The sequence below is a fragment of the Haliotis cracherodii genome, unplaced genomic scaffold, assembly GCF_022045235.1.
Source record: "Haliotis cracherodii isolate W230 unplaced genomic scaffold, xgHalCrac1.p SCAF_5, whole genome shotgun sequence".
Lineage (NCBI taxonomy): Eukaryota > Metazoa > Mollusca > Gastropoda > Lepetellida > Haliotidae > Haliotis > Haliotis cracherodii.
The window spans coordinates 36,532,773-36,649,505 of NW_027266308.1; the positions used below are offsets into that span (position 1 = coordinate 36,532,773).

General features: G+C 40.9%; 3 protein-coding genes across 8 annotated transcripts; all 3 read right to left on the reverse strand.

Moving 5' to 3' along the window:
* Positions 1-14,508: 14,508 nt before the first annotated feature.
* LOC139442560 (neuroglobin-like) lies at positions 14,509-61,362 on the reverse strand. 6 transcript variants are annotated; one of them, XM_071223389.1, is made up of 4 exons: positions 61,306-61,362; positions 46,237-46,463; positions 18,822-19,053; positions 14,509-15,993 (listed from the first exon to the last, which is right to left on the reverse strand). In XM_071223389.1, exons 2-4 carry the CDS (start codon positions 46,380-46,382, stop codon positions 15,814-15,816), a joined length of 558 nt encoding a protein of 185 aa, XP_071079490.1. In that variant the 5' UTR covers positions 46,383-46,463; positions 61,306-61,362; the 3' UTR covers positions 14,509-15,813. The 6 variants fall into 6 exon arrangements, with proteins under 6 accessions (XP_071079490.1, XP_071079489.1, XP_071079488.1 ...); XM_071223388.1 differs by lacking the exon at positions 61,306-61,362 and adding an exon at positions 60,409-60,460; XM_071223387.1 differs by lacking the exon at positions 61,306-61,362 and adding an exon at positions 50,310-50,428.
* A 14,878-nt stretch (positions 61,363-76,240) lies between these two features.
* Positions 76,241-77,870, reverse strand: LOC139443668 (DNA ligase 1-like). Its single transcript, XM_071224611.1, has 2 exons — positions 77,822-77,870; positions 76,241-76,536 (listed from the first exon to the last, which is right to left on the reverse strand). Exons 1-2 carry the CDS (start codon positions 77,868-77,870, stop codon positions 76,241-76,243), a joined length of 345 nt encoding a protein of 114 aa, XP_071080712.1.
* A 20,210-nt stretch (positions 77,871-98,080) lies between these two features.
* On the reverse strand, positions 98,081-108,778 carry LOC139443669 (vitelline envelope sperm lysin receptor-like). The gene is made up of 9 exons (XM_071224612.1): positions 108,743-108,778; positions 108,571-108,613; positions 107,111-107,295; positions 106,560-106,705; positions 105,771-105,913; positions 104,189-104,276; positions 101,515-101,668; positions 98,926-98,971; positions 98,081-98,343 (listed from the first exon to the last, which is right to left on the reverse strand). The coding sequence occupies exons 1-9, from the start codon at positions 108,776-108,778 to the stop codon at positions 98,081-98,083; spliced, it is 1,104 nt and encodes a 367-aa protein (XP_071080713.1).
* Positions 108,779-116,733: the final 7,955 nt, after the last annotated feature.

Genomic DNA, 116,733 nt, shown 5'->3' on the forward strand with positions numbered 1-116,733 from the left:
CAGCCAGCATAGCTGTGGGCTTTGGTGTTTCCCTTCCACATGAAAATGTGGATGAGTCATTCATTAACTATTTAGGACGATAATCTAGCCATATAAGGTTTCACGATCATGGTTTAATGCAGTCGATAAGCTTGTGTACCAAGTGCCGGCTGAGGCGATACAATGGCTATTATCGCCAGGGATATCGAACATGATTATCACCAAGAAATGATAACACACATCTTGCGTAAACGGGACCATTATCCATAACGACTTTGTCAGAATAATAAAGAATGTCTTCACTTCATCTCGGCAATAATTGAACGTGAAAGGTCCCTGATTCGTAATTTGATAAGGGTAAATTAAGGAAGAGTGGTCCCAGAGGACAATAGTGGTCAGGATACACTAATGCCATGAACGCTTTAATCAGGATTGACACATGATAAATGCAATATGATATTGTATTAAATCAAACACAAGGCTGAGAGTGTCTGAATTAAAACCGAGCGAAACAGGATCTCACGCCATTTCCTATGTTCAGACCAACTTGTTTTGCCTTAGGCATTATTCCAAAAGACACTTAGGTCTCTAAGGAGTAATTATGTATCAACAGATGGGCACTGACCTAAATCCACATGGACAAGTACAGTACGGTCAGTGCCACTGCTACCAAAACACGACCAGATTCATCCTGACCCTTAACCGTTCCTGTTCATCTCTAAGGAAACCTAATCCTTTATAATGGTCAGTGGAGATACACATGGAAGCTCCAGGGATCTTCTTGATATTTCCTCATCAGCCGTCATTGCTTGTGGAAAATACCTTGTCTTTTGGTCGATAGGAATATTGCATTTGCTTTAAAGTCTATCACGTAGAACCTCAGATAGAGTTGATATACGAGCTTATTTACGTTGCACACATTTGCAATGTGTTCTGTGAACATGTGTGTCAACTTGTTAGGTTAGGTTTGAGTCGGAAAATGTGTGAAATTAGTGGCATTGATTATGGATTAAGTGATCAATGTCCCATTAACATCCGTCTGTCAAGATTCGGGGAAAAAAAGGAAAGTTAATCTCTGTGTTCGTTTGTGACTATGTGTGAGAGGCAAAGTTTATAAAACTAGACATGGAATGCAAACACTCGATACTTGTGATTTACTCAATTGAAACATCGTATCCCGGTATTATGTGGTTTTCTGATGAAATATCATGTCGCTAAAGACCTCTTCGTCAAAATCATTTTTAATGTCTGTTGATGTCTTTGGGGTGCAGTTTCATAAAAAAAATGTTAGTGATTTCAATCAGCGTCTGGCATTGTGGTTGTCGGTAAATGTCCACAGTGCACCTAAACTGCCGAGCAAACGAAAGTATTCAGTTGATACTAGTAATTGAATTTAACTAAAATATTACAAACGCTATCATGACGTTACTAGCCTGAACACCGTCGCTGTAACACTGCGAACCTAAGGTCCAAAGAACTATTTTGATACCCATATCAGTGAATAAGTGAGTTTGGTTTTACGTCGCTTTTAGCAATATTCCAGCAATATCACGTCGGGGGACACGCATATCAAGTACATCACCGTCGAATAACCATTTATTGTTTGTTTATTTTCGTGTATGGACAATTTGTATGAGAGTCCAGTAGGGACATCTTATTTCTTCAGACCGATAACAGCATTTGAGACACATATATGGCTTACATTATTAGATCGTAATATTGAATTCATGTTGATATTCCTGAAAGCATGGGTGGCCCAAATTGCTGCTGATAATAGGTCCGGTTTCCAGATAATCTCATCTGGTCACAACAGTGGGAAACGTGAACAAATGTGACTCACTCATTTGAACCTTCCTTCTAACTGAAGCAGTGTCCTTTCCCCCTTGCTCCCCGCCATTACTTAGTTTAAAACAATGTCATATTTTTTGCATCTCATCTCTGTATATTAAGTATGGTATACTTTAGAGTGCAGCGCATTTCGTTATATTAGATCTTACACTTTGTATATATACATATATATATATATAATAAGGGAATGCATAAAATCAAAAAACCACCATACCTTCCTCTACAATCTCCTTTGGGGCCCGGGTGAGTTGAGTGTATGTGTGTGTCTTCGTGCGTGTGGGTGCCTCTCTCTCTCAAAATAAATGCGGACTATTTGTAGTATGTCCTGGAATTCCAGAAAGCCTTTTGGTATTATGTCTATCCGTATTTCTCCCTTTTGTCAAATTCACAAATACAACATCCACGATCGCATGTTTATTCTCCTGTTCTACCGACAGAAACTATAGGAATGGTGTCATGTACTTTCAGCTTTTAGTTCACAAGTTCACCTAGCCTCCGAGATACGTTTGACAGTCAATATTGACTACGTCCACCTTGTTTAGTGTTCTATGCCTGAGATCCTACAGGCGTACCAATGATGAATTGTCCCCGGGGAATTAGACGCCATATCCATTGAGGACCTGTTGTTGATGTGTCATCTTTACACCGACCGTTTGCCAATATATATCTTTCAGCCGGGAAGTTATTTCAAAAAGGTTTTGACAACATGTAAAACTGGCGTTGAACATTCTCATATGCATACAGTTGTGGTTGTCGTGAACGAAATGCTTTGCTCAGCTATATCCGCTTTAACGCTTTTACATGCTTATAGTGTCTGTCAACGTTTAAAACACTAATGCACGTATTAACATAGTTTATCAGGTGTTCTTTGAGTCGATGCAACAGAACCCGAACCAGAAGCAAGGCATTACAGAGGATCTATGGTCAACTGGCTGGAACCTATTTCAGACCTGTTCTAGACATTATAATTAGAATCGCTTGTGTCCCTGTAATAAGGTGATCACTGACTGCTAGATTTGTAAAAAGCATACGACTGGAGCTACAAGACAACTGGTGTTTTTGAGACTTCAGTCACTGCCTGGATTGCCAGTTGTCCAAGACTTGTAACTTCTATAAGCTATCCTATATTTTGAAATGGTTTTATATTTAAGTTTTATATTCATTTTGTAAGTTGCAGTTTTCTAGTCATGTTATTTAATTTAATATTGACGTCGACAGTTATGAATGATGTGTTACGCAGAATTGTAGAATTTGGAGAAATGTTGTCACTGATATAACAAACTTAATGTTTTTCTAAATTTGTTTTTGTCGTAATTAAATCTGTCGAGAAAGGCTGGTATAATCAAATACGCCCAAGTAAAGCCATGACTACGTGCGCTACCAGCATTGCTTTGCTGTGGGTTAGTCCAGTGGTTTTGTCGTATTGTCCTGAATTTCCATGGGCAGAATGTATAGTGATCCGAGCTGGGTTGAAATATCCGGAACTCTACTGAGACCTGAACAAAACAAAGAGTGGATTCAATGTTAGAAAAGGTCCCAAGTAACCTACACGTGTTGCAAGAGGCAACCAGATAGAGCGGGTGGTCAGGCCAGGTGACTTGATTGATCGATCGTCCTTGTACCCAGACAGCGTATATATAATTTTTTTTTATATATATATTGAAAATCAATTTGATATATATATATATATATATATATATATATATATATATATATATATATATATATTGTAAATCTTGAAATTCAATTTGGTATATATATATATATATATATATATTGAAAATCTTGAAATTCAAATTGGTATATATATATATTGAAAATCTTGAAGTTCAAATTGGTATATATACATACATTTAAAATCTTGAAATTCAAATTGGTATTTATATATATTGAAAATCTTGAAATATATATATATATATATATGTGTGTGTGTGTGTGTGTGTGTGTGTGTGTGTGTGTGTGTGTGTGTGTGTGTGTGTGTGTGACAAGATAAACTCTCCACAAGACTGTATGACAAGAGGTATGACTCCAATATCTACAACAGTCAACTTTCCCTTCAGCAGCTCCAGCATTTTTCTGTCCAACTGTTGAGGTACACGAGAGCATGCTCCTTCGACCAAGATTTCAAACAGCGTCATACGACTCTTGCTTAATAGTTGTATGGTCAAGGTTACACCATTGAAAGCCTTTACAAAGCTTCAAAGGATTTATGAAGACGGTATTTCAAAATCTGACGCATCAGTGACAAAAATCACATCCGATACAATTCCCCATTTTTACTCGTACCATGTGCTCTCTTGTTCTTCCTTGCCTTGCCTTTACTTGTGTGTGTGTGACTGGTGCCACCGGTTGGCCAGGATACGTTCACCTTTTCGCAAACCTCAAGTATTATTACTATTTGATTCATAAACAGATCTTCATGATATAGTCGGCATCGTAGAATGTACTCTGCTTTTGGCAGAGATTTCTTGTGATAATTGAAAGAGTTTTGTGGCTTTGATGTACCTAACATAAAAGATTCAGACATAATATGAATCACTGCTTCGTCAATATTATTTATGGGTCACTGAAATACAACTGAGTGCGGCGTTACACAACTAACCAAAATTCTTTCTCCGTTTTGAGAAAACGCCTAATTTAGAGAAAAAAATATCGGCTCGCGTCTGGACGGGCGCTGGCAACACCACTGCCTGATTTATCGATGATGTACGTGCGCCCCGTACTCCTTTCTGTTTTGTCAAACTAAGAACTGTTCATTCAACGGTACAGCTCGACAAGACAACTGTCGATGCCTGCTGTGTAATGAGTCATTGTAAAATGAGCAGATTCCTGAGTGAATTGAGCTGAAAATACCAGTTCATGGTATAACCACTTTATCTCATATTCCATTTGGGTGTGTTTTGATCTATACAACGTCGGAGGAATATAGTGGTACATTTCTTAGATTTAAGCCACTGGATACTAAATGATATCAATTAATCAATAAACACACGTCATGCAAACATGAGTTTTTGGAAAATAAGAAATTGGATCTAAAATAATTATAGTAAATGTAGTGCACGATAATATGGACATCACTTCAAGAATGACATGTTTTGGTTGTCTGTGGTATTGAGTACCTAAACTTTTCAATTTTTGTGGTACTTTTGCACCAAACTATTGTCAGACACTGTTTCCTTTACGGTCATTTAAGGAAAGATATGTATAGGTGGCCATTCGATTTTGCTAACGTTTTTCTTCAGCAGTTTTGTCTCCTTTATGTGCAAGGATGTTAAGTACACATTGTTCTTTCTTTACGTGTGGCGTCCTTTGTCTGCGAGTTGTTCCTTGGCATTGCTTTGTATTTTGAGTTCCTTATTAGTATGTTATAATGACCTTTATTTGTAACATTCATTCTTTATTCGTAACATTTGACTTTTATTGCGTAGTTTTGTCCTTTGTTTAACTTTGTATTTTTCGATCGAATGGCCGCCCATAGAGATGTTCTAAATAATTCCAAGCTTGGCTACTCCCAATGGAGTCAAGTGAAGACTACGCCCCAAGTAGCCCATGATTGTTGACTAATGTGTGCACCACAATAAAGTGAGTTAGTGAGTGATTTATGCTTCTGTTGATTATATTGCAGCAATATAACGACAGGGCATACTCAGAATAGGCTGTGCAAAGTGTTCCCCTCTGACCACGTTATAGTTACATAGATCATGCATTATGAATAATTATAGTCTACATGCTGTCATGGACGTTTTGATTCAATCCCACACTGGGACCTCGTCAGTTCACACGCCGTGGGTATGAGTAATGTACTTATTTACAAAGTAATATTCTATACAAGTTACCTACCGAAACACGTTGATACTATAAAGTGACTCTACAAAACCAGAGATAAGGATGACGATGAGGAGGAGGAGGACATCACCAACAGCCGAAGTATAAAGGCGCAAGAATCTACACCATGGAGGGGTATGATGAAATGCATGACAATATTACTCCGCTAACGTAATCAATGTGAACTACCTTGTCTTTTCAGCTGCCAGTATTGTCGTTAGAAGGTACAACCGTTCGCATTGACATTCCATCAGCGAGTGATGACATCGTATGCCAACCATCGTAACTCAACACCATTCACCTCAACATTTCAAATCGGCTCTACATCAAGAGGCATACAGAATTATTTTCTGAATCATATTTAAGTTTATATGTTTATGTTTATTAATTTATTAATCTAATTTCGAGGTTTGATCTTTTAAAATCTTTAACTTATATTACACCACACAAATAAATGGGGGCCATTTATTCTGCAGAGGTTGAGCTTACTCGCCCAATGTTGTTAATTAACGACTTTATAAGCAGTATGGCAGCGATATCAAGCAAACATGGCGGATAGATATCTGGTAACACGCGTTTATAATTTATCAATTATCAAGTCCAACACATTTAACTCTAATTCTGTTCGTGATACCGTATGAGCGTGGTGTTGGTGTGATGTTTGTTTGGTCAGCAAACAAAGAACGGTATACCCTGAACAACCGCACACAGCTTGCTCCAAGACAAGCTCGTCCCATCAAGGCCAATTGTAAACCTTTAGTCCAGACGTGCTGTTTCCTGACCAATGACCAGGAGATGATGGCCGCTGGCCAGTCGGGCGGTCCACCTGGCTAAGCTATTAACATGATAACTTCCACAAAGTACCAGGGTTTATTTCATTTGATTGATTGTTCCTGTCCGTGGTGATGAACTGGCCACACTGCTGTACATGTTTATAACATTTCGTGTGAAATAAAACACGAAATTCTTCTATCATTCGATCTTGATGGTTATTTGCAGATAAGGTTGGAACCATGAAACACGCATGCCTATGAATGTGTATTGATGATGATGAGTTTAGCTTCAATAGTAATTGCAGCATCATGGAACTCCTGATGATGTTTTCCATGGTAGCGCTGGTAACAGTATGGATTAGCGTCTCACGTTGAAATTGGATATACATGAGGTCCGGTTGATAGATTCCTTATGTTTCAGAGCCTGCCGTTACTGAAATTTCTTTCACTAACAACGTTGAAAAGATTATTTTTTCTACTTTAAACCGGTGTACATTAATTCAATGTCATAAATGCCTCTAAATAGTTTGATCTAGTGTCCCCCGCCGTGATACTGCTGGAATATTGCTAAAAGCCGCGTAAAACCATACTCGCTCACTCACTCTAAATAGTTTGAAAAATTATAAATATCAGAATATTATGACATTTTCGTTTAACAGAAAATCCATTTAAGCTACCTTTAAACCTTCTTAACTTTGAGAAAGTATTCTAAAAGCAGTGTCTTCAAGTATAAAATTGTGAAAAAAGGTTGTTTTTTTATCCATTAGCCCTTCCTTGGCAATGAAGACAACCATGACATATGCGCAGGTGTTCACTCTTGTGCAGGCTTTCATGATTGAAAACGGCCAATCCATTCCCTGGAAAAATCAGTATTCGATCGGTCTTTTACGGTGGATTGTTGTAAATTACTTCGTTCCGAAATGTTTGATCCCTTAAACACAAAAGCTCAGCTCTATAACGAGAACATAAGATTGCTCTTATTAGCCCTAATACCTAGACCAGTCTCAGTTATATATATCACATAAGAACTGTCTTTACTGTGCTTACACGGAAATTGAAACGTGGTTTGAAAAGTGTGCGTATAAAAAAGAACATTTTCCCCGAAAATCGAACTATTCTCGTATGAGTGTAAATTGGGTAGAAATGGTTGTCAATTTCTTTCATCGCCATTTCCCAATACCTGAATTGAACAGCTTCATTGTTTGATGTTAAAATCAAAGCTACTGGGTCAATAACGTGATTGTCGTCTTTTGACGTACTTCCCCCTAAGAAGGTGTTGTGTTATCGCAACCATGTTGACGCACTTGGCTACACGACACGTCTACATTCAAAATCTACATGTAATCAATCATGCCACGTGACACGCCTCTTTCAGAAAATAAGACTCACAAATTAAACACATCAAGTCATCGATAGACCTTTCATACGGAATTGGCTCTGAAAAGGGTATTTTGGGTATCAGTGCTAAGTGTTGGGAGTATTCACCAGTGTTATAAATATGTTAAGATATGTTTTCATGTGGCCATTTATGATGTGAATTTCATGTAGAGTAAATGAACTTTTGACTGAAATATGTCAACAAGGTCGATGTTCGCTTAATATTGATTTAGTGTAAAACTGAAAATAAAAGCCTATGGCAAAAGCACAGGGCCTGAAACAAATGGTGTAGAGTGCATGCACATGCACATGGAGGTGAATATTGCACACTAGGGGCGGTTAACAGAGGTCTAGGACCTGTACATAGAGGTGTATACAGCAAACTAGGGATGATGAAAAGAGGTATAGGACATAGAAGTGTACACAACACACAAGAGGTGGATAACAGAGGTGTAGCACCTGTACAAAGAGGTGTATACTACACACTAGAGGCGGTGAACAGATGTATAGGACATAGACGTGTATACAGCACAGTAGAGGTAGTGAACAGAGGTATAGGACCCAGTTTTTCAGTTTTCCAGTTTTATCGCGGGTACATAGAGATGCATACAGGACAATAGCGGTGGTGAACAGAGGTATAGGACCCATATATAGAGGTGTATACTGCACACTAGAGGTGGAAAACAGAGGTACAGGACCTGTACATAGAGGTGTATACTGCTGCCAAGAGGTTCAGAACAGAGGTATAGGACATAGGCGTGTATACTGCACACAAGCGGTGGAGAACATAGGTATAGGACATACATGTGTTTCCTGCACACTAGACGTGAAGAACAGAGGCATATGACGTAGACGTGTATACTGCGCACTAGTGATGGTGAACAGAGATATAGGACCTGTACATTGAGGCGTATAATGTACACTAGAGGTGGAGAACAGAGGAACAGGACATAGACATGTATACTGCACACTAGAGGTGGTGAACAGAGATATAGAACCTGTACATTGAGGCGTATAATGTACACTAGACGTGGAGAACAGAGACATAAGACATAGACGTGTATACTGCACACTAGAGGTGGTGGACAGAGATATAGAGCCTGTACATTGAGGCGTATAATGTACACTAGAGGTGGAGAACAGAGACATAAGACATAGACGTGTAAACTGCACATTAGAGGTGGTGAACAGAGATATAGAGCCTGTACATAGACGTGAATACAGCACACTAGAGATGGTGAACAGAGGTATAGGATATAGACGTGTATACTGCACACTAGAGGTGGTGAACAGAAGTATAAGACATAGACGTGTATACATAGAGGTGTGTACATAGTGGTGTATACTCGACATTAGAGGTGGTGAACAATTGTATAGCACCTGGACAGAAGGGTGTATACTGCACACTAGGGTTGGTGAACAGAGGTATAGGACCTGGCCATAGAGGTGTATACATCACACTAGAGGTGTAAACAGAGGTATAGGACCTGTACATAGAGGTGTGTGCAGTACCCTAGGAGTGGTGAACAGATGTTTACCACCGATAGAGGTGTTTACAGCACACTAGGGGTGGTGAACAGAGATATAGAACCTGTACATAGAGGTGTATACAGCACACTAGAGATGGTGAACAGAGGTATAGGACCTGGCCATAGAGGTGTATACAGCACACTAGAGATGGTGAACAGAGGTATAGGACCTGTACATAGAGGTGTGTGCAGCACATTAGGGTTGGTGAACAGAGATATAGAGCCTGTACATAGACGTGAATACAGCACACTAGAGATGGTGAACAGAGGTATAGGACAAAGACGTGTATACTGCACACTAGAGGTGGTGAACAGAAGTATAAGACATAGACGTGAATACTGCACACTAGAGATGGTGAACAGAGGTATAGGACATAGACGTGTAGACTGCACACTAGAGGTGGTGAACAGAGGTATAGGACATAAACGTGTATACAGCACAGTAGAGGTGGTGAACAGAGATATAGAGCCTGTACATTGAGGCGTATAATGTACACTAGAGGTGGAGAACAGAGACATAAGACATAGACGTGTAAACTGCACATTAGAGGTGGTGAACAGAGATATAGAGCCTGTACATAGACGTGAATACAGCACACTAGAGATGGTGAACAGAGGTATAGGACATAGACGTGTATACTGCACACTAGAGGTGGTGAACAGAGATATAGAGCCTGTACATAGACGTGTATACTGCACACTAGAGGTGGCGAACAGAAGTATAAGACATAGACGTAAAAACTGCACACTAGAGATGGTGAACAGAGGTATAGGACATAGACGTGTATACTGCACACTAGAGGTGGTGAACAGAGGTATAGGACATAGACGTGTATATTGCACACTAGAGATGGTGAACAGAGGTATAGGACATAGACGTGTATACTGCACACTAGAGGTGGTGAACAGAAATATAAGACATAGACGTGTATACTGCACACTAGAGGTGGTGAACAGAGGTGTATGACCTTTACATAGAGGTGTATACAGCACACTAGCAGTGGTGAACGGAGGTATAGGAATTTTACATAAAGGTGTATACTGCACACAAGCGGTGGTGAACAGAGATATAGAACCTGCACATTGACATAGACGTGTATACTGCATATTAGAGGTGGTGAACAGAGGTATAGGACATAGAGATGAATACTGCACACTAAAGGTGGTGAAGAGATGTTTAGGACATAGAAGTGTATACTTCACACTGTAGGTTTAGAACAGAGGTATAGGACAAAGAGATGAATACTGCACACTAAAGGTGGTGAAGAGATGTTTAGGACATAGAAGTGTATACTTCACACTGTAGGTTTAGAACAGAGGTATAGGACATAGACGTGTATACTGGACACAAGAGGTGGTGAAGTATATGAATTGTACATAAAGGTGTGTACAGTACACTTGCGGTGGCAAACATAGGTATAGGACATAGAGGTGTATACTGCACACTAGATGTGGAGAAAAAAGGTACAGGACCTGTACAGAGAGGTGCATACTGCTGCCAAGAGGTAGAGAACAGAGGTATGGGACATAGGCGTGTATACTGGACACAAGAGGTGGTGAACAGAAGTATATGAACTGTACATAAAGGTGTGTACAGTACACTTGCGGTGGTAAACATAGGTATAGGACATAGAAGTGTATACTGCACACTAGAGGTGGAGAAGGGAGGTTTATGACATAGATGTGTATACAGCACACTAGCGGTGGTGAACAGGGGTATAGGACCTGTACAAAGACGTGTGTACACCACATTAGCGTTGGTGAACAGAAGTATAGGACATAGACGTATATGCAGCACACTAGAGGTGGAGAACAGAGATATTGTACCTGAAAATTGAGGCGTATACTGTACACTTGAGGTGGGGAACAGAGGCATAGGACATATACGTGTATACTGCACACTAGAGATGCTGAACAAACGTATAGAACATAGAGGTGTATACTGCACACTAGAGATGGTGAACAGAGGTATAGGGATTTTACATAAAGGTGTATACAGCACACAAGCGGTGGAAAACATAGGTATAGGACATAGACGTGTATGCTGCACACTAGATGTGGAGAAAAGAGATATAGGACATGAACATTGAGGCGTGTACTGTACACTAAAGGTGGGGAACAGAGGTATGGGACATAGACGTGTATACTGCACACTAGAGGTGGAGAACAGAGGTATAGGACACAGACGTGCGTACTGTATATTAGAGGTGGTGAACAAAAGTATAGGACCCGTACATTGAGGCGTATACTGCACATTAGAGTTGGTGAACAGAGGCATAGGACATAGACGTGTATACTGCACACTTGAGGTGGTGAACAGAGGTATAGGAAATTGATGTGTATACTGCACATTAGAAGTGGAGAACAGAAGTATAGGACATAGACGTGTATACAGCACACTAGAGGTGGAGAACGGATATATAGGACATAGACGTGTATACTGCACACTAGAGGTGGAGAACGGATATATAGGACATAGACGTGTATACTGCACACCAGAGGTGGTCAACAGAGTTATAGGACATAGACGTGTATACTGCACACTAGAGGTGGAGAACAGAAGTATAGGACACAGACGTGTATACATCACTCTAGAGGTGGTGAACAGGAGTATAGGACCTGTACAAATAGATGTATACTGCTCCCATGAGGTGGAGAACACAGGCATACGAAATTGACGTGCATACTGTACACCAGAGGTGGTCAACAGAGGTATAGGACATAGGCGTGTATACTGCACACTAGAGGCGGAGAACAGAGCTATAAGACCCGTACCAAGAGGCGTATACTGTACACTAGAGGTGGAGAACGGAGGTATAGGACACAGACGTGTATACAGCACACTAGAGGTGGAGAACAGTGGCATATGAGCCGTACCAAGAGGCGTATACTGTACACTAGAGGTGGGGAACAGAGGTATAGGACATAGACGTGTATACTGCACACTAGAGGTGGGGAACAGAGGTATAGGACATAGACGTGTATACTGCACACTAGAGGTGGTGAACAGAAATATAAGACATAGACGTGTATACTGTACACTAGAGGTGGTGAACAGAGGTATAGGACATAGATGTGTATACTGTACACTAGAGATGGTGAACAGAGGTATAGGACATAGACGTGTATACTGCACACTAGAGGTGGTGAACAGAGGTATAGGACATAGACGTGTATAATGTACACTAGAGGTGGAGAACAGGGTTATAGGACCTGTATGTAGATGTGTATACTGTACACTAGAGATGGTGAACAGAGGTATAGGACATAGACGTGTATACTGCACACTAGAGGTGGTGAACAGAGGTATAGGACATAGACGTGTATAATGTACACTAGAGGTGGAGAACAGGGTTATAGGACCTGTATGTAGAGGTGTATACAGCACACTAGAGATGGTGAACAGAGCTATAGGACATAGACGTGTATAATGTACACTAGAGATGGTGAACAGAGCTATAGGACATAGACGTGTATAATGTACACTAGAGGCGGTGAACAGAGCTATAGGACATAGACGTGTATACTGCACACTAGAGGTGGTGAACAGAGGAACAGGACATAGACATGTATACAGCACACTAGAGGTGGTGAACAGAGATATAGAGCCTGTACATTGAGGCGTATAATGTACACTAGAGGTGGAGAACAGAGACATAAGACATAGACGTGTAAACTGCACATTAGAGGTGGTGAACAGAGATATAGAGCCTGTACATAGACGTGAATACAGCACACTAGAGATGGTGAACAGAGGTATAGGATATAGACGTGTATACTGCACACTAGAGGTGGTGAACAGAAGTATAAGACATAGACGTGTATACATAGAGGTGTGTACATAGAGGTGTATACTCGACATTAGAGGTGGTGAACAATTGTATAGCACCTGGACAGAAGGGTGTATACTGCACACTAGGGTTGGTGAACAGAGGTATAGGACCTGGCCATAGAGGTGTATACATCACACTAGAGGTGTAAACAGAGGTATAGGACCTGTACATAGAGGTGTGTGCAGTACCCTAGGAGTGGTGAACAGATGTTTACCACCGATAGAGGTGTTTACAGCACACTAGGGGTGGTGAACAGAGATATAGAACCTGTACATAGAGGTGTATACAGCACACTAGAGATGGTGAACAGATGTATAGGACCTGGCCATAGAGGTGTATACAGCACACTAGAGATGGTGAACAGAGGTATAGGACCTGTACATAGAGGTGTGTGCAGCACATTAGGGTTGGTGAACAGAGGTATAGGACCTGGCCATAGAGGTGTATACAGCACACTAGAGATGGTGAACAGAGGTATAGGACCTGTACATAGAGGTGTGTGCAGCACATTAGGAGTGGTGAACAGAAGTCATACCACTTTACATAGAGGCTTATACAGCACACTGGGGGTGGTGAATAGAGGTATAGGACCTGTGAAAAGAGGTGTATACACACTAGGAATAGTAGTCACCAGTTCAGGACCTGAACCCATGGACGTATAATGCACTCTAGGGATGGTGGGCACCATTATAGGACCTATATATGTTTTAACACTGTTAAGTAATTGAATTATTCCCTATTACCCCATTAAAGTTCTTATTTATAAAGGTATGTATGAGGTCATAACGTATTTTACAACAGGTGTGTGTTACGTGTAATAATAACAGCAACATCATCAGAAGGCTATTTTCTTCAATACAGTAAAGTACGGTTATAACGAACTCAAGGGGACTACTAATTTTAGTTCGTCATAACCGTAGTTCGTTATAAGCATATATACAGCATAACTACAGCAAATAGCCAGGACCAAAAAGTAAGTTCGTTATATCCGTCAGTTCGTTATAAGCGTGTTCGTTATAACCGTAGTTTACTGTAATTGTAAGATGTCCCACTTCCCATTCTCCTGTGTATTGTTTCTATATAGACCCTCCAAGGTCATCCGTCTCCATAATTACATTTACTGTTGAGAGTCTAAGCGAATATACTAAAAGACCTCACGCCTAATTACAACTGTCCGTCGCACAACGCTGATAGGGGCTGACCCCACTGACAGTAATGGTAGCCTGTGCCACAAGTTCTGAATAGATTATAGTTCTGTCTTCTACTGCTATATTTACTAAGATTGTGGCCCGTGGTAGAATACTGCATCGGAAACAAAACATGACATCAGCTTGACTTACCATTTACTTACTATATATATGTATATATAATATATCATCCGAGTGGGTTCGTCCACAGAGAAACGACACAATATTGACAGTGAACATAAGTATCAGTTTTGTTTCCGGAGAACCTTTCTCCTTTCGATTTCAATTCCAACTTGTCACTCACAATGTATCCAGTTCAAATCCAGGTTGATGGAATCGATGAATGTATTATCCGAAAGAATCCCCCAATCTTCCTGCTTATCTACTGCCTTGAAGATGCCGCCTCACACATTGGACCCATGTGGACAGGCTTCACGAATGAACGAACGAACGAATAGGGGATGAGGGAGAGATTTATGCAGTTGACATCGCGTTCAAGCTTTCATAATCCAAAGTTAAATCACACACATATTTATACCTTGTTTGAATGATGTGGACTTCACAAATGAATGTTTTGACGTCGGCATCTTGAGTATGACATTGCACGATGTCACTGATTATGACGTCTCAAGAAACAATGAATAATGGACACAATAACGTTTGTTAGAATATCTAGGTCAAGCACAATATATGATATATTTTCATGAAAGGTCACATGTCATTGACATCTTAGGCCCATGTTCAGTATTACATGGGCCAGCTCATGTTCACACAGCGATCACTGTGGTGACATTGTCAAGTCTGTGACTTATTCCAATAGAATCACAGATTATTCACATTCTGGTACCTCATCTCTTACCACATTACGTCATACCACTATCTGTTATATGTGAAGGTGGATATATATGATTTTGTTGTAATCTTGGTATTTCAAATTTGTGCCAGAACACCGTTGCCGTCTCCTTCATACTACATTTATATACGATTCGGAGCAATGATAGCTTCTTTCAATCTAAGCTGAGATTTTTGTCGACGGAAAAGAATTTTTTCTCTCTAAATATTTGCTATATTGTGATTGGAATTTCAAGAGGTATTGGAGACGAACTAAAAATTGAATCACATCTCTCGCTCGAAGCACGGTAATAAAGGAGTATTATGAGATTGATTGGCGCATGTTCGCTCAAACTTTCTATAGGGCATCCGTTCGCTGCATGTCTCCTCCCCAATCCCTCTCACGGGCACGGAACTTCTGCCGCCATGTCTGATGCCACATAACTCGATAACAGATTGACAAAATAGCTGTGACAGTTAATTAAATCTTCTGTTGAACATTCTATACATCCAAGTCTGCATAATGCAGAAATATAATGACACCAGTCACACCTTGGTCATCTATTGATTTCTGCAATGTGGAACGTCGCTGTTGTTTAAACATTCAAATCAGGCTGTTTGGGGGACATTTTTAAAACACCACGGACTTGTCTTCTCCGGTTTCCATAAGTTCTAGTTCCCCTTGCTTGATGCCTTCAGATAAATTGCTTTTTATATATTCAAAAACATGACGCCATGCCAACTCAGTCTCCTGTGTGAATTGGTCCCCAAGCTTCACCTTAAACGCGTCTCTGATAGCAGGCCACAGGAACTGCAAAACAAAAAAATCATTTATGGACGTCCTTCGAAGAAAATAATCCGAACTAAATAAGATGAATACTTTTCTCAAAGAAGACTATTAGAGAAAAGCACATGTGCATGCTTCTATAATTGTGAACTGCAATACAAAGAAAACGAAACTTAACAGCAGCATGGTTTTAGGCTGTGAGGAGCATGACAATGTCACTGATGGAGTTATGCAGCTGTCAGCAGAATTGAAATGAATTCGACTATCCTCACAATTTCTTCCTGTCAATTCTCTCGGCAAGTGTTTGAGAATTCGTTCTTACTCTTTTGTTGAATTAGGAAATAATTTTCTTACAGAAAAAGGATACAAAAATCCACCGAGAAAGAAACCTACTTGAAATTACTCTGGTATTTTTCCGAGAAGGCAGTTCGATTAGTTTCACAGCGTTATTTATTTTCTGGTAAGGTTTGATTGATGCGTTGAAAGAGTTCCAAAATATTTGTTTTTCTTTAAAAATCATTATTGGTCTATTGGTGGTATATTTGTTATTTCTCTAAATCTGTCGTGGCGTTTACCTGTTATGTTTACTTTTATCAGAAACATCTTAGCTGTCAAGTTGTGATATTGTAAGGATATTACATTACAGGTAGATTTGAAGACGCAATATACATTAGAGTGTTTGGTTCAACAGTTTTTCAGTAACAGCACCCTGAATCCCGAAATGATGCAGGTTTTCCACTTTGCTGAAATCCACGAGCACGGATATGGTGCTTAGAAACCAGGAAGCATATTCAGACGAATCGGGATTCGAACCCACGATAATAGGTTTCTCTTACGCCTAAGGGACGTAACTTTACACAACGCGGACTGGGACACCCAGGTACCTCAACCGACACAGAGACCACGTGACTGTTAATATATCATAACAGAACATTCCCAATTGGTATCTGAGCTTCATTTAATGATATAAAGTGTATATAAAGTACCAAAACACCGGACCAGGGTCTCAGCGGTTTAGTAGCACGCGCCATCAGGGCGAGTATCAGATTTGAACCCACGGCCATCGGTTACGGGCACACCCGAGGGACATCTGCACAGCGAATTGTGACAGCTGGGCCACCCGTGACTCCATATCAGTGATGTGAGAGGCAGTTTTGGGCAGTATATCAGCATGGAAGGAAATATGGAAGACAAACCCAAAGGAATGGAGGTCGTAGACGTTTACCATGTTCATGACATCCACGGATATGTGTATATTATTGACAGACAAAAGAACAGACCAAAGGACACTATCGGGGCGATGCTGGAATTCTTCATTGCTTCCAAACATTCAATTATATCTCTGAAAATAGGAGCCAAACTCTTCTACATCGTCATTTATTCAGAACATCCGACGAACAATTTGTTTCAGTAATCCTGAGGCAATTTCTTTTTTCAGTATTAATATTACTACCGCAAACATATGCACTATCATAGACCACATCTAGGAAGGTTATATGTTACATAACACATAGGTAGTCATTATTATTTAACGCAATTTATTCAACCCTGCGTTTGACTGTTCTAGACGAATGGATGCTAATGGCTTGGTGTTATTGTAATTAAATATTCATCTAGGTTTAAAGTGGAATGATTGAGGCGATGGGTCGAGGTGGAGGCTTGAATGGCCTTACGCACCAAGAACGGTAGCACTTGGTGCAATCTCATTATAACAAGCCACATGAGAAACTGGCACCTCAGGTAATGGACGATAATGTCCTGATTTTCAGGATCTATCAAGCTTCCTTTATATCAAAAGAAAGTAAAGTGCTAAGTTGCTGTCTGTACATCGATGATTATAGGCCAAACATACACACGACTTAACCGACTATACTCTGTAATTGTAAAGAAGAAGATTGATCTGTTAGTTCATCTGACATTCATTTAGGGAGCAATCATTTCATTTACGGGGGTGAGGGTGTTTTGCGGGATTTTGGTTTGACATCAGTATTTAATTAGAAGCTCAATTATTTTTCCAACATAAATAAGTGGGGTTTTTCCCTACAATCCGAGGAGTATGTTATTTTCATCAGTAAAACAGGGGCTTGATTATTTTTTATGGAAAACATCCCCACTAATACACACACAAAACTCTGAAAATCAAGTGTGCTCTCTTAGATTTGGAGGATGTATTTGTCATTTGCACGGCCACAAATACAGCAGACAACAGACATATCTGCGCATGTGAATACGCCAATTGTGAGTGAGTGAGTTCATTTTAACGCTGATTTGAAAGTATTTCAGTCTAAATGTATTACCTCCAATTTGAGGTTAATATGGGATTCCAACCACCATGTGAACGTGTTTTTTTCAACTTGTTTACCCTCGGCCAAAAAACAATCTCAAAAGCAATATGCAATTAGTTTGAACGTTTGTTTGTTGTTTAACGCCGCACTCAACAATATTCCAGCTATATGACGGCGGTCTGTAAATGATCGAGTCTGGACCAGACAATCCAGTGATTGACATCATGAGCATCGATCCACGTTGCATGAACCAAGTCAGCGAGCCTGACCGCCCGACGTTATTCCACAGGTGCGCTATTGCACGTGCATGAAGTACGTATCGTGTATTTACGCGTATATCAGGCTTGTCACGTATTCCACGTGCACATCATGCTTATGGCAATCGCCTTGCACAACATGCTTATCATGTATTCCACGTGTACTTCAAGCACCATGGTCTGATCTACACGGATGCAACCACACTTCAATTTGAGCCAAGAGGGCTGCGTTTGCTTAAATAATATATACTTAATTAGTATGCATCACACCAAACGGGATCATCTAGACATTTAAGACAAAACCACGTACAGAAATCATTTCCCCTTTCACGTTGTAGGCCGCGTGTTTCTCTCCCAGCGCCACCAGCATACCGCTCAAGCTGGAGGAATCATCCAGGCTGTCCACCGCAGCCCCTAAACTGTTCATAACGATCCTGGCGTGGCCCCGAAGCCTATCGTCGTCAAAAATAAAGTTGCCAGATTCTGAATTTGACAATAGCCTCTTGAACAGTTTCTTCATTTCCTGCTGCTGCTCGAAGAACCTGAAAACATAAAAAAGGCATAAGCTTTTAATCACACGTCATGTGCACCTGTCTATTCTGTTCAGTACAATATCGTGTTAGGACATCAAGGATAAGCTTTACTCTTTTTGCAAACACCTCGTATCATCACTGATTTTCGGTAATACTATTTGGCCTTTTACACCCAAAGGAAAATGTTACGGCAAATAATCGAGATTGGTTATATCTTGCATTGAACACGTTTTAATTTCAATAAGCTGATAGTATTCGTGTATTTTTTTAACTTACATCTACAAGTGAACTATTTTCCTTTTGCCGGAATCATGTGACCTAGCTCGCGTGAACATATTATGACCTATATTTATCCAAGACCAACATATGTACATACAATGTGTCGATATAAAAGAAAATCGGTAAGCCAGATTATGTGTATATTCTATCCTGCGAGAGGCCCCGTGTGCCAAATATTGTCCGCCATCTTAGCTGATCAGACAGCGCCTTTGTACTTAATGGCTCACAAAACCAATATCGCCAATAAAATTTGCAAATATGTAAAGACTATTCATCGACATACTTGGAGCTGGAATAAAATACCTCATCATATTGTTCCAGAATTTTTATCTTGTGTACGTAAGCTTATATACCAATATATTTTTTGTCTGTTAAGACAGCTCTGTTTACATATTTATATGTGTGGTCGGGTAGCCTAGTGGTTAAAGCGTCCGCTCATCACGCCGAAGACCCGGGTTCGATTCCCGACATGGGCGCAATGTGTGAAGCCCATTTCTCGCTTCACGGCCGTGATATTGCTGGAATATTGCTAAAAAGCGGCGTAAAAGCATATTTACTCACATATCTAAAATAACCGTTGTGCAATGTAACACAAACATCAATGTACATTTGACTATTTTTGCGTAAGGAAGCATATAGTCAGGCACTCTTTTCAATGTTATCTTTTTATTCCACCACATAGATTCTTCTCAGTTAGGTTGAAACAATACAATTGCTAGGTTAATCTTAACGCTTAACTAATATTCTTAGTCGCTGATCAAATTGATTTATCAAGATAAAAATGGCATTACATGGTGATTGTAAGAATGATTTAGTATTTGATGGATGAAATGTGTAGAAGACCCAATAGAACTAATCAATATGACAAAGCTGAATTCTTCCTGTATAAAATGCATGGCTTCACTTTCAATATTTATTATGAACACGAAATTGACGTCATGGCGTTTCGGTTTGTGTATTATCCATATTAATGAAAAAACGTGCTGTGTGTGCATTGTTATCAAAGACGGAAATACAGAAAGTTTTTACGAAACCTTGTGTAATTAAAATTTCGTCTATGTCAGTACATATTGTCTCTCTTGGTCTAAGGCATCTTCCCGAGGCAAGGGCGTTAACTGACTATAAAAGTCCAGTTTCCACCCTTGTCGGACTAGGCTGGTATTATGGAGTTACATTTTGGCTGGACTAACGAGTCTATGCATAGTCAATCAAAATCGCGCAACCAAAACGAAATCCGGTTCGTTAACTGTCGTGGAGATTTCGGTCGATTGCGGGACTTGCAAAGCATGTGGACCGCGAACTCGTTGTCAACAGTTATTTCCAAATCTTTTCATGTTTTTAATCAAGGCGTTCACGTGATTAGATGCATTTCGAGATGTAAGACCCGTTTTATCACAATATAGACCTTGATTATCGATCAGATCGTCTTGACAGGGCGCCGCTGTTGTTTGAAGCAAATGCAAGTGATACGAGAGGTGGAATCTGATTGGTCCACGGGAGAGGCTAAGAAGAGACATAGCTCGTATAAGCCACTTGGGCGCTACGATCGAGCCCAGGTATTCCAGACTAGTTCGGAAAGGGTGGAAACTGGACTTTCAAAATCAGTTAATTCTCTTGCCTCAGGAAGATGCCTTAGACCAAGATAGACATGTACTGACATAGACGAAATTTTAATTACACAAGGTTTCGTTATGACTTTGTGTTTTTCCGTCTTTGATAACCATGCACACACAGCACGTTTCTAAGGTAGATCACAAACTTGTTCTACCACATGGCACTAAGCATCTAGGACTGGTCTGGAATTTTAGTACAAACTTTAATCATACGATGAACTAAAGCTTACGTGCCAATTTGGAACGTTTTCTGTTATTATGAGATATATTACCAGTCACGTGGTCTACATATAGGTTCAGGGGAAGAGACGGCACTGTTGGTGTTGTGTAAAGTTGCGCCCGTTGGGCACGCCAGAAACATATGTTTCGTTAGTTCGAATTCTGGTTCTTTGTAAAGATGTGCCCCTTGTAATTTGATTGTGGGTTCGAATCCCACTTTGCCCCTACTATGTTTCTAGGTTTTTCAGCACCATACCTGTGCTCGTGGGCTTCACCAAAGGTATAAATATGATACCTGCATCCTTCACATTAAGTCTACACGCCATGATAAAACTTAAATGCCGTTAAAAGCGGCGTTGAATCAAACCCATTCACACTCTCCGCTTGACAAGAGTCTGCGCCTACTGATATCTCCGAACTGACATTTACGTGCTACCCACGTGGAACTCTAATGTTACCATAACGAAAACAGTATGCATCAAATGTGGAAATTACCCAAAGTTTTATTGTAACAGGCTCACGCAACAGATACCTTCTCTGATTACGATGTACATACGCAAGGATAGGTTCACGCATTTCCACGTAGGTAACATAAATATTATCAAGCACGCAATCCAATATTCAATACGTAACGTGATATATATAATTACAATGTAGTGTATACATTTCATTATGGAATTCGGAATCAAATCAACCACCTACAGATGAGAAATACGAGTTTCTGCTAGTTTTAGTCACCCTTGCGTGATGCCTGTTCCTGACTTCACGTTGCTACAGCAAACCAAAGCGGGCGACCTTTCCATTTATTGTGTATAGGAGAAACACCTCCGTGTTACACCGTGTTGTAGGACAACATTGGACGTGACCTTACTTCACGGAGGAGATTCATGCGGCGTCGGGCATCCGGCTAATTTCCACAACTGATCCATTGAAAACATCCATGTAACAACACTCTGCATCCAGGATGTGCCCCCTGGGCGATCTGGGGGATAGGCTTACACAATCAGGGATGAGACACCAGGTGCACATATTTCGGCGATAATCGGGACTGGCTATTTACTTGAACTGGGTCGATGTTCCTGCTGGTGGACTGAAGTTCCAAGTTTCATTATAAGCGCAGAAGCATTTATCTATGCTGAGTCAACTACAAAAGAAATGGACCCGTGAAGATCCGGGATAGAATAGGTCTTCAGCAACCCATGCTTGCCGTAAAAGGCGACTATGCTTGTCGTAAAAGGCGACTAACGGGATCGGGTGGTCAGGCTCGCTGACTTGGTTGATACATGTCATCGATCCCAATAGCGTGGATCGATGCTCATGATATTAATCACTGGATTGTCTGGTCCAGACTCTATTATTTACAGACCGCCGTCATATAGCTGCAATATTGCTGAGGGTGGCGTTAAACAACAAACCAACCAACCAACAAACCCAGTGGGATGTTTCAGTTGATAACGAGACGTTTCATATTTAATATTTATTTGAATACTCTTTTCGCAAAGATTACGCTAAAAGTTAAATTCTGACGTTCACTTATCTGACGGGGCTGACGCAAACCTATTGAAACCAATGGTAATCCCAAGACTGAATTAAAAATAAATCAGTTTTATGTTCTCTTGTCTTAATTTGAAACCTCGTGCTTAAGCGATAGGTTCCCAATTAAAAATAATAGGAATCGAATCAACAGTGAGAGGAGCTCTAATATCAAAAGACAGTAGATATATCTCCTAAATGCCAATACTCAATTAGTAAATGTACCCTGTTGGGATTCATGGTCAGAATAGCTCCCCGTACCTCATGTTTGTTGAGACAGTCGACAAGAGTAGGGATTGGGTGATCAGGTTCTGTGGCTTGGGTGAGGGCGCGCCATGTAAAACTGATCCACCTCTGGACCCGACTCGATTCGATACCGGCCGTATTGATAGCTAAAATATAGCTGACTTCAGTGAACATCAAACCCATACGTTATTTTCCGACTGACAGACACACATATTTATATCAGTATACAGGCCACTGTCCATCAATACAGGCATTGATGAATAATACTGTTGTCAGCACATTTCTTACCTTTTGCACTTTTTACAGATACATACAGGCGGTATATACCACACGTTTTCAGATGACATGACTTCAATAAAAGAATGCAAAGATAATGATCTAACATATTTCGATCTATGAGTATTTCTAAGTGTTGCGGGGGCACGGGTGGCCCAGTCGTCTAAGGCGCCGCGATTCGCTGTTCAGAGTTGCGTCCCTTTGGCACGCCAGAAACCTATGATTGTGGGTTCGAATCACGGTTCGCTCCGATTAGTTTTCTAGATTTGTCAGAACCATACCCGTGCTCGTGGGTTTCACCGAAGTGGTAAACGTCTGAGACCTGCATTACTTCGGGCTTTCCTCCCACATTAAGCTGACACGCCGCGATATAACTGAAATACTGTTAAAAACGGCGGTAAACCCAACTCACTCACTCACTCACTCAAAGTGTTGCATACTGTTCACAAACCAGCTAAAAATGAAATTCATGTTCAACATGATTTCAACCTTTCTTCAGAAAAATACTTTTGGACATAACCGCAGTGTATATTTCACATTGGTATATTGTCTGGTTATAACTGCTTGTCCATAATTGATACGTTTGTTTGTTTGTTGTTTAACTCCGCATTCAGCAATATTCCAGTTATATGACGACGGTCTGAAAATGAACGGGTTTGGACCAGACAATCCAGTGATTGACACCATGAGCATCGATTCACCCAATGGGGAGACGATGACATGCATGAACAAGTCAGCGAGCCTGACCACCCGACCCCGTTAGTCGGCTCTTACGACAAACATTGTCGCCTTTTACGGCAAGCGTGGTTTGCTGAAGACCTATTCTACCCAGGATCTTCACGGGTCTAATTGCTACGTCTTAATTGTAAAACAGCTGGTCTTAACTAAACAGGAACCAAACCGCCGTAACCAAACAACATGATGTAAACATGAGATATCTTCAGCACGCCAGTGCCCATATCACCTCTCGTTTTGAGGAATTATTTTGTTTTGCGATTCATCTGCATGTCAGTAGACACTTTGGAGTAACACGTATCGAGTGAAAAGGTTGAAAATCAGACATAGAATAGAATTAGTGTACTTTCATTTTGTCCTTTTTCATGCACGTTGTGTGAGTGGCGGGTTCTGCCGGTGGGGCAGGACACGTTTAACCTTTCGCGAATACCTGATTATGTTCACATCTATTTTGCATTTTACGCCCAATGGAATCAGTTTCGTCAGATAATCGAGACTGGTTATGCTCCGGGTTGAACTTTAATATTCATCGGGGGATAAACCGTTATTCAATGAGGTTCGGAATAATATGAAAGTAATGAGGTTAACAGTTAAGTGATAATTTTACTTTCTTTATTGTGTACATGTAGGTGTGTAACATATCCGTAATTAATTTGACAAAATGAATTTCACCTCTCCTTATACAGGACGAACATCAATTTATATGATTACCACACGAAGTGATGGCACATCGGTAACGTGGTGTAAAGCAAGGTTCAGTCACTCATCCCAATTCATTATACATCAATGACATGTTTGAAAGAACATATACAGCAGACTAGCGTTTCCCCAGTTACGTGCTTTCTTAAAGTGTTTTCCATCATTCAGCATGAATGAAACGATGGGTTTTCAGTGGAATTACATTCTTTTTAGACAAGTGAATCTATGGGGGTACAGCTTACATTCAATTTACATCAATACACGTAAGGGTCAACACTGACGTCTACGAGGACAAGGGCATATTCATTCAAACATCAGTCAACTTGGCATTTGCTTTAGTCCCAAAGCTGTCTGAATAATTAACTCCTTTCTCAAAGCAAGCGGTTTACTTCTGATCATATGAGAGCGACAAAACCATTTCCGTAATTATAAGAAATTTATAGTAAAAGCAGAGTCCATTGTACGATTCCGACCTAATCATGAGCATATATCATCATATTTTGATGATACCAGGTGTTCGCGAAAAGGGAGAGTATGTCCTGCCTAAAATATGGTACAAGTAAAAAAATATGGAGTTGGAATGGACCGATGCATCAAATTTGGAAATGTGTTCCACGAGTCTACCATAATGAGTGAGTGAGTTGGGTTTAACGCCGCCTTGACAGAGTAATGCGAGAGAAAGACTCGAATGATGTCCTCTTGCTTCTACAAATACTAACAGAGCTGGAATTGGAATGAAGAACGACATTATGGCTACCTCCTGGACACACAGTTATGGGAAAATGGGGACGCGATCATTTGTTTGTGGGTGAGTGTGTGAGTTGGGTTTAACGCCTCTTTTAACAGTATTTCAGTTATATCGCGGGGTGTCTGCTTGATGTGGGAGGAAAGCCTTAAGGGTGCAGGTCTCAGACGTTTACCACTCCGGTGAAACCCACGAGCACGGGTATGGTGCTGACAAAACTAGAAACATAATCGGAGCGAATCGGGATTCGAACCCACAATCATAGGTTTCTGGCGTGCCCAAGGGAAGCAACACTGCACAGCGAATCGCGGCGCCTTAGACGACTGGGCCACCCGTGCCCCCGTTAGTGGTGTGGGGTCGTGGTATATGCAGATGATATTTGATTTTGTCGACAAATGCAAACGTTTCTTCCGACCAGGATTCTCAAATACTATTTTTATTGTTGTTGTCTTTAACAATGTTGACGGTCCTTCCCATGTGTGTAACCCTTGTTGTACATTAAGGGCAAAGCTATCTTGTTCCAAATATTCGTAAGCATAACACTTTGAACAAAAATATTTTAAATTCTACTTTATTCTCATATATGTCTCTTGTATATGTGTTTGTTGTTATTTAGGATATCTGTTTATGTTTGTTTCCTCTTTAGTGTCCTTGGAAAATATTTGTAATCTGCTATGCTCTGATGTAAACAGTGAGTGATTGAGTATGGTTTTACGCCGCTTTTAGCAATATTCCAGCAATATCACGGCGGGGGACACCAGAAATAGGCTTCACACAATGTACCCATGTCGGGAATCTAACCCGGGTCTTCGGCGTGACGAGCGAACGCTTTAACCACAAGGCTACCCGACGGCCCCTGATGTAAATAGAGTTCTCTAAGGCACCAATCAGTATTAGCTTATCTTATCTTATCTTATCCCTGCTTTCAGCCGGCAATTTATTTATTTTTTTCCAGCATATGAGAAAAATTTATTTTCCTCCTGAAGATCAAATGATGAGTGATTTCGAATTAATTCTTTGGGCTGAAGATATTGTCTCTCATTCAATCCCCATCCGTCATTTCCAGTAGTTATTGCTTTTTCAATCTGAGGTTGTTGGTGCTGTATCACAACTGCTGAATGAAATATCAGCAGTTGAATCACAATGCGAGGACGTACACGCTGATGTATGCCTCCGCCGTCTCATGGCGAGAGTGGCTGCCCGGACATCTTCCCGAGGCAAGGGCGTTAGCTGACTATAAAAGTATATGGTCAGTTAACGCCCTTGCCTCGGGAAGATGCTGGCCGGAGAGGAAGGTCGGTGGTTCGATGCCCAACCGCGTGATACCAAACAATGGCACTTACTCGGCCCGGAGTCAGTATGCTGTGTGTGTATGAGGTATTCTTAATGGTTAACTACGGCATCTCAGTGTGAAAACAGTATACAACCGGCCGACAGAGGGAGAGAGAGAGGGAGAGAGAGAGAGAGAGAGAGAGAGAGGGCGAACCGGGTTTCGAACCCACCACTACACCTTTCCGACACGCGTTAAAGGTACTATTACTCCTCCCTTTTCGTCACATTTACTGTGGTGTTCTGTCGCAACCCATTCTGTTAAAACCAGAGTGGGCGGTGGGGTAGCCTTGTGGTTAAAGCGTCCGCTCGTCACGCGGAAGACCGGGGTTCTACTCCCCACATGAGTACAAGTTGTAAAGCCCATTTCTGGTGTTACCGCCATTATATTGCAGGAATATTGTCGAATGCGTAAAACCACACTCACTCACTCACTCAAACCAGTGATTGAAAGCATGAGCAAGGATCTACACCGTCGCTTAGATTGACACAGAATCAGCCGGGTCGCACTTTGTAACCAGCCGATGCTCATAAAATGGTTTTTTTGACAATCATGGGGCCCGGGGGACCTATTCTGAAGCGGAATCCTCATACGAGTCCCCAGGGCATACTTGGGTTTATAAGGACACTACGCTCCGGCGCCTGAAGTAATAGCTTAAAGATTTCTACTGGTTCAGCATCATTATTAGCCTTGCTCCACGGCTGCCATTCCGGTGAGTGTGCCTAGGTAATTGGCAAGTCTAGATAGCCCCAATGTAAAGACGTCTTTGATGGGAACAAAATAAGACTTTTTAGATTCAACAGTGACAGTTTTTTTAATTAAATGATACTTTCCTTAGAGTCTAATGTTAATCTTCATCTGTATGATCTACTCATTCCTCGTATCAGCAGAAAATTAAATATAATCAGTTTATCCTTTGAAACATCTACGTATGGAGTTACTTTGAAGGTTTCATTTCCTATCACATCTTGATAAAATCAATTTGGTTTAATTTGTTTACCTAACTTCTCTCTACGTGCTACCTTCTTAGAAACAGGTTATCATCCTTTAAACGTGTTTACATAGTCGTATGAAAGAACGTTGTGATATAAGCACATGTTTATACTAAAGGTATGGAGAAAGTATTGCCAAACCCCTCGGACCACGCTCACGTCTTATCTCCAAGAGATTCGTGAGAGCATTTAACTCATAAAGGAAACGTATGTCCATGAAATGCTCAATATCAAGTTCAGTATCTTAACATCAATCTGTTTCTTATAATGTTTATGTTATCTGTAATGATATGAAAGAAAAAAAGAATATCTGAATTTGAAAACATAATGGAGAGGCACATGCACATTTTTTATTCAGCTTAAAGAAACAACAATCATTAGTTGCCATAGGACCATATGTTTGGTTCAGACTCGATTGTGCACAGCTCGTCATGCCAGAGCTGGGATAATGCTGGTTGCGGCGTTAAACATTATTAAAATTCCTCATATGATGAAAATACTTTTGAAAGAATATTGTCATTGTGATGATTCTAGCAATCAGTTCAAAAATAGAAAAGAGCAAGTTGAATTAAATCTTTATGAAAATGACATTTTCTATCTTTTCAAAGAATAAACTTCCTGTTACAAAACAATATTATCTGAGAAATGCTTCGCTTGTAGTCATTACATGTGGTATTCAAGTGTCAGCAACAGCTGCGACGTTAAACAATATTAACATTCATCATATGATGAAAATACTTTTAAAAGAAATGTGTCATCATTTTAGTATTCATTCAAGAAATAGAAAACGGCAAGTTGATCTAAATCATTATTAAAATGGCATTTTCGATCATTTCAAAGATTTATCAAGTAGCCACAAAACAGTATTAGCAGAGAATGCTTCGCTTTCAGGCGTTAGTTGTATTCAGTTGTCCGTCACAGTAATGTTTCCTCCGATTTTAACATGAGTTAAGGTTTGTTAAACGTGATGCTGAGTTGTCCATGTATAACAGGTAGCGGAGAAAATACTAAATAATACCAACAGTCGCTAACGCAACAGCCAGTATTGATAAAATGAATTTGAGGAAGCGAATTACACTGTTGTTATGTTGGCACACTTGGCAAAAAATAGATTTGAAATGTCATTGGACAGACGTTCCGACGTTCAGCGTCGAGTATCATAGAGATGTTGGCTGCAGGATCATTATAGATTAGCTAAAATGGACATGATCAAAATAACAGTAATGACATATTCTAGGCCTTTTCCCCTCAAACACATACATGTACGTGTGAACTTGATTGGAATTTGCTGCATGACGTCTTTGATTCGAAGACGAAATGAAAAGAATATATGACAACCCCGTATTAACGTTGACCTTGGCATGGACCATCGCTTTTGTTTTCATTTTTTATCAATGTCAAAGGCGAATACAGCGAACACTCATTCGGCATGGGTGGCCCAGTCGTCTAAAGCGCTGCATTTCACTGTGCATGGTGCATTAGTGGTGCCAGAAACATATCATCATGGTTTCGAATCCCAGATTCGCCCTGAATGTTTTTCAGCAGCATACCGTATTGGGTTCCCCAAAGAGGTAAACGTCTAAGACCTGCATCACTTCGAGCTCTCCTCCCACATCAAGTCAACTGAAATACTGTTCGGAGCTGTCTAAAATCCACCCACTCACTCAACCAATAAATTTGAAGGGGCATTATTACATACTAGTGGACCGCGACCGTGGTCTAGTGGAAAGAGCGTCTGCATCTAAATCTTGACAATGCAATCCGAACTTTCTTCGAATAATACAAACAAAGAAGTGTAATTTATATAGAGATATTTTCAACATTTTGTAACAGATACACTTGTTACAGATCGAGATGGATAACAGTTTAGTGTAGAATATACATCTTTAAAGCTTTTTGTAAATGAGGAATAAATAAATTGATAAAGAAAGAAAGATATAGAGTGTGCGATTTCACGGCTTCACCAGGAATGGAATGTCCGAATTCAGAGATGTGTTGACATTATTACACAAACGTGGAATCAGTCTCGATCATTTGCCAAAACAGATTCCATTGGGCGTGAAATACAAAACTGAGGTGGAGATTACAGTGATGACACAAGGTGTTTCCGAAAAGTGTAAGCATGTCCTGCTCAACAGGAATGTGACGATGACTCAGTTCCAATCTCAGAGATGCAGATGGAATGCTGCAGCACAAACAAGACTAGATGTGTTCGGATCTAATCAATGCATGTATCCGGGATCCCAAATGCCAAACCCTCTATGACAAGTTGTGAACTTTACCACATCTTCGTATGAGTGATATTAGCACATCGCCCGAGTTGCCAAACAACGTTTCCTCTCGTCTCCATAACGACGCTTTGGTTCCTTGACTGAAATTACCGTTTCTATTTCTGGTAATTCATTTGTTTATTTGATCAAATATTTAGAATAAAAAAGAAATAATAATATCAACTTAAATGAGGTTTTGATTCAAAATATTTATAGTGAAATCGAATCATCCCGTTTTTGACACCAACTCTAGCAGTGATGAATTATGACCAATATTAATTCCAATAATTGATTCCAAAGAAAACTGTTTATGTGCTTCTCAAGAGATGAATACACCTGTTTCAGATTGAAAGCTGTTAATAACATGTAATTTGTACAGAAGGTGACGATAATAGCTGGTACATTTTCTTCAGTGAGCGTACGCTATGGACGTCCCTCGGATTCGGATTTTAACCGTCCTGCCTTCGTTGAAGTTTCTGCAATACTTTGGAATTCTTAAGTCAGATAAATTGAAGGCTTTGTAAAGTTAATTATTGAAGAGTTATCGGCTTTTGTCAACAGCCTTAGCGAGAACGAGGCATGGTAGGGTCCCTTTGGGCTTCTAAAATCGACAAATTGTAAAGGGCTGGAAATTATCTAAATTGTTATGACATTTAGAGGGAATATCAAATGTTCGATAAATAATACTTAATCTTTTGATAATGACTGACATTCTGAAATGTAGTACGTATCATGGCTACTCTGTTTTCATTTCAAATCCCACAAGGAACACCATGACTAATATTTCCTCACCGCAATTCCATTTCACTAAATGTGAAATATTGCTGATCCCGCGTAAAACATATGATATTGGCCAATATTTGTATTGGCTTTGAAAAGAAGCTAACCCTTCAAGCGGAATTAGGGAACGAGCGAGTGACTAGTACAACGCCGCTTTGAACAGTATTCCAGTTATATCACGGTGTGTCAGCTTGATGTTCGTGAAAAGCTCATTTACCAATTAGGTGAAATCCACGACCGAGGATATGGTGCTGACAAAACAAGAAACATCACTGGCGGGATCCCTCGGCGAAGTCACTTCGTCATTTGGATATTATGTTCACACACAAAATCCTGGTTCCATAGGTTTCTGGCATGCCTAAAGAGCTCTACACAGCAAATTGCGTCGTCTTTGGCGAAAGGGTCACCCTTACCCCCAATCAGCAAGGGGCTGACAACAGACAATCATGTATCATTTTATAACATACAATTGGCATTGTGGCGTGCTTTTTTCAAAGGACCTAATTCTAGAAAATCTTGACCTATTCTGATATGGACTCTTCTTTTTGAAGGAAAGGGCACGACAATTCCCTGATTTTGTAATTTAAAACAAAGATCTCGTTTCCGCATCCTGGCATTTTCCATATCTACATCAAGAAAAAATGCATGATATCTTTTCTCTACTTCCACTGACCTTTCCAGACTAATTTCCTTATCAATTTTGATTATCTATGTCGAATCGTCCTTTCCTGGAAGCAACTTACACCGTCGAAATGAGATTGCTCTCCACAGAGTTCTTTTAACTAACTCGTTCGTAATAAAAGATTTCATAATAAGACATGGTAACATCTAAAGACGAGCATGGAAAGATTGGTAGTCATCTCCATGGCAGAAAACTAGGTCTTCCCATGTCTGTGTGGTTCCCCTGGGATATATTAACCTCAAATAGTTCTTGAATGACCTCAAGACATTTAAGTATGGCCAGCGCTGGTAATGGCCAAGAATGGTTGATCTTAAGCATTACACAGCTACTGAAGACAAAACAGGAGAATGATTGCCTTATAAAGGTCTCAGTTAGTTGGAAATCTATGAAAATGTTAAACTCTATGTTTCCCATACCAGATAAATATTACAATACTGCTTACAATATAAATTATTAGGAAGCACTGATGTGAGCCTTGATGGACTGATGGATATATATATGCCCTAAATACATAATTTTGGTTTAATGGAGTTTTTTTACATCCGACGTGAACGTAACGCACAACCATTCTTGCCTAGAAAGCGGCGTTTGTGTGTGTTCTGGTGGTAATAGAAAGGTTTTGATAACCTATAAGAAAACGTTTTATTTCATAAAACGATTGGCACAAACGTGCATGTATCTGTTGTATTGTGTATGAACCACAGCCAACACGAAAGTTAATGACGGTAGTACATTTATAGTGTACTCGTTTTACAACTGTCACACAAGAATTGACATAGAATTGTGGTGTATATTTTATTTGTTTCAATAATTATATTCTGCACGTGTCAGTATATATTTTAAAAATTACCACCTCCATTAAATCAGGCATAGATTCGCAGTAAGTAGTTCACAATTTGGAATCATATTATTCACAGGTGGAGTGAGTGAGTATGGTTTACGCCACATTTAGCGATATCCCATTCATGTTACGACTGGGGTCACAAAGAATGGGCTTCAAACATTACACATTGTTGGGAATCAATCCCGGAGTTTCCATGTGACGTGCGAACACTTCATCCACTCGCCTACCCCGCGACCATGTCCTGGTAGAGACATTTGTCATGCTAAAGGAGTAAAACAAGTTGATTAATCAAAATGATGGCGAATTAACTGGACTCAATTTTACATTTGGTTTCTGCAGCTAAAGACAATGAGCGTTAACGACATCGATCTTGTACGAAATCAAGAATACGGACTGAATATAACTTGAGATGGTACGTGAGACCGGTTTCTTCTTTCTTTCAGAAACACGAAAATGAACGTGTGCTCATAGTGATTCTATCGATATATGTAGTGAGCTAAAAGCGATAAAGCCATTTCCATAATTCCATAAGAAATTACTATCAAAAGCACAATCTATTGTGCGATTCCGACTTCATCATGAGGATGTGTTTATAAATCACTATCTAATAGTGAAGATGCCAGGTGTTCGCGAAAAGGTGTGCGTATCCTGCCCGGTGGCACTCGGCATAAACACACGCAAAGGCAAGTTAACTGTTCATCTAAAAAAACACTCGAAGTTTGTCATTACCACGACGTCGTTAACCTGAACACACTTAACACTGACAACTGAGACAAGTTTTTATCATCAAACATCGGCTCTCTGTGAGTCTCGAACTGCCGATACCTCGATGGTGCCAAGACGTTTGAGGTTTCAATGCATATACTTTGACTTACAATACACCGCTTGGAAGTCATCGTAGCGAATATTATTTGTGCATATTAAAAACAAAGACATCCGTTTGTGCTCTGACAGATGTTAGTGAGTGTTAATTATGTCTATCAGGGTTTCTAGACGGACAATGCACGTGGTCATGATTTCACAATCTTGACAATGCACGTGGTCATGATTTCACAATCTTGACAATGCACGTGGTCATGATTTCACAATCTTGACAATGCACGTGGTCATGATTTCACAATCTTGACAATGCACGTGGTCATGATTTCACAATCTTGACAATGTAATTGGTACATGTGATACATTAACACTGAAGTCATCATTACATGCTAGTTTGATATATACTAGTCAACATGTGATCGGGACACTTCTATGTATTTCATGAAAAATCTGTGTAGACTCCATTCCGACAGTATCATGGATTACTATCAAATAGAAATGATAAAAAGTGAGCGTTTTCTGCTCCACCGGTGGCATCCGTCACAAGTACGTGTAAAGGCATGTAAATTGTTAACATGAAAAAAAAGAACATATGGTAAAGTCCAATTAGGGAATTGCAACGGACATAAGTTGGGTACTGTTGCGTGAAATTGAGGAAATGTCCTCCACACGTCGACCATAAAAGTTTGAGTCACATCACGCTCTTTGAAATATTTACAGAAAGAGCATGCTCGATTGTACCTCAAAAGTTGTGAAATGTAGATACCAAAGGCATGAGCTGTAGAAATATTGACATTGGAAAGTTGAAGTTATCCTTCTTTTCTTACAGTCTTGTGGAGACAGGTTTTTTTTTTCACTTTGAATTTATATATGAAAGGGAGGAGACGGTTCCCCTTGTGTCTTTTATTTCTGTCTCAGGTGAGAAAATCAAATCGGTTTTTAATATTATTGAACAAAAGCAGATCACCGATATACATAAAGCACAGTTTAAACTACTTGGCCAAATTTCCATGTTTTGATTTTTCCAATCCGGGCATAATTCCCACTCGTATGCATGCAGAAACAGAAAAGCAAGGAGGGGAGCACAGTTGGTAACCATGGGGACCTGCTTCCTGCTTGAATGTCCTTTCTCCAAATTTCACAGAGATGTGGAAGTCCAGCATTCCACGTATTGTTCCCCAATAAACGTCAGATGCCATCTGTTCATTTTTGACGTACTTGTCCTCAACCTTTGCAAATAGAGATGCACCTACATCTATGGTCACCACGTTTAATGACGCCCCATGGATCAAGGAATGAAGATGTCCTTAAGTTTATCGTTAGGTATAGTGGTGTACAGCATTGAAAAATCAAATGTTCTGACATGACTGAACTTGGTTCTTTACTAAGCAAGCGAAAAAACACTCCTTCCTGTTTTGAGAATCCACATGGTATTAATGTCATTTGTTTCAAATACGTTGTGTGAATAAAAAGAAAATCCTTTCATGCTTGATTGAAAAAAGATTAAGGTTAATCTTTGAGACAGGGATTTGACGGTTCAGTTGCTGCACCCTGCACTATATCTCTTTGTGTACGGAGTTTTACAGAGCTTTGGAATCCAGTACAAATAAGGAAAGGACATGTCTTCAGGTCTTAGAGTCAAGCCAAAAGGTGGACACGTGACAATCCGGGATAGAATAGGTCTTCAGCAACCCATGATTGCCGTAAAAGGCGACTATGCTTGTCGTAAAAGGCGACAACGGGATCGGGGGGTCAGGCTCGCTGACTTGGTTGATGTATGTCATCGATCCCATCTGCGTGGATCGATGCTCATGATATCAATCACTGAATGTCTGGTCCAGACTCGAATATTTACAGACTGTCGTCATATAGCTGGAATATTACTGGGTGCAGCGTAAAACAACCAACCAACCAATCAAAAGGTGTTTTCCCCGGTTAATATAATGACCAATATGGGGCATTATGTTATTTTGTATTACATTACATTATATTGTACATACTGTATATATCACACGTTGAGTAGAATATATAACAGACAAAGAAGTTGGTCATTCAAAAACTACTTAGTGTTAATGCGTCCCATAGAAAACAAAATAGGAAGAATCAATCAATGTTATGTGTTTATGATAATATTATACTGATCACGCCAAGATAGACTGGTTAAAGCCAACGTAGGGCTTTCTTCTCTTAGGATCTGACACCTGGCGCTTTTGTGGACGGCAAGATCCCCTCAAACAGTTGTCAACGACAATACCAATTTATTTACGAACCTCGAATCTGTGATCACGCCTCTATAATGGTATTACCCTATCGCCGCTAGCGTTTACAAGCTCGACGGTGTAAGGGATAGGAGACACCATGAACCATTGCTTGCTGATCGTTTCTAGTCTAGGATGATTGGTGTTGGAAAGGTCAAAAGAACGCGTTTCTCATTTCCTGTAAACGCCAGAAAAAGATCTTTCCGTGAGATGTCCTTCTTCAATTCATCTAAGATTTTCTCAAGCTTTGTACATTCCAAACATCTTTAATAACGGTTTTTTAGAGCTTAGAAATATTCCATCCTTTGAACTTAAAAACAATGATCCGACCTTATATATTGACCCACATCAGGCTCTTCACACACATTACTTTCATTTTGAATCGCAACATACCATCCCCCTGTCCTTCGAGATTGATTTCAAAGTTTTCTAGCAAGTTAAAATTACCCAACCAAAATAACCTATCCATGTGTAAATGACACAAACTTTAACGGCGTCCTCGAATCTGGACCAGGCAAACCAGGGACTGACAGCATCAGCAACAATTATGGCACCGTTTTGTTTTGTTTTTTCTGTTTGTTGTTAAACGCCACACACAGCAATATTCCAGCTATATGACGGCGGTCTGTAAAATAATCGAGTCTGGACCAGACAATCCAGTGAATGACATCATGAGCAGCGATCCACACAATTGGGAAACGATGACATGCATCAACAAAGTCAGCGAGCCTGACCACCCGATCCCGTTGTCGCCTCTTACGACAAGCATAGTCGTCTTTTACGGCAAGCATGGCTTGCTGAAGACCTATTCTATCCCGGAGTCTTCACGGGTCTCATGGCATCGCAAGACGATGTCATACACTCAGCGTAGAGTTAGAATATCACACACACACACACACACACACACACACACACACACACACACACACACACACACACACACAGCTCCGATGACTACCGACGTTGACTCTTGGGCACGTGGTACCCATTCTTTCGTTGAAGAACAGGGGACAGTCAAAAGGTACACAAGGTCCCACTAATTCCCCCTGCAGTCATGGCAAATTTTTGCTGAAATGTTTTCATATCATCTGTTCTTGTGTTTGTATATATACCAGTGTTCTGGTAGCCCTCATCTCAAGATCAATTTATTGACTATCAGCCCCTTGTCTAACCATCCCGGATCAGTTAATGATGAACAAGAGCAGTGAAGGCGTTGAGATCTCTTTTATATCTGATACATCTTAATAACCTTGTATGTTTATTCTACCACAACCAACCCAGATAAAAAACCCTAAGCGAAATACATACATTGTACATGTACGTATTTATATACATTTTAAATCACAGGACGCTCTTTAAACACAGGCAGGCAGTAAATTCTAAATACATTTATTTATACTTGCCACTGAATTGGCGTGGACACGATAGAGACGCGTAACATGTATGGTTTAAATATACTTGATTGTATATGATAAAAAAGTGACTCTTTGAAAGCAAAATATCGTTTGAATATTTCATGCTGATCTAAGGACATAAATGGAAGCCAGCATCTTCGCATGGAAATTGTGCGCTTCTGTAGCGGCATCAAACACGTCGTCACAAATCTCAACTACATATTTTATTCTGGCCCGACGGGAGCTATTCGACCCATGTCTAAAACCCGTCAAATTTGTCCAAATAATTTTATTAGGTATGTCTGCTGCAGGTCTAAAATGGCATATGTGTTTGCTGGGAGGCGTGCTTCGTGCCACCTGTCTGCTAGGCAAAGATTGATAGCTTTCCATCTTGTATTAACTTGATACGATTTTCGATGGTTCTCTTGGAATTTATCTTGGCAGGGCATGTCCGTATTACTTCCTCACAGACGAAGCTAGACAAGGGTATTGATCGGAGAAATTACTCTAATATCCGAAATATGTAGTCGTGGTTTTCCATCTATATTAATGAAGTCCGCCAAAAATTCATTTTTTAACATTACGGATGGTCTGTAAAAGACTAGGTTGTCTGTTGGAATAAACGATTGATACAATACATTATAACTGCCGACACAACAATCGCCTCCTAAATGTGCTTAAAGTGGATATGTTCGAAATATGTCATGGGTTCAATCGACCAAACTAGGATCTAATCGGGTCCCGGAATCTTGCAAGAAGTCACATTTATTGACTTTTTTTGTCCATTTAAAACATCAGCAAGCTCTGTAAGATTCCCCGCCATTAAATCGCACCGCAAGAATATGTACCTTTGAATCTCTATAAGTCCTCGCCCCACCACAAATATCTGTTGAATTGAATCTCTTTGCAAAGTTCCTCGCCATTAAATCTCAAGAGTAGGTACCATTGAATGACCAATTCGCAGATGCTGGGTCTCTTCGCAAGCATCTCTATCAATGATTGTTTTTTGTTGCAGCAATCTCCGCCATTAAATCTCTTCAAACCCTTGCATGTCTTTGCAACTTCATTAAACACTCCACAAGAAAATGTACCATTGAATCTCCTTGCAACATTCTCCGCAAGCATACTTGCAATTGAATCTCTGTGCTTTTACAAGAATCGCTGTCATTCAATCCCTTATCGAAATCATTCTACCATCAACGACTTAAAAGGGTTAAGCTACGGAAATGACAAATTCCTGAAACGCCGCTGTAGACACGGGAAATGGTTGAGTATGAGCTTCTATGACCGCGACGTCCGTTATGTGTAATGACCTGGGTCATTCTTGAGATGTTTACTGGTCGTATTAATTTATGAGGATTAGCCTTATGCCCTTTGGGATGCCACATGCATCCTCTGCAAGGAGACTGTGACGCTGTTCAACAATGCGTAAATACGATTCGATGTATAACCATCGTAAATTCGAAAAGTAGATGTATACATGTGTCTTGAGCAACATTCTTTGTTTCCGTTGACACAAACATGTTATGAAAACCTGTTTCCATTATTAACGAGTGAAACGATCACTCGACACAAATACAATGACACCATTAAATCTCTTGTAACTGCCTTGTTAATATTATGAATATGTTGCATGGCACAACTCTTCCTAACACACTTGTATTTCATATCGATCATGACCGCATCACAACGGTATTTACCCATCTACATCATCAGCTATAGAATGTCAATGTGCTCACATCACGATACAAATTATTTATCATCATATAATAATGAAAATAGGACTTCCATCAGTTTGTACAAGTTAGCTATCTCTCCTGCTTTTATGTAGCAAAAGAAACTATTATACCTCCAAGTTGATCTTATCCTAAGTTTGATTTTGATTTGAAAATATCTTACGATGGCGATATCGTATCCAAAACATGAACTGTACTGGCGTTTAGTCAGCACTCAAAGAATACTTCCACGTGGTTTGGGGTTTGTTTTATATAAGTTGGAGTTAAAAAGATTACAGTAAACTACGTTTATATCGAACACGCTTATCGCGAACTGATCGATATAACGAACTTATTTTTAATCCTGGCCATTTGTTGTATATATGCTGTATATATATGCTTATAACGAACTACGGTCATTACGAACTAAAATTAGTGGCCCTTTGAGTTCGTTATAACCGTAGTTTACTCTTCTTTTTACAGACTGTTGCAGGAATGAGGTATGGCTAAATAGACACAACCAATTTTAACAACAGTTCTTGCAATTTTCAATTACATAAATAAAGAACACGGCATACTTTCTTTTGCCCCTCAGTTCATTACTGACCTGTGAATTGTTCCCAGCATGCAAACAATATGTGTCCAGTGGTCTTTATTTCATATGGGGAAGAAGCTGAGGTTAAATACCAAATATTATTGTTTATTGTTCTAAGTCCCCCGAAGGCAATCCTGTGTAAGTGTGTATAAGTGTATCCAGATTGTGTGCATATCAGTAACATACATACATGTAACTGTAGACAGCTCAATGTGGATATTCATAGGAAGAGTATGCCCCTTGTTTGACGATGCGATTTCTGTGTCATACAATTGCAGTATCAAATAGGCCTCATTGCAATATCCTGAAAATGCGAGTTTCAAATGAGTGTCTTCAGTTCATTACCCAGCCCCCTAGAGATATGAAGCTTGTCAGTGACATCCCCAAAGAGACATCCCAGTGCGGCAGATATATTAGATCAACACGCGGAGGTTTTCCACACGCGGTGATGTCCTGAAGACAGAAACTGGTTGGAGAGCATCCTCCAATGTGATTGTGGTTTGACAAAAGCTCCATGATATGACAATGTTCTTTGGTATATCCAGATAACCAGGTAACTATATTTCAAATTAGGAGATACACATGCCGTATTTTGGAAATGTTACTTGGTTACCTGTAGATGTTACCGCTAAGTGTGTGGGTGACCACAACTCAACATGTTGTAACCGTTTATTCTTCAAACTGTTTGGATTCTTTTTCAAAATGCCTAATTTTCTTTACATATTAGCTTCCTTGTTGTCATAGACGTGAAAGCAGCTGCTTCAATCAGAGGTGGCTATTGTGATTTGATACCTCTGACTGACAAATCCGAATAAATTCGTGATGAAATATATATCTTAACAACCAATTGTATTGTACATCCTTCAGGTCTTCTTGTGTGGTCTCTTTCGTAATATTAGTCATATTAATCACATTTATATAAAAGAATAATTTGCATAATTTGAGCATAATTAAACATGTTTATATTGTCTTGATCTATGAGCCAGAAATCATGGACATTCAACCGCGATAAATAAGGCGCCTAAAATCTAGGTTAAAAAGACGCACGTTAACCTGAGGCCTAAGGCCCAGTGTGATTTATGCAGAGCTAAATCTTGACTGTAACCATGTTTGACCAAAATTATTGCTACGGCACTGATCTCTGAGCACCACACGCAGGGATGTGTTTTCCAAATAACACTATACAGCAACGGTGGTCTCAATATTACACTGTAGTGAATTCATCCCAAAATCGATTACCGAGAATATATTTCCTATGATGGCAACTGTCGTGCCTTTAATTGACTTACAGTTTATTGGTGAGGCTGTGGCAGAATTAAGGCGGAAATGAGAACCAAGGACTACATACAAAGAGATGACGGGTAGAAATGCACACACAAAGAAGAGAATTAAGAGAATGCGACCATGGCCATTAAGACCTGAGCTGGTTTATATTGGACGTGTGGTGTAAATGAAAATTGTATAGTATTGATCAATGATTATGGAACGCATACAATAGCATGTTGCATTGAGAGTCGGTTAGAAGGTGCATATGTGCACATATTTGTGAAGCGCAAGTGATGCATATGTTGATATATGAGGAAGTGACGGAGATTGAATCACTACAATGGCTGCAGTGATATCGGAACATGGGGATGCAGAACGAAGAAGAGATACCTTATGTTGATAACTGAAGGATGAGGATATTTTAGTTGATGCGTGAAAAAGCAAATGAATAGGAATTGCAATGAATCCTCGTTAATACAACTCAATCATCCGACATATCCTCAAAGTCGATATAACGTTAAAGGCCCGACAGAATCCCTGCTAAAAGCTATGGTTAATAATCGACATTTTGCTTGTCTCGAACAGTGAATATTTTATATACGGTCGAAACTCGTTGTGTCGAACTTGGATATGTCGAATTCCCGGTTGTCTGGAATTCACCTTCGGTCCCAGCGAATTCCTTCTATTTTTATCATCATTTACACTGGGATATGTCGAACTGGATGTGTCGAATTTTCAGTTGTCTCGAACCATTTGAGTGAGTCCCAAGTATCCAAATTAATGAAATTCCCCTGATGACTCAAGAATTTTAAAATAATGTATTACCGATATTATATTTTATTTACAGGAGTATCTTACTTGATACCATCTACACTAGATGCTAGCTCGGTAGCTTTTGCTATTAGCATTAGTATTAACTGGACGATAATATCCACAGGAGTAAATTTGATAAGTGATGACTACATGAATATGAAGACTGGGTAATACATGGTGATGTGAGTTATGGGGGCAATCTACAGGAGTAGTTATGAGTGAGTGAGTGAGTTGGGTTTAACGCCGCTTTTAACAGTATTCCAGTTATATCGCGGGGTGTCAGCTCAATGTGGAAGGAAAGCCCGAAGTGATGCAGGTTTCAGACGTTTACCACTTCGGTGAAACCCACGAGCACGGGTATGGTGCTGACATACCTACAAACATAATCGGGGCGAACCGGGATTCGAACCCACAATCATAGGTTTCTGGCGTGCCCAAGGGAGGCAACTCTGAACAGCGAATCGAGGCACCTTAGACGACTGGGCCACCAGTGCCCCCCGGAGTAGTTATGACGGTTATGATGACAAGATATGGTAGACAGGGTTGTGGTGACTAGATACTATAGTCAGGGTTATGATGACTAGATACTGAAGACAGGGTTATGGTGACTAGATACTGTGCACATGGTTATGATGACTAGATACTGTAGTCAGGGTTATAATGACTAGATACTGTGCGCATGGTTATGATGACTAGATACTGTAGACAGGGTTGTGGTTACTAGGTACTGTGCACATGGTTATGATGACTAGATACTGTAGTCAGGGTTATGATGAGTAGATACTGTAGACAGGGTTATGGTGACTAGATACTGTGCACATGGTTATGATGACTAGATACTGTAGACAGGGTTGTGGTTACTAGGTACTGTGCACATGGTTATGATGACTAGATACTGTAGTCAGGGTTATGATGACTAGATACTGAAGACAGGGTTATGTTGACTAGATACTGTGCACATGGTTATGATGACTAGATACTGTAGACAGGGTTGTGGTTACTAGGTACTGTGCACATGGTTATGATGACTAGATACTGTAGTCAGGGTTATGATGACTAGATGCTGAAGACATGGTTATGTTGACTAGATACTGCAGACATGGTTATGATGACTAGATACGGTAGACAGGGCTATGATGACTAGATACTGTGCACATGGTTATGAGGACTAGATACTCTAGACAGGGTTATGATGACTGGATACCCTTAGGCATGGTTATAGTGACTAGGTACTGTGCACATGGTTATGGGGACTAGATACTGTGCACATGGTTATGATGACTAGATACTGTAGACATGGTTATGTGACTAGATACTGAAGACAGGGTTATGTTGACGAGATACTGTAGTCAGGGTCATGATGACTAGATACTGTAGTCAGGGTTATGATGACTAGATACTGTAGACAGGGTTATGATGACTAGATACTGTAGGCAGGGTTAAAGTGACTAGATATTGTGCACATGGTTATGGGGACTAGATACTGTTCACATGGTTATGATGACTAGATACTGTAGACATGGTTATGTGACTAGATACTGTAGACAGGTTATGATCACTAGATACTGTGCACATGGTTATGGTGACTAGATACTGTGCACATGGTTATGATGACTAGATACTGTAGACATGGTTATGTGACTAGATACTGTAGACAGGTTATGTTGACTAGATACTGTGCACATGGCAATGAGGACTAGATACTAGCTATTGGTAGGAGGTACTGTCCACAGGTTATAATATCATTGATACTAGATATTTTTGTCCGTATAGATAGATCCACAGATAAATACAAAAGAAAATACCAGAAAGATCAAAGTCCGCGTCAGTACGTTAAATCGACTGTGAACAATCGCACATGAAAAGCATCCAATTTTTGCTGACCTCTCGTTCCCTTCTCGTTACAATAGACCATCGTGTGAATGTAAGTTCTGTAATGCTCTAATATCCTTTCTTAACGAACTCTGCATTCCCTGGCTGCGTAAGATATCCAATCAGCAAGCGCAGGATGACTGCATGTTCTCGAACCCCACGATGTGGCCAAGAGCTGCCTTTCTAAATCACTTGTACTCCTCCCGCCACCAGGAGAAGCCTCGTGGATGGTTTTGTCTAGACATTTCATTGGTCAATATAAAGGAACAATGAAACGACAAATTGTCTATCTAATCCATTGCAACTCGTAACAGAAACACGACTGGGAACAATTGGCTCTTTGCTTGGTTTGGGGGTGCACTGAAAAGCTTAACTCTTGCTCAAGGGTTTCAATCACGTGTTCGTCGCTCAGATTCGTGATGACAAAATTCAGCTGGTGTTGGTTCAAATATTGCTGACCATTAACAGAATACAACAGCATCTGATGAATCATATACATAACCCATCGAACTTATAAGGCAGGACTGTGGTACTTTAGGTCAAATACCCGTGAGTGAGTGAGTGAGTGAGTGAGTGAGGCTTCTACAATCTAAGGCAGGACTTTGGTACTTTAGGTCAAATACCCGTGAGTGAGTGAGTGAGTGAGTGAGTGAGTGAGTGAGTGAGGCTTCTACAATATCCCGGCGGGGTCACCAAGAATGAGGTGATATGAGAACATGTCAACCACTTGACTACCACGACCCCGACCCCCGCGCCTATGTTCCTGACTGTCTTAAGCCTAGAGTAGGATCATTACGGAGCATGACACAATGTCCACGATCATTTTCTGTACGTCAGAGGTGATTCGTTGAAGTACAATGTACATGTCAGATTAGATACAGACAACATTTACATAACATGATTTACAAAAAAAAAGTATACACAATGTACACATAACGAATACACAATATATACATAACGAATACACAATATGTACATAGCGTATGCACAATATACACATAACGTATGCACAATATATGCATAGCCTACACACATATATACTAAACGTATACACAACATATACATGACGTATACACAATATATGCACATGTTCACAGTATATATATGACGTATACGCAATATATACTTTACGTATACACAATATAGACATGACGTATACTTAATATATACCTAACGTATGCACAATACAAACATGACGTATAGACAATATATACACGTGTACAGAATATGTACATTGTGTATACACAATATATACATAACGTATACATAATCTATACATAATACATACATAACTTATACACATTATATATATATGACGTAAACACAACATATACATGACGTATACACAACATATACATGACGTACTCATGATATATAAATTACGAATACATAACGTGTATATGAATATATATATATATATATATATATATATATATATATATATATATATATATGCACACATATATATATATATATATATATATATATATATATATATATATGCACACACAATAGGTACCTGAGGTATACACAATACATACATAACGTATACACAATATATTTATGAGGTATGCATACTATATACACGTGTACACAATATATGCATAGTGTATGTACACTATATAGAACATGGTGTATGTACAATATACCCATTACCTATACACAATGTACACATAACGTCTACATAGCATATACACAGTCCACGTTTGTACATAACGTATATACACTATATACATAACGTATACACACTGTATACATAACGTATACACATCTGTTTTTGCGCTGCATTCCATTCAGCATCCCTCACCAGGTATTGTCACAATGTAATTACAACTTGCAGTGTTGTACTTTTTATAAAAAGCTACTGAGACTCATTTACATGCGTAAACGGCGTTTTACACCGGTGAATCTAATTTCAACATGGCATGACGCCTTTCGCTCAATCATATACTAGCAACTGGACACATGATAGTGTTATTTCCGCTATGCGTTTCATTGCAATGCCTTAGATAAGTTAATGTAATATACATTGCGTGTAGAGGCAGCCAACGATAACATCAAGGAAGTTTAATGATCGGGACACACTTTCATCATCTTTGACGGATAATCTCCCGATCAATACCTTCAGGGAAAAACCATTAAATTGTTTCAAATTTTTGTTCAGGGCGATAAAAATTTATGCACCCGAACAACTTCGAGCTATGTAAATTTGACACAGGAAGTTAGCGACTCGTGCAAGCTGACCAGCCGTAAGTTTCTGTATTTCCATTTTCCTCGAAAAAAATCTGTTATCAGATAAAAAGTACAGACGACGTGGATGCATCATTACAATTGAAAAGACGGTCGATCATATATTAGATGGAAACATGATACTCTACTGAAGCTAGCTGATGATTATATGAAGCATGGCTGATAATCGAATTCTGTGACGTCAATATGCCAATACTTTTACAGTTTGATTTTTTTTTAAAGTTTACTGTCAAACATTGTTCACAAAAACACATACCCTTAACTATATTACATACGTTTATATTAACAAACAATCTAAGGAAGCTGAGGTTTCGGGACATAAAATAGAAAAATTTCCTAGCTGACTGATACTAAACCATGCAATGGAACTGTAATTTCGTCTCGTAAACTGATTTTTAGAAATACAATTACGTGGCCGGTATTTCAAATGAGTGTCTAGGTATAGTCATACAGTTAACGGATGATGTTTACTTAGATCTTCAGCTTCGAGTTCTCGTCTGCCCTAGGCTTACATCAAAGCATTAACACTCAAGTCAAATGGTATCGAGAGACGATAATATGGCAAATGGGATTTTCCCAAGGCGAGGACATCTAAGCTATGCTGCCACCTGCTAGGAATATAACTGGTATTTCTGTAGCGTCTTCGCAACAAACCCTCCGCTGAACACGGATTTGAGTGATAATTAAAAACTAGAATAATGTTTATGATCTTATATTTAAAAAAACAGTCATCTTGAGGTATTTATTGACACAACAAATCTTCCAATATGGAAACGCAAATCTTTTACAAACAGTGTCAAATTTGTGTCAGAAAGTGATTAAGTGATCTACTATGAATGTTGAATATCACAAGAGACAAAATGTTGGAGATTCCAAAGAGACAAAAACATATATAAATGAGATTTTTCAAACAGTAAATGAATTCCAGCGTGAAGAAAAAATCGTCCAACGTGTTCGCAAAACTCACCTTTTGAACATAATCATCCCAGTCTCGTCCAGATCATTTTCTATTGCCTTCCAGCTCTTCCGGACAAGATCCACTTCTTCATTACTGAGGTAATTGTCTAATTCGTTTGCTTCTTTCTTCACATCACTGGATATATTGCAGCCCATGGTACACCCAGCCTCTCGCCGGCTTCAGCGCCAACAGTTGTCAATGATTGCAGTGCAGAGAGTATATTCCTAGCAAGTTACCTGCCAACGCAAAAGAATCCTTCATTATATCTCCATATCAAAGAACCCGCGGTTTCCACGATTCAGTGCTGTGTCTAGCTACAATAAGTGGACGTCACAAGTGCCACCGCCTTCTCTCGCGTTAAAGTAAGCCTTGATTTTATACAACAATCACCCTATAGGTTAATACACACTGTGGGATGTCCTGACTTGAAATGTATCCACTCCTGGTTAAACAATCGTTACAACAATTAATTGTACACTAACTCAAGAGAGACGGCAGCGTTCAGTATTAAAGGAACAGTGGTATCGTAGCAGCAGTGAAGCGCCCTGTGCCTCGTCTCCACATCGTAGTACTACACGCGCTGACCAGCCAGTCTTCTCTTATGCCCTTGATTAACGTCCTCGGCTAAATCGGCTGATCCTTCTTCATCGCAATTTTGCTATTTGTCGCCGGGATCCTTGCCATTTGACGGTGTTTCTTTCAGAATTAAAACCTGGTTAATCCACCTGCACTGTACTATGTGGCGCGAAAACGAGTCTCAATTTAGGAGAGTGGCCAAAGTCGATTGTAGCTTCTCTCTCTTCTAACAAGCATTTGATGTCTGAGAATGAGCTTTCTGCAGCGCTTCTCGCCGAAGGGATAGTCTCAAACCATGGAAAAGTAAATTAAGCATATGCTCGGGTCAGCTTTGAATTTCATCAGTTTTTGGTTGGGGTTATAGTTTGCTTGTAGAAATTATTTTTTTCGATTTGCTTTCCTGCATCTTCAAAAGAGGAAGTATTGATTTATATCTGCTTGACTGATGCACCCAATACTCCGCTAGTTTTAGCTTGAACTTAAACAGGTTTTACATCTAACTCTGCCAGTGGAAAAAATCATTCTTATGAAAATCCAGGCCACTTCAACACGTTGTTCTGATTGCAATCTTGGGGTAACATTTGGCCTGCGCACTGTAACACCGGTGAGGCGATGTTTTGAAAATATAAACATGTAGTTTATAAACATTTTAGTTGTAGATAGAATAACAGTGACGTAGTAAATCACATTTGGTGGAATGAAATGAGTAATGTCAGCTTATGTGTTGATTTGTTTGTCAATTCGATTTTGTTTATTTGATAATTAATTATGTACAAATTTTGGATTTTACTGTCGGGCAGGGAAGGACCGAAGCGAGTCTCTCATCATGAGGGGGATTCGTGAGTGAGTGAGTGAGCTGAGGATTCCATAAACGGGATTCACGCAATGTACCCATGTGGGGAATCGAACTCGGCATTCAGATCGACGAGCGAACACTTTGACCACAAGGCTACCCCACCGCCCTTATTGTGATTAACAATGTGATAAACTATGTATGTAATATCACAACACAGTTCAACAAAGTATTGCAACCTTGGACATTCTAGTTCTTATTCCCAACAACAATCTAAGCATTCCCCATTACCCTTTCGATTCTGGGGACATTAAACACATGTACTCTATATATGCTATGCCACATCACCCCTAACATAACATAAAACCATCGGTTGTATTTAACCAATCATATCCCTGCTATGTTAGAATAGAATTTACATTGAAGTATCTCCTTCAAATGAAACATTCACCTGTGCACTTTCAGAACTGCCTAAGGCGTATATCAACTAACATGCAATTTTTTATATTTCTGTTTGATTGTGAGCAGCCATCATCATATTTCACGTTCCTATAATAGCTTTTATAACCACGAAAAAGCAACAGGAATTGGAGGAAACAGATGGCACACAGTTTTTGTTCAATGTAAGGTCGGTTTACGACGCTCAAAGTACGATGACTTTTAACGTACGTCCATTGGAAACTGATTTCATTTTTGTAATCTTCATTAAATTTTATCAGATAATATTTAATAAATGTTGGTTATTGGTATATGTTGTAATGTATTTGTAATGGGTAATATTGCACTTAAAACGTCCTTGAAACATGAATAGTTCTTCCTGTTTCAGGAAGAATTGTGAACTATGAACTTCCCTGCGTGCGGAAGGGTAATGATTCTAGTTTGTAAAACAGTTTTATGTGGCTGCTATCACTAAATTTAGAAACCTACTTCGAATGGGTTATGGAGTAGCCTGGTTGTTAAAGCGTTCGCCTGTCACGCGGAAGTCCAGGGTTCGATTCCCAACAAAGGTACAAAGTGTGAAACCCATTTGAATTTCTTCCCCGTGAATTTGCTGGAATGTATTAATGGCGTAAAACCGTATTTAATCACTCAGTAAAACCAGCAAACCTTGACCTGATGGTTGATCAGTCATGAACAAATACTGTTTTTTTCACCAGAAGCATGTTTAATACTGATCAGTTAAGCAAATCCAAACTTTTGTTTTCCTTTTTCAGTTGGCAGGAAATGTATTCACACAAAAACCGTCCGCAAAATATATGTTAGAAATGAAAGTTTTTCCTGGACACAACTAAACTTACACAATAATACTCATCGCCATCCAAATGTGATACGAATGTTTGAATAACTCCACAAGCATGTGTATGGTGTTGACAAATCAAGACGTTACTCGTGTGTTTGTAGCATATACACTTGAACACAAAGCGGAATGTGCACGAGACGGGATGTAACGGGTTTGTTGCTATAAAAAGCCGAGCCCAAGACTTCGACGCGGCGGTCGAACAGCGCCCCCCAAACAATGAGAAAACGTAAAACAAGCAATGAAGTGTGTTCTATATGAATCAAATATGGAATACGGGTGCTTGATTTTTGCTGTCGTGTATTGCAATACCCCATGCATGACGCTGGGTCACACACAACTGAAACGATTAACATCGAGACCACTAGCAGGAAGTTCTTTCTCCCCGAGCCTTGCTCCAAGGCTGCACTGAAAGATAAACCCACGGATGTGTAGGAGTTCTATCCTCCTAATAGGCAAGTCTAGATATGTGGACAGCACCAGGTCTTCCGTCTCTTAAAGTGACCAACTGTATTTACATAATCTAGAAATTATGATTTAAACTACATTTAATTATTGCCTTAAGGACTTCTGCAAGTCTATAACGCCCGCAAAGACTTGACTAGTATGGATTTCTTCCTGTCCATATATCTGGCTCAACACTTATCTCCCACCTAACCGCCTGGACGTTAGACTCTCCATGGTACTGACCCGTTAATCTCTGTCCGACACTTACAGTGGACAGTGTATATTTCTTCGTGGGCCCATGAATAGCCTGTTGTTATTGAAAAACACGATGCTCCCACGCCAAGGAATGATGTGTTTTGAGCTAAGGCTTTCAGCTTTGAGCAAAACAAGGTTGTTCTGATATATCTTGAAGCGAGGGGTCAAGTATTTGTGCATCTGTGATGGGGGAAATATCGAATGTTTTGTTTTCTGGTGAGAGAGGGATGTAACAGAACATTTGTATTTGTGTCTGTGAGTGCGCGTGTTTGTGTGCGTGCGTGCGTGCGTGCATGCGTGTCTGTGTGTGTTTCTCTGCGTGTATGTGTGTGGATGGGTATTTAAGGAAATGAATAAATATATATACGCCTGTCCCTCGTAAATACTTTTATACTTTAACATAACAACCGGCGTTGGTATATGATTTCGTTTTAAAGGTAATTCTCGACTAAAATATGCATTGTTCCTCAAGTGAGTAGGGTTTTTTATTTTGGAATTAGTGCTACACCTGAAAATATACCAACGTATAACAAAAGCATTACATTAAATGCTCAATTGTCAACGACATACAACTTCTAAACACAGTAATTACAGTTTAGGAGTACATAAGTATAATCTTATCAATCATATCTGTTCCTGGTTGAAAACACAATCATCCCCGACACAAACACTGAAAACACAATCACCTCCGATAAAAGCACTGAAAATACTCACGTAAGATAATTGAGAACTGCATCTAAGACGTCTCAAATAAACATCTCTTTTCCGTTACCTAGTTACAGCTAGAAAAGATGAGACAACGGATATAAACGTATTAACAGCTTTACTGTTATACTGCAGTTAAAAATCCGCATTGTACAACGTTGAATCATACGAGCTTTGAGCAAACAGAAATGAAGCTCGTACTTGTCAGTGGAAATGAATAACTTGTTTCCTGTTGCAAGCAACTATTTCCGGGTTTGATCACTGCCCTGCTGTTAAATTCAAAAGAAAGACTTTGAGTTATTTCAACATGAATGAAATATAATTAAGGCTACTGTAATAGAAACAGCTACCGTATTATTTGTTAGGATTGCCATCCACAAATGTTTCATTGATAGCTCCTTAAAGTCAAAAGCCCAGGAATTTTACCAATATTGTAACAGTGAAAATACCCTAACCAAGCTACTGTATCTTTCAGGAGCATGATGAGGTCATATCTACGGTACATTGTCCGTATTGGGTAGGACCATAACTCTTTCTTTGATTATCAGCGACATTTCCAGTCTACCTATGCCATCTGGCCATGCTTCCATTACACCAGCATACATGGGGGAAATGTCTTCTTTCAACGTAACCAAGCCCATAGTATGAAATCCTTCTTGATATAAACAGGTGGAGAGTGGAATTTAAAATATATTGGTAAAATTATCCAAAGCGAAGTGTTCGCCTTTAAGTAATGAAACGACGTGCATAACTACATATATGTTGGTTGGAGTGGACACACACATACACACGCACAGACACAGACACACACATATATATACACACAAAGGCTCAGACTTAACAGACACACAGAGGCACGCACATACATACAGACACATACACACACATGCACACACACGCACAGTAACAGACATACACACACATACAAACATATACATACATACATACATACATACATACATACATACATACATACATACATACATACATACATACACAGACACACACATGCACACACAGGCACACACATACACACACACACTCACACTCACACACTCACACACTCACACACACACACACATACACACACACACACACATACATACATACATACATACATGTACGCGCTCACGCACACACAGGCACACACATATACATACATACAAAAACATACATACATACATACATACATACATACACACACACACACACACACACACACACACACACACATACATACATACATACATACATACATACATACATACATACATACATACATACATACATACATACATACATACATACATACATACATACATACATACATACATGTACGCGCTCACGCACACATGCCTATCACAGAGGACTAATCCCTGTCCGCTGTTTACAACGCTGCAAGGGTCATGCGACCATATGTGAAGTGAAGCTTCTTTTCCGGTACTTCAGATCGGTCGTTAGTCAAGAAACGCTCTCCTCCCAACAGCCAGTTTCGACGTCAATTGGGATGTAATTACAGTGCGCGTCGCTCGCCAAAACCAGGCCGTGTGTTGGAGACACTGCCACCGAAACAACAATTACAGCCGTCAACAAAACCTCACAATCATACGATAGGAAATTCCAATAGAAACAGAAATAATTGTCCTAATTTATTCGTGGAATCCAGGAATCTATCTCGTTCCCCCAAACGCTAGTGGTGACGGTTTGGTATGCGCTACCCATGGCGCTTGGGCAGTAGTCTTGTAAAAGGCTTTAACGTCGACCGGAAATTACACACCTTTGGAATTGGTTTCGTAAAGACAAATCACATTTATCCAATGCCGTAGAGAAAAATGCAACGTTCTTCATAAAATATGTGATAATTTGCCGAGAGCAACGTTACCTTTTGAAAGCAATCCAACAGCGTAAAGAATTGGACGTCGATCTTTTTTTAACACAATCATGCACGTTTTCAATACGTTTTTGGTTATAATTGGTCAGAAATATCATCTAACAGGGCAAACAAAGGAAAACAACGCGCCACATAGCGTAGCCAAGTGATTCCCTCTGATCGCACTAATTGTATTACCTTTCCAAGGAAGGCTAATATATTTCAGTTAGTCTAGGGGTCATCTCAAGACACAATGCCAACCAATTTCCCCCGCATAGCCGGTGTCACAGACATCATGCACCTTTGTTCGCGGTGATAACGTACGTTCTTCAACCTCAGGCATGTTTTGAAGCAATTTCACAGTGTTTTGATTGCATTGAACCACCAAACAATTCTATTCCACTTTTTCAGATGGTATTTAGTCGGTCGTTCTATTATATTATATTATAATTAGTATAGATAAGAAACTGGCGCATGCCATGAACTTATGACCAGCCATTATAGTCACAGGCATGGTTATCTCCCCATCAACTGATTTCCCCTTATACTTAATCATCAAGTCATTCTAATTGGGCTTCATATACTTAAGAAATAAACGTCGAGTGGGAGTTGTTTATCGTACAATAAACACTGCAGGGAAAATAAACCATGATATGTCAACATTATGTACAGCCTCTTTAAGGGCGATGATAAATTTGAAGAATATTACCCGTATTTTAATAATGATGACACCCCGAATATAATCCGACCACGGAAATATCGAACAAGTCTATATTATGAACAGGTAAGTTAAAATTGGTATTTCCCGCATATTTTCACAATCTTCATGCCGATCACCCTGTATCTGAGTGAGTATGGTTTTACGCCTAATTGTGAAAGCGTTCGCTCGTCACGCCGAAGACCCGGGTTTGATTCCCGACATGGTTACAATGTTTGAAGCCCATTTTCCGGTGTCTCCCACCGTGATATTGCTGGAATATTGCTAAAAGCGGCGTAAACCCATACTCACTCACCCACTCCACGTTATGATGGCTCGCCGCGATATACCTGAAATACTATTTGGGTGGCGCTAAACCCAATTCACTAACTCATTCTCGTATTTGGAAATTCGATAAGGTTGTATCAAATTTTACTTGAAATTGAAAATGCCCCAGAATGGCAACTGTATTAGAATTATTACACGTCGCTAATCTTGTTGACCTTGAACTTCTTGCCAAAGGAGAATCCACACTGAAAAAACATATTTTCCCAGTAAAGTCCTTTTCTAATGATATTGGCATGTCCTTTGACAAATGCAACATTCTTCATCTGAAACGTGGCAAGGTAGATGAGAGAGGACCAGTCTCTTTACATGGGGGAGGAGTTACTGACCATCACGTACTTAGGGATGCAGGTCAGAGACAAACCCTAGAGTGCCCATATCAAAGACAAATTTCGGGTAGAATACAAATGAAGGCTTAAGAAAATCTTGAATTCAGAGCTGAACGCACGCGATTAAGTCAAAGCCACAATTACTTATGCTGTACCCGCCCTGTATTCTTTTGGTGTTGTTGATTGGACGAAGCAAGAACTTCAGGGTATTGACATCTTCACACGAAAAATCATGTCAGACAATAGATCTACCCGACCTCAATCTTCCCACAATCGCTTATATTTACCAGTTATACTGGGAGGGCGTGGTTTGATTAACGTGGAAGCTCTCCGTGATAGAATTGTGTAGTGCACTTTTGCACACATTTTTTGGTCTGATGATCCTCTTGTGAAGCATGTCAAGACTCAAGGATGTGGTGCATGGCCTCAATGTCAATGTTGATTTTGGCTCTGTACTGCTGGACGGTACAGAAATGAGTGTCAACCAAGCGAAGTGCCATATCAAATCGCCCCAGACTCAATTTTTCAAGGACAGGCTATCTGATCGACCACTGCATCGAGTGTATGTGCAGTGTACTGGGAAGGGAATCACCCCTACAGAGCCCTTCGCTTGGATGAAGTCGGCTGACCTGAGAAGTGAAACAGCTTTCTGTTTGCTGCTCAGGACCAGTCACTTCCCACTCGAAACCGTCAAAGTGTGATTTTGCATCAAAATGTTAATGTGACATGTAGATTATGCAAGGAATTTAATGAGACTGCCCAACAACTTGTCAGTGGATGCCCAGCTTTGGCACAGACACACTATCGCCACAGAAGATTCGCCGTCCGACATCCTGCCTATGTACAAGTGACATGGCGGGTCTCGCACCCGGGAACATGGGCCACTCGGTCCCGGTGTGCGTTCTGTCACGTTATAATGAACCTGTACCCTTTTGACTTCTTTCAACCCATCAACAATAAACATGGCTGCTGTAGTCTTAAACTTCACCCCTCAGTTTTGTCTTCCGTCATCTCCCTGAGCTACCACCCGAGGCCAAACGTACGCTCTTGGACAGTACGTCCCAGATATTTGTAGAGGGCGTCATGGTAAATGATAATTACAAAACTCTTTGTCCGCATTTTTCTCGGTGCCTTAGGTTTGGTACCTCCCAATCTGTTGACTGACATTGGGAGAGTATCCGGGTTTGATGCCAGGAATACAACCCTTCTGGGTAATGCAGAGGGCTGCAGTGTTTGGGGAGTCTTCACATTCTCCGAAAAGTTCTAGATGGGTTTGACTAGGCAGCGCTTCCAGGGAGAAGTCCCATTCGCTGTCTGGGCTGCGTGTAGAGGGGGCAAGGGCCCTGAGGTGATGATGAACCCACCAGCCTGACTGTGCCAAGATCACCCACACCTTCTTTGCGTATATTTTAATCTGTATATAATAATAATATAACAACAACATTTATATAGAGCATTTCTACGCACACAGTGCTCATATGGCATACAATAAAACTTTTCGCATCTACTCCTATCTAATTGCTTCAGTAGACACCACATGTTGCATGTGTTTCGATTACAGAGATGCTGATAACTGTGGAGGTGAGGTGAAATGGGATTTAACGTCGCGTCCAAGATTATTGAACTTATATAGCGACGTGCATGCACGTGTATGTGTGTGTGTGTCTGCATGTACTAGTCCGGACTGATGCCGATTTATAGTGCTAGCACACTGAGATACCATGCCACAGTTTAACATGAATACCCCACTCAGACACAGTATACTGACTCCGAGCCAACCGGTCCTTGTTTGAGAACCTTAATGCCGAGCGCAAGACAGGGTAACAACAAGTACCATCTTTTAATGTCTTTTGGTATGACGCGCCTGGGGATCGAACCCCGGACCTTCCACTCTCCGGGCGGACGCTCTACCATTAGACCACGGAGGCGGTCAGATAACTGTGGACTTTTAATACAGCAATGTTTCCTGCGGTCTATACGTATGGCTCTCTAACAAGAAATCACCACCTGTCCAAGATCACCACAAGGACTCAACGGACCGACACCGACTCAGAAACGTCTGTTCCCCGTTATATATATGTAACGAATCTTTACCACTGATGGCCCTTCTGACAACAGAACTCTGCCACTAGAACTTTGGCAATTCTGACAATAGAGATGTGAGTAGAAAATGAAACCTTATGATATGTCAATCGCTACCTATTTCTGTCGCAGACATAAACATTAGCGATGCAATTTACGTATCTTATATTGTTCAGTACATCTACCCACCTGTGTCTGGCTTCATGATTGGCAGACTGTTTTCCACAAACTGCACGAGGTAGTCAGTAAGTTTAATATTTACCTAGACACAAGCAACTCTTGGTGAACTAAAATGAGTGAAGTCTGTGAAATATAGCCCAATGTTCATAAAGTATGTTCATCTGTTGATTGACGTAGCACCAGGAAGGACGAGTGAGTGAGTATGGTTTTACGCCGCTTTTAGCAATATTCCAGAAATATCACGGCTTCAAACATTGTGCCAATGTCGGGAATCGAACCAGGGTCTTCGGCGTGACGAGCAAACGCTTTAACCACTAGGCAACCCGACCGCCCCACCAAGAAGGACGAATGGTTCATGGATGTCATACACCATGTATGTCAACTCATTTCCCAGACAGACAAGGCCATTGCACCACGTTTGATAAATGTGACCGTTTGTGATGAAGAGGATTATCCTATATGATCCACTGGATTTGGGGATTTCGGTTTTATCGTATTGGTTTTCGATTCATTCCATTTCCTATATTGGTTATGATGGCCACGGTGTCCATGCAATCCATGACGGATCAAGTGATACTCTCAGCTGTATATGAAGAGCATCTCAGAATGCTATGAAAGGGTCGTTGTAGCTGAGAATGAGTCGTTTTTCACTACGAGATGGGCGGCTGGAAGTACGCTGACGCACGCCGCTTTGGGGTGTTTATTTACGAGTCATATTTATGTGGGAGTTAGGACCAGGGTGACATAGGTCGGGCAAGGTCACCAGTTTCGTGACACCCAGAAGTATGGGTTAAAACACAAACACGAAGGCAATTCTGGGATCCAAATCCATAATCATGTTGTGTTTACTCTTCTTTCGTTTCATATGTCATCATTCTCATATTTGCAATTAAATTTTCTTTGCTACAAGAGATCAATATGTATCAAATACATAAATCGTGATAATGAGAAGTGTGATTGAGTGAGTGAGCTGCGAATTCCACGGCAGTTATATCACAGTGGGTCAGTGAGTCAGCTGCGTATTCCGCGGCAGTTATATCACATTGGGTCAGCGAGTCAGCGGCGTATTCCGCGGCAGTTATATCACATTGGGTCAGCGAGTCAGCTGCGTATTCCGCGGCAGTTATGTCACAGAGGGTCAGCGAGTCAGCTGCGTATTCCGCGCGGCAGTTATATCACAGAGGGTCAGCGAGTCAGCTGCGTATTCCGCGGCAGTTATACCACAGTGGGTCAGCGTGTGGGAGAAAAGCCCAGACTGACGTTTTACACATTGAATTAAAAGCGACATTAAACATAAGAAATATCTGCTAAAAACAGAATCCATCGTATGATTCCTGCTATGTCATGATCATGTGTTTATGAATTACCATCAAATAGTGACGATACCAGGTGTTTGCAAAAAGGTTAGCGGATCCTGCCCCACCAGTGGCACCAGTCACAAACACATGCAAGTCAATTATTCCCTTGATAAATCACGGAAACATATGATACAAGTCAAAATAGGGAATTGCTTCAGACATTATTTTGGTCACCGATACGTCAAATTTGGAATGTCCTCAACATGTCTTGAAAGTTTTGAAAGTTTTATTGAGGCCTTCAGTTTTGTAACAAGGTGCTGACAAATCATAGGTCAATCCCGGACTCGAACTACTTACAGCGGATCCAGGCAAGAAAAACGTAGCTTCTTCTGTCAGACTAATTGCGGCTAATTGTGGAGTCTCAGCAACATATACTCCCAAATATGCTGTGGACCATGCCATATATTATCTACTGAAACATTCCCCTCAACTCAGCGTGGGAAAAAACTATCGCTATAACATGGTCGAGTATGTCATTGTGAAGCCGCCATTCATACAACAACTGCCACTGAGCACAATATAGGCCAGTGCACATAAGTTGGGCATACCGTAGCATCGTGTATCTCCAGACCCCTTGGGTTGGTTTGTCTGGAGGGCAAGCTTGTAATAGGTATGCACACTATGATAAAAGCTGCCAAAAAGACTTGAAAATTGCATGTTCTGAACCTCCAACATATATCAAGATGGAAAGAGTGACGTCATCGCTGTTTGTAACAGCATCGTGCCTAGGCCTTTGTCTCTGTGAACGATCTGCTTGTATAATAAGCACTGAGGAGGTAACAATGTATACAGGTATTCACGAGCAAATGTTTCAGTTGAATTCAAACAAATCTGTAATTTTAAACAAAAGTAAAAGCATAAGAATTAACAGCATGACTTACAATACCGTTATTGAGTAGCAATTTTAGATGCAGATTTATTTTAAACAGTGGTGCATTTTTTGTTTGTAAACTTGAACTGGGTTCACGCGGGCTATTTGTGAAAACATGTCACCACATTGGTTTGTTGTAATTGGTCTACACAACTATATTACTTCCACATAAATTAGGTTCACTGTGCCGCATAAAGGAGTGTGCGCCTCCGTGCAACACCACAAACGTCCGCCCTTCTTCGCACACACATACACACACGGGCGCATTCACTTCACGCACAGACACATACACGCACGCACGCACGCACGCACGCACGCACGCGCATGCACACACATACACACACGGGCGCATTCACTTCACGCACACAAACACATACACGCACGTACGCGCATGCACACACACACACGCACACACCACTCTGGAGTATTGGTAATGAAGTAGCGTTTAGATGTTCCGGCCCGTAGCAGAATAGAGTATACCTCAAATACCCCATGGTTGTCCTATTATGGTAACGTGTATCGCGTGGGTGTAATGATTGGCTTGGCTCAGTGTGTGTCATCGTGAGTATGACGTATATCTTTGCCCATGATTTCAGCCACTACTTTGTCTTGTCCAGTCTACTTACGTATCGCAGCATATAGCTAGCGGGAATGTGGTTCACTGCGGCAGGGCACACTAACTCACTCATCTAATAATCCCTCACATGGTGTTCTGCTGTGTTTTAGAGACTGATACATTCTCGACAACATGAGCAGCTCAACGGCAGGAAATAACCACATCTCATAATTGAATTAATCCCACAAATAGCTGACACTAATGTCTTCGGCAGCGCAGTGTACGAACACCTATGATATACGGTTTTCTTCATTATACATATTTATAGATGCATCATTTTGATGGATTTGTTTTGTTCTTGAAAATGTTAATAAATGTATGTAAGGGCGAGAAAACGCACAACTTGTAGTAGTGAGTGAGTGAGTTTGGTTTTACGCCGCTTTTGGCAATATTTCAGCAATATCACGTCGGGGGACACCAGAAATAGGCTTCACACATTGTACCCATGTCGGGATTCGAACCCGGGTCTTCGGCGTGACGAGTTAACGCTTTAACCACTAGGCTACCCGATCGCCCCACAACTTGTAGTACTAGTTCAGATACCCGTAGATATCGATACGGTTAGAATGGTTAAAGACCCGATCATACAACGTATTGATTATGGTTATACGGAATCAGGAATTTTGCTCTCTTGATTTAATTTAATAATCATCTCATATTCTTTAAGATATATGTTTCCCAATCCGTAAAACCCATTTATCAGCACGTTTTGATCATAATCGAACAATTTGAATGAACAGATTTCCTATATACGGGCAACAGAAAAAATATCTATTTACGAAATATATCGTTGATATGTAGGCTAGGCAGGTTGATAAATATGATTTTAATCAATATAAAATTTTAGTGACTATGTCATTTAAGGGGGCATGTAATTGGTCAGAAGGTTGTTTTGGTCTGGTAAGATAAACATATAACAGATCAAACTAAACGTAATGTCTACACATTACTACATATACGTGTGTACCGGTACAAATACAGGTAACATCAATTTATGTATGTATGTGACTGTCATAGACACTGTGACGTCAAAAGAGTGTAACGGTATACATGCATTCTCCGCGATACCGGTTGAGTAAGTTCTACCAAACCGCTAATACTACCATGGAAACATACATATAGCGCCAGTTCAATATTCCCATGTTAAAATATAACCAAGGCGATATCACTACCATGGAAACATACCAGAACAAACACGAATACATGACACTTTTTTATGGATATTCTTTGTACGACGTTTGATCGTTTAAAAACGAACGATTAACGTTTAAACATCGTACAAAGAATAAAAGAAGTTGTTATCCATAGAAAAGTGTCATGTATTTGATATTCATATTCTCCCAACTTCTAAACGGCTATCAAAGACTTCAAGAACAAACATACAAGAAGCGCCATTCCCACCCTTCATACCAAATACCCATATACCAGACCTCAGACGGTAGAGACATTGTTCTCCACAGTAAAACTTGCAATATTGAAAAACAATAATGTGATATGATATATGTAAATTCACATGCTTACTAGCAAGTCATGTATGTCTAGGCGTAATATTGTAGGTACTTACTTGCAATATTGAAAAACAATAATGTGGCATGATGTATGTAAATTCACATGCTTACTAGCAAGTCATGTATGTCTAGGCGTAATATTGTAGGTACTTACTTGCAATATTGAAAAACAATAATGTGGCATGATGTATGTAAATTCACATGCTTACAAGCAACTCATGTATGTCTAGGCGTAATATTGTAGGTACTTACACTCTCCAGTTGAATGCACTAGAAGCATCCTATAGATGTTGTATCGGTGAACAATCCGCCAGCTATATCCTTCACTGACTGATAAAGTTGTTTGTCTTAGTGGAAGGTTTCAAGGATGCTTAATTGACAAATTTAGATCTTCACAGTCCGAGTGTTAACACCATTGATGTGTGTGTGACGAGTTTCCAAAAGGCGTGTTGGACAAGAAGCCGTACAACCCATAGTTACCGCTACGTATACTTGACGTAGAAAGCCTTTGTTAAACTGGACTATTGTTACGACTGGAATCATTGTTGAAGTGTCAGTGGAACATTGTACTTTTGACAGATAGACCAATACATATGACGTAGAATGAACGTAATCTGATACGATGTGATACTGAAGAAATATTGCATTCACTGTGAGGAAGCATTACATTTGAACCAACTAAAATCTCCATTTGGGTTTATGCAGTGTATAGGTTGTAACATGACACCCATCCTGAATCTCTAAGTTGCATATTCTCATTTTACAGACGTCATCAAAGGCATTGTAGGACTTATACCAAACATAAAAATGAAAACATATTTCCATAAAGAGAGTTCACATGATTGTTCGTTCGATATTTTCCGTCATATATGATAATCATGATCATTTATTAAAAAAAATAGTTTCCTTATAAACAACCATCGATACAAACAGTAAGAATTTAATCACAATACAATATAAAAAAAGTCGCAAGCAGTGGCCTTTGTTAAAAGCACAGGAGATCTGTTAAATGAAGTGACATGATTACAAGACTCCATACAGTGCCTTCTTCCCTGTCGGCGTGGCGTTCTTCATAACGACAGAATGGCTGTAAACAATTAGCTATCCCTGAGGATGACAAGCCATCATACAAAACATGGATAGACTTACCTGGTTTGTATCAGTTTCCCAATGCTGACATGGTGTTTCAACAGCCACTGAGTAGGTAATCCATGATTCTGCTTATGAGGCAGGAGTGAACTCCATACCCTATCGGGATAATTGCTATCTGACAGCCAAGACGTTCTGGGGGCTTATTCAAGCACTGGGCAAGCGCTGTTCGGAGCTCTTTGTTGGAATTTAGTCATGTTCCTGTTGTGAGGAAATCAACAACAGAGGAATCATCGCTCTGACGCTTGTGTATATTTGTCGAGACAGCTGGACGCTGCTCTTGTCAATAACATGTCCATTTCAGCAATCAATATGCAGAGGAAGAAGAATAACCATTTCCCGGGTGTCCATCCCCATGTTCATAGCCATTAATGGAGCAAATCAAGCACAGTTTTATTAAGTGCGGAGAATTAATTCATATTATGGGTATGTTGAACCGGCACCTGTTTTTCAATAACCTTGTCATCATCAACAGATGTTCAATTGAGATACCGATGGCGTGAAATGCACCTTGCTGTGTTGCCATCAATATTCCTTCAGGGAATGACGAAACACATTTCATGTTGAACACCGAACGTAAACCCACTGTAGCTACTGCATACTGATAATGTTGTATTTACATGACCTGAGTTTTAGATTTTACTCAACCGCAATACAATGTCTACCATTTCCTTAATAAACGTCAATAACGAATGAATATTTGAAACGATATCTCGTCGCGTCCGGTACACAATTGTTCGTATTTGTTGCTTGATCAACAGAGACAGAATACTCCAAAAATAGCTATCCTAGAATCTATAAAATATTAGTAAGGAAACCAGTAAGAAGATATTCACCTACACACAATTAAACTGCAATGGTCGGAGAAAAACACCAATCCATTATTTTGTATTAATATTTTTCATCATTTTCTGAGAATATTTTAAATGTTATTTGCAGATATAAAAGCATGCAGGTATCGAGCATACAAGATAGAAATGTCAACAGAAGAACAACTAATTTAAAGGATATTTATTAACACAAGAAAACTAATATATATATATATAAAAACAGGGATCGCATGAGGAGTGATTAGGGCCAGTTTATAGTTCCAAATTTAATTATAGTGAAAAGGAACTAGTCATGGTTGAATTAATTTCAATGTAAAATCTTCGCCGAGAATACAGGCAGAAAGTAAACTCCACGATTTATGTCACCCATGCATCCCTCGTGTAAGGTACGAGAATGAATGACAGTGTTTTCTTCGTAGCAGTATTCATAACAGCGAGAAAATGCACGATAGTGTCGTACAAATGGCAAGCACATGGCACGATCAGGTCCGCGAACTGACTGATACGTTGGTACATGACCTGGTGTGATTTCAAAAGTTATGGAATGTGCATAGGTAAACCAGTGATGTAAATATGTAGTGAGTGAGTGAGTATGGCTTTTTTACGCCGTTTTGAGCAATATTCCAGCAATATCATGACGGGGGACACCAGAAATGGGCTTCACATATTGTACCCATGTCGGGATTCAAACAGGGTCTTCGGCGTGACGAGCGAACAATTACCCACTTGTCTACCCGACCGCCCCTGTAAATATGTAACATGTTCATGGTGTTACGTGTTGAATCCCAAATTGAAACGCGAAGGTTGACCCAGAATTCGGTACGTATAGAACTAAATTGTAAAAAAAAATATATACAGACAAGATCAATAAACAGTCAACACATTATGTTGAAATACACTGGATTATGCTTACAATTATAAAAGGCATTACAGTTGGTCAAATACGTGTCAGAAGCTATAAACAACTTGCCCTAATACAGAAGTAAGTGCAATCAAGAATGTCCAGTTTTTGTCACAATATAATGTCTTGAATGAGGGAGGTGCTCCATTTCTTTAATCCAGGAAAGTGTTGGAATCAGGCAGAATCGTTGGTATTCCGATAGGTATTCAGTCCGCATTGGACAATAGGTAAGTCGCAAGTCAAGTCTTGGACGAATCTCTCGAATCTCCCTCGTCCCGCTCTTAGATAGGTACAGCCAGCCTTCTAGAAACTGCTGCCCAGACGCGCCTCGGACAAACTATACATTCCCGGAAATGAATAACTAACAAGAGTTTGCCACTAAAGTGGCTATATCCCCCGCCCCTGTTGCAGAATTAATGGCATAATTAAATCTAAACAAACCCTAACCTTTTTTTAACCGGGGTGGAACTTGGCATGGAAATTATAAAAAAAGAAGAGTTTGGAACCTAAGTCTATCTTGTTGCCATGGAAACGTAAAAAATAAAAAAAATCTAAAATGTCTAAATAGCAAAAGGCAACATGCAAAGTTTCATGAAGAAATATTGAACGGTTTTTTTAGTTATGCTCCGAAAACGAAACGTGACGGACGGACGGAGCCCGTTTCCATATCCCCCGCTAACTTTGTTGGGCGGGGGATAATAAACCTGAGCCCTCCATACTGGGAGAGTAACGAAGGTATCCACCGCTGGTACAGGTTCTACTACACCAAATCAGAATCAGTCGTTCGACCAGCAGTTTTCGTTGAGCCTTCGGTGCAGATTGTATGAACTAGCAGCGGTGATTCGCTGATTTTGTGTAAGATCTTTATGGGTTTTTTTATATTTACTGCTGTCTGTTTTAACATGATGACTTATATTGACCACAGATAATTTCAAGCACAGTGACATTTGGTGCGGAGCACGGGTGGTGTGTTCAGCTTCCTGTACTCATTCTTTTTATTGCTGCTTTAAGACTGTGCAAACATGTACATGTATTAGATGGCAAAAGCTTAGTTATTGTTTAAAACATATAACGGTACTGCAGAAGTCTAGGAAAACATTTGGTTGTGTGTAACCTTCAGAGCTTGGACTGTAAAACACAAGGGGAGGTCACTCTATTAAACGAATAAAAATCTAGCCACAGCTGCTAACGACATTCTGTGAGTGTTTATTTTGCTGCCACTAACAATATTTAGGAACAAACTTACTAAATATATACTGCCACATAACAATGGTTGACCTAAAACACGAGAGACGGTGAAGATAAGACTTGTAACCTAACAGAATAGATTCAGATCACCATAAAGCATGATTTTGAGCCATCACCCACGGACGATTATGAAATGGTTAGAGCACGAGCACGAGCACGAGGGCGAGCACGCGTACGAGGCTCCCCGTCTCGGGTTTTAATAAATTAAACAATTTCAACGATTAGACACCAGGGGTCCGAGTGCTCTAATCTTTAAAGTCCATGGTCAACATTTATAGAACTTGGGCACCTAACATGTGTAAACAACATTGCTTTCATATTTTAAAAGAAAATCTAATCTAATCTTAAAAGAAAAAAGAACTCGAGGCTTAACCGCGAAAACACTGTGTGAGTCTTCCCTACGTGAAATGTATTCCACGATGCCATGGCACGTGCGCTTACCTGTTCGGCGACCCGGGTATACGAAAAACATATCGAAGGGCAAGTACATTTGGTCCGGTATTGACAGGCGTCCACATTAGTCAGAGTTCGATGTAGTCAAATTCTACATATTGGATGAACTCATATTGGAGTACTTATTTTCAAGTATTTTCCCTTATTTTAAACACAACTTCCTGAATAAAGCACAGATATGCCATTCATAAATGGATTTAACTGCTAGTCAAGAAATGTGTAAATATTAAATCATTAATTCCACAGTATTTCTTTCATTTAGCCGTGACAGAAGGCATTCGTTAGCGGTCGGTGTGGACTTTGCGGACGGTGCGTTCGAATCCCGCCGGCGACAAAGGCAATGAGACATAAAAGAAAATCCGCTACTGCCAAGTATATATATAACTAAAATGCAGTTAGTTGATGCCTGGCCAAAGACAAAAGAGAATTCGAACTGTAGGCAATCGTTTTGAAACTACAAAATTACAAAGTCGTTACCCCGTGTTTTCCATCAAGGGGGCTGCTCATTACCAAGTTCAAGATTGGAGTTGGCACGGCGTCAAGGCACCAGGCAGTTGGCGCATTGGCGTCACACAAGGTTCAGATCCTTCTCCACCCTACTGATGGGGTCGTGTTTGGAAACATGATCATGAGCTGTACCAGCGATGTACCATAGAACAACACAAGCAATATAGTTATGGTGTGGGCTGGGCTGGTAACACACGCATCTATCCGACATACCTCATCCATCTTGTTGGTTGACGTTTCGCCCCGATAATGTTTCTAGGTTTTCAGCACCATACCCGTGGTAAACCAAAGTGGTAAACGTCTGAGACCTGCATCACTTCGGGCTTTCCTCCCACATTAAGCTGATACGCTGTGATATAACTAGAATATTTTGTTTGATAGGCATTAATTAGAAGTTGACGGATGACAAGATAGACACAGTTTTTATGGATAACAACTTCTTTAATACTGTAAAAAGCGACGTTTCGGTTTAGATCCTTATACCGTTGTCAAGCAAGACTGAATGAGGGACATAGTGCAGAATATATTTAGCAAGTGGAGGATTAACAGTAACAACAAGGGCATACATGAGTGGGATAACATAGGTAGGTGTGACAACAAAGGGATGATGCTATCACAACACGATGGACAGAAAACACATAGCTAGAAGCCAATGGGGGCATGAAGCCAATAAACAGGTGATTATTGTTTGATGAGTTCATAGTAGGCGGATGGGATGAAATAGCCTTGATCTCTGTTGACAATGTCCAAATCATCGCCAACAACCTCCATGATTTCACCAAAAGAAAACTAACAGAAGCAGTCCACATTCGCCGCCACAAGCCATCAATCAACAGAGATCAAGGCTATGATGATATTTGGAGACCAGTCGTTGTACCTATTGCGCGTAGGACTGATCGTCGCCTTGAGGTTCATCAGGATAATACCCGCTCACATATATTTCGTGGGTCAATGGGACTTTAAGGGATGGGAACTCGGTCAAGTTATGCCTTGATCAGCTCAAAGTCCTTACCTCAATCCTATTGTGCATCTGTGGGAGGAACTTGGACGCCATGTGTGCGAACGTCCTGCAGCGCTAAACAACCCGGGTCAGTTCATTGAGTGCGTTTATGTCCCTTATTTGTTTCCATAGGATATAAAAGTACCGTGATCATATTAATTGATTGATAATAGATCTAATCTCGGTGGACATAACAAACCACTTGACAAGGCAGGCGAAGTTAGTTTGATGTTTAAGTGGGTATTCGGGTAAGCAAGAGTCAGTTTGGGGTTTGTTACGGTTCAGAAACCAACGTGATATTATCAGAGGTGCATTGATTATGAGTATGTGGATATTTCCATACAGACGCGTATGACCTATTTATGTCGTATAAACATATTCACATATCGTGTATCTTTCATTTTATATCTAAGAAGAAGAAAAAAGATACTAAGAAGAAGAAATACACTGCAGGGCATAAGAATGTATACATTTGAAGTAAGTTTAGTTCGTTATAACCGTATTTCGTTATAACCGTAGTTCGTTATAAGCATTTACAGCTTATATACAACAAATTGCAGGGACTAAAAAAATAACTTCGTTATATCGGTAAGTTCGTTAAAAGTGTGTTCGTTATAAACATAATTTACTGTATCTCACAAACGTTCAGAAAACGTTATCGGGCTGATAACTGTCGCCACAACACTGCAAACTTAAGGTCCACAACATACCTTTGAAACCCGTATCAAACATATCACCATCGAATAACTGGCTTATCAACACCATCAAACGTGGGAGTATTCTTTCTTTGGCCCGGCAGTTTAGTATATCAGTACAATAATGTTTGAACCGTAGCTTTGCAACGATGGATCTTCTTCCTTACTGCATCTACAGACATCCTTCAGATGGGTGTGTGTTGCTTGACACCACCATCAGCAATATTCCAGCTATATGGTGGGGGGCACGGGTGGCCCAGTCGTCTAAGGCGCCGCGATTCGCTGTGCAGTTGTGTCCCTTGGGCACGCCAGAAACCTATGAATGTTGGTTCGACTCCCGGTTCGCCCCGATTATGTTTCTAGGTTTGTTACCTCCATACCCGTGCTCGTGGGTTTCACCGAAGTGGTAAACGTCTGAGACCTGCATCACTTCGGGCTTTCCTCCCACATTTAGCTGACACGCCGAGATATAACTGGAATGCTGTTAAAAGCGCCGTTGAACCCAACTCACTCACTCACTCACAATATGGATGTGGTCTGTATATAATCGAGTCTGGACCAGACAATCCAATGCTTGACATCCTTAGCATCGAATCACGCAATTGGGATGCATCAACCTTGTCAGCGAGCCAGACCACCCGATCCCGTTAGTCGCCTCATGCATGGGCTGATGAAAACCAATTTCTAAGACGGATCTTCACGTGAAATAACATGACAGAAATACGTAGCATAGAGAATACGTGATGTTGGCTTTCGTGTGTTGAAATCTATCGAAATCAATTAGTGGCTATGAATTACACAGACATTTAGATCGTGTCGACGGGTCATTGGTCATTGAGCGTCTAAATTATATATCGCAATGTTGTACCAGGCAAGAAGATGAAAGCTGCTTTTTCACACGTTATACATTAGGGCATTTTAGAAGTTCCTGATATTTAAAATATTCAAACAATATCTGCCAAACGGATACCATCTTGTGATTGTTCTTTTCAAGTCGATCGCTAAAGTGCAAACTATCAATGATGAGCCGTAATGCCGACCTGGTCCATTCGATAGACACATAGTGTAAAATAACGTTTTGAAATACATTTAATGTTTTGAGTTTCTTTCAAACTGTTCGTTATTTTTAACTGTGGACAGATTATATTAAAATACTGTGTAATTTCGAAACAGCTTATATGTTTTTAAATGGATTTTTATCTCATGATTAATCATTTTTGTTTCTTAATATCAACGTGAGGAAAGGAAACCCCTAAATAATATTGTAAGATAATCTAAATTATCAAGCGATTAATGTTGTACAGACATTGCAATATGTATTAAGATTAGGAAACCTGCAGATTGCGGACAACATTTTCCTGTGCTTTCCCTCTTTGATTTGAACCATCAGCATAGGTTTATTAAAGGGGCACTGATCTAACGCAATTCCCCGGGACTGGTTGTTGCCTTTGTTATTGTTTTTTCCCAGTGAGTACCCGGATGTAGAGCAGAAATCTAGACTAGCTCGCGACCTCTGTTGCGCCATTCGTAAGCGCATTAGTCACTTTTATGGATACCGGTAGTAATAAGAGCGTATGGTTACATTGATCAACAAAATGAAATACAGTTTTCGAGATAATAAGGAAATGTAGGTATCTTTGTGGGTAGCATCGGTAATGGTGACGATAAGTCACTTGCTTGGTAATTTTGCGATTTTCGTTTACACTATTTTGACTTGCAACACAAAGTAAATATTTCATCTGAGCATTGCTTTTTTTATAGTGTGTATATTTTTTTACTGTCAAAATGTGTAACATATTTATTAAACGTCTAAATATTCAGTTATTTTACAAAGTGACTGAACAACATTTCCATCTGTATTATTATGATAACGAATTCCAAACATTTTGATGTTTAATGTCATCACCGAGAGACTGAAAATGTAACGTTGAAAAGTACATTTCTATGTTGTTTGGCTTCTAATCCTACAGAATAATCTGTTGTGATGTTTGTAGGCCCTTTTGATCGTCTTAATCAATCTGGACAGATTTTTTAGTCAAAATGACATTTTACACATTTTATAAATTGCCTGAGAGAATCACATTTTACAAATTGACGGTAATCTATACACGCTTACAAAGGAAATGACCTGTGAAAACAACGTCTATCGCGCATTGAAGAATTTCCCAACCAAGACGTAGAGAACCAAGAACGAATCGGTTCAAATGAAGGAAAACAAAATGCAAATACCATAATTACAACTTACCAAATTTATGTGTATAAATAGGCAGCTTCCTTGTTCGAGGAAAGTATGCGTGAATATCCACACAAAGGAATAATATCCCACTCATCTGCAGCTATACAAAATAACTTATTCGATGTCACGTGTTTCTGTAACTATCAAATATTCTAAAAGATATATATCGTTTCGGGATATTATAACCAGTGTTCGTTTCTCAACTGATCACTTGGATTGTTTCAGGTGTTTCACATAGGTGTCAAGTCTCGAGGGTTGGCTGAGAAAGGCCACGTGACAACTATTTTCATTACGTCCACGGTTCCTAAAAAATCCACTGAGTTTGATAACAATGAGCAACCAATCAACGTATTATCAGTTAACAAAGTATGTTGTTTTTACATCGGCACTTCACGCCATGATATGAGTGTATTCCCTTTGTTTTAGTAAACCTAGACATGTAAACACTCACTTTTGACATATCCACTGTGCAAGATAACAGTGATTAATCAATCAACGTATTTTCTGTTAATCCTTTGATGACTAGGAACGATCCGTTGATTTACCAAAGTAAATCAACTGATCATTCATCTCTTGCTGGGCTGCCACGTGCATATTACATAACGCACATTTCACCTCACTTCAAACCTGGATTTAGATTGAATAATTACCCCAGACACAATAAATGCCAAATGAGAACCTTTGTCAGGTAATCTAAGTGGTGCTACCACTAATTGTACCTGTAATAAATTCATTAACTGAGCATCAAGTGAATGACGACAAATACACAAGTGTAGGGTTATACGAGAAAACGTGGATGACAACAAGGGAGTAGTAGTCGTATTATCGACGCAATCCGAAAACCGAAAATGCTTTCACTGCATGGTTACTTTTTTTTAGTATTAAACTATAACCATCTGGGGTATTTCCAAATGACGACTTCCGATGAGCTCCGCCGTTCTTTTTGTCTGTTTGTTTAGGCTGAAGAAATTAATTAACATGCGCCCTTTGTCGAATCTTTATAGATCACATTTAACCAATCAGTGTTTATTCAAAAATGCGTAAAACAAATATTGCCTCCAGCCTCCAAGTTTATTTAGCTGTCCTTGCAGACGGTAGCCCAGTCTCTGGTCACGCTCAGTTGCGTTGCGTATCATCCGGGTACTCACGGGGGGAAAAACAATAACAAAGGCAACAACCAGTCCGAAGAATGGCGTTAGATCAGTGCCCCTTTAACACTTTCTGTGAAATTGTATGAATAAGTTGGACGGTATTGTTCTACGCAATTATCATTATGCGTCAGCATATTTTAAGCCTCATACAAAATCTTGTTTACCTAATATACCAGGGTCCTGTTCCACAAAGCGATCCAAGCACTACGGTAAACGTAACTATCATACTTTGACATAGGCTTATGATAGTCGTGGTGCTCAGATCGTTTTGTGGAACGGGGCCCAGAGTCTGCTACAAGACAGTTCTTACAAATTCTAAATCTCTATCAAAGACTTGTGTTTTGTTTTATATCGACAGGTGGTAAACATACAATACAACCCTGTCTTATTTAAACGTCTACCAGAATAGTAACGCTATGATTTAAATCTACCAGACAATACTATATTTCACATTTGGATCTTTCAGAGCCAGACTTTGTGTGTCCTATAACATACTAATTACATTTCATGTGGCGTGCTTTCTTTGGATTATTAATGTGTGTGATATGTGTGTCCAAGCACAATATAATATTCACAGAACACTTCCAACATATAAGCAACAATGGAACATAACTAGATATATTTGTAATTGCAATCAAGTTGGAAGATAGTGAGTGAGTGAGTTTTGGTTTTACGCCGCTTTTAGCAATATTCCAGCAATATCACGGCGGGGGACACCAGGAATGGGCTTCACACATTGTACCCATGTCGGGAATCGAACTCGGGTCTTCGGCGTGACAAGCGAACGCTTTAACCACTAGACTACCCGATCGCCCCAGTTGAAGCATAGTACAATACACCATATATATATGACCAGACTAGCGGGAAACGGTCCCTGTGCATCGCTGACAATCATGGGAAAATTTAAATAAACGCAAACAGCGTAACGAAATATTGATGTCCATGAAATTATGAATTCACTATGACAGTGACATGTGATGTTTAACGTCGCACTTAGTAATATTCCAGCTATATGACGGCGGTATGTAAATAATCGAGTCTGGACCAGACAATCCAGTGATTGACATCATGAACATCGATCCACGCAATTGGGATACGATGACATGCATCACCAAGTCAGCGAGCATGACCACCCGATAACGTTAGTCGCCTCTTACGACAAGCATAGTCGCCTTTTACGACAAGCATTGGTTGCTGAAGACCTACCTATTCTATACCGGATATTCACGGGTCAACCCAATTCAAACTTCAATTTTCGAAGTATGAAAGGTGAAGCAACTTTGTTGACGTAGACGTCATGCCGCGCCTATCTGAAAATAAGCGGTTTGGTGAAAATTGGAATGCTTAAAACCGGAATTGCAAACAAAACGTTGTTGCTAGGCGTTTCGGTGTTCATAGTAACACCACACAGTCACTCTGGGGTCGGTACCAACAGACAAGCAACGTTAACACCACGGACCGTGCACGGTAATGGAAGTCCACGGATAAATCATATTCGTCTTGTTCATCTTCGAAATCGGTTTCAGATGTTGGCAGCCCGCTGCATCCCTGACTTACGTCCGATTAGTGCAAGGACTGTAAGGTATCGATTACGACCACGATGTCCAGCTGTAGTCCACTTTCGCTGCCACGTCAAGGGACTGCACGCCTGGCATGGTCAAATCTAGTCTGTCTTACAGACCCTGATACAAATATATATGAAATACAGCCCATGCAAGTCTATAATGTTTGGCAAGGCTAGATTACTGCAGTATCAGGTAGTCTGTCTTACAGACCCTGGTACAAATATATATGAAATACAGTCCGTGCAAGTCTATAATGTTTGGCAAGTCTAGATTACTGAAGAATCGTTAAAGTCCAAGAAATTATAGCACTGCAGATTTGTTTAGTCTCTGAAAATGAAGAGAATCACTGGGCTCCCTTTTTATTATATTTTTTATTAAGATAACTGAACAACTGTTTTTTCTGTACGACATGTTCATTTCAGAGACTAGATGTAAGTCTAGGTCAAGTAAACCTCTGAGCTTCCTGTTACAGGAATGGCGGTTAGCCCTCTTCACAGATGAGTCCATGTTTCATCTTGACAGCAGTGATGGCCGACAGCGTGTTTATCGACGTCGGATGGAACGTTACGCAGACGTTATTCAACGTTCTACATTCTGTGGTGGGAGTGTGATGGTGCGGACAGGCATCACTGCCCATCACCAGGACCCCTCTAATGGTCATTGATGGCAAATTGACAGGTGTACGGTACCGAGACGAGATTATCCGCACTGACGCCCTGACGTTCCTTCAGATCCATGGACGTCACATCACTTTACAGAAGAACAATGCACGCTCCCTTGGCCTGCTGCTTCGCCAGATCTGTCGCCCATCGACCTTGTGTGGGATGGTAGGAAACGTCTTTTATTCAGACTTCCAAAACAAATGGTAAGTTGTTCCGGCTGCGACAGGCCTTGGTCCAGATCTGGAACATCTCACCTACGTCTACCTCAACCCCATTGTGAGTCGTCAATGAGGCCCCGATGTCAAAGTTGTGTCACTGCTAATGATGGTCATCCCCGATGAGTTGGTCCCACGTGCACTGTTAGTGTGTGACGAATGTCTTTCTCATGGGATTTTATGCATGCAATTCCTGGAGTTCACGTGTAATTTCAGACACATCATGCCGATTGGATAATCATGGCAAAGTGTTTTGACATGTGATTATCACGCATAATTCTTAAAAACCCATGGCAATTTAATTATAAATGTGCTTTTATATAGCGCACGGGATTTTTTCACGCAAGTATATATATACATCATCAAAGCCGCTATGTCAAATTAATGGCATCACCCTGTGTAAAAGGTACAAGACTGCCAGGGGGGATAAGAGTGCAATTTGAGTACCAAGGGGAATGTAATTATGTTGTTTTTTATTGCATAATGACCCTCGTAATCAGATATTTCTATAAAACAGATTATCTCCCTTGATTGGGCTATAAAACTATTTTTAACTGATTCCATATATCTGCTAAAACCAAATAAGAGACGTTTCCTGATTAAAGATAAATAAATGATAAATAAAAGTAACTAAATAAATTAATGCAAATAAGAACTGGCACAAATTTGCCTTTTAACATTATATTTCTACTGCTTGCGTCAAACAATCCCAGAAAATCCTTAGCTTTTTAAGTCTCCTGCCGTCATGAATTAAAAAAATCAGATAATGAGTTAGTTGTGAAATTGTACGCTGTGATGTTAAGAGACCATTATACCGACTGGTGCTATAAATATATCCTTGGCATTCTTTGTGTTCTGTATCATTTCGCAAAAGATCTTATAACTCATTTGTAATAAATTCGGAATTGTTGTATAAATGGTAACCAACATGGAACCCTCACATACATAATGCCTGTTTGCAATAATTTGTTGCCAAAGAAACTGCGATACATTCAGGAAAGAATGAAATATTATTCTCATTTGTAGTCGTTACTGAAGAAGGTATGATTAGCATTTGGAAGTATCTTCAAATATTTCATTATTAGAACACGCCATAAAAAGAATATTGAAAGCATATACGTCGATACCACCATAATGAAACGTCACTCAATCAGGGAGTATTATGGAATATCAAGGGAAGGCGAGCCATTATAGTACAGTCGAGTTCGATCAGCATGTATTATCGATTTAAAATATGCTAATAAATATATTTCGATCTCCAACATAACTGTATATGTTGAAAACATGCAACTGAAACAACTGCGGGAGAGCGTTATACAGCTGTTCCCAACAATTAACAAACATTCAGCTACAAACTGTTGATGTCACCATGGTTACTGATGGAGACGTTTTATAGCCACGACTGAATACAAAACATGAACGCACAAAGGATTATCAACGGTACCGGTAATTTACATTTTTGCCTGTTTTGAATATTTGTTGTAACCGAGTATTGCACAGTAATCATTCCCAGTAAAGTGTCTCGACGCAGTTGTACAAGAATAATGTAATACATTGTAATGGGCAAATGAATTGAAAGTGCATGAGGTACTATCAAGAAAACGACTAACATCAAAATGTTTCAACAGAATCGTGATATCTATTATAGTGAAGGTCCCAAGTCTGTTATTCCTCTTAACCTTTAATAGTTCTATATTTCATTCGTTCAATCAAATCTGTCTCGTTTGCTTGTTCAGCCGTGTTTTATATGTCACCTTTTCTCCTTCTCTCCTCGCCGCGAAGAGCTGCAAGATTGCGGATGCGGGGTTAAGCAATAATCACTCACTCACTCACTCTCCATCTCTCAATCAAATTTTCCACATCTGCACAATGTAGACACAATTTATGGATAACAACCTATTTATCATACTGATCGGTATATAGATCCTTATACCGTTGTCGAGTAAGACTGAATCATGTGAACATCCTACAGATTAAATGGTAGGTGAAGGATTTATAGTAACAACAACTTAAACATATGATAGAGATCATTTCTATCTGTCTTGGTGCTTAACATCCACACACTATCTTTTGACTCCCATAGGGGATTTCATCACTTTGTGTCATCATGGATTCGACGCTTTTGAACTATTCACTTGTAAAAAACAGTGCTGACATCCAGATCATTACATCCATGTTTGGTAAATAGTTAGACAAACACTTAGTCAACGAAAACATTTCTTTGAAATAATTATTATTTTCTTTCTTCGAAAAAGCCTTTCCTCTTCTAATCAGACTTGGTTAGTTTGATCTAGACTAGCTTAGTAAAAAGGAAATACCTAAAATTACAAATTCCACAGCCATGGCGCAGGACTAATAAACATGGAACCGCTCTGTTTTGAGGTTGTAAATCACGAGGTGCTGATCCGTCGAATGTGTTTGAATATACACAGCTTATGGGTCGACCACTATTTCGTATTCTTAACTATATATTTGACCGATCAGGATGACACCGAGATGATCGGGGAAAGGAGATGGAGCTATTGCTTAATGAGTTCATAGTAGGCGGTTGGGATGTAATACCCTTTATCTCTGTTGATTGATGGCCTGTGGCGGCGAATCAGGACTACTTCTACTAGTTTTCGTTTAATGAAGTTCTGCTGGTTGTTGGAGAGGATTTGAACGTTGTCCCAATTGATGTTGTGATTGGGGGCCCAGTAATAATCTCTCTCGTGTATGCAAATTGTTGTTACTGTTAATCCTTCACCTACCAAATATCATTCTGTTCACATTATTCAGTCGTGCTTGACAGCGGTATGAGGATCTATAACAAAACATCGCTGCCACAGTATAATAAATAAGCTTTTATCTTCAATACATTATGCCCACTTTGTCATCAGTCGACTGAAATGCTCTTTCAAACAATGTTCCTCCATAATTCAACCATCATGGCATAACGTCCTCAACTTCTTGACCAGCAGTTCAATTATGACGTCTTCCTAAACGTCTTTATCTATCGTTCAATTATAGCATGTCTTCCTAAACATCTTCATATCCACTTCAATCGGAGCATGTCTAAACATATCCCCTTGTACATGTAGTTAAATCACAGCATTTTTTCCTGAGCCCTTTCCTCTGCAGTTAAACCACAACATGTTTTCATCAATTTCTTTCTCTGCAGTTCAAACTCATCCTCAATCCTCAATCGTGTTATTCAAGTGTGTGTGTGTTCTCTACCTCACAGGCATATTCATCAACGTCAACTTCCCTTGCTTGCTCTTCAACATATGTGTGTCCTCTGTCACGTCCTTTATCTATCATATTTCCTCATTGCTTTCCTCTGCTATGGGGGCGGTCGTGTAGCCTAGTGGTTGAAGTGTTCGCTCGTCGCGGCGAAGACCGGATTCGATTCCTCACATGGGTACAATGTGTGTATCCTCTGCTACCCCCTATATCATAATTGCCTCATTGCCTTCCTCTCTTTCGCCCTTTATCACATTTTCCTCATCGCCTTCTCTGTCACGTCATTTATAACATTTTCCTTATTGTCTTCCTCTGTCACGTCTTTTATCACATTTTCCTTATTGTCTTCCTCTGTCACGTCTTTTATCCCATTTTCCTTATAGTCTTTCTCTGTCACGTCTTTTATCACATTTTCCTTATTGTCTTCCTCTGTCACGTCTTTTATCACATTTTCCTTATAGTCTTTCTCTGTCACGTCTTTTATCACATTTTCCTTATTGTCTTCCTCTGTCACCTCTTTTATCCCATTTTCCTTATAGTCTTTCTCTGTCACGTTTTATATCACATTTTCCTTATTGTCTTCCTCTGTCACGTCTTTTATTCCATTTTCCTTATAGTCTTCCTCTGTCACGTCTTTTATCACATTTTCCTTATTGTCTTCCTCTGTCACGTCTTTTATCCCATTTTCCTTATAGTCTTTCTCTGTCACGTCTTTTATCACATTTTCCTTATTGTCTTCCTCTGTCACGTCTTTTATCACATTTTCCTTATAGTCTTTCTCTGTCACGTCTTTTATCACATTTTCCTTATTGTCTTCCTCTGTCACCTCTTTTATCCCATTTTCCTTATAGTCTTTCTCTGTCACGTTTTATATCACATTTTCCTTATTGTCTTCCTCTGTCACGTCTTTTATTCCATTTTCCTTATAGTCTTTCTCTGTCACGTCTTTTATCACATTTTCCTCATCGCCTTCTCTGTCTTGTATCAGTACGTCTTGTATCACATTTTCCTTATAGTCTTTCTCTGTCACGTCTTTTATCACATTTTCCTCATCGCCTTCTCTGTCTTGTATCAGTACGTCTTGTATCACATTTTCCTTATAGTCTTTCTCTGTCACGTCTTTTATCACATTTTCCTCATCGCCTTTTCTGTCTTGTATCAGTACGTCTTGTATCACATTTTCCTTATAGTATTTCTCTGTCACGTCTTTTATCACATTTTCCTCATCGCCTTCTAGATCTTGTATCAGTACGTCTTTTATCACATTTTCCTCATCGCCTTCTCTGTCTTGTATCAGTACGTCTTTTATCACATTTTCCTTATTGTCTTCCTCTGTCACGTCATTTTTTTCCCATTGTCTTCCTCTATTACGCCCTTTATCATGTTTTCCTCATTGCCTCTGTTAAGTTCTTTTTCGCAGGGGCGATCGGGTAGTTTAATGGTTTAAGCGTTCGCTCGTCACGCTTAAGGCCCAGGTTCGATTCCCCACATGGGTAAAATGTGTGTGGTCCACTTCTGGTGTCCCCCGCCGTGATGTTGCTGGAATGTTGCTTAAAGCGGCGTAAAACCCAACTCACTCAATTACTCACTCATCACATTTTCTTCCTCTGTTACATCTTTTATCTTATTTAACTCATTGTCTTCCTTGTATACGTCTTTTATCATATTTTCCTAATTTTGTTATCATATTTTTCTCATTGTCTTTCCTTTTTTTCTTGCGTTTTTTTTTCCATATTTTCCTCATTGTCTTTCTTTATTTCGGCCTTTACATATTTTCCTTATTGTCTTCCCTCTTACACCTTTATCATATCTGGGCTTTTGGTATGTTTACGTGTCGCTTCCTTTTCATCTGTGTCGTTAATCAACACCTCTTTCTTCATCTTCTTCCCCGTCACGCCGAAGACCCGGGTTCGATTCCCGACATGGGTACAATGTGTGAAGCCCATTTCTGGTGTCCCCCGCCGTGATATTACTGGAATATTGCTAAAAGCGGCGTAAAACCATACTCACTCACTCATCTTCTTCCCACACAGAGTACGAACAAAGATAATGTTATTAAGGGTTGTATAGCATTATTATCTAGAATGGTCGGTTATATTTATAGTCACCTTTGACGTGTGTTTCGTCAGGTATATTCCTTTCACATTCACTTCCATGTGCGCTTTCTCTGAGCTACTAATGGCATAAGCATTAGGTTGAGGCTTCAGCGTCTTTGTATAGTCGTCTTAGCCAATGCATAACCGGTCGACGTGATACCCTAATCATCCCTTGGAATTAATGATCCTCCATAGTCACTACAACATTAACGGGTCTGGTGTTAATGAGCATTAGCATTGATTCCGGTTCCATTTGTGCTTGATGATGTGGCTCAACACGACAAGAATTAATGCAACCCTATTTCAACATACATCGATACGCCATCTGCATTTTCAACTTGCATATAAATGGAAGCCAAGGCAAATCTATAACGAGCTCCGAAATTCAATTTCTTGTGGTGATAATAAACGACAAGAGTCAAAATGTTAATATGGTATATCTGAAAGTAGGTCAAATTCAAGAGAAGATCGCTTTCCTCGCCACAGTGAAAGGCGTAACACTAAAGATGTTCTAATTGGCGCAATAACGGCTAACGTGTTAAAAGCTAAAGGAGGAGATATTTTGAAAATGCAAGACTGCGAATTCATGAAAATTCATGTGGCATATGTTTACTTTCAGTGAGTAAATGATCATGAATTTGATAGAAATCCTTTGGCAAGTTTTGATATTTCTATACCAAGGAATTTTTAACACTCTTTGTAGTTTTGTTTGCTTTGATAAATCACGGGTTCATAACAAAGAGCACATTAAAAGCTGATATGTTGACAAATATGTTGAAGCGCTAAACTTCATGGAATAATTGTTACACTCATTACCACCTCACAATCTCCACGTGCGCACCAAATGCAAATATTTGCAAACTATTTCAGGGATGAGTTTCACATCAATAATAATGAACCGTTTTCACGCATCCAAACACCCCGTACCGGAAGCAAACGCATCAAGTTTATTAAGAAAATTCCCTTTGATAATTTCTCTGAGAAAGCAGCAAAATTATTGAGGTTATGATATGCTGGGATGTTATTGCCACCCACCACGGGATTGTATACTGTCAAATTGGTCATCTTCATCATTAGTGCCTTCGACAACAACCTCTGAATCAGTTCAAAAACAATCTTAACCAGGCTGAAAAATAATTGTCTTATTTCGAAACTTTTCATAAGGTATTTGAGTAGTATACGATGCAGCGTTTCTAGATAAAGGAAATATTGCTCTACACTCGTGTTACAGTTGAGCCGAACGAGCCAACCTCTCGGCTAATTAAGTTAAGACTCTAAGCTATTTGGTGAAGAGCTAATGCACATTCTCTGTTTATACGTGCTGGCCCAATGTCGACTAGCAGGTCATGCAGCTCATCACATTTTCAAGGAAGCATTGTTTACTTTGTCTTTGGTGGCATCCATCAGAAAAACCTAGCCATACAATCGGCGTTGTTGACATTAATCTGTTATCAGCAGATACGATGCTTGTTTGAGTGTTGGCATACATTATTCCTGACATTGTGAATAGGGTTATTTATTTATAAATGTATAAAACGCCCAGAACGCATGTGTTTGCGTGTGTAGAAGTGCACGTCTGTACTTATCATGATGTAAACAAGTGAACAGTTAGGGAAGTCCCCAATCCCCCATCCCCCATCTCCCATCCCCCATCACACATTTCCCACCCCCACCCCCTTTCCACCGACCCTCGAAAACAGTCACAAAATTGATTCTTTTCATGATGAAGCGTTTGATGATGCCCTCTTGACAGGTCAGTAGTACACAACTTGTCATTAAGGATTTAACCGCTGCTTCCATTTGGGCTTGTTTGATATTAAAAGGGTGCACGCGTTAAGTATAATTAACGTAAGGGAATTGTGTACCGTTGTATAACGATGTGACGGCTTGGTGTTGGAGGAAAATACAAAGTGACGCATGACGTGAAAAACACGGGAGCATGTGGTTCAAGTGAAATTGGTAATTGTACCATTTTTGTCACTGGTACTTGGAAATGTGGGACTTTTCTCCACATGTCTACTATAAAACGTTTTGAAAGATTTACTGATAGAGCATGCTCGATTGTACATCAATGGTTATGAATTGTACACACGAGAAGGGGTATTGTACTGAATGACCAAAAATCATAATCACTGCGAATCGGAGGATTTGAACCCATAACCAGCGGTTCTAGAAAAGACTTAATGATGCAACGCAGCATAACGAGCTGCTACGATTTGACCATCCTATGTCCCCCGTTAATGTTGAATACAGCGTACTGGCACCAGGGCAAGGAATCATCACAGATTTGTTCTCTAACCATGCGGGCAAGTGCGAGAATGGCAAAGTCTTTACATCCCTAAACGCTTGTGAGCGCAAGGTTCAGACTGTATCTGAGTTTATTCAGACCCTAGCCCCCATTTCTTGTCGCTCATGAATGTAAGATATGGCTGTGTGTCTATTGACATCGCAACCCCTATCCCTAAACACACGGGAGTACGAGGTCCAGACTATGTGTGTCTATTCACATCACGTCCCATGTCCCAAAGCACATGGGAGTGCAAGGTCCAGACTATGTGTGGCTATTCACATCACTTCCCCTATCCCAAAGCACATGAGAGTGCGAGATCTAGAATGTGTGTATCTATTCACATCACGCCCTACCACAAAACACATGAGAGGGCGAGGTCCAGACTGTGTCTGGGTCTATTCACATCACATCCACCACCACAAAACACATGGGAGTACGGGGTTCAGACTATGTGTGTCTATTCACGTCCCCTACCCCCAAAACATTGCGAGGTCCAGACTGTGTGTGTCTCTTCATATCACGCCTACCACAAAGCACATGAGATTGCGAGATCTAGAATGCGTGTGTCTATTCACATCACGCCTTACCACAAAACACATGGGAGTGCAGGGTCCAGACTGTGTCTGTGTCTATTCACATCACGTCCCCTGTCCCTAAACACATACGAGTGCGGGGTTCAGACTGTGTGTGGCTATTCACATCACGCCTACCCATAACACATGGGAGTGCGAGGTCCAGACTGTGTGTGACTATTCACATCACGCCCTACCACAAAGCACATACGACTGCGGGGTTCGGACTGTGTGTGTATGTGTCAATTCACATCACGTCCCCTGTCCCAAAACACATGGGAAGGCAGGGTTCAGACTGTGTCTGTGTCTATTCACATCAAGTACCCTGTCCCTAAACACATACGAGTGCGGGGTTCAGACTGTGTGTGTCTATTCACATCAAGCCTACCTCCAAACACATGGGAGTGCGGGGTTCAGACTGTGTGTGACTATTCACATCACGCCTACCCCCAAACACATGGGAGTGCGAGACCCAGACTTTGTGTGACTATTCACATCACACTCTACCACAAAACATGTGAGAGTGTGAGGTCCAGACTGTGTGTCTGTGTCTATTCACATCACGTACCCTGTCCCACAACACTGGGAAATGAGAGCTTCAGATTTGTATCTATTCACATCGCGGCCCCCATTCCGAAACATAGGCCAGTACGAGGTCTCGTCTATATATGTACATTGGTGATTGAATACCTGAATGTATCGATTCACGTCTTGTGACAGATATCTGGGGGCATGGCTGGCCCCTTCCCCAAAACACCTGGGAGGGCGAGGTTGATGACATTGTATGTGTCTATTCACATCTCTACCCCTATCCCAAGACACCTAGGAGTGAGAAGTCAAGACTTGACCTTATCCCCTGGGGACTTGATGTGAATAGACAAACACAATCTGGACCTCGCACTCCCATGTGTTTTGGAGTAGGGTGTGAATAGACACACACAGTCTGGACCTCTCACTACAATGTGTGTGGGGTAGGGGGCGTGATTTGAATAGACGCACACGGTCTGGACCTCGCACTCCCATATGTTTTAAGGTAGGGGACGTGATGTGAATAGACACACACAGTCTGGACCTCGCGCTCCCATGTGTTTCGGGACGGGAACGGGATTTGAATAGACACAGATACAGTCTGGGCCTCGCAATCCCATGTGTTTTTGGAAAGAGGACCTGATGTGAATAGACATACACACACAGTCTGGACCTTGCACTCCCATGTGTTTTAAGGACGGGGGCGTGATGTGAATAGACACATACACACACACATTGTCTGGACCTCGCACTCCCATATGTTTGGGGGTAGGGGACCTGATGTGAATAGACACACCCAATCTGGATCCCGTACTCCCATGTGTTTCGGGACGGGGACGGGATTTGAATAGACACACACAGTCTGGACCACGTACGACAGTGTCGATTCACATCTTATGACAGATTTCTGGGGGAATGGGTGGCCAAGTCGTCAAAGACGCCGCAATTCGCTGTTCAGAGTTGTGTCCTTTATATGTGTTCGAGGTCCAAAGTACGTCACGAGTGTCATTAAAGCCTATGAAATGGGGATTGGGTGGTAAGATTGTGTGACCTTGCTGATAGTATGTCATTCCTGACGGCGTATATCGTTGCTCTTTCTACCGGTTTATCTGGCAAAGCCTGGATTACATACACATCGACATGGCATAGCTGGAAAATTGATTTCAGTGACGCAACCTGTCAGCGTGGAGCGTTGCTCATGCTATCTACCACTGGTTTGTTTGGTCCAGCCTCGATCCTTTCACAGACGGCGGCGACAGACCTGGACTAAAGCTGATTGCGGAGTAATGTAATATTCACTCATAGCCTGACGGCTAGGATTATTGCTTATCACCAATCACTCGATCCTGAATCATCCACAATTACAACCGATAGCTGTCATACTGCTAATACAATATTCTCTCACTGGCAGCGTTAAAGCTGGGATATTTATAATTCTCGGTCACCGGTTGTATCCTACAATCTCCAACAATACGTTAGATAATTCTGAAGTACCTTTGTTTCCTGTACAGCTATTGTGGCCATGGTCAAGGCATGCCGAGTTTAACAAAGGGCAGACTGGCTCAATATCGAGGATGTTTATCATCTATGGTGATGCACGATACCGGGGCGGAAATGGTGGCCTTGTGGTCGGAGAATGGATTTGTTCCCGCGACGACAGCCGAACACACAACAGTCTATTTACTATTCTTTTTCAGTAGGAGCAGAGACATACGTGCTCGACAGACCCTTGACAACTTCATTAGATTGGGAAACAGAGACATGAGGGCTGAAATAGTCATTCATGTTCGGTTCAGAGACATCTTGTGCCAAGACAACATGTTACGTCTTATAAGCGATCACCCTACACGAGGACCACGACATCTTATACTGTACGTGATGCGACGAACACTACATCACACACAATGATGGTACACGCAGGAATAGATACGAGTGAATTTTATACTTGGGTTTTCGGATTGCAGTGGCGTGTCTAATTTGATTTTTACACATGGCTTTACATTATGAGTGAATTATTGGTCTGGAGTTGGATAAACAGGTGTCTAACAGCATAGTCTCACAAAGTGACGTCACTCCCGCAAGCTATGATATACGAAGTGAATGTGTCAAGGATATTTATAGAAACAAAAACGTCCTACATTTGACCTTGGGCGGTGGCCTAGTGGTTAGATCGTTCGCTCGTCACGCCCAACATGCGAACAGTGTGTGTCCCCTGCCCTGCAATAGTGTTAAAACGGCGTCAAACCATACTCTCTCACTATATTTAGCAATGAGGTGTTTTGTTTTCCTTTTTCAGTTTTATTCAAAAAGAAGTGAGCGAGTGAGTGAGGTTTAAAGCCGCGTTTAACGATATCATGATTCACATCGAGTGCAATTAAGTTTGGATGAGACAAACCACTTATAGCCACTTTTAATTAGGAGATAAAAGCAACTGTTTCAATCAGAGGGGGTTTATTGTGATTTAATAGCCTCTGATTGACCAATCAGAATCGAGTAAATTCCAAATTCATGGTAAGAATATCGAATAACAGATATAACGGGAACAACACCCCTGTTGATATTCCGGGCCTTCACACAAATGCTGACTGTTTGAGAACTGTGTATTTACAACGTGTTTGCCATTGTATCCCGACAGGGTACTTCGTGCTATCAACCATATCAACCCTGACTCGGGTATTTCCAGGCCTTTGTAGTCCAGTTGGATACCTTCCAACCGGCGTCTTCAACAATGAAGAATTGGTCTTCAGCAACCGATGCTTGTCGTCATAATTAGGAGAAGAACCAATTAAGAAAATCATTGTCAGTATATTTATAACACGGAGGGAGGCACTACTAACCCTATAATATATACACAACACTGAAGATCTTCCCAGAATCTGTGATGACATTTGACCCCTGAAGATCCGGGTTAGATCTACAGTAACCCATGCAAGTAACATCGCAAGAGGCGACGAACGGGATCGGGTGGCCAGGCTAATTGACTTGGTTGATGTATGTCATCGCATCCCAGTCTATCAGATCGACGCTCATGATTTCAAACACTGGATTGTAGGTCGAGACTCGATTATTTACAGACCGACGTCATATAGCTGAAATATTGCTCAGTGCGGCGTTAACAAGAAAGAAACCAGATGCTATTCAGTCTGTATTGCCCCAACTTGTACCAGGTTCCCGGAACACAACATCTATTAAAGATGCAATAAGGAAAGAAACCATTTACACTAAATGGCTTCATTATGTTCAAATTGACGTACGTGTACAACTGAACATGCAATTACGAAATGTATGTTCGTTGGGTTCCTTTCGTTGAGGCCATGATGTTTCAAGTGTATGGTACTGTATCATTTGGCAAAAGCATGACGCTGGAGGTCGTGCAGCACAAGGACAGATAATCTTTGTAATTGTGCAACGAGGCCTGATAACTGTGGGACTTTCTGCAGCAGCTGTTATGCCACTTTGTCAAAACAATTTATAGAAGGAGCAGGGATTAGATAAATGGCGGATGAAGAGTGAGTCTAAAGGGGCGTCGAAGTGGATACAGGGGGCGTCTCGACGGCGGCCTACTTCAACGTGAGAGCTTGAAAGTGCACGGGACCAGTTTGCACAGACTTTGAATTATTATATATATTTACTTCATATCGATGTTTTTACGTTGGGCGAAATCGCTATCAACGTGAAATTATGACGTTTTAGACTGGAGTTAGCGATCGTGTCTATATCATAGCAAGAAATTAGGTTCTATGATAGCTTCACCAGCTGAAGCACTTTATTATCTTAGCTGAACCAAGCTATGTAACAATGTCATCTGAGCGACACCAAAACTAAATGACAAATGTGATAGCTTCTTCTAATCTTTATGACAAATCATCACAGCTGTATCACAGATGTTATCACACAGCTATATCCCACGTACATACAAAAACAAACATCACTGTTATCACATAGCTAGATCCAATGTGTCATACATCTACTCTTAAAACCATCACTGTTATATCACAGCTATTTTCCCCAGGTTGCATATATCTCTACCATAAAAACATCACTGTTATCGCACAGCTTTATCCCGTGTGTCTCACATCTACACAACAAATTATCCCATGGTGTCTCACACTGATTTCTGAGCAACAATACAACTACGCCATAAGATATGTTATTACAACATCTCAACTACACCACAGCTACACCACCTCATAGTTCATAGTCATACACAACAGGGGCACCGTAGAATATATCATGGTGAGATCTGTGCTACACGACAGCTACACGACAGCTACACCATCGCATACATTACAGTAACATCTTAACTACACCACAGCTACACCACCGAATATATCATGGTAACATATGAGCTACACCAAAGCTGCAACGACGAATATTTCATGGAAACATTTGAGCTACACAACAGCTAACATCGCCGCATATTTCATAGTCATACACAAACGTGACGCCGTAGAATATATCATGGTGAGATCTGTGCTACACGACAGCTACATCGACCGCATATATCATCGTAACATCTGAGCTACATCTCAGCTACACCACCGCATATATCATGGAAACATCTGAGCTACACCTCAGCTACACCACCGCATATATCATCGTAACATCTGAGCTACACCTCAGCTACACCACCGCATATATCATGGAAACATCTGAGCTACACCTCAGCTACACCACCGCATATATCATGGAAACATCTGAACTACACCTCAACTACACCCTCGCATATTAGATGGAAACATCTGAGCTACACCACAGCTACACCACCGCATATATCATGGAAACATCTGAACTACACCTCAACTACACCACCGCATATATCATGGAAACATCTGAGCTACACCTCAGCTACACCACCGCATATATCATGGAAACATCTGAGCTACACCTCAGCTACACCACCGCATATATCATGGAAACATCTGAGCTACACCTCAGCTACACCACCGCATATATCATGGAAACATCTGAGCTACACCTCAGCTACACCACCGCATATATCATGGAAACATCTGAGCTACACATCAGCTACACCACCGCATATTAGATGAAAACAGCTGAGCTATACGACAGCTACACCACCGCATATATCATGGAAACACCTGAACTACACATCACGATTATCGTTAGAGTGGTTAACGCCGCTATGCTTAGATTTTTTAATTACACTTGATACAAAATTAGCATGTAAATAACAGACGTTACCCTATTATTTTGTTTGATATTTCTTATGACTTATATTCGTATTACTGCAGTTTGGAAATTCCACCCATTCCTGTAACTCGCCTCTTACAACAAGCATAGTCGCCTCTTGCGACAAGCCTGGGTTGCTGAAGACCAATTCTAACCTGGATCTTCACAGAGGTTCAGCTATGTCTACCATTGCGCCGAGAACGTGTGTATGTGGTCTATTCTGATAGTATGACATTGTTCTTGCATGTATGTCTGGGGTTACCACATTACCCACCCAACCATAATATTCATGCATAAGTGTGTAATGTGCATGTGGTTTGGATGCATGATGTGAAGGACATTTTGTTGCTTTATTATTATCATTATTTCATTATCATTATTTTATGATAATTACGCAAATACTGCTTATGAGCTACCTAGTTTGTGGTTCCTTTATTCATGTTACTTGGGACAACGCAAAAAGCTATATTTTTATTAAAATGACATATAACGAGGTATCGTGCAGCAATACCTGATTACACAACGGCTATGTCACAATTACGTCACAACTACGTCACGGGACAGACTGCTTTTTCACTCGGAGGATCTCCCTACTTCACAAAGCAAACCAAGTGATACTATATGATGCACTTCCAAAAAAAAACACCCATGTAATCATATAATCTGTACTACTAAAAAAAAATAAGAACCTCCCGTTTCTTTCATATAAGAGTTAATCTGTCATACCATGATAGATTAACTATAGCAATATGAAACAATCAAGGGTCCTTAACGCATTTTGAGTAGTATACATGCGAATATACAATCTCCTTTTCAAAGGCTAAAAACGATCAATGATAGTGGTGAACATAACGACCCGAATGTCCAAACTGTGACTTCACCCTTAATGTTGAACACTGTACAAGTGTTCTTATGGATAAATAAAGACATTTGCACAATGCGTGTTTGATTACATGATCGTGTATGATCATGAAACGTTTCTTTTCTTTATCTTCTATTTCTCCTTACTGATTGACATTGCCGCTGATCGATCCGCGATTTGAAACCTCAATCCAGTTATTGTGTTTGACGGGTTTCGCCTTTGATTTAGTGCGAATGACTTTTTGGAAACGCAAACAACTATAGGATTTGGTCGATTTGGAATTTCCAAATCCACAAATAATTTCGATAGCTTTCGTCCTAATCTACTTGTTCAGGAACAAAAATCGGTACTTTCGCGGAGCCCATCACTTAATTCTAAGACTTGGGTATCTGTAACACGTCGTACTATTGAACCTGTCCCAGATGATCCATCACTAAACAGACAAACCATATTGGAGGAATCTTTATATTGACTTGAGTTCTCACGGACACTTAAAGACCACTGGGGATCCTCGTCAAGGCCAGCTTGACCAACTCGATATAAAGTGTTAGACTCAGGTTGTTGAACTAGCCATTGACTTAAGACAGAGTTTCGTCCAAAGGAGATCCTTAACTTTCAATCCTATTAATAAGTAATTGATTTACCGTCAACTCCAGGTAGCAAAAGTCAGGATAGACAGTGGGCGAATCTGGTTCAGCACCGCTTTAAACACTATAGCGTATATATTACTAGTTGTCAGATTAGTGTCCGAAGAAAGCAAAAGGTCTTAACACCTAACTTGTCTCAGAGGTGAGGTGAAATTGGCATGAACGCCGCGTCCAAGGTTATTGCACTTATATAGCGACGTGCATGTACGTATGTGTGTTTGTGTGGCTGCTTGTACTAGTCCGGACTGATAGTGCCGATTTATAGTGCTAGCTCACTGAGGTACCATGTCGCAGTTTAACATGAATACCCCACTCAGACATAGTATACTGACTCCGAGCCGACCAGACCTTGTTTTAGCCCCTTAATGATGATAGCCAGACAGGGTAACAACAAGTACCATCTTTTTACGTCTTTTGGTGTGAGGCGGCCAGGGATCGAACCCCGGACCTTCCGCTCTCCGGGCGGACGCTCTACCACTAGACCACGGAGCCAGACGTTTACTAATCTGATAACAAGGACGGGTAGAATATGGGTAACGGTGCTGATAATGTTATTAATCAAGATTCCGTCATGAAAATGGAAATTACACGGTGCTGATTGGCCAGTTAGAGGTATCAAATCACAATTAACAACATCTGTTTGAATCAAACGGTCTCTTCACCTGATGAAGGGGCAAGAAGTAGCCCCGGAACGTTGTAAATGTATAATAAAGAAAAATGTTATTATCCATAATATCACCCCCCGTCACGTTTAGTATTGAAACTCTTGATTTTTTTATATTCAGTTTCGATATCACACTTATGTCAGCGTTCATGGACACATTTTAGTGTCAAAGCTGCCCTTAAGTGAGTGAGTGAGTTGATTTATAACTCGTTTTGAACACGACGTGTCAGTTTGGTGTGGAAGGAAAACCCTGAGTGTTGCAAGACTCAGACGTTAACCACTTTGGTGAAACACACGAACACGTTTCTGGTGCTGACAAACCTAGAAACGTAATCGGGGCGAACCCAGATTCGAACCTACGATCATGTTTGTTTTCATCTCTGCACAACGAATAGCGGCGCCAGAAGACGACAACCTTCTTAAGGGCTTAACCCAGACGTTTGCCTTTCATAAACTGACGGGCAAAAGAAACGCCACCAAATAAATAATGGTTGTCAGTGTTCAACAAATTTGCCAAACAGCACGAAAACAGTTGGGAAAACACAGCAGAAATGCAATTTACCTATTCCCGGTGAGCATGTGCACGTGCTTCACGTGATTTGTGAGAAAAGTGAATTAAATCGCTAAAAAATGCAAAATGTGCACAAAGTTACCTGTATGAAATTCTGGTATAAAACATGAGAGGGACTGTACTCTCTCATCACATGAAATCGTTAATAACAACGAACATGCCTCGTTTAACCGCAGAGCAGAGGGGGAGAGTCATCGGTATGTTGCAAATGGGAGCGACGCAGGAGCACGTTGCCAGGATCATGGGCTGCTTCAAGTGCACTATCGACAGACTTGTCACACGTCACAGGCAAACTGGCAGTACTGCAGACGGGCCGAGGAGTGGAAGACCCAAGGTCACGACCCCACAGGAAGACCACAGGAATTTACGGGTGCTTCACCTAATGTCCAGATTCCTAACTGTGACGTCATCATCCGCAAACTGCCTTGGACATCCAATCAGCAGAAGGACCGTTGCTAGACGACTCAGCCTATTTGACTCCGTGCCTATCGACCTTTCAAGGGCATGACGTTAACGTTTCTACACCGACGTCACAGACGGAGATGGGCCAGGACTGTACAGCAGTGGCAGCAGAGAAATTGATGAAGAGTGCTCTTATGCGACTAGAGTAGGTGCCAGCTCTTCAATTCTGATGGGCGGGTTCGAATCTACCGACGACGTGGTGAACGGACAGCACATTGTTGCGTCCAAGAAGTGGAGCCTTATGGAGGTGGTAGTGTCATGGTCTGGGGTGGCATCTGCGACGGAAATGTCACGGCACGTCGTTACATTGGTGAGGTGTTGCGGCCTGTGGTACTGTCATTCCTGCAAGGACACCCACGGACGCTGTTTCCGCTGGACAACGCCACCGTCACACAGCCCGAGTCACTAGCGACTTTCTGAACGCGAACAACGTGACCGTATTACAGTAGCCAGCCAGATCACCGGACCTGTCGCCCATAGAGCACCTCTGGGTCCAACTTGGGCGCAGGATTCGGAAACGTCAACAGACGCTATTTACGAGGGATGCCTTGGCAATTGCCCTGCAGGAGGAATGGCGTAGGATCCCCAGTCGAGATGTCAGGAGACCCGTGTACGTGTTAGGGCCAGCATCGTTGCTGGACGGGGTCACATCCAATACTGAGCCATGTGTGCAGCACGGGACTTTCAAAGAGATCGACGTCGATTCTGCGGGTGTGATCGAATACTGGACACTGCACCCAGCATGAAAAACGTGTCTGCAGAACTAAAGGTACATGTTTTTTTATCTTGTCATTTTCAAATACCGTTTTTGAATAATGTTTTTTTCATAATAAAACAACTGTTACTCAATTTTGCATCTGTCTTGTTTTAGACCAGAAAATTGTTTGGTTGCGTTTCTTTTGCCCGCTAGTTTATCTGTCGCAGCAAACAATTTGTTTGCACTTGTGGAATTATATATTTACTCTTGATAACAAGTCAAAGCTACTGAAGACAGACATTAGCTCTAAACCATTATTGAATATCTGCATTCTTATTCTTGTAATAGTAAAAGTCTAGATTTGAAGTAAATCTGCATGAGTTGTATTCACTGTATGAAGTCAACGTTAGGGATAAGACTGTCACACAATGACCTTTAAACTGAGGAATGCATGGAGAGCCGTACCAAAGACAATGGACAAGATGTTTATCGAGTGGCAACTAAAATTAATCTGGCCGACAATACCTCTTGCGAAATTTTGATATTTTCGATGATTGTGACGAACAAAATATGAATAACACGAGAATTATCAGTACTTTAAATTTGTATCGCCTCTTAGAACAAAATGCTTATTAAACTGAATTAAGTTATGGAAAGCTGAACATAACGTCAGAGATCATACTCCATGGGGAGAACAAGTCGCAGTTAATTGAGCTGTTACGTTTGTTTGTTTGTTTGTTTGTTTGTTGTTTAACGCCGCAATCAGCAGTATTCAAGCTATATGACGGCAGTCTGTAAATAATCGAAGCTGGACCAGACAATCCAGTGATTGACATCATGAGCATCGATTCACGTAATTGGTATACGATGACATGCATCAACCAAGTGAGTGACTCTGACCGCCGGATCCCGTCAGTCGCCTCTTACAAAGGGTTGCTGAAGGCCAATTCTAACCCGGATCTTCACGGGTCTAACTGCATGTAAACAAACGAATGTGAGAGAATTTAAATCTCTCGCAGTGCGTGGTCATAGAGGCGTTGTAATAACTACAGTTCATGTGACAATTCTGTTATTCCTTGTGGTGGAATGTCGATGTGTCAATATGTAACTTACATGTTTTTTGTAAACGGTCACATATTGCCATAACTGTTGATGTTGATTTTTGTTTAACGCCACACTCAACAATATCCCAGCTTTATGACGGCGGTCTGTTAATAATCGAGAGTCCGGACCATATAATCCAGTGAATGACATCATGAACGTCGATCAACGCAATAGGGATACGATGACATGCATCAACCAAGTCAGCGAGCCTGACCACCCGATCCCGTTAGTTGCCTCTTCCGACACGCATAGTCACCTTTTACGGCAAGCATGGGTTGCTGAAGACCTATTCTAACCCGGATCTTCACGGGTTTATTGACATAACTGATTTAAGTCACCGGAATCACTTCTATCAAAGTACGTTATGCACGTTGTGTCTGTCGTTTTTTCGCACAAAACATTGATCGGTAGTGATACGAGCCTTCTTCAGGTTGCGGAAACGGGCGAGTGGTAACAGAACACACGAATTGGTTGAAGGGCACGTAAAATAATATTTCCAAGCCTTTTCCAAGTACTGTACAGGCATAATGTCAGCTATCAAGCAGCTTGTCATTGTATCCGATTATGAACGTGGTAAGCATTTGTCAAGATATAACACGTGTGACTGAGTTAGGTGAGGTGAAATTGGGTTTAACGTCGCGTCCAAGATTATTGCACTTATATAGCGACGTGCATGTACGTGTGTGTGTTTGTGTGGCTGCTTGTACTAGTCCGGACTGATGCCGATTTATAGTGCTAGCTCACTGAGATACCATGCCGCAGTTTAACATGAATACCCCACTCACACACAGTATACTGACTCCGAGCCGACCAGTCCTTGTTTTAGCCCCTTAATGCCGAGCGCCAGACAGGTTAACAACATACCATCTTTTAACGTCTTTTGGTATGACGCGGCCGGGGATCGAACCCCGGACCTTCCGTTCTCCGGGCGGACGCTCTACCACTAGACCACGGAGGCGGTCTGACTGAGTGAGTTAAGGCGAGGTGAAATGGGGTTTAACGTCGCGTCCCAGATTATTGCACTTATATAGCGACGAGCATGTGTGTGTGTGTGTGTGGCTGCTTGTACTAAAGTACTCACGGAAATGAAAAAAAACTGTGTCTTTTTACACGTAAAAGTTTGTAAAAATATGAACAAAACAGACTATTATGAAACTGAGCATAACCAGGTGTTAGTAGATCAAGGTGAATGTCCATCACCTATGACACCTTGACGACAGGTGAAAACAGGTGCTTGAAACCCACGTGCATGTGATTTGTCAGTTGTTAGTGATTTGTGAGTGGCATTTTTGGATAGTGAATCATCGTCAAAATATCAGAACATATTCCTTCTCAAACAACAACTTACATGTCATTATTATTATGTACATAAACATAGCTGTTATTTTTATTGTTGTTTTGATAACCTTTTTCCAGGCTTATTTGCATAATGCCTATAGCCTGTTTCTGCCATAATCAATTTGGACTTTATTTTTGAATGTTGAAAGTGCCTACAAATTACCTCCTGTAAAGTACATTTTGTATTGAACACTGAGATAAAACTAGCAAATCCAGACTAGTACTTTTGCAGTTGTTTTGTTATTTCGTATTTACATCTACGTAATGCTTTGTGTCAATTATTAAATCCAGCAAAACAGTTGGGTTTTTTCATTTCCATGAGTACTTTAGTCCGGACTGATGCCAATTTATAGTGCTAGCTCACTGAGATACCATGCCGCAGTTTAACATCAATACCCCACTCAGACACAATTTACTGACTCCGAGCCGACCAGTCCTTGTTTTAGCCCCTTAATGCCGAGCGCCAGACAGGGTAACAAGCAGTACCATCTTTCAACGTCTTTTGGCATGACGCGGCCGGGGATCGAACCCCGGACCTTCCGCTCTCCGGGTGGACGCTCTTCCACTAGACCACGGAGGCGGTCGTGTGACTGAGTGAATATTGACAGTAATAGTACATCTTTGTCACGGCATCCGTCAGCGTACGTGTGTTTGTTGTTAAACGCCGCAAGCAATATTCCAGCTATATGACGACAGCCTGTAAATAATCTGGACCAGACAATCCAATGACTGACATTATGAGCATCGCCCCTTACGACTATCACGGGTTGCTAGGGGCCACGTCTAAGCCCGAATCCCCACCGGTTGCCTATTTAGTCGCCTCTAAGTCACCCATATATTGTCACAAGTTCAGACAAGTAACTCGGACAGTGACAAGAGGCAATATAGTTCTAATAATATAGTAAGACACAGATAAACAATTAATGAAGTAGCTATCTGACCACAGCTATGTGCATATCTATGAATAAATGACTCAAACGGATACCGGTTTTATCCGTTGGCTTTATCCAGCCGCAGAACGATAGATAGATAGAACGATAGATAGAAGTGAGAGAGTGAGTTTGGTTTAACGCCGTTTTTAGCAATATTCCAGGAATATCACGGCGGGGGGAGACCAGAAATGGGCTTCACACAAGGTACCCATGTCGGGAATCGAAACCGGGTCTTCGGCGTGACGAGCGAACGCTTTAACCACTAGGCTACCCGACCGCCCCTGGATAGATAGAACGATAGAACGATAGATAGACGATAGATAGAACGATAGATAGAACGGTAGATAGAACGACAGACAGAGAGACAGAGACAGAGAGACAGACAGACAGATATTCTAAAACGACGCCAGTTTTAGCACGCCGTGATGCTGAAAAACAGATATACGATAATAGCCTGGACTATTAATACAAAAAGCAATCGGTATTGGCCAAGAGCATTACATTGCATGTGGCGGACAATTAACCCGTCAAAGTCGCATGACATTCACTTTCATTTCGAATGAATGTGTACCCATTAAAGCAAGAAATAAGTTGACATTATAGATCATTGCTATCTCATTACGCAAGCTGATCTTTAGCCTGCTATTGACATAAGTGGAAACTTAATCTCCGTACACAATGAATGTGTTAGACTGTACATAGCAGCGAAAACATTCTTGAAAGTCAAAACCATTATCCACAGAATCATGTGACATTTAAACACCTGTTTGTGTAATCCCCGGCCCAGTTTCAAATCACCGGCATATTTTATATTGTTTATTCAGGTAATGGCTTTGGTACCGTAATCAAATCAAACACTACAGTAACACATCAACCCTGCATTTCTATTAGGATTTGTTAGAGGGAAACAGCTTAAAAAGTTTAAATTAATGTCTCGCTTCCATATTGAAGTATACGGTTGAGTGAGTTCGCACTGAGTGTCTGCTCGAGTGAGTGAGTGTGCAGTTAATATGCCACAGGTTAACATGGATACCCCACTCAGACAGTATATCATGGAGCCCATCCGTCCTCGTTTCATCCACAAAGTATTTTTTGTTACCCTGCCCGCCGAGCGCCAGGCAGGGTAACAACAAATGCCAAATTTTAACGTATTTGGGTCTGACACGCCAGGGATCGAACCCCCGGCTTCCGCCCTCCGGACAGGCGCTCTATTCATTAGTCCATGCACGGAGGTGGTCAAGGGTCCACTTGCACAAAACAATCTAAGGGCTACAATTATCGTACATCCTTACGATCGCGATCTTAGGTTTCGGCTACAATCGCCATCCACTTGCACAAAGCGATTGTAGACTTCTAAAAACAATCGAAACTTAACTTGTTCGGCACCAATCTTAAGCAGCCAAGATCGTTGAGACATTGTCGGTCTATATAATCTAGTTTCATTTACACATTTCTATTTTATTTTTTCAAACTGCTTGATTCAAATCGGCACGAAGAACTGTTATTTATGATGGGCATCACCTTGCTCGTTCATGTGTTTGATCTCAAGGTCATGATTAGCCGCGTCAACGGATAGACGTTAACCTCGAGGCTACAATTAACCTTATTTTAAACATTTACGCATAAGTTACTCTTCACACTGATCAAGTTGTGTCCTCGGATCCTCGAATGTATAAACCAATCCGGGTCAATCATTTTGAAGAATTGTCTTCTCGATGTCTCTCGCCATGTGAACCACCGTTTGATAATTGTAACCTGTTCCTGGTCAACTACTGGTGGATAGAGCGAGTTGGGTTCAACACCGCTTTAAAAAATATTTCCGTGATATCACGGCGCGTCAGATTACTGGGTGAGGAAAACCGAAGAGATGCAGGTCTCGGACGTTTAACGCTTTGGTGAAACCCACGCGGTCTTGCATGTTGCCGACAAACCAAGAAACATTCGGAGCGAACCCGGATTAGAATCGACGATCAGTTTTCTAGCATGCCTAAGGGACGTACTCTTCACGTTATATTGCGGGGCCTTAAAGTATTGTTTTACGCCGCATTGAGCATAATACAAGGTGCATCACAGCGGGTGAAACCTGAAATGCCTTAGACGTCTGAACCACCCTCGATAGTGTCAGAGCACATGGATTCGTATCACTGTCATGCCATATCAAAGATTGCATACGCCTATCAAAAACACAATAGCCTCATGAGACTTATCTTTTGGATAAGACGACTTCCGCCATGGCATTGTTTCCCGCCAAGATAAGGAATATTAAAGCTGTACAATGATGGCCTGCAAACAATGTGCCAGGCCAACCAACGGTGTTTGTTGCCTAACGCCGCTATAATCCAGCTATATGCCGGAGGTCTGTAAATAATTGAGTCTGGACCAGACAATCCAGCGATTGACATGAGCATTGATACACGAAATTGGGATACGATTTCATGCATCAACCAAGTCAGCGAGCCTGACCACCCAATCCCGTTAGTTGCCTCGAGCTCTTACCACAAGCAGAGTCACCTTTTTCGGGATGCATGGGTTGCTGAAGACATTCTACCCCGGATCTTCACGGGTCCCAACCAACGGTGGATACAGTGAGCAACGCCCTACGCAGTCTGGCTACTGTTAATCATTCGCTCCATGTTAAGTCCTGAAGAACAATTCTAACAGGGCACCCACATGCAAAGCAAAATTTATCTGTACTGAGCGCGAATCAATCGACACTAATCAACTTCTGAGAGAATGACATGGTATCTCCATCCCTTCAATATACACACATTACGAGAATCATTTTCATGTATCGTGGAAAATAATATCCGTCGACAGTAGAGTAGTATATTCGTTCTGTGTATCACACAGAACCGACCCGTTAAGATCTGGGTATAAGAATAGGTCATCAGCAACCGATGCCAGCTTTAAAAGAGGACACTGCTTGACAAATGCGACTAACGAAATCGGGTGGTCAGGTTCGATGACTTCGTTGATGCACGTCACCTTATCACAATTGTGGCGATCGATGCTCAAGTAAATCGTTGAAATGTCTGGTCCAGGCTCGATTATTTACAGACCGCCGTCATATAGCTGGAATATTGCCGAGTGCGGCGTGAAACAAAACATGAGACATCCACTTATCAAGGGCGCACGAGTAAACCGCTATCACAAAACGACGTTCGGCTTTTTAGTTTTTGCGGAAATGACAAGTGTGTGTCTGCTTGTTTCTTTCAACTCCAAGTGAAATCATGCATTACACTTATCCACTGCAGCTTCGGGCACAATGAAAGTCACGGAATACTGAGTGAGTTTGGTTTAACGCCGCTTTTCACAATATTCCAGTTATATCACGGCGTGTCAGCTTAATGTGGGAGGAAATCCCAAAGGGATGCAGGTCTCAGACGTTTACCACTTCGGTGAAACCAACGAGCACGAGTAAGGTCCTGACAAACCAAGAAACATAATCGGGGCAAACCGGGATTCGAACCCGTGAAGATTCCGGGATAGAATAGGTCTTCAGCAACCCATGCTTGCCGTAAAAGGTGACTAACGGGATCGACTGGTCAGGCTCGCTGACTTGGTTGATGCATGTCATCGATCCCAATTGCGTGGATCAATGCTCATGATATGAATCACTGGCCATGGATTGTCTGGTCCAGACTCGATTATTTACAGACCGCCGCCATATAGCTGGAATATTGCTGAGTGCGGCGTTAAACAACAAACCAACCAACCCACAATCATAGGTTTCTGGCGTGCCCAAGGGACGCAATTCTGCACAGCGAATAGCGGCGCCTTAGACAACTGGGCCACCCGTGCCCCCGAGTCACGAAATAAGCCGAGTTGACCCAACTGCGGCTAGGTATAAGTGGCTTTTACCAGACGGGTGCGTTGTGTCCATTATTTCCGCGAATTGTTATTCTCCGATTTTACGAAAGGGGAGCAAGCTTTTGCTCACGGTTAAGAAGGTCGCCGACCTCGTGTGGATAGCCGGTCTGCAACAGTTGAACCATTGCAAATACTACCCAAACTCAAATACAATTGTAGTCGTCCGATCCCCATTCAAGTCGTCTCTTATTATCAAATATCACTTTAAAAATTGAAAATTATTCTGCCATGAAAGAAAAACACAAGCGACTATTCACATTTTATTCATTCAAAAGTTGGTACTGTTTTAAGTTTGAATGGCGTTTTGTTCATGGTGAGCACACATATGATTATGGTTAGGATGACGGACAGGAAAGCCAGGGATCCGAGAACTAAGAGAAAATGCCACCGACTATCCAGGCCGTGGTCAATAGATCGTTCCATGACCACTTGGCCCACGGAGGCCATTGGTGGAGGATTGATTGCGATTTTCGGGATGCGTATAACGATAGCGGGAGATGTCACAAAGTCGCTCTGTTCGTCTGGCACTGAAACAAAATATGCTAATAATAGGCGAGATACTGGTTGGGTTTGACGTCAACAGTAGGCAATCATTTTAATCCCGACTGTCTGCAAACTGTCAATGGATCAGGGAAAGGTATACCAGCCACCCGTGAAGATCCGGGGTAGAATAGGTCTCCAGGAACCAATGCTTGCCGTAAAAGGTGACTATGCTTGTATGAAGCGATTAACGATTGCGTGGATCGATGTTCATGTCAATCACTGGATTATCTGGTCCAGATCCGATTATTTCAGACTGCCTTCACATGGCTGGATTATTGTCGGGTGCGGCGTTAAACAACAAACACTCACTTACTGGTCTGCTCTTAAAACAAAGTAACGGGTTCTTGGTTACCTATTGTCCCCATTGGTCAAAAACAAGTATGATATTAGGTAACCGGTTATTTGACTACACAAGGCACAAAGACGTGCTTTAAAAATATAACATACTGAAGACTCCTGCTGTGACAATGACTGCAACAACCAGCAATTTCACCCACACAAACCCCACTGAGATATATGTTGATGTACTGGGTACGAGTTTACCAATTAAGCTATCAGGAACTTACAATATTCAAACAAAGTTCCTCTTCTCCTCCTGGTTGTACACGAGCTCTGCAAATTCAAATATTCAATAATTATTTGAGTGAAATTTGAACAGTAATATATCACGAGGAAATCCAGATCCGACAGTGATCGAAGACGTTTGAAACCTACAAGCATAAGGTATGGTGTTGACAAACCAAGGATATTAAGCAGGTAGAATCAGGGATTCTATCCAAGTTCTAGTGTTTCCGAGATGCCCAAGGGACCCGACTTTGTACAGCGAATTGAGTCTTAGACGACTATGACGCTATAACATTCTCTACAGGTGCAGTGAACAATATGCATTGTATATGCAAGTCATTCCGTTTCCAAAAACGTACGTGTTTCCTCAAACGTGCTTGGTGATTGCCGGGGATAATTGACCTACTCGTCCAACGGCTTTCTCTTGAAACACGGTCAAGAGCAATTGACTTCATTCCGAAGAATGACTTCTTAGATGTGCTGCACGACTAAACAGGGATTTCACGAAACGTGATTAAACATAACCCATGGCAACAATATTATTCAAGGTTGATTACAATCGATCATGAGGTTACAGCGCATCAAGGCTTCAAGATCACAAGTGTTTTAGGAGCCAGTTGGCGATACATATTCATACGTTGAAACGTCTTCCTTCAGTGCAGTGTATGTATTGCATGGTTAAATGTTTGTCGCTTGATCTGTCACTGAGTCTCCCTATAGGGGCGGCGAGTGTTTACAGATGTACACCCTTAAAAGGGTTCATGTCAATGACTGCTATCGCTATTGCTGGTGCCTTTAAACCGACTCGCACCAACCGACTTCTTCGTACTCTATTTGCACAACCGACTTCTTCGTACTCTATTTGCACAACCGACTTCTTCGTACTCTATTTGCACAACCGACTTCTTCGTACTCTATTTGCACAACCGACTTCTTCGTACTCTATTTGCACAACCGACTTCTTCGTACTCTATTTGCACAACCGACTTCTTCGTACTCTATTTGCACAACCGACTTCTTCGTACTCTATTTGCACAACCGACTTCTTCGTACTCTATTTGCACAACCGACTTCTTCGTACTCTATTTGCACAACCGACTTCTTCGTACTCTATTTGCACAACCGACTTCTTCGTACTCTATTTGCACAACCGACTTCTTCGTACTCTATTTGCACAACCGACTTCTTCGTACTCTATTTGCACAACCGACTTCTTCGTACTCTATTTGCACAACCGACTTCTTCGTACTCTATTTGCACAACCGACTTCTTCGTACTCTATTTGCACAACCGACTTCTTCGTACTCTATTTGCACAACCGACTTTGCACAACCGACTTTGCACAACCGACTTTGCACAACCGACTTTGCACAACCGACTTTGCACAACCGACTTTGCACAACCGACTTTGCACAACCGACTTTGCACAACCGACTTTGCACAACCGACTTTGCACAACCGACTGTGATAGCCTCATTTTCAACTCAATTTGTATATAATCGGCCGTAACGCCTTCGTATATCACAGTGCCCCGCAGTTGGTGTCTACTTCTTCGTTGCTATTGAGCAACTCTCGGCTACGTGGTGATGGTAAAACTTGGCCACAGAGTTACAAAACCAGGTTGGTTGGTAGGTTTGTTGTTTAACACCGCACTCAGCAATATTACAGCTATATGACGGCGGTCTGTTAAAGATCGAGTCTGGACCAGACAATCCACAACTAACATGAGCATTGATCCACGCAATTGGGATACGATTTCATGCATAAACCGAGTCGACCCGTGAAGATCCGGGGTAGAATAGGTCTTCAGCAACCCATGTTTGTCATAAAAGGCGACTAACGGGATCGGGTTGTCAGGCTCGCCGATTTGGTTGATGCATGTCATCGTATCCCAATTGCGTGGATGAATGCTCACGATGTCAATCACTGGATTGTCTGGTCCAGACTCGGTTATTTACAGACCGCCGTCATATATAGCTGGAATATTGCTGAGTGCGGCGTTAAACACACACACACCACAGAGTCAGCGAGCCTGCCCACCAGATTTCGTGAGTCGCCTCTTACAAAAAGCATGAGTTGCTGAAGATTTCTTACCCCGAACACGGGAACATCTCTTCATACAGCTTGGGTAGACCCTAATATAGAATATGGAGCACCGACCTTTAGAAGCCGTTTCTAATTAACATTTTTGCATATAATGAGCGAGTGAATAAGGTTTTACGCCGCGTTTAGCAATATTCCAGCAATTGTACCCATGTCGGGAATCGAACCCGGGTCTTCGGCGTGACGAGCGAACGCTTTAACCACTAGGCTACCCGACCGCTCCTTTTCATTTAATGATCGACGATGTATTCGGTTTCAAAACAAAGGGGTTGTGGGATAGCCTTGACGTTAAATCGTTCGCTCCTCAAGCCGAAAACCCGGGTTCGATTCGAGACATAGGTACAATGTGTGAAGCCCATTTTCTGGTGTACCCCGCCGTAATATTGCTGGAATACTGCTAAAAGCGGCGTAAAACCATACTCGCTCACTCAACACAGAAACCATTTCATTATCTTCAACCAGAACATCCTCGTCCTTTAAGTACTCACCCCATCACAATTCCGAGCACAGATGGTAAAATTGCATTCAAACTTCATTTGTTCCTCTCCCTCTATGCTGAAAACTTTAAAGTAGGGGCTTCGGGTAATGAGGCCCGTTGTCAAAAATCCCCGGGTCTTTGGCAATACCTGTCCGTCACCGCACCTGACAGGGAAGGCATACATTACTCCTTATCAGATGTTGTCGACCTAGCAACGCCATTTCCTTTTCAAGTTTGTTATTTTGGAGTGATAACGATCATTATCTTTCCGAAAGATTACATCGCAGCAACAAAAACATCCCATGTTCCAAGGGTTACAGAAACAAGCCAACTTATACCCTCGATAAGCTTAACAGAAAACACTGTAAACGAAAATAACATTAGGTTAACATGAGTTCCTTGTCTTGCTTTAAGACGTAACCTGCTCAAGTGGTCAACATTTGTCAACCCTGACATTCCGATTGCGTTCATTTACCTTCCTCGCTCTTGAAAAGCAAAGAAGAACGTACATTCATATGGCCTTAAAACGAAATACGTGTTCGTCTAAATTACCTTTTTGAACATTTGTCATAAAAAAACTAAGTTATTTAGATGAGGACATAAATAATTCCAGACACAAGGGCTCGGTGTCTGGGACATAGTCCACATATTTTACGGGCATTTGGCCGCATTCGGCCACCGTGAAACGTATCCGGTCTGTTAGCATGACAAAGAATTCCACAACATGTGTTGAAGGATGGAGGTATGTGGCAAACTGCATTACAGTCGCGTGGAATACCGCTACACATGCACATGTCAATGCAAGGGGAACAATGCGATGACATTGACGATGCTTAGCGTAATGGCAGGGAAGATGCAGCGCATCTTAGATTCGCTATGACTTTAACGTTCTGTTGATGCTCAACTTCGGGCGAAAGTAAACTTTAAAAACGAAGAAAATAAGACCGCAATCGATCACATGCCTGGTGCACACAAGACATGTGCCAATATGGCTCAGTTTGAAGTCTTGGCCGCTAATGTTTATAACTAGTTATACATTTTCAACATAAGCGCACGTGCTCATAAAATCACTGCTGTACAATCGTTAAGCATAAACAACTGAAGCTGTATGCACAGCAACCTCACATCTCTGAATATCCTTCCGATGAAATACAGCGTTTTGTATGAAACGGCAAATTCGTACATTATTTTTGACAGCCGGATGGTATCTGTTTGCGAGTGAGAATAATTGGAGTGTATTACAATATAGAATCCTTCATTCTGAGCTTAAATGTTAATTTAAATACTTTCGCAGGGAAATATAGGCAACTTAACATTCACAGGAAATATGGCGATAGAGTTACGTGATTCTACCTTTTATGGACGTTTCACCAGTTTCGGTCTATTCAGAACAAGCAGCTGCACCCTGTAGAGTGAGTATGGTTTTACGCCGCTTTTAGCAATATTCCCGCAATATCACGGCGGGGGGACACCAGAAATTGGCTTCACACATTGTACCCATGTGGGGAATCGAACCCGGGTCTTCGGCGTGACGAGCGAACACGTTAACCACTAGGCTACCCGATGCACCCTGTAGAAGGCAGGTAGACCGGTGAATATCCGGGAAAGAATAGGTCTATATGTTTGTCAGAGGCGACTATGCTTGTCGGAAAAGGCGACTAACGGGATCAGGTGGTCAGGCTTGGTCAGGACTTGGTTGATGCATGTAATCGTATCCATATTGCTTAGATCAATACCCCTGCTGTCAGTTACAGGATTGTCGGGTCCAGATGCGATTTACACTCCGCCATCATATAGCTGGAATATTGTTGAGTGCGCCGTTAAAACAAACAAAAGTAGGAATGTTGGCGAGAGGATGCCCATCAGTCGGTAACATTCCAGCTATAAGGTGGTACCAGGCAAACCTGTGGTTGACAACATGAGCAAGCTATGATGCAACCCAATCAGCCCGGACCCGTTGCATAAAGCGATCTTTGCATTACGATTGTCGGAAGTATAGAAGAAAGTAGGACCTGGTGCCAAGATCTGTGTAAACGGCCCGGTCCGACACTCAACCATCAAACCACCCGATGTATTGTTCGTTGTTTAACGCCGCACTCAGCAATATTCCAGCTATATGACGGCGGTCTGTAAATAATCTAATCTGGACCAGATAATCCAGTGATTGCCATCATGAGCATCGATCCACGCAATTGGGATCGATGACATGCATCAACCAAGTCAGTGAGCCTGACCACCCGATCGCCTTTTACGACAAGCATTGTCGCCTTTTACGTAAAGAATAAGTTGCTGAAGACCAATTCTAACCCGGATCTTCACGAGTCCACCCGATGTATACAAGTGGACTCTTGGGGTGCTGAGGACGTATTATACCCCGAAATCCTTCTTGGGAGGAATTGAGGGAGATACTACGACCGGTCTCGATGGTTACGTGGTTTACTGTAACATGATGGATTTAGCCAGTGTGCGACAGACCCATGCAGAGTAATCGCCATTGCATTACAATCAGATATGGTATGTTACATTTGCTAAACTGCATTCAGTTTTGAGATGATCATATAATTGAATTTGCATTGGAAAGAAGTATTCCTAGCGGCATGTCCCAGAGTCACCTGTACCTTCATTCAGTAACCAATCAGAAACATGTGTTGATGTAAGGTATTACAGCAATGTATGCGACATACCCTGCTCGAAGGATTGTGTATTTCTTATTGGTGGCGACGGACACTGCGTCACAGGAGACAGGCTTGATGCCCAGCACGTGTGCCGCACCTGCATGAAACCAAGAAAAGAAAATGAGAGCAAATTTGGAGATACATCTACTGTGTTTGAAATTTCATGTAGCCCAACTGTAGATATCTATTATTTTAATTTGGAACGGAGGCATCTACTCTGCATCATGACTACATCGTGACTACATCGTGACTACATCAAGTTTCAGTACACGTGTATCCCCATTCTACTATGACAAGAGTGCTTTGAAAACTCTTTTGCAACGCGTAACTACAATGGGGACAAAGGTCCGCCATCTCAGAACATTCCAAAAAGGGGGCACAGGTAGTAAAAATATTAAGTTCATCAAATTAACCATAGTTTTGGCTAGTTCAAAACATAGGTTTTCATCTTCCCGAGGCAAGGGAGTTAACTGACTATGAAAGTCCAACTTCCACCCTTGCCGAACCAGGCTTCAATTATGGAGTTACGTTATGGCTGGACTAACGAGTCATGCATAGTCCAATCAAAATCGCGCAATAAAATCGACATTCGGTTCGTAAATTGCCGTGCAGATTTCGTTCGATTGCAGGATTTGCATAGCATGTGTACCGTCAACTCGGCGTCGAATATTTTGCAAATCTTTTCATGTTTTTAATCAAGGTGCTCACGTGATCTGATGCACTTCGATAAGTAATACACGTTTCATTACAATACAGATTGATTATCGATTAGATCGTCTCGACTGGGCGTCGCCATTTTGTTTGAAGCAAATAGAAGGAAATGAGGTTGAATCTGATGGTCAAAAGGGACATAGAAGGAACATAACTCGTAATTAGTACTGGTGGTGCTACGATGTGGCCCAGAAATTCCAGCCAAATTCGGCAAGGGTGAAAAAATGGACTTATTTTGTCAATTAAATCCCTTGCCTCGGGAAGACGGGTTTCCGAAAAGAAGTTTACAATTAACTCTCATAAATTAGTACAGAGACATTTTTTAAAATACATCACAACCTGCTGTCCACTGTTTGGACTCCAAGTTATTTCTTGGAAATCGAATATTCCATTTCCCATTGTAAGGGTGACAGGTAGTAAAAAGTTCCAAGTCAGTCTTGCAGTATGGGGCCTGGCATTGTGTTGAAACAATGTCCCCTGCTGTTGGTTTTGTAAGAACGGAAGCACAACATGCTGCAACACATGAGCAGGGATGTTCACAGATCAAGTGTCATAATCGGAGAAAACCCGAGGCAATGACACGGTCAGCAAGATCTCCCAATTAAGTCGGCTCTTAAAACAATTTCTTTGAAATTTATTCTTCACTAAAATCCCCCCCCCCCCCGGGGATCGGGGTAGGGATAACTCCACCACACTTAATAGGGGTTTGGTGCTGGGAGCCTTTTCCAGGACATCCAGCGTCGTTTTCAGGGGCCAATTATTTCAACACCCCCCACCCCCCACCCCCCACCCCCCAACTTGCCCGGTATATGGTCGTATCACATGTATACTCACAGCTGGCACATTGGGTCGTTGGGCTATTCATTTATTCCATACGTACCATCACTCGTGGCTGTAAGCAGTACCATTCTCTTCAGATGGACATTCTGTCCGCTTAAGTCGGATCCCATTAGGTCAGTCATGTGCAAGGTTATCGTCGATTTAGTGTTTCTTCCATCATGTATTTCGTCAGGCACGGTCAACCTATTACGATCTGCATACATGTGATACAAGACAAACATAGTTAGTGGTTATTTACGCATGTCAGCAATATTCTAGCTATATCATTGCGACGGCCTATCAAACATATGCCGTATAAGGAAAACCAGTGAGATCAGGGTCAAGGATGCTCACTGTTGTGAAACGACAATCAGCCACGTAACCGGGTCAGGGCCCTGTTTTCACAAAGCTCGTAACGCTACGACAATTGTATGTTATTTGTTTGTTGTTTAACGCCGCACTCGGCAATATTCCCGCTCTGACGGCGGTCTGTAAATAATCGAGTCTGGACCAGCCACCCCAGTGATTGTCATCATGAGTATCGATCCATGCGATTGGGATACGATGACATGCATCAAGCAAGTCAGCGAGCCTGACCAACCATCCCGTTAGTTGCCTCTTACGACAAGCACAGTTGCCTTTTACGGCAAGCATGGGTTTCTGAAGACTTATGCTAACCCGGATGTTCAAACGTGGGCGATATAACGAACAAGCTCGGGGTTTGATGAAACAATATAAGCCAAGACATCGAATTTGACAGCCTGGTGAATCTGGTCGCCGGTTTTGACAAACTGAGGAAGCTGGGGAGTTATTCTGACAAGAAATCCCTGCGGGATTGTGCTGAACATACTCGTCGCTGGAGTCCTGGTTGTTACTGTCGTCGTTACCAGGAAGGCAGGTCACCGTGTAGTTCTCTCCCTTTCTGTGGATCGTGTTGCTCGACTCGCCGAAGGACACAAACAGATTCACCACGAACAGGTCTGCGCCTTGTTTTTTCTGTGGGGGGAAATAGAGAGGATAGTTCGGTGATTCGGAAATCATTGGATTCTGACAAGTTTTAAGGAATTGCGTGGCTACCCGGGAAAATAGCGCTTACATACAGTCGATTTTTACTCACAAATGAGAACTAAACCCAAAGCATGTAAAACTCAGTTTCAAATGTTCTTTATATACCAGCACTCCTTGACTTGGGAACAGGTGAAATTTCAAATACATTTTATATATTTAATCGGGTTACAAGCACAACTATAATAAAATATGTTATTGCAAAAAACATCCATTAAATGATATTTACTAAAACATGTTTAAGGCATGTAGCTCAATTAAATCTTTTAAACATAGTACATTCTCTGGGGTAGGAATAGAGGTTTACGAGAATAGACAGCCTAGCGGAACACCCACTGGAAATATGCACGTGTTGTCCTTGGGGGATCCTGGGTAGGACAAACTCAGGGAGTAATGGACTGGGTCTTTGCGTTTAAAGCTGAACTCTCCGTTGTCACACATTGCTTTGGCAGTGATGTCAAAGTCGGCGAGGATGGTGATGGATGCTTCGCTGCTACCGGTATTACCACAGTTGGGTTGCACTGTTCACATGGTCAAAATAATAATTACAAAAATGGGAATATTTGAAATTTTCAATGATGGAAATGCCCTCCCGTCCTTTTGAATAAAAAGAAGCTTTATCGGAGTAAATGGAAGCTATATCGCGTGTACAGCTACCCAGTGAGAGGGAAGAGTTTCAAATGTGGTACAAGTTCAACAAGTACCATCTTTTAACGTATTTTGGTATGACGGGGCCAAGGATCGAACCCCGGAAGTTCCGCTATCCGGGCGGACGCTCTACCATTAGACCACGGAGGCGGCCAGCAGTGGAGAAGAGAAACGGGGAAGTGTTCTAATCAACGCTTCTTTCCAGAGAATATATTTCTGACTGAGAAGTCAATACGCATTAAACGTAAATTATAATACTCCGATGAAGATTATTCATTTTCAGCAAAAATGAATTTTCTATGCATTATCCATGTATTTTGTTGCGAGTCGAATGGAAAGGTTATCAGTCAGAGCCGTGAAGGGGTAAAAGTTTAACGTCACATCGGCATTATTTCAGCCATATAGCGATGAGAAGTTGATATATATACAATTTAGAGCCAGATAAATTACTTCACCCATAATGTCATTTACTGTTTAATGTCTTAGAGCTAGATCTAGTATTTGCAATTGTTGATATAACAGGGCTAAAATAGTCTCATTCAATGGCAGGTCATACGTCTGTGGCCGATTGGCACTTACTATTAATTTACTTGCATTTTATGAACATAAAACCATTACCAGATCATGATTGTATATATTTATATTTACATTTATAAAAACAGAGTGAGTGAGTGAGGTGAGGTGTTTATTTTGGCTACCACACAGTTGCCAAGATTGCTGGGATCTGGTGGTGGACGGATGGGCGAGATGTCAGACATCTTCAGCGTATTCGGAGACCATACCCGACTATTGCCCATTTATTTGCGATAAATGATACAAAACAGTTACTGATAACCGATCCGTAAAACACGAGAAAGCTGCCTTCTGATTGGCTAACGTCAAAAAGGTATGCCTGACGTGACCTGTAAGACGTGTCCTCAGATATTTGTTTAGCCGTAGCAAGAACTAAGATCTGATTTTAATGAGAACATTGCTGTTGTCCCCGCCGTGCTGTTACTTGAATAGATAAAAGCGATGTAAAACTGCGATGTGATTCAACAGGTAATCGTTAGGGGGACTCCCAACTATTAAGTCCTGATTGTCAAGACACCCTCGCAGCTCACGGCTGGAACATGTTTGTCTCAGGCCCTTGAACAAATACTAATTACCTGTCAAAATGTACCCCGTGGGAAATTCCGCTACAATCGAAGCCTAAAAAAGAACGAATACAGACAGATTTACATAATAGAAAAATACGAAAATCTACTGAAAATAAAATATTATAAAGCATTTAAAATATTTCATAGGTTAAAATATTTTCAAAATTTAATTCCAACTCACCACCAAACCAGCAAAGATGAGTGCCGAAACAGCCATACCTACAAAATAATTCATCATTCATGTAAGAAACGTGTTTGTAACAGGATTGTCGGAAATGCTAGAAAAATGCGTTTCTGGCTTCATGTAATAAATGCGAGTCATAGGATAAAAAAAGACCATATGTCAAAATAACGCGTATTGACCTAATATAGCCTATCCAAACTTACATTGTGAATGCCCTTAAAATGTACTTTTACAGGTAAAATGATGATAAGAAAATATTCGTTTGTTGTCATGCCTGTATGAAACGGCCTATAACCTGAGGTGATGACGTCACAGCATCCCGTGCATTGTCCCAGGTGCAAATGTCACCCGAGTTGGGGGTGGTCTCAAACTATTGCTGTTATAGTACTTAATTGACATGTGCGTTGATTGGGTAGCAATTTCGGATATGTAGTGCATTATATTTGCTTCGATACATGATGGAATAGTTAAAGCTATGAAACGGGATGAGTATTGGAAGGTTGAGGTTTTGGAAACAAGTATTTGTTGTTCTGCAACATTGTTATATTCCTGTATGGTCGCCTTCAGACTATTCGTGGTTGGTGCGACAGTATCTTATTCACGGACGTTATATTAACTGGCGTTATCAATGACAATGACACTGGCGTTGTTTAAAAAGGGCAAAAGCCGATATTCCAACCAGTCTACAAACTCATCACCTACTATAATTTCATTATGGACATCAGGTTTATTTTTCGCCTCGAAAACTTGTACACATCCATCAATAAGCCCAATATCATGGGTTGCAGCGTGCAAAACAATCACGCGATTTTACCTTTATCTGATGGTACCATGGATGCTACGATAGCCACACGTAGTCAGTGGAATGATTCATCAAGGTAAATTATCTGGATGTCCTGACTGATAGTTATGAATGGTCCGGAGATAATGTGACCTCATAGACAGGATGGAATATTTTCCCCTGAAAACTGGTCGGCCATCGCCACGCACCGTGTATCGAAATCCCATATCTTGGAGACCGATAGTTAGTGCAGTCCGGGAAACATTAATTGTATCTTTAATTTCGTTCCAAATACTACTACAAGTTAGGGTACACTGTACACCAAACGTTCAATCACTCTGTATCAAAGCTGTCTAATATCCTTTTACGTCCCGCTTTTGTTTTCATCGTAGCGTAGACTTGATCGTATGAATTGAAAACCCCATAGCTTGGGCAATTCGGTAATTCACCTTATCAACATTAATATTGATAAATGGTTTCCATCTATCTCTCTAAAGTGTAATGAACTTGTATACATTTCCTAGTTCACACTCCATGTCGTGTACCATGGCTTTGGCTATGCAAATGTAATGTAACATGCATCATGGGAGCAGTATTGACAAAACTAACGCAGTGTCATTTGTCATTTTAGAAGATGCACATCTAGAATTTTCTCCAAATAATTTGTGTGTGTCGATTAGATGTTTAATGAAGACTACATTATTATAATTATAACGGAGTCACTTGCGCATATTTCTATAGTCCGTTTTAAGACTGCCATAATTGGACTTAGAATAAATGTGAACTTGTTTTCCTCCGAATTTTTAAACTTGTCGAAAGGACTCCTTGCGACTGAAATACTTCAAACCACAGGTAGGTCGATGGGTAGTTACTCGATATTCCAATAACAGTCTTTGAAAAATTATATCCTTTTTGAACTGGCAAAAAACATTTTTCTAGCATTTCCGACAGTCCTTTTTTTAGTCCACACGGCCATATAGTGTTTTGTATGGCCTACATAATATAGTAGAACGATGCATTCAACTGAACGACATATGCCATAGCGAACGTAGACACGAAATAGGAATACATACACGATACTTCGTTAACAAAACGTTTATTGAGATTATTGCCTTTTAAAAATCAACGTGATAAATACCTGTACGCTTCCACCAATGCAACCTGCCTCTGTTCTGTTTGGATGCGAATGTGCCACCTCTCTGAAGCGTGGCGAATTTATACCTGCACGAGTTGCATGGTCTGCACGTGGAATTCGAGATCCTAACGTGACAATGCGGTTTATCGATATCGGGTATTCAACTGTTCGGTCTCCATCAACATTGTGTAATCTTAATGATGTCTCGTTTGGGTTTTGGGTGGGTGTGGTGTTTGGGTGTTGTTTTGGTGGCTGTGCCGATCTCGAGGGAATAAACCGGTCCATCATTTATACATAAATACTGAATTACTATAGATGTTTTATGTGTAGAACATCGCGGGAGTCATTTATGTATGCTGGTGTGTGTGAATATATGAAACACAGAAATATGATGCAGTGCCCGGACGCTTGAAGCGGCAATAAAATATTATCTTTGCGTCAAGTGAGTCTGGAGCGCCTTCGGCATGGATGAGTTTTGTAGTGTGAGATTCAGGTCACAGGATTGTAGAGGTGTGACACGTTGTAGGTGAGGTGAAATGGGGTTTAACGTCGCGTCCAAGATTATTGCACTTATATAGCGACGTGCATGCACGTGTGTGTGTGCCTGCTTGTACTAGTCCGGACTGATGCCGATTTATAGTGCTAGCACACTGAGATACCATGCCGCAGTTTAACATGAATACCTCACTCAGACACAGACTCCGAGACGACCAATCCTTCTTTTAGCCCTTTAATGCCGAGCGCCAGACAGGGTAACAACAAGTACCATATTTTAACGTCTTTTGGTATGACGCGGCCGGGGATCGAACCCCGAACCTTCCGCTCTCCGGACGGACGCTCTACCAATAGACCACGGAGGCGGTCGTTACACGTTGTAACTTAGCGAGTGACGATTGTCTGATGTCGAATCTTGTTGTCTATGTCTACATCAGTGAGTCAACACCAGGTCAACGTCGCTGACACAACTACGAATCAAACAGTTCTGTGTGTGAGGAAAGCGGAAGGGGGTTCGATCCCAAAAGACCTTAAAGCGTTGTTACTCAGCCTGCGCTTGTCATTTAAGGTGTGGGGCGGTCGCTAGCCTAGTGGTTAAAGCGTTCGCTCATCACGCCGAAGACCCGGGTTCGATTCCCGACATGGGTACAATGTGTGAAGCCCATTTCTGGTGTCGCCCGCCGTGATATCGCTGGAATATTGCTAAAAGCGGCATAAAACATACTCGCTCACTCACTCACTCACTCACTCATTTAAGGTGTAAAACAAGGACTAATTGGCTCGGACCCATGGTATCCAAGTGGACTAGCACTATGAAAGCGGCATTAGTCCGAAAAGCCACACGCACTCAATAATCTTGAAAGCGACGCTTAACCCCCTTTAACCTCATCACCAAACACACCTGTCGTACACAATCAGATTAGAACACACTGTAATTAATGTCACCTTATCGTGTGAGGATCGCTTATGACAATTCTGATTATGTTCTAACTATTTTATCATTCTCGTAAAGAGACCCGTGAAGATCCGGGGTTGAATAGCAACCCATGCTTACCGTACAAGGCGACTATGCTTGTTGTAAGAGGCAATTAACGGGATCGGGTGGTCAGGATCGCTGACTTGGTTGATGCATTTCATCGTATCCCATTGCGTGGATAGATGCTCATGATGTCAATCACTGGATTGTGTGGTCCAGACTCGATTATTTACAGACCGCCGTCATATAGCAGGAATATTGCTGAGTGCGGCGTTAAACGACAAACAAACATTATCGCAAAGAAGGAGCCTACCGTGCAAGGTTTGTTTGTTTGTTTGTTTGTTTGTTTGTTTGTTTGTTATTTAACGCCGCACTCAACAATATTCCAGCTTTATGACGGCGGTCAATAAATAATAAAGTCACGACCAGTCAATCTAGTGATTGACATCATGAGCACCGATCTATGCAACTGGGATACGATGACATGCATCAACCAAGTCAGCGAGCGAGTGTGTGTGTGGCTGCTTATGCTTGTCCGATTTTGTCTTGCTAGCCCACTGAGGTACCATGCCGCAGTTTAACATGAATACCCCACTCAGACACAGTAAACAGATTCCGAGCCGACCAGTCCTTGTTTTAGCCCCTTAATGCTCTAGCGCCAGGCAAGGTAACAACAAGTTACATCTTTAAACGCCTTGCGATACGACGCGGCCGGGGTTCGAGCCACCGATTGTCCTACCACTGGATGCGGAGGCGTTAAAAGAGGGTAAAATGACACATGGACGCTTATCCACTCTTATCTGTGAAAACCCACGATTACCGTTATGGCACAGACTAACCGAGGAACAACCAAGACCAACCTGGGATTCGAACTACCAATCATAATTTCTGACACGCCTCCGCAAGACGATAACGGTATTTCACTAACGTGGTCGTTTAATTTCATGCATTGTGTGTACGATTTCGTGACAACAGTGAGCTGACACGAAATATTAACGAAAATATCAGTCGAAAATGGGGTGTGTCATTGTTTACATTTCACCGATGTGACGACCACTTTCGAGTCTCGAAAAAGCTTAAGCAATGTTTTCCTTCACTAAAAGTAACAATGGACGTTATTCTCGTGACGTATACATTGCAAGAGCATTCATGAAAATGCTATGAAAAATATTATAACCACCCGTTGCTCAGATGTCTGATTGTTGAAAACCCTTTGGAGTTAATGTAGATTGGTCAGTAGAATCATCTAAAATTACAATTATTATTAATTTGCTTGAAAGTTACGGATATTTTTTATTTGCATGTGTGTTCCTTCCTAAAAAATGCATTATTTGAATTTTGATAATAAATAATATGTATAATTATAACATGCCACACCATGACGACTGTTACATTTTCATTTTTTTCATCCTGTGAAAAAGAGAAAACACATAGATGTGTATGCCACTGTACCAAATTAATTCAAAATAATTAACATGTTCTTTATTATTATGCCATGCAGATCCGACATTTATACAAGCACAAACATAGTTTTAAAAAACAATATATTTGATTTAATTAATTATTTTTCCAAAATTATTAGATCTATTTATGATTAATTTCATTGTGTAATAAGAAAACAAATGCCAAATAAATGGCTTTTCATCTCAATAAAATCCAAAGGCCAAATGTCAGAACCAATGACAGACCCTATCATTAAATACCGTTATTACGGATCAAAAGAGTGTTTGGTTTTTTCTAGTTATTATACTGGGCGTTCAATAACTCCACTAAACCCACCATTTTACAATGGGAGAAAACCAGACTGGATAGTGTACATGATATTTCACATTTCCGTGAAAACCTCACTCCGCCACCGTGAACATTCACAACCTGTGTCCGCGTAGATCGATGCTCATGATGTCAATCACTGGATTGTCTGGTCCATACTCGATTATTTACAGACCGTCGTCATAGGGCTGGAATATTACTGAGTGCGGCGTTAAACAACAAACAAACAAACAAAACAAACTAACATTGAAGTCATAGTTTCATGTCGATGTTCAGTGTGTTGTGGGGGCGGTCGGGTAGCCTAGTGGTTAAAGCGTTCGCTCGTCACGCCGAAGACCCGGGTTCGATTCCCGACATGGGTACAATGTGTGAAGCCCATTTCTGGTGCCCCCCGCCGTGATATTGCTGGAATATTGCTAAAAGCGGCGTAAAACCATACTCACTCACTCACTCAGTGTGTTGTGGAGGAAATTTTAGAAATAAATGTCATGTTTTATCAACTTGTAGATGAAGGGATATTCTCACCTATACTGCTAGTACAACAACTTATAACTTTTCGAAACGCTTTTTCAAATTGAATGTTGCATTATCTTTGCATTAAAAGCAATAGCTGGTAAGTGAACTTATGCCTTAACGTCATTCATTACGGAGAAGAATGGGAGAATGCCTGGGCCCGTTCCACAAATCTATCGTAGCTCTACGACTGTCGTAAGTCTATTTTGCACTATGGAAATTTAACCACTAGGCTACCTGACCGCCCCAAACATTGATACAAGCTTTTAAACATTTGTTTGATAATTACATTATGCTACATGACATCTTTTGATCTGTTGCACGTGTGAATTGTCTTATAATTACACCTGAGTGCTAAATGTGTTGCCATGGAAATCTACTGTACACATGATTGCTATCTCTGGAATACAGCTCTCGTTTACCACAAATAAACAGACATGTTGGTCAGTAACCAGATCAATCTGATATTACAGAAGGTATTAGGAAATATTTGTCGAATTGTGGTTGCAACCAAATGTCACCATTGACGACAATAATATCTATTTCAGAAGCTGTGTACACCATGTCGACTACAGTTGTCAATAGCAGTGACAATGATTGTCAATTTCAACACTGAGGTCACTTATGGCTTAAACAGTTGGTTTATCTGTTGGCCGAACAACGCTGCGGAGGTCTGGTGAGAATCAATGTAATCCAGCATCTTGAGGTCATGTGGTCAGATGAAACGGATCAGATCTTCCTGCATCACGTCTTGTTATTGATCTGCACACAAAAATTAGAATTGAATGCGAGTTGTTATTCTGGTGCAAACAGTTGATGTTTGATTGTTGCAGGAGAAAAAAACAAAATTGATGTTGAAGATATTCATGCTCGAAAGTATCGCAATCTGGTTTTGGATTTGATTTAGCCCCAAACCAGTTAAAAGATGTTTTCCACAGCAATAAATAGCGAATGATTTAGGTTAAAACGGACCCTTGATCAAATGTCACGTTCGAAACCCCTAAAATAACTAAAACATTGTGCGTGGGAAGATCTGCTTACGTGTGCTTTTCACTCCGAGTACTGTTTTCAAATAATTGTGATTTTTAAATCAACTTTTACATCCTATTCTACCAACATCTCGTGTGCATATCAAATTGCACACAATTGATAGTCGTCATGACGAGAAAACCAACTCAGATTGGGTCTATTTAAAGCGCATTACACTTGCCCCATTTGCCACAAAAGGTCACGTAAACATGATGAGTATTGACGATTTTATTAAATCTCGCCACCTTCACCATGTTATCCATCACCTTTCACACATACACAGCGTCCATGACAGGCAGCTACACTTCAGAACTACTTTCAAGAGAAAAATGAGACCACGTCTGTCGTCATCTCCCAACGGCTAACCAAAGGCGGTGCGTCCAAGATATGTTCAATACAATATCCGCCGTGCCTCCCGAAGGAATGTTGGTGTCACTAAGCCGCATTGTAGCTGTAAAAGGTTACATATATTACACTTGATCTTCCTCTCTCGGCAATTTCCGGCTAGATGTGAGATTCTTACGCCATTGTTCTAAGGCCTTCCGGTCTCTCTTGTCAGCATGCGTGTGAGGTGACATTATGTCGTTACGTGTGCTGGACCTGGGAAATTGAATAGGCAAAATTGCGCTGGTGACATTGTTTGAACTTCTTTTTCTTTGTTCGTGTATCCGTTGTGTGTGTTGTATAATATATAAATAAAGGTTATATGAATTTCTGAGTGTATATTATGTCACATAACATTTTTTCGATATTTGCTGCTGGATAAAACTATTTTGGTGGAGTCGAATTGAATATACTAAAATTATCGCAGATAATAATAAATATTACAAAAGTAACTGTGAATATTACAAATAATATCACATTTGTAAGGTCTCTATTGGGGTACGGGGTAGAGTTTAAGGCGTCGTAGTTCGATGTATAGAGCCAAATGGTCGTGGGTGCAAATCCGCTCCGAATAGGATCCTCAGATTCCCATGTCTATACCCGTGTTTGCTGTCCACGTCTGTGACCTCCTCTGTGGTCTAGCGGAAGGTCCGGGGTTCGATCCCCAGGCGTACTTATTGTTTCCCTGTCTGGCGATCGGCCTTAAGGGGCTAAAGCAAGGACTGTTCGGCTTGGAGTCAGTATACTGTGTCTGAGTGGGGTATTCATGTTAAACTGCGGCATGGTATCTCAGTAGGCTAGCACTATAAATCGGCATCAGTCCGAACTAGTACAAGCAGCCAGCCACACACACACACACACACACACACACACACACACACACACACACACACACACACACACAC

Excerpts from the sequence above, each read along its gene's own strand:
- LOC139443669 (XM_071224612.1), bottom strand. The coding sequence starts at position 108,778 with ATGGCTGTTTCGGCACTCATCTTTGCTGGTTTGGTG. Across the intron at positions 105,914-106,559 it reads AACCAGGACTCCAGCGACGA|GTTGACCGTGCCTGACGAAA; the intron begins GTATGTTCAGCA and ends AGATCGTAATAG. Across the intron at positions 98,344-98,925 it reads AGGAACTTTGTTTGAATATT|TGCCAGACGAACAGAGCGAC; the intron begins GTAAGTTCCTGA and ends ATTTTGTTTCAG.
- LOC139442560 (XM_071223389.1), bottom strand. The coding sequence starts at position 46,382 with ATGGGCTGCAATATATCCAGTGATGTGAAGAAAGAAGCAAACGAATTA. Across the intron at positions 19,054-46,236 it reads GGGATGATTATGTTCAAAAG|GTTCTTCGAGCAGCAGCAGG; the intron begins GTGAGTTTTGCG and ends TTATGTTTTCAG. Across the intron at positions 15,994-18,821 it reads TGAAAGGGGAAATGATTTCT|TTCCTGTGGCCTGCTATCAG; the intron begins GTACGTGGTTTT and ends TTTGTTTTGCAG.
- LOC139443668 (XM_071224611.1), bottom strand. The coding sequence starts at position 77,870 with ATGAAGAAAGAGGTGTTGATTAACGACACAGATGAAAAGGAAGCGACA. Across the intron at positions 76,537-77,821 it reads AGATGAAAAGGAAGCGACAC|AGAAAGACTATAAGGAAAAT; the intron begins GTAAACATACCA and ends AAAACGTGACAG.